The sequence below is a fragment of the Eublepharis macularius genome, chromosome 3, assembly GCF_028583425.1.
Source record: "Eublepharis macularius isolate TG4126 chromosome 3, MPM_Emac_v1.0, whole genome shotgun sequence".
Classification (NCBI taxonomy): domain Eukaryota; kingdom Metazoa; phylum Chordata; class Lepidosauria; order Squamata; family Eublepharidae; genus Eublepharis; species Eublepharis macularius.
In genome coordinates, this window is record NC_072792.1 from 83,871,884 (window position 1) to 83,983,061 (window position 111,178).

Sequence of the window (111,178 nt, forward strand, 5' to 3'; positions counted from 1 at the left end):
CCCTATTCACTTTCCTCCTTTTCTAGCATTTGGAACTTGTCTTCTGGCCTTCGATTTGGGCACTCTCGTTTCCAGTGTCCTTCCTGTCGACAGAGGGCACACTGGTTTTTTCTCAATGGCTTCCTTCTTCTTTCCTCTCTTTCCCTTTTTTCTGGTCTCTTGGTTCCAGGCTGCTTCAAGTGAATGCCCCCAATAGCCTGTGCCAACATTATTGCCTGTGCTTTCATTTCTTTCTTCTTCTCTTCCCAATCCCTTCCTAAATAAACCTTATATGCTAATTCGACCAGCTCTGAAATTCCCTTCGTCTCCCAGCCTTCCAGTTTCTGCAGCTTCCTTCTGATATCATCAAATCCTTGTCCCACAAACAAGGCATTAAGCATTCTTTGATTCTCTGGGGCTTCTGGATCCAATCCTCCATGAGCCCGAAGAGCCTCCATTAATCGCTGCAAGAATTGGGTGGGGTCTTCCTCTTTCTTCTGTTTCACCTCATAGACCTTATTCAAATTTATTCTGCGGGGAACTGCCTTTTTCAACCCTTCCAAAATTAGCTCACGGTAAGCTGCATGAAGGCCCCGTCCTATATCTGTATCATGTGGCCAATTTGGAGTCGTTCTTGGCACCACCCGGTCAACACTGTGGGCTCCTGCTGCTAGCCCCGACGCTTGTTGTCTAGCCTCATAAATATCTCTTGCCTTTTCAATCACTAATCTCTTTTCCTCTGGTGTAAGAATATTATTCAGTAGCAACTGGCAATCTTGATAAGTAGGTTGGTACATTTGAAAAATGCTACTAAATTCCCTGTGGACAATATCAGGGTCCTCTCTCAAGGAGGGGATGGTTTTCTTCCAATTCATCAGGTCGCTGGTTGTGAATGGTACATAAACATAAGTCAGACCTGTTGCCCCAATCACCTCCCTTAATGGACATTGGAGTCCCGGCTGTAGTCTATCAGGAGGGTGACGGGCCTCTGGTGGCCTCAGAGTCATGTTTTCTCCTTTGAGTCCCATATCCGGGGGAGTTTCCTTAATTGGGGACTCAAGCTCTTCCACCAATTCAAGGATGTGCTTTTTCTTGTCAATAAAAGTGGAAGTTGGGGTCTTGGGTGGCACTGGCTCCACCGAAGGGGCACTTGAAACTGGTGAGGTGGTGGAATCACATGGGCCGGGATATGGGGGTAATTCAGGGTAGAGTTGGGGGACCTGCAATGGATCCCTCACTGCCTGTCTTCCCTCCCACGCCTGTCCTTGTAACCCATCCACTGGATCCACATCATCCTGTTCAGGGGTTTTCTCCTCTATTTCTCCCTGGCCCTGCCTCTTTGGTCTGCCCTTTCCCAATCCCTCTGGGGGCAAAGGTACAGGAGTCTTAGATGCATTTACAAGTAACATTTGCATATCCTTCTTTCTTAATTTACAATTCTGTAACAAATCAGCTTTGGTAGCCGTATACATCCAAAATTGAGCATAATCATGTTCATTCCACTTTCCCTGTTGAAATGTCAGATTTAATAAATCCCTCAGGGTACTAAAATCAAAAGTTCCTTGTTCTGGCCACAGCCTACCATTATCAAACGTATATTGGGGCCACTCAATAGTACAGTACCTAACCAGTCTACTAACAGGATATTGTGGCAGGTCAACATCTTGTGATCCCACAATTTGATCCCAGTTCTTTACCATACACCCTAGAGGAGTACACTTCTCCTTTTTAGACTGCCCTCCTCCCATCCTGCGATCTGCAACCAGGGCCTCTTCTGTTACCTGAGGACTTATAGTGGGATTATGCAGATCTGCCCAGGATCCCGTTTTCCCACCAAGGCCTACCTTTTCCAGTCAGCTACCACCAATCCCTGTAGTTGGGAGTCTGTCAGTCCTTCTACTCACTGGGGACGTCCGCTGCACCACAGGAGCTGTGGCCTAGTCAAGGGCGTTCCAAGCCTTGGACATCAATGGATCCATGGTGTGCACTACCAGCCTGGCCGTCCCTTGCCATTCCGCCACGCCTGTCAGTTCAGTGGAGGTCCCTTCGTGGTCGCCAGAAACTGTTAGCCCAAATAGGGCCCCACCCACTCCTGGCCCATTTAAGGAGAAGGCAGGTGGAGTAGAAGGAGTACAGAAAGTCTTTATTGCAATAAAGGGAGGAACAGGTTCTTAACACAAAGAAAGTTACCTCAGGTTCCTCACAGAAAAACAAAGCTGCTTCCCCCTTTATACTGAAGGCAGCCTATTCCATATATGGTAATCCAAGCTAATTGGCTTATGTCAATGCTGCAGTATGAGGTTCAAGGCACAAGTGTGTCTAAAGAGTTAAACAAGTTAAGTTGATCACATGTCCTCTGGCTCTGCCTGTGATCAATCAGTATACTCCTTTAGGAGCACTATGCCAGACTAGGCCCAACGTCAGGTATGTGCCATCAATTTCAAAATATTTTCTATATTAAAAAAGGATTGTGCATCCTTGCTGATTTATTCATCCTACAGAAATGAAGCATACCCACAACTTAAAATCACAGGCCCTGTACCAGTAAAAAATTGTTGGACTGGGGTATCTGTCTTTAAAAATTGTCTGAGGTACATTATCTCAGAATGTGTGTATCTATGGGCCACTTTACACATGTATTTGTCCTACAATAATATCTTAGTGCTAAAGAAGAGTTATAATATTTATAAAGAAAGGAGATCAAATTACATATGCAGAAAAAGAAATACAAGAACAATTAATTAAGTTTTTCTTCAGGACTGTAAAAAGAAGTCTGTTTCAGAAAGTAGAATAAGAGAATATCTAAAAGACATCTTGATTACAAAGTTTATGACATAACACAGAAAAAATTTAAATCAAACAACAATTCAAAATTTTTTCCAGGCGATAAAAAATATGAAAAAGGAAGTTCCAGGCCGAGATGGGTTGACAGCAATGTACTATAAACACTTTGAAGAAATTTTAATGATACCATTTCAAAAAGTTATGAATGAGATAAAAGAAGGGAAAACAATACCTCCAGCGTGGCAAGAGGCATATATAATGTTAATACATAAAAAGGTAGTGATGCAACAATACCACAGTCATATAGACCTATCAATTGACTGTAGATTATAAAATCTTTGCTACAATAATAGCAGAAAGTTTAAGAAAATGAGTACCAAATTTAAATTAATACATATTGATCAAGCAGACTTTGTACCAAAGAGGTACATGAAAGATAACATACGATTTATAATATATGCAATTCAATTTGTGAATAAGGAAAAAAAAGAAAGCAGCGTTTTTTATTTTTGGATGCAGAGAAAGTGTTTGACAATTTAACTTGATCTTTTCTACTGAATGCACGTCAGAATATGGGCTGTGGCCCAGAATTCCGGAACTGGATTTTAGGTATATACTCAAACCACCAAGCAAAGATTGTAATAAATAGAAAATTAGCAGAAGCAGTTTTGAAAAAGGAATATGAAAGGGCTGTCCCGTTATATTAGTGATAAAGACTTTAGCTATAAAGTTTAGACAAGATATAAGGATTAAAGGAATAAAAGTGGATGATATAGAATTTAAAATAAAAGCAGATGACATAGTTTTAACAGTTTTGGATCCACAAAAATCGTTACAGTCTGTAATGGAACATATTGAAAAATTTGGATCTTTTTCAGGATATAAAATTAACAGGAAGAAGACCAAAATAATAACAAAAATTTTAACACAACAAGAAGACATAATAAATATCACAGAATGCACAGGAGCCACCGATTTTATCAAATATTTGGGAATAAATATGACTGAACAAAATTGTACTCTTTTTAAAAAATAGTTATCGGAAGACCTGGAACCAGATAAAAACAGATTTATCTAGATGGAAAAAATAAAAAAAATAGTGGCTGGGAGAAATTTCAGCAATCAAAATGAATGTATTGCCATCATTCAAGATGAGAAAAAGAGAGGAGGGTTAGCGGTTCCAAATATAAAGTTATATTATCAAGCAGCAGATTTGGTTTGGATTGTGTATTGGATTAAAAATCCAATACAAAGAATAGTAAAACTTGAATTGGCAGATTTAGATGAAGGCTTACATAATTATTTATTGATAAAGAAATCAACCAAGATGATCACAACACAAGAAAGGAGCCATATAATTAGAAATGGACTCTTGAGAATATGGTTTAAATGTCAGAATATATTGAGTCCTCCAAACTCTCAGCTCATATCCTCTATAGAAGGTTATCCTGATAATATGAGAAATAAAAGTGGCTTCCTAACATACAGCAATATGGTAAATGCTCAGGGGAAACTCAAGTCCTGGCAACATGTTTAGAGATGAAGTGGTTACCACACTGCCAATCTGTTTCAATATTAAAGAACATTTTTAACACAAAAGCTGGAGCTTTAGGAGAGATGACTGAGTTCAAACTAAACAAAAGTACAAAACAAAATAAAAAGATTATTTATTACTATGGATATATAAGCTATTACTCCAGTTAGAAACAGAAGAACGTGAAAAAATGTATGATTAAATGGATCATACCTTTAGAGAGCAAATACCTAATGCACCAATGGGAACCGTTAAGGAATTAAGTTCACATTCAGCCAGGCATTAAGAGAAGATTGGTACAAAATGTTTTTCAGATGGGCTGTTACTCCAAAGGATATCGAGAAAGCAGATAAAAGCTACAAAGGAAAATGTTGACAATGTCAAGATATAGATGGAACCTTTTATCATATGTGGTGGTCTTGCAAAAAAAGCAAAAGGATACTGGAAGGAAATACATGGGGAAATGAAGATTAAAATTTAGATTCCCTTTGAAGCTAAGAATAAGCTATTAGGAATAGTGCCTAATAAATTATCAAAGTCTTGGAAGAGATACTTGAATATATGGTGACAGCAGCTAGAATAAATAATGCAGCAAAATGGAAATTAGACATCTGTCCAAACGTTGAAGAATGGGAAAACAAACTTGCTGAATATGTAGTAATGACAAAGTTAACAGCATATTTGAGAAAAAAATCACAAATTTTGAGGAGAGATGGAATGTGTAGTATGCAAACAGGAAACAAATTTATGCAATGCAAAGCAGACTGAGAGGGGTGTGGCACTACTTCGGATGAAGACGGTCGCAGAAACCTGAGCTCCGCTCCCCCCCGAACCAATTCGAATAATAAAGCAACTCATTTAGGCATGAACACTCAAATAATGGGCAAGAACAATGCAGAAAAGAAAAATGCAAATGGAAAGTTAGCTAAAAGGCTCCAGGATTACTTTCCCGTGTCGCTGCAGCCTGAGACTCAAAACAACGCGGGAGAAGAAGCACTTAATGGCACCTGAGGCAAACGCAGCAGGTAAAACTTTGTCTGAAACTAATCTACCTTTACTGCTGCAAAAATGGAGCAAAGAATCTTGTATAAGATTACAAATCTGACTGACCGGATTTCAGTTATAAAATTGGACATTACTAAAGCCATTCAAAAAGCCAACCATGCAGGGGATCTGAGTATTTCATTGCAAAATGAATCCAAGCCTTGCAAAAAGTCAATAACTTAATGAAAAGCAAAATTTAATCCCTAGAATTTTCAAATCGCAAGCTTAATCTTAAATTTAGAGGGATTGAAGAAAATGAAGCAATAAATGAAGATTCTGCGGCATTCTTGAATAAATGGCTAACAAAAATTCTAAAGCTCAGAGATCATACTGCTCCACTAATTACAAAAGCACATCAGCTCGGTTTGCCAAACAATCCACAAAGGAAAAGCCCTAGGGACATCTTAGCAACCTTTTCTGACTGGAGTTCACGAAGGAAGATCTTAAAAATGGCCAGAAAACAGAACTCACTCACGTACAATGGGTCCTATATTGCTGTCCTTATTGATCTGCTTAAAGAAATCCTCAACGAGAGGAAAGAATTCAAACTGATTACAGGAACTCTTAGAGAAGCAGGGATAGAATACAGATGATCAAGCTTTACAAAGCTCCAAGTCACACACAAAGGGAACACTTATCTGGCAGAAGACCAAGAATCAGGTTTGACCCTGCTGAAGAATATCAATCTAGAGATATGCATGGACTCAGAGACCATATCTCTTAAAAGGAAAAGACCACAACCTTCTACCCCCCAAAAAGGGTAGTAAAATTCCAATCAGACATACTTAATAGTCATTTACTTCATTGTAACCCACTTGTAATCTTTACTTTTCTGCATAGAAGCAACTGTACATATCTTAACAAGCACAGTGTTGAATAGTTTACTAGTTAAGGTTTGGAGGAGGGAAAAGGTAAGCATTAAATTAATTCAGGTTCAGCTCCCAGAAGTATTATGGTGCTTATACCTTGGTAAGTGATACCAAGTACCTGAGTGGAATATATACCCATAAGGTACAGAGAGCTCTTTAAATAGCATGATCAAGTGATTTAAGTTAAACTGTAGTTCTTTTTTCTTGTTTAGTACACATCACTTGATTAGTGAATTTAGCAACTTATATTTTTCTTTATAGGGGTAGGGGTTGGGGCAGTTAGGGAGGGAAGGGTTGTTAAGGGTAGAGGGAGGGGTGGGCAATTTCAGCAGGAGGGAGGGTAAATAACTAACTGTTTTATGTAAATGTTAAGGCATGCTGTTAAAAATTTCTAAATCACTTTTTTTATAGCTCTAATTATAATCACTTTCAGATATAAAATTCTTGTGTTATGGAACACTAAAAATCCTTGTAACATATCTTATCTTACTATTTAATATCTTCCCTTCTGTTGTTACTGAAAATGTTGATTTTTTTAAAAAGCAGACTGAGAATTAATCCTAAATGGAGATGAGCACGAACCAGAAAAAACGAACTATACGGTTTGTGGTTCATCACATTTAACGAACCATGAACTTTTACGAACCTGCCCCGGTTCACGAATCTGTTTGTTTTGGTTCCTGAATATGTCACTTCCGGGCCAGCAAATCACCACTTCTGGGTCAGCAGAAGGTCCACAGGAAACTGATTGCCTAGGAAACTGATTGACTGGTACCAGGCTATCTGCAGTGATGAACTGAAAAACAAACCAAACGAACCAGCCTAAAGTTCATGACAGTTCATCAGGAATGGGATCTGATGAACTGCTGGTTCATGAACCACGAACCGGCCTGGTTCGTCACAAATTTTGGTTCGTATTTCGGTTCATGCCCATCTCTAGTCCTAAATGAAACATCTTGAATATAAATGTAAAAAGAAGTAGGTTTTTGAGCAGAAACATTTTTTAAATCTTTTTATTATGAGATAATAGATTTCTCTTATGTATTTTGATATATTATCCATTTGTTAAAAGTTATATTGGCTATGTAGAAGTAGCAAAATTATTCAGTATTGAATAGGTAGCAATGATTAAACCAATTACGTAGTTGCAAAACAGAGTAGTTAAGAAATTTGTAACTTAAAATGTTGAATATAAATGTTCCCTAATATATTGTATCTCATAGATAGTGTCTTAAACGTTTAATGAGAGGGATGCTAGGGAGAAATGCCTTGTTTTATATATTGTTACATACAATTATTTCTGATTTATACACAGACACAAAATCTTACTGCTGATTCAAACACAAACCTTTTCCTGCGTAAAAAGATGCACAAGATACAGGCAGCCCAAGCCTAAGATCACTGGCTCCACTAGGATATTGTGTTTGCTCAGCAGAGAATAGTAAACAAAAGACCTCACATCAGGGTGCAAAATGTAGCAATTGTGCCAAAATCCATAGTAACCCTGCTGCCACCTGCCAATCATGACATGTCATGACAACACCACTTCCCGCTTTCTACACTGTACATACTTATTGCTACAGTTGTTGAAGGGTGGAGGTTGGTGAGGCAGTGCTCAGATGAAGTACTTGGGAGGGGGTGGGATGAACATTTGTAGCTTTCTCGGCTAGGAGTAGGTGATGCCTCCTTCCCATGCTTGCTTGTATGGGGTGCCTCGTTCTTACATCCTCAGAAGAGGACGCCGGATGGATGTTGGTGTCCTAAAATGAAATCTCTGTAAGGATTCTGAACAGAGTAATGTTAGCTATGTGCTACTATAATGTTTGGTTTCACCTTTTATTTGCAAAGTGTTCTTTTTTGGTGCAAAATGTGCTTTCCCTGGAGTTCCCATCACCAAAGTCCCCATGTCTGTTCTTGGTGTACCAGAGATATGTAGCCCCATGCCATGTATTCTGTAGTCTGATGCAGAGGTGACCTGGCTGGAGTTTATATAGTGCTTAGGAGACCTGTGATTGGCTGCACACTTACTTGGTATCCTAAGCTGTACTAGGGTTTGAAAGAATTGTTGTTTCAACCTCTATGTGCTGTATAGCAATGTTTAAAGTTACACCAGGGTTACTGCTGTTGTAATATGACATCCACATCGGAGTGTGATCAAGGCTCATGGAAGTTTAGAATGCTAAACCTGCTCTACCACAGCATGCCCCTGAGGCTGCCCAATTGGAGGAGGGATTGCTATTATTCTCCGTGAGTCCTTCAACTTCCATAGATCTCCAGTACAAGCTATAGCTGGTATTGACGGCTTGTACTTGTCTCTGGGAATTAAAACTTAGATTGGGTATCCTTCTTGTGTATAGACCTCCTAGCTCCCCCATAAGCACCCTTTCCGAGTTGGCGGAGTTGCTAGCAGACATGGTGTTGGAGACACCTAGACTTATTTTCTGGGAGACTTCAAAATCCATGCTGAGTGTTCAAAGTCAGGCCCAGCTCAGGAATTTATAGCTTCCCTGGCAATCCTGGGCCTCTCGCAAATTATAACAGGCCCTACACATGAAAGAGGCCACACCTTAGACTTAATATTTTATACTGAGCCTTTAAGAGGAAACCTTGTTTCAGCATTGGAGATCCAGCCTGAACCATGGTCAGACCATCATCTGCTGAAGGCAAAAGTGAATTTATCCCCAACTCCCCACAAAATTGAGGGTCCAGTTAAAATGATTCGCCTACAAAGGCTCATGGATCCATCTAAATTCCAAAATGCCTTGGGGGATTTTAGAATCCCAGACACGTGCTCCATGGTAGCTGCTGTAGGAGTGTGGGACGCAAACTCCATTGCTCCTTGTCGACCGCTTGTCTGGCCCTTGGGACAGATGCCAGACCCATGGTTTACCACGGAGCTGGCTGACTTAAAAGAGGGTTGGAAGATGTCTAGAAAGGCGCTGGCGAAATACTCGCATGGAAGCAGATAGAACATGCTACAGAACCCACTGGAGGACCTATGAAGCGCAAATGAAAGTGGCAAAGAAACGTTATTTTTCAGCAACTATTGTGTTGGCTAGTTTATGACCATCCCAATTGTTTAAAATATTCAGATGCCTCCTGGCCCCTAAATCTGAATCTAGGGGTGTGCAAGGAAAAAACTTTCGGCTTTCTTGTTTCGGGATTACCCGAAACAAGATTCTCTACCGTCATTAGCCGAAAGCCGAAACAAGAATCTCTTTCGGGATTCGGGATTCGGCATTATTTCGGCATTCTTTCGGGATTCTTTCGGGTTTTTTTGTTGGGAAAATGCCTCCGTCTTTCAGGACGCCTGGAGGAGGCATTTTCCCACCAAATAAGCCCAAAATTGGTGGGGACCTTCCTCTAACCCTTCTCTAACAACTACCCAAGTTTCAGACAGATTGGACTTTGGGGGGCCATGTTATGGCCCCCCAAAGCAGGTCCCCCCATCCTCCCCATAAGAAAGCAAAGGAGCAGCATATTGTTAGCATGCTGCTGCTGATCTTTCTTCATTATTTCCTATGGGGAAAAAATGAAGAGGCAGGCTTCCTTTGCCAGGGGTGGCATTTTGCATGCAAAATGCCCCCCAGCCCTCAGGGGCCCTTCTCCCACCCCTCCTCCCACCCCCCACCAAGGCTCAGCCTGCTCCCACTTGGGGGGGGGCCATTTCATGGCCTCCCCAAGTAGGTGCTCTAATCTCTACCACTGACAGCTGGGGGAGGCTTGTGTTGCCAGGGGTGGCATTTTGCATGCAAAATGCCCCCCAACCCTCTGGGGCCCTTCTCCCACCCCTCCTCCCACCCCCCACCAAGGCTCAGCCTGCTCCCACTTGGGGGGGCCATTTCATGGCCTCCCCAAGTAGGTGCTCTCAGCCCCTAAAGTCCACCCCTCACAGCCCCACACAAACCCAGTTCCCCCACCCCAGCTGCCACACACAGACCCAAATCCCCCCAGTAGCCCCTCACAGACCCAAATCCACCCCCACCTGCCCCACACCCACCATAACCCCAGGAACAGGCTGGCCTGCCCTCCCCTTTTGGGAACCCCTAAACTCTCTTTCCCAGGGCAGTTCTGCACAGACAAGGGGTGCCACAATGGTGGCAGTGCCAAATCGTCCCTGGGAAAGAGCACCTGCCCTGGCACACAGACAACCACCCCCCTGACCCCCCCACCACCCGCAGAGAAGGCTGGCCAGCCTGCCCCATTGTTCCCTATGCTGGGAACCAACCTCCCATCAAAGAAGGGAACACAGACACACAATCATTAAGTTTAAAAAACCTTTATTTTCTCATTTTCAAATTACAAGTGGTCAACAAATCACAACATATTACACTTATTGTCCCTCATAGCACAACACAACACAATTAACTACACATCAGAGAATCTTAAACACAATTTTTTTTTTGAAATGGACAAACAGTAAAGTTTTGAACATTACAACAGGTCACATAGTGAGCGGGCACAACAGGGCATGGAAACAGAAGATGATCATAATAACTACCAGCCTAATACAACTCTCCCTCCATAACATGACTTAATGGGGGGGAACCACTGCAACAAAATCCCCCCCCAACCCTCTGGGGCCCTTCTCCCACCCTTCCTCCCATCCCCCCACCAAGGCTCAGCCTGCTCCCACTTGGGGGGGCCATTTCATGGCCTCCCCAAGTGGGTGCTCTGCTCTCATCTCTACCACTGACAGCTGGGAGAGGCTTGTCTTGCCAGGGGTGGCATTTTGCATGCCAAATGCCACCCTCACCCTCAGGTGCCCTTCTCCCACCCTTCCCCCCACCCCCCACCACATGCATTCCTTGACAATCAAGAAATCTGGAGTTAAATATAATGTGCATGTAAGTCCCTCAAAGACAGAAGCAATATGGAGGTAATGACCCATTTGATTTCCACAACCTCAGACACAATTAGGGATCCGTTTCCCCTTGGTGGGGGATCCCCCACTCTCACCTATCACCCCGAAGGGGGAAAGTCAGTGAATGAGCCTTCAAGGTACGCTCCAGGGGCTGCTGCCGTGATGTCACTGATGTCATCTGGCTGCCCTGAGAGTATGCCTGTGCTTTGCAGTGGGCTGATTTGGGCCCTACAGGCCAAAGCAGGATCCCTTGTGGCCCAAATCTGCCTGCTGTGAATTGTGCGTGCTCCCCAGCCTTGTGTGATGATCACATCACTTCCTAGAACAGACATCATCATGCCAGAGCATTGCCATTAAATGATCATGCGTGTGTGAACAGACCCTAAGTATCCTGTAGGCTTCAGTGATGGTATAGTAATGTTTTCACTCACATTATAGAGAGAGAGAGAGACAGAGAAGGGGGGGAGGCACTGAAACTAGATTATTTCTTCTATTTTACTGTCCCCTTCCAAAGCCAGGGTGGCATTGGCACAATGCCCCCCTCCCCCCGGCCAGAGCCTTAGTACCAGTATGCATTGACAGGCCCATGCATCATAGTCCTTTTTGAGACCCAGCCAAGTTGTGTGCCTTTTGGAGAAAAATGTTCAAGTTGCTGGTGGGGGTATGAACAATTTTTAGATATCCACTGTAGTGCAATGGCTAGAGAGTTGGTCTAGAATCTGGCAGACTCTGATTCTGTGCCTTGTAGGCTTGATGGATGTTCTTGGCTCAGCCTAAGTAAACAATTGTGTTGTGTTTTCCAGAGGCAGTCTAGGTGATTTTGGGGCCCTGGACAAATGTTCTGGACGGGGCCCCAGAACCAGTGCCGCCCCACCACTGGCTCCTTGCCAAGGCCAAGCAATTTGGTCACCTAGGCCCCAGATAGAGTGGGCAGGAGTGCGTTGTTTCCTTCCTCCCCCCCCTCCACCCCCTCATACAACTAAGAAGGCCATCGGTGGAGTCACTCCAATGTGAGGCATGGAGCAGCTGTCTATTGTTAGCCTGGTTGTGATGAGGGTGAAACAAATCAAGGGAGAACAGCAATGTGTAAACCACTCTAGGTTCCCATGGGGGAGAAAACCGGGGCATAAGATAAACCTTTAATTTGGTGGGGAGGGGGTATATACATTTTATGTGTATGTGTCTGTATGTTTTATGCATTCAAATCACTTGTGGTGTACTTTAGAATTATATTGAGCTCCACAGTATCCCAAAAACCTTGTCCATGTATTGCAAACCGAAGTCAATCTACCACATCTAGGGTATTCTTCTTTTCCCTACTGCCTTCAATTTTTCTTAGCATTATTGTCTTTTCTAGTGAACCTTGTCTTCTCATGATGTGACATAAGCACTATCATCAATTGATATCTTCAAGGGAGAAAGCAGGCCTGATTTGGTCTGGATGCCACTTACATGTCTTTTTCGGAGTCCATGGTACATGTAAATTGAAACTTTCTTCCCACTTCACAGTGTGAATGCTTTTTCCTCCTATGAGCTTTGTCTAAATTTTACTGTACTGATACTGCTCATTTGGCCAAAAGGCCTGCCCTTGATCAATGCCACATTAAATACTTCATAATAAAAATATGTTTTTAGAACCATTTAAAAGTGTCCTTAAGTGCCATACGCTGATTTAAAAAAACATAAGCTAAATGTTTGGTAACACAACCAGATATGTGAATGACTGAAATGCAGCCCAATCCCACTGCTACTTAAAATCCATTTTTGATGGAGGTCTGGATTGTCTTACATTGGTGTCATTGGGCTTGGAATCAGGAACCTGGAAGCGTTCCATGGGGGCTACAACTTTCATGCCAAGGCTAAGAGGGTGGGAACAGGATCTCTCTGGGGTGGCAAACTCTGGCCTTGGAAGTTACTGGCAATTTGGGGGTGGGACTTGTGGAAAGGAAAATCTGAGTAGGGATCTCCCCCAGAATCCATGGTCCGCATTTGCCCTCTAAAGAGATTGCCCTTGGAAGCAGCCAGTTTCTCTGTAGGGAACTACTCTCTCTAACCTGAACTCAAGCCCAACCAGGAGTTTGGCAGCCCTAGGAAAATTTCAGAAAAAGATGGCAAAGGAGGGCCAGCAACTGATAGAGGCATGGAAGCCCACACCAGGACAGTAGCAGGGGCCTACTTGGGCACAAGGGACAACCAGTGCTCTCATCCCCCATAGTCCACTCCTTACAGCCCCACACAAACCCAGTTCCCCCACCCCAGCTGCCACACACAGACCCAAATCCTCCACTCAGCCCCTCTCAGAACCAAAACCACCCTCAGCTGCCCCACACCCAGTACCCCAGGAACAGGCTGGCCAGCCTGCCCCATTGTTCCCTATGCTGGGAACCAACCTCCCATCAAAGAAGGGAACACAGACACACAATCATTAAGTTTAAAAAACCTTTATTTTCTCATTTTCAAATTACAAGTGGTCAACAAATCACAACATATTACACTTATTGTCCCTCATAGCACAACACAACACAATTAACTACACATCAGAGAATCTTAAACACAATTTTTCTTTTGAAATGGACAAACAGTAAAGTTTTGAACATTACAGCAGGTTACATAGTGAGCGGGCACAACAGGGCATGGAAACAGAAGATGATCATAACTACCAGCCTAATACAACTCTCCCTCCATAACATGACTAAATGGGGGGGAACCACTGCAACAGGGTCCAGCAGAACCTATGTCATTTCCTGTGGCTGTGCTTTCAGTTCAGACACACAAAGCTGAACTGGGCACTTCCAAGGCACTGGACAATGGTATTTCTGGAGCAGTTCTGCAGAGGTCTCCCCCCACCCCCACACCAGCCTCAGAATTTACCTGGGAACATCTGTGAGAGATCATCATTGGCCGGTGCCCATCCACCACTCTACCCGCATCCCCCAACCATGCAAACCCAACATTAACATCAAATTTTTTTTTTTTTAAACATGAACATTCAATCAACTTTTAAAAAACATAATCACAACATTTTTTTTTGGTTTTTTTTCCTTTTTTTTACATGAACAGAACATCAACTTTTAAAAAACATAATCACAACATTTTTTTGGGTTTTTTTTTTCATGAACATTCAATCAACTTTTAAAAAACATAATCACAACATTTTTTTTTGGTTTTTTTTCCTTTTTTTTACATGAACGGAACATCAACTTTCAAAAAACAGTACAACAATTCTTCTACAATTTTTTTTTACAAGGATTTCATCTGATAAAAACACCTAAGCAATCCCTATCTAACCTGTTTCTCCCTCCAGTAGCAATCCATGTTTCTGGGGCATTATTTTTCATAATAAATTTGGTCCCACAGGGTATGTCTCAGTGATGGGAGATGTTTTGAATACCCTGGGGGGGGGGCTTTCAAATTGCTGGGTGTTTTCCCTTTGCCACTGGTTCCTAACCACCCTCCCTCTACTGGCCGGTTTTAACTGTATATACAGGGTTTTATACAGGGGAGAGCGCGATTCCAAAGGATTGGACTCATAGAGGATGCAGGCCACAAGTTGGGCTCACCTCAGTCACTCTGGAAGTCCAGTCCTGAGAAATCGAAGAGGCGAGAGTTGACCTTCAGGAAGGTCAACTGCTCGACTCTCCATGGGAGAAGGCGAGTGCGATGTGGGCCGACAATGTCGCCCGCATGTGAAAAGACGCGCTCGCTCTCCACGCTCGTCGGAGGGCATGAGAGCAGCCGCTGCGCCTCGAGGGAGAGGTCCGGCCAGACCGACTCCTTCCTGGCCCAGTAGCTGAGCGGATCGGTGGAGAGCGACTCGCAGGGCTCCGCGAGGTAGTCCCTGACCATCGCCTCCGCCGGATCCTCTCTCACGGTCCTCACGACCCCAGAGGGGACGAGGGCCCACCGGAGCATCTCCATCTCCATCGGCACTCCGGTGGTGGCCTCGGGGGGGGCCTGCGCAGAGGGGGCGTCAGAGGGACCCGCACGGCAGGGCCCCTCTTGCGTCCCCCCTGTCGACAGGCGTCCCCTCTTGGCCTGCCTGCGCCTCACCCAAGAGCAGAGCCCGTCTCTGGCTTGGGTGAGGTTCCCGTCCCGCTCGGCGAAAGTGCCCTTTATGCGCGGGTCACACATGGTCGCCAACATGTATGACTCTTCCTTAGTGAGAGGAGTTAGCCTGGCAGCTATGCCCTGCTGCAGCCTTCTCACTAATGCGCGCACCGCTGGAACAAGGTCAGCACGGGGCGCGACCCGGTCTGCAAGGGTGGCCAGATTCCTCTGGAGCGTGTGCACCAGGGGAATGACCAGACCGAGGGTCGCCGTGTCTGACGAGACCGCCACAGTGAAGTCCTTGAAGGGCTTCAGGACCTCCACTGTCTGGGTGATGGTGAGCCAATCCTCCCGGTTGAACTCACCCACCTGACTCGCACCGCGGTGCTCGGAGAGCCACGCGTGGAGTGCGGCCTGCTGCTCCACCAAGCGCTCAAGCATGGCGCAGGTGGAGTTCCAGCGAGTGCTGACGTCAGTGATCAGAGCGTGCTCTGGCACACCTGTCCTGACCTGTGTCTGGCGCAGTTCGTGCGTGGCCTTCACGCTGCGCGAGAAGTGACCCGTGAGCCTCCGACATTTCTGGACAAGTAACTGGAGTTCACGGGTCCGGGTATCCACGGGTTCCTTCGAGGAGCCCAACCCCAGCGCATCTCTCACCACTAGGTGAAGCTTGTGAGCGGCACAGTAGACGCTCTCTCGGCTCACTAGATGCGCCGCTGCCCTCATGTTCTTGCCACCGTCCGTCACCATGCATCCCACGGTGGCGGGTCCCTGGCCTATCCACTCGTCCAACTGTCTCCTTAAGGTGGCAGCGATGTTCTCCGCCGTGTGGGACACGTCGAGCACCTCGGCGTGAAGCAAGGCCTTGCAGTAGCCGGCCTGGCGGTCTCGCATCCTTCCCTGTCTAGCTGTGCTAGGCACCTCCCCCCGGCCCCCACCCAGAACCGACTCGGGTTCCCACCAGTGAGCAGTAAGCGAGAGGTACGCTTGCTGCACACTTGGGCAGGTCCAGATGTCCGATGTGAAGTGCACAGTTCTCCCGGCAACCCGGGACAGCTGTGCCTTCACATGATCCCTGGCAGCCCTGTAAAACGAGGGCACCACCGATCTGCTCAACGACGTGCGAGCAGGGACGGCGTACCAGGGAAAGCAATCTTGGAGCAGCCCTGAGAAGCCGAAGTCTTCAACTACGGAATACGGTTGCCCATCCACTGCTATCATGTTGATGATGTGGCGCGTGATGCGCCTGCTCGCCCTCCGGATCCCCTCTCTGGGCACACTAGCGCCCTGCATACCAAGCATCTCCGGGAGAGAGGCTTGGCGTCCCTTTCCTGCAGGTACCCTTGGGGGGAGAGCACCAGAGGAGCCTGCCTCCTTCTGGCTAGCTGGCGGCTGTGCGGCGCCACTCGAACCCTCCTCCCGAAGAAGCACCGCCTGGTGGTGCCTCTTCATATGGTACCTCATCCCAGACGTGGAGAGATGCCACACATCTTTGCCACGGCTGACGCGCTGCCTACAATGCAGGCACAGGGCTGCTCGGGGATCCTCCGTTGTCTGGAAGTGCTTCCAGATTTCGGAGGAAAAGGGCATCCCACGCTTCCCAGGAGAAGCGCGTTCGGGACCACCCTGCGGCACCTCCTGTGAGGTGCTCTGGCCGGACACACCGTGTCCCACTCTCGGCCGGGCAGGTGGGGATGGACGAGGCTGAAGGGGCAGAGATGTGGGCTCTTCCACCACAGTCTCTGCCTCTTCCTCCCGCGTCCTCTCCTCCTGCACAGCCGCGAGAGGCCTGCTGCTGGCCTCAGAGGAAACTGGGGTGGACCGCCCCAGGGGGGGTCTCACGGGCAGTTCCTCCAACATCCTCCGGGTTCCTGGGGTGAGCGGGAGCGCAGGGAAAGTCATGTGCTCCGCGCCCATCCCAGGAGACACCACATGCTGCCCCTCCTCCAGCAGCTGGCTCGCAACCACTGGAGGAGGAGGAGCCTCAGCAGCAGGCCCCTGCCCAGTGCCAGCCCCTGCCTCACGCACCCGGGTTGGGGGTGGCCCTCCAGCAGCTGCCTCAGGAAAGAGAGTCTTGCGAACCCTCTTCCTGTCACCAGAAGCCAGGCTGGTGAACGGCAGCAGCGCAGGGGAGGGCCTCCTCCGCTCAGATGGAGGGGCTGCCGCAGCAGTCCCCCTCCCCCTCCCCTCCTCCCCTCTAGATTTCTCCCTAGCCTTTCCCCCGGGGCCCCTCTCTGCTTTCCTCTCCGACATACTTTCCCCTCCCAAATTCAACCCTAACTAATCAGAAAAGATTTAGAAAACAAAGGTCAACTTTGTTTTCAAGACCTAACTAACCTGCTCTAAATCTGTGCTTCTAGTGGCTCTGTGACTTGGAGATGAACAATCAAGTGCCTTTTTAAACAACCCTATTTATGTCAGGGAACCTGAGCCTGCCAATCAGCTGAATTCCTCTGGAATTGAGCTGGCCCTAAACCCCAATAACAGGTGACAAAGCCTTAAACACTCACACACTAGTATGCCCGGGCCGGCCTGGCACCACCACGGGTGCCAGAGATGGGCAGTGGAACCCTAGTTATGGGGGCACTAATGGGAAGCCTATTGACAGCTATTACAAATTTTTATATATATATATATATATATATATATATATATATATATATATATATATATATATATATATATATAGAATTCAAACCTAACACTCACTCACTAATGCTTTCCCTGCTGAGTCCCTATTTAGTTTTTTAAAAAAAACTAGGCTCGGTTTCCCTAATAATTATGTTGAGGGCAATTATCCACTGATCACCTACCAACTGGCCTACCTACCTAAGAGACACTATTTAGCGGGACCGATGTATCTGTGGTATGTCGGTGTGGGGTGTGGATGTGGTGTTTTGAAGATGAGCCTCCCCCCTCCCAAGCTAGCAAGAACCCACCCCCAAGGCCACCCAAATGTGAACCCGGACTCGCTCACAGTAACACCAGTCCTGCAGTCCAGCGATGTTCAGGCGGTCTTGCAGCTGGTCCTCCTCTCCTCCACGATGCTGTCAAGAAAATTGGAAATGTTAGCAGAGTCAACACCACACGCCGCACACGCAACCCCAAAATTCAAGGCCCCGTTGCACAAGCCAAGTCAGCCCCCCCCCCTTAAAGGCTAGGGCCAACCAGCAGCAAAACAAAACACATCCACCCAGCAGAGCTTCTGGCCTGTGCAGGCCAAAAGCTGGCACACTCATTTTTTAGTCCTGTGAAACAGCAGTTCATGCCCACCCCACACTCAAACTTGAAAAATGAAACATGAAAGAAAGCAGGCACTGCGATCAATGCTGGCCCCCCTAACCCCCAAACAATATCCTCTTGCCCAACCAGAAAATGCCCCCCCCCCGGCCCAAGCCATAAAGACAGAGCCAAAGCATATGCTCGCAGGTAGGCACAGCAGCAGACATAAGCTCAAAAACCAAATTTAACAACAACCCTACCAGTCCACCAGTGCAGATGTCCAGCAATGTTGATCCTCCACGCAGAGATCTGCAGGCCGATGTCCACCAAGTGCAGTCCAGTCCAGAAGAGGTCCACCAACGATAAACAACCTGAATGTGAAGCAAAACAGTGAGTGCCAGGCCAGCAAACGGGAAGGGTTACCAAAGCCGGAGCAGCAGGCCTGTGTGTGGGCCGAAGGCTGGCACAGTTGATCAGGACGGAGCCTGTTGGGAATCCTTGCAAGCAGGGGACCAGACACAGAAACGCAAGCCACACCATTCCAGATTGTGGAGCACAACTGTGAGTGCCAGGCCAGCAACCAAAAAGGGTTACCTTGGCCAAAGCAGCATACCTGTGTGTGGCCCACAGGCTGGCACAGTTGATCAGGACGGAGCCTGTTGGGAATCCTTGCAAGCAGGGGACCAGACACAGAAAAGCAAGCCACACCATTCCAGATTGTGAAGCACAACTGTGAGAGCCAGCCAGAAGAAAGGCTTCTGGCCTGTGTAGGCCCAAAGCTGGCACACTCTGGTTTTAATCTTAAAACAGTGGATCAAGCTTAAAGAAGGCAAGCACAACAACCAATGCTGAACCCCCCCCCCCACCATCAAACATTGTCTGCCCAACCTGTCCCCCAGGCCATACCTGTGTGTGGCCCACAGGCTGGCACAGTTGATCAGGACGGAGCCTGTTGGGAATCCTTGCAAGCAGGGGACCAGACACAGAAAAGCAAGCCACACCATTCCAGATTGTGAAGCACAACTGTGAGAGCCAGCCAGAAGAAAGGCTTCTGGCCTGTGTAGGCCCAAAGCTGGCACACTCTGGTTTTAATCTTAAAACAGTGGATCAAGCTTAAAGAAGGCAAGCACAACAACCAATGCTGAACCCCCCCCCCATCAAACATTGTCTGCCCAACCTGTCCCCCAGGCCATACCTGTGTGTGGCCCACAGGCTGGCACAGTTGATCAGGACGGAGCCTGTTGGGAATCCTTGCAAGCAGGGGACCAGACACAGAAAAGCAAGCCACACCATTCCAGATTGTGAAGCACAACTGTGAGAGCCAGCCAGAAGAAAGGCTTCTGGCCTGTGTAGGCCCAAAGCTGGCACACTCTGGTTTTAATCTTAAAACAGTGGATCAAGCTTAAAGAAGGCAAGCACAACAACCAATGCTGAACCCCCCCCCCACCATCAAACATTGTCTGCCCAACCTGTCCCCCAGGCCATACCTGTGTGTGGCCCACAGGCTGGCACAGTTGATCAGGACGGAGCCTGTTGGGAATCCTTGCAAGCAGGGGACCAGACACAGAAAAGCAAGCCACACCATTCCAGATTGTGAAGCACAACTGTGAGAGCCAGCCAGAAGAAAGGCTTCTGGCCTGTGTAGGCCCAAAGCTGGCACACTCTGGTTTTAATCTTAAAACAGTGGATCAAGCTTAAAGAAGGCAAGCACAACAACCAATGCTGAACCCCCCCCCACCATCAAACATTGTCTGCCCAACCTGTCCCCCAGGCCATACCTGTGTGTGGCCCACAGGCTGGCACAGTTGATCAGGACGGAGCCTGTTGGGAATCCTTGCAAGCAGGGGACCAGACACAGAAAAGCAAGCCACACCATTCCAGATTGTGGAGCACAACTGTGAGAGCCAGCCAGAAGAAAGGCTTCTGGCCTGTGTAGGCCCAAAGCTGGCACACTCTTGTTTTAATCTTAAAACAGTGGATCAAGCTTAAAGACGGCAAGCACAACAACCAATGCTGAACCCCCCCCCACCATCAAACATTGTCTGCCCAACCTGTCCCCCAGGCCATACCTGTGTGTGGCCCACAGGCTGGCACAGTTGATCAGGACGGAGCCTGTTGGGAATCCTTGCAAGCAGGGGACCAGACACAGAAAAGCAAGCCACACCATTCCAGATTGTGGAGCACAACTGTGAGAGCCAGCCAGAAGAAAGGCTTCTGGCCAGTGTAGGCCCAAAGCTGGCACACTCTTGTTTTAATCTTAAAACAGTGGATCAAGCTTAAAGAAGGCAAGCACAACAACCAATGCTGAACCCCCCCCCCCCACCATCAAACATTGTCTGCCCAACCTGTCCCCCAGGCCATACCTGTGTGTGGCCCACAGGCTGGCACAGTTGATCAGGACGGAGCCTGTTGGGAATCCTTGCAAGCAGGGGACCAGACACAGAAAAGCAAGCCACACCATTCCAGATTGTGGAGCACAACTGTGAGAGCCAGCCAGAAGAAAGGCTTCTGGCCTGTGTAGGCCCAAAGCTGGCACACTCTTGTTTTAATCTTAAAACAGTGGATCAAGCTTAAAGAAGGCAAGCACAACAACCAATGCTGAAACCCCCACCCCACCATCAAACATTGTCTGCCCAACCTGTCCCCCAGGCCATGCCAAGAATAAACTGCAACACCTTTTTGCAGAGGCAGGCCACAGCAGCACATTGCCCAGCATCAAAAAAATTTACAAAAATTTTAAAAAGGCCTACCAGGTGTCCTCTCAGGATGTCCAGCACAGTTGATCCTCCAGGCAGATGTCCTCCAGGCTCCAGGTGCAGTCTCTCTTCTTCTCCTCTCTCGGTCACAGCTCAGCAGCAGCAGCAACAGAAGTGTTCCAGACAGTCTTGCTCCAAATTTAAATCCCCTGCTGCAGCCTCAGCCAAAGATTTAAATCTATTGGCTGGCATGAGAATGCAGCAGTGGGATTGGTGACTCCTAAAGTCCCCAGTCCCCTGCCTTTCCCCACCCACACTCCAAGAGCCACCCTCCTCCTGCTCCCCCTCCCCTACCTGTTAGTTTTGGCGGGAATCTCTGCTGCTTTGCAAATGCAAAGTGCAATGCAATGCTTGCACCTTGCATTTGCAAGGCAAAGCAGGATTCCCTATCCTCCTTTGCAAGAGGGGTGGGGGGTGACAGAAGGAGTGAGTGATTCACTCCTTCTCCCCCCCTCCCCTCTTCTAAGAGCCTGCAGGAAGCCTTTGCTTCCAGCAGGATTTTGCTAGCCGCTTGCTAAGGCAAACGGCTAGCAAAAACAAAATGGCGATTCTCGAATGCCGAAAGAATGCCGAAAGAATCCCGAAACGTTTCGGGTTTTTCTTTCGGCAATCCCGAAACGTTTCGGCATTCCCCGAAACGTTTCGGGATTCTTGAAGAATGCCGAAACACTTTTGTTTCGGCATTCTTTCGGCATTCTGAATGCCGAAACGCACATCCCTATCTGAATCTTTACAGTCCCAAGAACAGACAATTAGCTGCGAGGCCTTTGCTAAGGTTTTTGCTGATAAAATAGTACAAATACGCTCTGATCTAGATGCTAGCTGCAATGCAAGCAAGATAGAAGAAATGATAAATGCACCATCCAGCTTACATTTGTATTGCTTTGAGCCAATCACAATGACAGATCTTAACAGGATCTTGATGTCTATGAAAACCACTACTGATGCACTTGATCCTTGCCCATCCTGGCTGTTAAAACCAAGTAAGGACCACGTAAGTGAACCACTGAGGTATATTGTAAATCAATCACTCAGGGCAGCTTTCCCCGGCAGCTCAAACAGGCAGTTATCTGTCCACTACTTAAAAAACCATCCCTAATTGAAAATGATGTGGCCAATTATTGCCCAGTCTCTAATCTGTACACAAGAAAAAGGAAAAGAAGTGAAAAATCACATTCACAAGTTATTTATGCTTGTCGCAATTCACATTAACAAGGTCCACACTGTCTACCAATTCCCAACATGCAATAATAAAGTTCACAATATGTACAGTTTACAGTAATGAAGTTAACAACATGTACAGTTTCCAAAGTCCTGAAAGGAATCGCTCATATATTGCAATATCCAAAAATTCAGTCAATAACAAAGTACAATCCAAAGCAGCAAGGCACCATTTGCAGTGAAGCAAAACTCCGTTTGCTAAGGATGGCAAAGTATAATCCAGAGCAGCAAGGCACCATTTGCAGTGAAGCAAAACTCCGTTTGCTAAGGATGGCAACGAGTATGAGCCGGCAATGTCTCTCCGCTCGTTTCAGACCGAATCGTCTTTCCTCAGGCCAAAATGTCTGCTTGTTCTTTTAACTGGAGATGCTGAGTATTAAACCTGGAACCTCCTGCATATCCAGAAGATGCTATACTGAGCCACAGTCTTGTCCCAGCAGCTCAAGCCAGTGATGGGCTTGATTGGGAATGGACCTTCATCCTTAGATGTCTCAGGGTGCTCCTCAATTAGCCCTACATGTGTTCCAGCCACCTGGAACACATGTAGGGCTAATTGAGGAGCACCCTGAGACATCTAAGGATGAAGGTCCATTCCCAATCTAGCCCATCACTGGCTTGAGCTGCTGGGACAAGACTGTGGCTCAGTATAGCATCTTCTGGATATGCAGGAGGTTCCAGGTTTAATACTCAGCATCTCCAGTTAAAAGAACAAGCAGACATTTTGGCCTGAGGAAAGACGATTCGGTCTGAAACGAGCGGAGAGACATTGCCGGCTCATACTCGTTGCCATCCTTAGCAAACGGAGTTTTGCTTCACTGCAAATGGTGCCTTGCTGCTCTGGATTATACTTTGCCATCCTTAGCAAACGGAGTTTTGCTTCACTGCAAATGGTGCCTTGCTGCTTTGGATTGTACTTTGTTATTGACTGAATTTTTGGATATTGCAATATATGAGCGATTCCTTTCAGGACTTTGGAAACTGTACATGTTGTTAACTTCATTACTGTAAACTGTACATATTGTGAACTTTATTATTGCATGTTGGGAATTGGTAGACAGTGTGGACCTTGTTAATGTGAATTGCGACAAGCATAAATAACTTGTGAATGTGATTTTTCACTTCTTTTCCTTTTTCTTGTGTACAAGTTTGGAAGTGAAATCCCTCTTTTTGTTTTTGCAGTCTCTAATCTGCCCTTTCTGGCCAAAGTGATTGAGAGAGCAGTAGCTGACCAACTCCAGACCTTCTTGGATAACTCTAGCGCTCTGGACCCTTTCCAGTCAGGTTTCAGACCAGGGCATGGGACAGAGACAGCACTAGTAGTATTAGTGGATGATCTCCGTCTTAATATAGACAAAGGCCATGCCTCCTTATTGTTTCTATTGGATCTGTTCGCAGCCTTTGACACAGTAAACCATGCCATCCTGTTGAGGCATTTAGAAACAGAAGTGGGCATCAAAGGATGTGCCCTGGACTGGTTTAAATCATTTCTCTTGGAGCGGACTCAAAGGGTGGCCGATGGAGATCAACTTTCTCTAGAATGGGAACTATCTTGCGTGGTTCCGTAGGGCGCAATCTTATCTCACATGTTATTCAACCTCTACGTAAAACCTTTAGGAGAACTCATTCGCAGCTATGGAGGTGGATGTCATCAATATGCAGATGACACCCAACTCTATATTTCGCTATCCAGGTCCCCGTAGGATGAAGTAGAAATCTTAGATCGCTGCCTGACAGCTGTGGTGAAATGGTTGAAAAACAACAAATTGAAATTGAACCCAGACAAGACCGAAGTGATGCTTGTTGGGAAAGCAGAGATCTTGAAGAACATTGTACTCCCCACTTTTGATGGAGTTTGTTTGACCCTTGCAGACTCAGTTAAGAGCCATGGGGTTATACTGGATCCAGTGTTATTACTAGAAAAACAAGTTAAGGCAGCGGCAAAAAATGCTTACTACAACCTCACTCTAGCCTGGAAGATGGCTTTTTACCTTGACATGGCTGACCTGGCCACTTGGATCTATGCTATTGGTAACATCAAGGCTTGACTATTGTAATGCTCTATACATAGGTTTCCCTCTAAGTTAACTAGGAGGCTCCAATTACTGCAAAATGCTGCAGCTCGACTAGCGAGCAGGAACATGAACATCACTCCCATCCTACAGTCGCTCCATTGGCTACCCATCAGTTACCATGCTCAGTTCAAGGTACTAGTTATTACATACAAAGTTCTTCATGGCTTTGGTCAGGCATACCTACGGGACTGCCTCTCTCCCTATGTTCCTCCACAGCAGCTTCGCTCATCTGCACAGGGTCTCTTGTAGGTGCCAGGCTGCACACAGGTGAAGTCAGCAGCAGCCCATACACAGGCTTTCTGTGGTGGCCCCTATCCTGTGGAATGACTGCCTGAGGAAGTCGGAAGAGCCCCCACTCTCCTGGCTTTTTGTAAACAATGCAAAACCCAACTATTCAAAAAGGCTTTTTACTCAAATGGGAGGGATGTATTGTAGGGAAGATGCTTCGCTAACGAGTTAGTTACCATAGATTTCACCACTATATTGCCTTACATATTATCTGCTGCTTTAAATATGTACTCCTATGTACCATCAGTGCTCCATGTTGTCTAATGTTAGTTCTAGAACTGATTATGTTCTGCTTTAGTATTTTTCTACTCTGTACTGGATTCTTGCTAATATTATGTCTTTTAAACTTGTATCTATTTACCCTATGGTATTGTTTATGAAATGTCCTTGATACTGTATTGAAATGTACTTGATACTGATTGTACTAATCTCATACTGTGTAATCTGCCTTGAGTCTCAGTGAGAAAGGCGGACTATAAATGACATAAAATAAATAAATTGTACTGAAGAATTGCACCAGACCAAAGCTGGAGAGGCACTTGTGCAGCTTGGTGCTAGTATATCTCTAGCATCTCTCTCATGTACACCAATGTATCTTTTGGATACACTGGCATAGGGCTTAGCTACTATTCTAAACCATTCATAGACCAGACTTAGCATAGCACTGTTTGTGATCATATAAAGTCAGTCCTAAGATACAATTTTTTGTCCTTCATGTAGCTGAGGGATGCATGTAAGTGGTAAGTGTATAGGTGATAACATTTCAGAGACTTGCTTTTAGTGCTTTTTTCCTTCTTTAAAACATTTCTTTAAGGCCTGTACAGGTATATTCAACTGTATAATTCCACTGATGGGATTTCATCACAACCGCACACTGCATATGCATCCTCTGCCCATATTTCTATAGTTACCAGTGGTACAAGCATGCTGGTTGAGAGCAAGGGTCATGGTAGTGCTAAAGGGGATATTACTCCCATGGCTGTGCTGAAATTGTTTCATTGCTGTCATACTTAGAATATGCTAATTTTTGTTCCTGAAGACAAACCTTAAATGCTTATGAATTTTATTGTTTCTTTTATAAAAGGCAAACATACCAGAGAATAAACATTTTAAATAATACTTCTGGTCGTCTCTATTTACAATGTATATTTACAGTTATAATTTCAAAAGATAAAGCTGTTTAGGAAAGCTTATGAAAGGATTTAATCTAACTTTTGACATATAAAAATATATTTTATTACAGCACTGAGAATTAAGGCCACAACACTTCAGTAAGACTGTGAAAAGCATACTGTTGCAGTATCTAAAATTATGAAAACATATAAATACTAGAAAGTTGGTCCACAATAAAAGTAAATCAATACAAACATGCTAATTTTACACACACACAGATCCCCAATCATTACACACATGCATGATTATTTTCAAGTATAAACTGCAGTCTTGCAAAATGGTCTCTTCTGTCTCATATGCAAGCTTCATACAGTTCAGTATGTATTAAAGTACTACACAGGTAGAGGATGTCTTTCTGGCCTGATTTGTTGATGACGTTTCCTTTTGATTTTCCTCAGTATGGTTCTGGTTTTCATCTTGACTACTTTTGTGAGGTAGGCCGGCTTGATTTCCAGTTTCCTGTTCACTCTGAGGTAGCTTTTCAAGGGTGCTTTCGTCACAGCTGTGTGCATTTTTCTGCTTTGAAGACTTTCGTTTAAAGAAAGAAAACTAAAAAACAAAAATGAAAAAACTGAGGACTGTTTATATGCATTACTTTAAAAGGAAACATTTTGCCCAACTGTATACATATTATATATAATATATATATAAATAGGGGGAAAAGGATCAAATATATATGTAGCTTAAGCCATGATTGCTTAGGACTGAAGTCAACTCAAGTAGGATAAAGAAGCAACATTCCTAATGAATTATTTGTAACTCGAACAACAAAATATTATGCAACTATATGATAACTACTAACAGATGTTTGTTCACAACATCCAAATAGGCTGCAAAACATTTACACCCACAGAAAATGTAGCGATATACAAGCCAAAGGTTATTCTGCTTTCAAGAGCAATACGTTATTGTAAATGTATCCTATCTAAACAAGCCACTATCAGCGTTTTCAAAGTCAGCATGACTGATTAGCTTCAGTCTTGGGGCCAAAATAAATGTGACAGCATCCTTGTGGTCACCATCTGGACATCACTTCCATTTTAGAGTAATTATAAAATACCACAAGGGCTCAATTCTGATTGGAACCATGGTAAAGAGCTCTTGTCCCTTCCCACCATCCACCTTTTCAAGTGCCAAAACAGCGTATGAGGGGTGCAGGCTACTCCATGGCTCTTTTGGTACTTGAAAAGGTGTGGGAGGTGGGTGGGATGAGCTCTGCACTGTGGGCCCAATCAGGATCAAGCCCTCACAGCATTTTAAAATTATAATAGCGATGACATCCTTATGGTGACCACAAAGACACTATCACATGTAGTTTAGTTCTCAAATGCACACCCCTGAACGAAACTTAAAAAGTTTGTAAGGTCTTTAAAACTTGGGAATTTATAGATCACACAACCAGGTCAGATAAAGTTTGTACCTTCTTACTTGAGCTTCTATTGGATGAAGACCAATCCACATGTACATTAATGTGGTCAGTCTATAGGAAGGCAACAGTAAAAAGAAAAACTACAAAAGCTCCTTCTACATAATTAGCATGTCAAGAAGAAGGCTAGACTAAAAGCCTTATCCCAGGGGTGATAACATTTTTTTTAAAATACCAGATTCTCACCTGTAGTCAGAAGTGAAGTTGTCTAGAAAGAGCTGTACCACATGCTATTTCTGCATATTTGAAGATACTTTTTGTATGCAAATGAATCAAAGTGCCTAACAACCACTGTTCCTGTTAATGTGAGCTCATGCGCAATGGCGCACAAATTTTAACCCCCCCAGCGCACAGCTGAGAAAGCCCAACACACAGAGGGGTGCCCTGGGCCTCGCCTTCCCTGTTTCCTGTCCCAAAGGCCTGCCTGTGATGCCCTGTGATATAGGGAGTCATGAAAATGTTAGCTTAACGTGGGGACTTGAATTTTCCCATTTGGCTGGGAACATAGCAAGTGTAATTAAAAAATATTGGCATGTAATTAAGGAGATACCTGGGTGTGACTTACCTCTACGAATTGGATTTAGAAGAACTAGAAGTCTGCGTGACATCTTAGTACATTCAGACTTCAGAGAAGTTACTACCCCATCCCCACTACCGGCGGGACATTATACTTGTGGCCGCTGCAATGTGTGCCCCTTTAGTACACCTCTAACATCAATTGTTCATCCGGAGTCGGGGAGACTGCTTTATTCCAAGTCCTTCTCTACATGTTCCACAAAACATGTGGTATATATTATTCAATGTCCCTGTCCACTGATTTATGTGGGCAGCACGACACGACCAGTGAGGGTAAGAATTAGAGAACATCTTTCCAGGATTCGCACGAAGAATTCAGAAGCCCCACTGGTGGATCACTTCATCAAATACCATACCAGTGAGAGGGAACTCCGATACTCAGTTTTAGAAGTTGTTCACCTCGATAACAGCAACAACATTAAACTATTACAGATGGAACCCCAGTGGATATATAGAATGAATTGTTTGGTACCTAATGGATTGAATAATGAAATTAATTTTACAGCGTTCCTGTGATTGTATTTGATAGCTAATGTTGAATGTGTGTACTGTTACTTTAAGAAGTGTTAAGTAAGGATATAAAGGGGTATGGCACTACAGACAAGCACCTGCTTGGAATTAGTGTTAATTGCAGAGGGAAAGTGTCGGTATGATCTGACCCATTAGGAGATTTTGACTGCTATTTAAGTAGACTAATTGTTTATTAATAATTTTTTCGTAAATACGAAATGCGGCTTTTATATTAAAATAAAAATAAAACATAACATTTTCATGACAGAGGCCGAGAAGAAGGGTTTCCGAAACGAGCAATTGTAGCTGGCGGGCTCGTTGCCACCTACCGGGAGACCCCGCTGGGGGCTCCAGTCTGCATTACATTGCTTCAGCCGCTTTGTCATTGTTACCACCCATCGAGAGACCCTATTGTGAGCTCCGGTGTGCACAACGTGGATTCAGCCGTTTGTGATACCTTCGCAGCAATTACAGCTGCCCAGAACTCGTTATTTATTTTGAACTTGCTATTTCTTCGTCTACAACGGCAGGACGTACACAGGTCTTGGGTCCTTTCCCGTTTGAATTTCCCAAAGTGGATGGAACTTAGCCGCGCCTATATATTGCGTTGGCTGCTTATTAGTATTTCGGGAGATGTATATTTATTGTACTATTTGAATTTGTATTATGATCTTTATGGAATTAATATTTATAGAATGAGTCTGTTACTGTGATTAAAGCTTTTTGATATTCTCCTTACTACTGTTAGTGTGAGGTTCCTGGGTTTTCCCTTGGAGAGTAGTTTGATTTGGAACCTGTCCCGTTAATTGTGTGTGATGCCCTGGCCCCACCTTGGTGCTGCCTCGGCCTGGTGCAGCCCCGGCCCCAGGCCCACTCCCGCCTTCCCTGTTTCCTGCTGAAAGGGCCTGGTGCAACCCCAGCCATGGTGGAGGTGGGTGGCCTTGAGGCCTCTTTGCTACATGCTTGCAGCACTGGGAGCCGGCGGCGGCAGAGTGGGGCAAGTGGCCTTGAGGCCTCTTTGCCACATGCCCACAGCACCAGGATCCACCGGTGGCGTGGGGTGGGCAGCCTTGAGGCCTTTTCGCTGCACACCCGGCAGGAGCCAGCGGCATAGGGTGGGCGGCCTCGGGGTATATCCACTGCATGCTTGCAGCGCTGGTAGCTGCTCCACTGTACACCTGCAGCTCCAGGAGCCGGAGCAGGTGGCTGATGTTCTGTTGTCCAGAAATTGGCTGATAGACTAGAGATGGGCTGGTTGATGGATTCTCGGATAACGTTGGCACCATCTAACAGTGAGTGATTCAACAGTCAGGAGACATAGGCACTGATTGTTTTTACATAACACAGTTTAAAAGGAAAAAACATTAAAAATGTGGGATCTCTCCCTCTCCCTCTGATGCTGGGGATCAAAGCTGGGCCCTGCATCAAGTCTGCCCCACACTGTTACCCTGGTATAAATGTTTCGGAAATTAGGTTCTCGTTTCTTAACATTTTCAGCCCTGTATCCAACTGCTAGTTGTTTTCAAATTTCTTCAGCCCATTCCTTATTGCATTGTTCTGTTGCCCCATTCTGTTGATTGTATTGACTCACACTGTGAAATCTGCCTTGAGTCTCAGTGAGAATGGCTGACTATAAACACAGCAAACAAAATAAAATAAATAGCAGCCCTGCAAGGTTTTTTAAGGCAAGAGATGTGCAGAGGTGGTTTGCCATTGCCTGCTTCTGCGAAGCGACACTGGGGGAGGCCCACCTACTTAGCTTCAGAGATCTAAGATCAGGCTATCCTGGTCTGGGCTCAGGTGGTAAACTACCCCTAAACATGGAGTATTCAATTGACCCTTATTCGAAAAAAACTGTGAATAGACCTTTCATCCACACATTTCTCTAATCGTTTTTATCATGCAGCAGTGAATTCCATAAATTAAAGATGCAGTCTTTAATATATGGTCAAATAACTTGATATATTAGAGGAGCCTGCATTTATCTGCATTGAATGGGGGTGGATCTGTTTTGACATATTCCATTACATGTTTGTGAGTTTTTTTAGATCCCAGCTTTCTGGTGACAATGGATGTTTGTATTTCTGATAGTATGTGGTTCAATTCATTAATAAGATGCCAGGAAATCACATTCCTTTAGATCCAAAAGTGATTCTATTAGATTTGTTTAAAAGAGATATATATTTCTCTTCAGCTATGAAACCGGTGTTAAGCTTGACTACTGCAGCAAAAATGGCCACATTGGAAGATATGGCAAAATTCAGATAAATTCATCTGACATGCAGATAAATTTATACAGACATGCATTTTCACCGGATGGAAAGAAGCTAATAAAACTCAGAAACATTTAATGGAGTATGTCAAAATAGATCCACCTCCATTCAATGCAGGTAAATGCAGGCTCATCCAATATATCAACCTCTCTAACCAACATCACCTTTGCCTTGTCTGGATTCAGTTTCCCCTCTATCTCTTGCAGTGGCCCAATGTGGAGATTACATATGCATAAGTGAGTGATGGCACCCAATACCAATGCCTCAGGCAATCTAATTCAAAAGTCTTTTAATCAAATGTATTCTGGTTTTGGAAAAGGCGCGCTCACAACTTGCAAGTTGCTGCTCACAAATTGGATTTCTGGCTCACAACACTGCACTACTTAGAACATCGCTAACAATGTCAAGTTGGACCTATGAATCATGAGTGCAAGGACACTTGCAAAGTGGGTTTTCCTGCCTTTCCATTCCCCCTGCAGCCCTCTAAGAGCCAAACTACAAGTTATGTTTTCCCTGGGTTCATTTGCTTGTACCTGGACTGCAGTGAGGAGGGGGAACCAAAAGAAATTACCCTCTTATCTCTTCTAGCAGCAGTGCTTCCAACTAGCACAAGAATTTCTACTGCCTGCTCAGGACCCCCACTTTACTGCACTCCGCATGGCTTTTTATCCAGGCTTAACCCTACAACCTGGAGCATCAGTCAGCCAGCAAAATGCTGTATTTGAACCTGGAAGCAATCCTAGAAGATTTGCAAACTGGCAGCAATGTCCTTGGAAGTAATACTAGGTTAAGTAACCAAAAACAGAAGCTTCCTATAGGGTTATCTATATTAAAAACTGATCCAAAATACACATAGGAACCTCAATCTGCCTTTTTTTAAAAAAAAAGGTCAAAACAGCCAAAAGATTTTAAAAGCCTATTCATTTTCATTGTAGTCAAAACAATACTGCTGTTATTCTATGAAAGAATTTGTACAGAGGAAGCTATTTGTTCACTTTTACATTTTTGCCAGGATTTGGAATATCCAAGTATGTTTAAGAGTGCAAAAGATCAAGCATTAACATCTGAGCACAATGTTCTGTGCAATCTTGTATTCTGCCTGTTTTAAATAATTATATATTTTACTCGAATTGCCTTATGCTACATTCAAATTAACGTTTATTCTTAGCAATGTCTCCTGCCCATCACTAAAATACATTCACTACTGAAATCTAGAGAGTATGACAGGATAACATGAAAAGTCCTACACCAAAATGTCCTAGCTTACTTAGTCTGATAGAGCAGTTGCATTTAGCATATAAAGGCAGCCATATGAATAAACCTAGCTCCAATTTAAATAATTTTAAAAAAACTACACAATAATTTCTTAAACATTCATTAAGAGATTATAGATTATTATTTTATTCATCCCTGGGGATGATGTTTGTACAAGATGCAATGGAGACAGATTTTCATTCTTTATCATTAACTGACGAGAAGAGCAGAATAGGAATTTCCTCATGAATCCAAATTCAGAAACAAAAATCATAGACTCATATTCATGAGTCTATACAGACCATCTAGTCCAACCCCCTGCCCAGTGCAGGATCAGCCTAAAGCATCTCTGACAAATATCCAGCCTCTTCTTGAAAACTGTCAGTGAAGGGGAGCTCACCACCTCCCTAGGCAGCTGATTCCACTTTTGAACTACTCTGACTGTGAAAAAGGTCTTCCTAATATCCAACCGGTACCTTTGTGTGTGTAATTTAAGCCCATTGCTTCGCATCCTACCCTCTGCTACCAACTGGAACAGCTCCTTGCCCTCCTCCAAATGACAGCCTTTCAAATACTTAAAGAGAGCAATCACGTCCCCCCTCAATCTCTTCTCCAAACTGAACATTCTCAGCTCTCTCTGTGCGTGCGTGCGTGCGTGCGTGCGTGAGAGAGAGAGAGAGAGAGAGAGAGAGAGAGAGAGAGAGAGAGAGGGAAATTTCTTTACATTATCTCAGGTGTATCAGACACTAATAATAGTTTTCCTTCTTTTTGCTGTCAGGTTATACATGATCTTGTTTTCATTTACCGTTTTCTTCTTTCCCAGTAGTTTTCCAGATGTGCTGTCATCATTAGCATCTTTAATTGCTTCTGAAGAATTGTTCATGGCACAAACTTCAGCATTTTCTCCCTCTAAAAACAACACAGTATGCTAGAATCTCTGCTTTCAACTATATCAAACACAACCATAAACAATAATGAGGCCTAAGGGATATTACGTTACACTGAAATTACATAATTAGACCTCATGAATTTTAGTTTTATTTTGTGTATAACTATTTTTAGCTTTTTATTGGATTTTAGATGCTTCTGATAGAAGAATGGGTTTATCAAGTGTTTGGCCTAAACATTTTACACGCATCGAAGGTGAAGTATCCTCTACATGAAAGCAACAAAATAGCAAACAACCCACACAATAAGGTTTCTGAGCTCTTTGTATTGTAGCGCAGAACTTTATTCTGCATTACTAAGAGTACCTCCTCATGGCAAAGTCCTCCAGATCTCTCTGATGTACAACTGGACTAGCAAATACTGTCTCTGGAAAATGCAGCTTTCTTTTTTCCTGAAATGCCTTTGTACTAAAAGCAATCAGCTGTGCAGGCTGGACATTCCCTGCTAGCTCTGCAATGATCCTCAGGCATATGACTGGACAAGGGATCAAAACCAATTGAAGTATTCTATGTTTGCATATGGCAGGGATCAAATTAACATACCATATATGAGAGCAATACAGATCTTCCCTAAGATTTTGTTGGTTTATCATCGATTTTGTGTACAATTCCTACCACTTTGCCTGTTGATCTTGCAACACTTCCAAGATAATAAATCCTAGTATTCTGTACAGGACAGAACATACATCAAGCATAGGGAACATAGAAAGAACCCTACTGGATCAGGCCCATATAATCCAACATCAGCTTCAAATAGTGGCCAAACAATTGTCCTAGAGGGCCAACGAGCAGGGCACAGTAGCCAAGGCCTTCTTCTGATGCTGCTTCCTAGCACTTGTAATCAGAAATTTTTCTAAAAGAATAATTATAGAATATTTTTTTTAAAAGCAGGTCTACACGTAAGCTTCTATGAAAGGTTTCCAAATTTCTAAAGATGTCCATACACAACTGCTGTCTATATGCTATACGTTCAAATACTGATAAAGTTCAATTGATAAAATTAAATCAATTGAATTAGGGAAGGTGTGCTTTTGTCTCGCCGATGTTGTAATGCAAGTCTTTTAGCTACTCTACAAGCATGGAGGGTCCATTTTCACTGACCATCAGATAGTCTCCAGAAGACAGGCAAATAGTTTAAAAGTACATAAACCAGAGGGTTACTGACTCAGGACATGGTTCCCATTCATCATCTTGGGTAGCAGCCATTGATGAACTCACATTCCATTTATCTATCTAATCTGTGCTCGTAGCCTTCCCCCTCATCTACTGGCAATGAACTCCACAATTCAGTATCTTGTTAAGAAGTATTTCCTTTTTCCTCCTAAATGTATTGCCCATAGACTTTAGTGGGTTTCTCCAAGAGCTAGTGTTACGGGAAAGGGAGGAAAATTCTCTCTATCCATTTTGTTCTATCATAATTTTATAAATTTCTATCATGTCAGGCAAAAGCCCCACCTGATCCCACCCACTTTCTAAAAACCCTTGGCAGGAGCCAGGAAAGATGTTGGCAGGTGGCATGGTGCCCACAGGCATCATGTTGGAGATCCTTGTGTTAACTAGACTCTTAATTTCCTAGATCCCCTCTGGACCCATTTTTCTTTTTTTATATATTTTTTATTTTTTATTATTTTTATATAATATTTATTTTTCCCCTTTTTTCTTTTTCTTTTCCTTTATATGAATATATGTATATATATATATCACTAATTAATTTCCTATCACTTCCCCCCGCTTTACTCTTTCCCCTTCCTCCTCCCTCTTCCCCCCCTTTTTTCTTAATTATTATTTCCCTCCCCACTTTTTCTCTTTTATTTATGTACACTTAAATGTGCAAAATATTTAATCGAGATAAATTGAACCTCAAAAAGTAAATAAATAAATAGACAAAAATAAAATAAAATGACACTATTTCAGTATCTCTAACTTCTCTACCTATAAACTTCAACCTCTTATGAACTACAAAGTTAACTTCCAAATATACTCTATGTATAGATATATCTAAATGTGTATATATATTCAATTATTTATTTGTAAACTGTATATATTTGTGAAATTGTATTGTAATAAAATATTACTTAGTGATTAATATACTATCAGTACATTAAAATTAATTTTCTACAAAACTGGTCAAATAGTGTTCTCTTGGGCTAGTGTATAAAATACTCTAGCGTAAGGTAAATACCTACTCCTAAGGAACCACTATCAAAATGTGGGAGCAGTATCAAAGGAACCTAGCCTACCCCCCGCTCCTGGATATAATAATTATGTTACTATTATCATCACCATTATTATTCCCTTTTTTTCTTTTTTTTGTTGCAAGATTCTGGCAATGCATTTCCACAGTGGCTATAACTTAAATGTTTTAACTGGGATTTTACTCCCTTTTTGCTGAGAAGGCGACATCGGAAGTTTTCTTTTGAAGCTTCGTTTGTTGACCTCCATTGGGGACTCCAGGTTTAGTCTTTGCAGATGTTCAGCTTCCTCCGGATCTGAGGCTACAATCTGCTTCCCATTATGAATGATGGAAAGATTGGTGCAGTTCACCCATTTATAGCGTACATTAGCTCTTCTTAACACCAAAGTTGCAGCTCTCAGCTCCTTTCTCTTAGAAAGCACTTCATTAGGCAAGTCAGAAAAGATATTTATAGTTTTGTCATTGAAGAGTAGAGGATCTTGTGTCCTAGCCCGTTCCATGAGTTGCTTTTTAATATTTAAGTCCTCAAGTTCTATAAGAATGTCTCTTGACGAATTCTTTGCCTTAGCCACCTTTTCAGAGCCTATACGGAAAGCATTTACAATCAGTGGCTTCTCAGTTTCTTGCAGGTTTAATTGCTTTCTTAACCAGCAAGTTAGAGTTGAAATTAAATCACTGTTGTCAAGTTGGAATTCTTCTATTCCGCATAGCTTTAAATTTCTCCTCCTTACAGCCACTTCTAGATTGATAATTCTTGCTTGAAAGGATTCAGAAGACTCCTGCAGATCGCGAATATCACACTGGGACATTAAGGCCATATCTAGTGCATTGTCGACTTTCGCATTTGTTTTAAGTTCTAATTTTAAGTTCTAATTTTATGTCAGCCAGCTGGTTAGATAAAGGCTGTATTAGTTTAGACATCTGATTAACAAGAGCCTGCTGCAATTGTGCCAATTGTTTATCAAGGGGAGCAGATAAAGTATTTACTGCTGCGCCAGCTTCCAAAGTTCCGTCGGCCATTTTGTCTGCTTCGTGACCGCGGCTTTGCTGTGCAACAGGAACCACTTCTGGTAAAAGTGTTTGTTTGCCTTGGTACGATCTGGTCGGTGATTTTTTCTTCCCTGACCCTTGCTTCCTCGTTCCTTTCTTTTTTTGTAGTAACAGCTTTATTTTGTGTGTTTCCAGGCTGAGGGGAGTCGGTGCTCCTTCAACTCGCATCCACCCACTCCGAGACCGACGCCACACCCCCCTGGACCCCTTTTTTAAGATTCAGTGTAACATTTATTACTTTGCAGGCCTCTAGTACAGAAGCCAATTTTAGCAACAAGACAAATACAGGTTAGCAGCTCAACAATTTCATATTTGAGTTCTTTATAATCCTTGTGTGTATGCCATCTGGAATAGAAGACTTATTCATTTTCAATTTGCCTAGTAGTCTTTCACCACTTCAATTTGACTCTGTTCTTCACTCTTCCAGAAATAGCAGCTCTGGTGCGGCTATGTGCCCAGCACTTTCCAAGTGAAAACAAATGCAAAGAATGTTTAATTTTAATGTCATTTCCCCATCTTCCTTAAGCAATCCTTTTATTCCTTTGTCATCCAAAGGCCCAACTGCATACCTAACAGGTGTCCTCTTCCAGATGTATTTGAAGAAATGTGTATTGTTTGTCATGATATTTTTAGCAGTCTGCTTCTCAAATTCTCTTGTTGCTCACCTGATAGTCAACTTAGACTTGTATTGTCAGAACTTGTGTGAAGAAAGTAATGTCATTTGTTTTCATATACATCTGGGGAACACCTGGACTTAATTGTATCAAGTATCAACAGGATCAAATCAGGAAGACTGTGGAACCATGGACAAAACTATAATTGCAGTTACTAGAACCTGGTTTGTGTGTGTGTTAGCTTTTGCCCCTCAACTGCATCCCACACTCTGACAGGTTAATTTTCTCCACAGACATCCATCTGTTGTACTGTTTCACTAGTATTTTATACCTTTGAGTTTCCAGGCACTCAGAAATCACTGACATTTAGGTGCTCCATCTGAATCTTAATACCATTTGTATGACATTTGCTAGTCTGTAGCAGATTACCTAGAAAAGTCAGCTTTAAGTGCACAGAAGCTGATGGTAAAAGCATAACAGCTCCCTTTGATACTTTGAGACTGGTTTCTCTTCATACCGTCTTTCAGGTGTGGTAGTTTTCAAAGATTGATAACTCTACAAACTGATGCTAAAGGACTCTCTGAGCAGTAAATCCCATGCTCTGCTCCAGTGTGAAACTGTGACTCCATCTGTATATTATAACTTCCAGGCCCAGGACCGTAGTAAATTCTTTGGTGTTTGTTACCAACAAGAAAAGGCAAATGGCTAAAATGCTAACAGATTTGAGAAGGTATCGAGAAGCAGCTAGAACTGAAGCATGATAATTCAGGACTCAGAAAAGAAGTATGAATCTCCCTGTCTGTTCACCCCCACTTCACAGGGAAACTATGCATTTATTTCATTATTCATTAAATTTCATTACTGAGTTCCACTTTACTAAGAAGACTAAAACTAGCCAACAGCATATTTCTTTCACTCTTAAAAACAGTTTAAATGGCTACTGGAACACAATTTCTAGTACACTGCTTATTTCCATCTGAAAAAAATTAGAAAAGTCAGAAAGAAACAAGATCTAAGTCAGCTCTCTATATTTACAGAAAACTTCCTTCAACTGGCTGTAACTCTAGGCAGTTAATATAGTTGGCTTCAACACTGTTTTGTCTCTCTTTCTAATTTAAAATTGGCATGGTTCAGTTCTTTTTCTGCCACAAAGCAGACCACAATGACAGCGTGGCAAGGACAGAGGGACATGCCATTTTTTCTTGCATTCATTGTAAAATTAAGGGCATCAGACTCACTGGGGGTGGGGGGATATGCCAATATAACATGAACACCTAAAGCTGCCTTATACTGAGTCAGGTCATTGCTCTATCAGGTCAGTACTGTCTACTGTGACTGGCAGTGGAACTCCAGGGTCTCAGGAAGAGGTCTTTCATATCACTTGATCCTTTTAACAGGAGATGCTGAGGACTGAACCTGGGACTTTTTGCATAAGTTTTTAAAATTTTAATGCGTTCAAAATACAAGTTCACTTTAACTTTAATGCTAGCAAAGCAAAGGAAACCAAAGCTAACAGATCCTATACTTGAAAGGAAAAAGGAGAAAACTCAATCAAGTGGTGCATGAAAAAGAAAAATTTAAGTGAAGCAGTGGAGTCTAATCACACAAGATGATGTAGAGCAAGACAAGCCCAAATACCTGAAGTGAATAATGGCTATAGATCCAGAAAAAGATTACCAATATTCTTTGAAAAGAAACCCACACCATTTTGTGAAACAAAGATGTATTAGGCAAAAGATAAATTAGTACAGCTGTTCCCACCTTGCTGTGTTATTTCTCCTTCTGCAGTGGCCACTTCTTTCTAAAAATGGAATATACAAGAAAGAGTAATCTTGTCAAATTCAGAAAAATGTGTTTCATTGTGGCATGCCAGTGACTTAGATCCAACAATGCACAAACAGAAATGTAAATGGACTTAGCACTGTTCTGCTTAAGTGTGCTTTTTTGAAACACCTAGTGCTTTCCTCCATATATATTACGGTGACCAGAAATTGGTTGAACAATATTTTGCACAAGCAGAAATGAAAGTGGGGAAACAATAACTTTAACTTAGCATAAGCAGCCACCATGGGTTTTGGGGGGTTTTTTTTGCATTTCCACTTACAGAAGAGCTCTAGCACAAGTAGAATTTTTTTGCTGGATTCAACCCTATGTTTTTTTAAAAACTCAAAAATAGTTTAGCTTGTTAAAAGAAAATTAAAATACTCCATCTTCTATTTAGGTAACTATCATGACTTAAGTTCAAATCCACAAAACATTCATAGCATAACTGTTCACTGCTACAACAAAATAACATCTGAACAGCTGAAAATAATTAAAATAGTTTTAAACAAATTTAAACTGAGAAAGATTCTAGTGGCAAAGTTTATCCTCAAATGTGCAACAATGAGGTTTTATTTAGCATTTTATTTGAATTGCAAACTGTTACAAATCTGCAGCTCGTTTCTGGCAGATTCTGGTACACTAGATAATGTGACACCAGGATTTGAATCCAGAGGAACCTTAGAGACTCGTAAGATTTTTGGAGTATAAAGCTCCCTTCTTCAGATAACGGGACAGTACTCCTGCATTCATAAGAAGCACTGACCATGAACAAGTGACTTACTTTTATGTTTTCTGCAGTTACTTGATTTCTTTCTTTGCTCTCAGATGATTTAGTGCTCTGTCCCTCATTTTCAGGTACTTGGTTACTATATACTGCTGCTTCTTCCTCCACTTCTTCCTTGTCTGTTTCTTCTTTTTCATCAGAGTCTTCATCTTCATCACCAGTACCACTCTCTTCCTCATCAGATGAAACTTGATCCTATGATATTAGTGAAGGCAAACATTTTATATGCTGCATTCAGCAGAATTAATGAAAGCTTTGTAAACCACACATCAACCTTTCACACTTGTCAGAAACTATTACCAGAACCTCACCAGTTAATTGTTTGTTTGTTTTTTAAAAGTATAACATACATAACAGTTTTCAACAATGACTTAAACAGAGTAGATTGGAATCAAATTCTGGCCCAGATCACACACTGCCAAATTCAGTTTAAGATTCCTTCTCTCACTAATAACAACAATAGTTCTTTATTTTATATATGTTCTGAGAAGCTGAATAAGTATACATGTCTCTTCTTCAAAATTTTCAGATTAAGATTAGTTCCTATTAAGCCTAATAAACACAGCAGTAACTCCAAGTTATCTGCTCTTCAATTCACTGTGACTATTAGGAATACAATGTACACAGCATGGTGTTCTATCTCAAAAGCAACCATTCAACTAAATACAAGGGGCTTTCAACTAATTATTTGTACAGCTATCAGCTCAGGGACGTACGAAAAAAGTTTTGATCAAACGGTCTCTCATGATCTGAGAAATATGATCAGTCTTGTAAAAAAAAAGCACTCAACAACCTTTGTATTACTCAAAAAAGTATCCTATAATCATACAATTCTACTAAAATTATGTTCAAAGTAAAAAAAAACACGTCTTTGCATTTTAGTGGGAAAATTATTTCAGAAATAAGGTAACTGTTTCATAAGCATTCTTCCTCTTATGATAATACAACTGTTCTATAAAATCCCATCTTAATACTGATATATAAGTTTGGGTCACTTGTAAAACTGAATTGTTGCTGAATTAAGTAACATACTAGTAAGAGAACATACTAATACTTTATGGCTAACTTTGATAATACTTGATGAATGGCATTAGCGAAGCTAAAATCAGAGATAATTCCATCAAAGCAATTATTATATTTTGCTATGATGATCATTTTCAAGAAACTTGGCTAATGGCTTTGAATTGGGTTTTAATATGGATAATTACCCTTACTTGCAATTGTATTCTGTATTACATCCAAAATTAACCAGCCACCTTAGATCTTCTTCTTTTTACTGCACAGCAATGCAAGTCTAGTTATAATGAACCAAACAATAAGTTTATTGAAGGCAGAAAATTTACCTTAAACATGGAAAGGATGTGGGACAAAAACACACAAAATAGAATCTAAAACACAAGTTTCTAGTATACACACTTCACACAAGACTAAAGCTATCAAATTACCTTCTGGCGTGTAGCTCCTAGAAAGCCAAGGGCTCCCTTTTATTGCCACAGCTTGCATCTTAAGGTGATCCACTATAAAACTACCTCAAGACTACCCCAAAAACACTGGACTTTTTAAAAAAACAGCCCTCAAAATAAGCCTTTCCTGTCTTGTTCATAAATCCATGAGGTCTCTTCCTTCTCCATGGAGCCTTGTCAATGAAATCTAGTCTGTCCAGTTTTCCATTTTGCCAGGAAACACTAAGTCAGTTTTCCTCTCCCCTGTGTTGTTCTAAAATCAAAAAGAGTCCAGTAGCACCTTTAAGACTAACCAATTTTATTGTAGCATAAGCTTTTGAGAACCACGTTCTCTTCATCAGATGCATGGAGGGCAGAAGGAAACTGGCCAAATATAGAGGAGGAGAGGGGGGGCAGTTTCCTTCTGCCCTCTAGCATCTGACGAAGAGAACGTGGTTCTCGAAAGCTTATGCTACAATAAAATTGGTTAGTCTTAAAGGTGCTACTGGACTCTTTTTGATTTTGCTACTACAGGCTAACACGGCTAACTCCTCTGGATCTGTGTTGTTCTAAGTATTTGAATGGCAGAGGGACTTCTCAGATGAAAGAAATCATGGCTTAAGAAAGCTAGATAGCTTGGCTGTTAATGCTTTTGAGGGAACAGAAATATATGCTGGAACCATAAGAATCCTTCTGAGAATCACAGTTACCCCTTAAGGCTAGTTGCATTCTTGTTGACTGTAGAGATATGCTATTTCTACCAGACAGCTACATAACACCATGCAGATCAATTTACCTCTTAAGGTACTATCTACAAAGTATATCATGTATCAAGTGGGAAAGGGCAGCAAAGTTGTGACAAAGGAGGGCCAGAATATTGACTAAAATGATGCAAAAATGTGACAAGAAGGGGAAAAGGATCTAAAAGGGCCTTTTAAAAAAATATGACAAAAGTATATCCTTTACTGTGAAGATACCTTGCATTTGGCAAAGTTCCACCTTTCCTTTTAAATACTGAATGATTAAACGATATATAAAGAACCAAGGATAGGATGGGGCCTGCCAAGGAAGGCCATAAGAAAGTAACCTATTCTCTAAACAAGCTAGAACATGCAATGTTATCAATTCTTCACTACTGCTTTCAGATGTAACAACTGCTTTGATTCTAAAGAGTCTAAGATGTGAAGAGAGAGACATCTGTAAGTCAGAACTACATGTGCAGTTGCTTGCAGTTTTATTACCAGCAGATCCTGCTGCTCAAACTTGCTTTTTTTTTGGAAGTAGAAATATCTGAGAAGAAAACATCGAGCAAATCTGAGCAAGTAGCTCTTTCCTGTATATGTGTGCCCCTTCTTCAGATCCCAACAGAACATTTTAAAAGCTATGTTAAATGGTGGTCTGTTTTGTATGAAACAAAAAGGAAGCCCGTTTCCTTTGATACCCCAATGGTCAAGATAGATACTCAAAAAGCCAGATTCTGTGAAACAAATTTGTGAAATCTTGCAAGCTAAATAAACGTGTACAGTGAGGTGTAGTAAAGGGACCATGAAACTGAAAAAACTAGACAATATGGAAAGGAGTACTCCTGTACTCTGTTGTGCCCTAATATCTCAGCTCACTATTCTATTAGTGGTTTAAACAAATTTATTTTATTCTTATTTTTATAAAGTAAAATTAAAATCCCACTGAAGGGAAAAGTAAAAAAGAAATTATATGAAAAGAAAAAAATAAAAAAAAGAAAAGAGAAAAAAAGAAACAGAAAATAATAAGTAAATAAGAGAAAAGTAACTAATACATACATAGTAGACCATTTTCAGTTTTCTCTACAAGTATAACATAATTATAAACAGTATTCTTGTACTCTTACTAATACATAAACTTAACCTCTATTCCCCAAATTATCTTAATAGTCACATCCACAAATAATCAACTCATTTTTTCCTGTCTCCCGCAGAAAGTCAAGGGGTTTCCAATTTGTTATAAACGAAGACAACGTTCTATCTCTAATCAACACTGTCAATTTAGCCATCTTGGCTAACTCCATCATTTTCACAACCCAGTCATCTATTGAAGGCAATGCTGTACTTTTCCATTTTTGTGTGTATAAAAGCCTTACCACCGTAGTCATGTATAAAAATAAGGTGCCATATTGTTTTCCAGCTGTTTGTCCATTAGTCCCAACAAAAACACTTCTGGTTTGAGTTGTATGTTAATCTTCAAAAATTTCTGAATTGTCATATGAATTTGTGCCCAACTTCTTTTTCTTTATGGCAAGTCCACCAAAGGTGATAAAATGTCCCTTCATGTTGTTCACATTTCCAACATTTATTCAAAATAACTTTGGCTATTTTAGCTAGTTTATCTGGAAACATATACCAATGGTACAACATTTTATACAAGTTTTCTTTGTGTGTGGAATTCAAAGTAAATTTAAGTCCCTTTACCCACATATTTCCCATAGATCCATTTGTATATTATATCCATTTTTTTGGCCCATTTTATCATACAGTCTATAACACATTCTTCTTCCATGTCAAATTTCAAAAGAAGTCTATACATTTCTCAGCCTTCTATTCTAAAGGAACTGTGATATCAGCTGCAAAATGTTACTGCATTCTTTCTGTCATTCCAAAAATATAGAATCTGTACATGTCCGTCTTCTACTCATCAATATACTTGTAATTATATACTTGGAATATACTTATAATTCTGGATGCATAGTAAAACAGACAAATCAAAGAATCTTTTAAAAGAATTAGTAAAACAGAATGCTTTGTTCTAGATTATTTGAGGGAAAAGTTCATAAAACTAAGATACTTGGCTGGTAAAACCAATTTCAAATATTTCAGAATATATCATTAAATCATTTTATTAGAATACCTCATTATTTAAAAAAATGGGGAAAAAACAGGAACACATTCATTGCACAAGCTTCCTGACAATTCAAAAACTGTATTTTATGTTGGTGAGCTAATTGGTGAAGTTTTAGGACAGGGCCCAATATGGCATAAAAAAAGAAATAAACATGGTACTAGATTTTCCACATCCCAGAGATTCATTATTATAATCATGAAATCGGTTTAAGAACCTTCTGTTGGAGGCAGTGAGAAAGCAGCAAGTTAATAAGGTGTTCTGTTACTGTTATATTTGTTCTGAATTTAATTAGAATCACCCAGACAAAAACAATGTACTCAATGTACTCTTAAAATTTACATCTGCCAATGAATAACTACATGCTATATTAATAAAGACAGAAGTTCCATTTACTTGTAAACTTTTTTCAGTGCTGTTCTGAAGGAGAGGCAAAAGGATACTATTGTCAGACAGGCAAGCCAGCCTGCCTGCTAGAACTGTGAATGCATGTCTACTGGGGGGGGGATGGGCTTAGTGTAGCTTCCTTCACTATGTCTATGCTTTGCTAAGCTATGCTTTGCTAAGAGACTTTATCAGTGCAGTTGGTAGTGTGTGGGAACGAGGTGTGGGAACTTCGGCTGGACATCTTTTGCAAGACTTTCGCTGACTTCCACTGACTTGTTTGGACTGGGGGAGGAGAACTGGAGTATAACCTCTCGGGGAAGACTGTACTTCAGCATTCTTGGCAATCTCTATGTATCAGTGCACTTCTAGGAGTTTTATTTGAATAAAGATCCTTTTAACTTGTTGCACCAATATAGATAAAAGCACATGACAATAATCAATACTGAGCAATACTAGGCCAAGCACTTGTATTCTAGATGAACATTCAGACTTTGCATGAACCGTCTGTGTGTTTTTTTCTCTGAGGTAATTCTAACAGGTGTGCTTTAATCTTTTGACAGTTAATTAAAATAGTGGACTCTATCGAGATTAACGTTCCTCTATCAGAGATTCAACCAATAGCGATCTCTCAACTTACCTTTTTCTGACACTTCTCAGAGATTTATAGTTTTGTTTTGCAAGTTTGAGTATAACGTCATCTTTTACTAATTGGAAGGTTATACAATAGAAACTATGAATATTCAATGAAGCATCAGACCAATTATCGTTTGTTTGTGCTATCATGTGAATAGACCTTAGATATTTGCGTATGATGATGTATAAAATTGCAAATTCAGATAGAATGTCAGAGCTCTGATGGAAGAAATCTCTTGAGAGAATTTAGGTGAGAATTTATTTTTATCTATGCATTTCATAGAAACTTTGATTATGTTAAACTAGGAATTTATTAGGAAATGTTAGCAAACTTATTTCTTACTGCCTTTCTGTGTTCTGTTTTTATAGGATTTATATTCATAACCATTTATATTTTAATTACTTGCTTCATTAAAAAACTAGGGTGTATTTTCTATAAAGTGAAATAAACTCTAGACAGGTGTCTGTGTGTTTGTTAAAGAGTTGCAAAGCAATATTGAACCCTATATAAATAAATGTACTGATAAACAGGTGGTTCAAAGAACTTATCTGTTTGACAGGTCTGAGAACTAATTGCTGAAAGCTTTCCAAGAGAAAGATGCATCTTTCTTTTGGCTAGTAGAAGCTTAGTTTCAGACACGGGCAAAAGCTCGTTACAAACTCATACCACTGTGTTGGATGAAGTGGAGAGTCTGAGAGAATCCCCTAGCCAGGCCTTCTATAGAATGAAGAGCTAGTTTATCATTTCTGATTAACTGAAATTTTTCAAGCCAGGATTGCTAAATTATGAAGATCCATATCTTGTCCAATTGCTAGTCTTTTAGCAATTATTAGCATGACATCTTATGCAACTGGGACTGAAAACTATGCAGCCTCTCTTATTTTCACAGAGCAGGCCATGTTAAATATATATTAAGAGATACAGAACGTTAATCATTTATCCTCAAGTTTGCCATAAGCAGTATGATATAACACAGAGGTGTAAATGTGAACATATCCATGCATATCTGTTTTTCAGAGCTGCCTCTTTATAACCCCCAAAGTGCTATTCTAATTTATTTTAAGGAACAGTTTGGGTAGATGTGTGGAGAGAGCGCAGCCTCCATACAGAAGATTACCAGGAGCATTCCTTGTTTCTACTTGTATGCGCCCTAACTCCAGATCCCAGCAGTTCTGCTTCTCAATTCAAGTGTTTACCACACTCAGTGATCTATCTACTCAACCCTGTCACCGTATGTTTCCAGAAGCTGATCTGTTGTTTTTTAAAAATATGAAACAAAAATCAGAACAACTCTTTTTCAGTTAGCACAGAACCTCAGTGTGTGTGTGTGTGTGTGTTTATGACACATACATACACACATGCACACACTTCAAATAATACAACTGATTGAAAACTGTTCCTTTAATTTGGCCTTTCCAGTTTGAATATCCAAGGAAAGAAGAATTTATGATTATCAGTCATGAATATAATCTCCAAGCAACCAGGAAAAATATTAAAGCATTCCCTCTCCCACACCTATTCTCTTCAACAACCCAAGCATTCTTTGAACAGAGCTTTCATATTCCTCTTAATCCTCAATATATTTATACACAAATTCTGTTTTATGGTCAACAGTTCAAATAAAAACATTCATATAAAATATATTCATTTATTTATTAAAAATATTTGTAGCCTGCCTTTGCACTCAGGAACAGATAATCAAGATTGGTTAAAATAATCTAAGAAAGTAAATTAAAATGCTACTCAAACAATATAAAACCACAATAAAATTAAAGCAGCACAGCATCTCATTAAGATCCTATTCCATCACTCTTAAGAGCCTCATGAATACTGTTCTAAAAGACCACATCCCACAGTTATATAGACAATAGTTAATTGAGCAATTTATATACAAAAGCCATTCAAACATCTTCAACGGGTGATAAAAGGCCAACAAAGGGGGGGAGGGGGAATATGAGATTCCTGTGGGAAGGAATTCCGTGATCACAGTGCTGCTAACAAGAAGGCCCTGTATCTCTTGTGGCCACATGCTGCACTTCAAATATTAAGGGCATACAGTAAAGAAACTCCAATGACAACAACAAAGCCTAGGCAGGCCTACATGGGAAGAGGTAATCCTGTGGTCCCAAATCATTAACAAGTAACCATCAGTACTTTGGACTTGGAAACTAACTGGCAACCAGTGTAGTTTGAATAAAATAGGAATAACATGCTCATCGAAGTTTGCACCTACCAACTATCCAGCAGCCACAGTTTCCAGATGTGCCCCACATAATGTACATTAAAGGAGTCTAATCTGAATGTCCCTAGAGCATGAGTAACCACAGCCAGATCTCTCTTCTCTAGGGAGGGACACAGCTGACAAACCAAATTAAGTTAGCTAAAGACATTCCTGGTTACAGCCACTAACTGGGTACCCAGGAGCACACATACAGCCTTGCAAATCTAGGTTTTCAAGGAGAGTGCAACCTCCATTCAACCAAGGCAAAACACACCGCAAATCAGTTATTCTTCTAACATGGAATATCTCTTTGTCTGGATTAAGCTTCAACTTGTTTGACCCCATCCAGTCCATCGCTGATTCCAAATACCAGTTCAGGCCTCCACTGTCTCCTCCAGCATTAAGTAGAAAAGAGAGAGCGCTAGGTGTCATCTGCATACTGATGACAACAAAATACAAATTCATTGGATGACCTTCCCTCACAGTTTCATAGAGATGTTAAAATGAAACAGAGGATAGAATCTTGCAGCATGCTACAAAACAAAGGCCACAGGACAAAGTACCACCTTCTGAGACCAACTTCCAGGAAGTGTTATAGAGATTTGATTTTAATCATATCAAGTTATACACATGCATATTATTGTATATATTTATTATTGTACACATGTATTTTTGTAAACTTTATATGACCTTTAATGCAGTTTTAGCCGGTTGTGGGAAAACACAGATGGTTTTTTAACTTTGACAGCCATTTAAAAGTAGTTGGGAAAGAGTAGATAAACGTTTTTAATTGCTAGAGAAGACTAAGTATAAACTGTTAATCTAGTTTGTAGTTGTTTTTTATATTTTCAAAACTTTGTAAGATTTTTATCTGTGCAAGTGTGCAGTGGTATCATAAGTTGGCTTTAGCAAAACATCACATGATTAAAATTATGAATCAGCTAAATTTAAGACAATCACATTTTTATATTATTGTCACATGTAAAAGAGCTTAGAGATATCTCTATAGTAGAGGTGGGCACGAACTGGGACAAAATGAACCATGCGGTTCATGGTTCATCTCACTCCATGAACCACAAATTTTCATGAACTTGCCCCAGTTTGTGAACCGGTTTGCGCAGGTTCTGAAGAGGAGATTTTTCTTATTAGACCTTATTAGAAGCTCTGATGTTATCCAATTTTTGGGAAATAAATTTTGCTGACTGGGCAATTCAGAAACTTTAATTAAGAATGGATAAATTAGTCGATTACTGAAGGACTGAAAACAAGACCACACAGAAAGGCAGTTTAGGAAAGTACTATGGTTGATGGTACTGAACATCACATTGATCCAGGAAAATAGGGATACATTGCCCGTGTTCATCCTTTGGCAACTAAGACAGTTTCTATTCCAAAATCTGGATAGAAATCATAATGAAATGTAAATTTTACCATATTCTTCAAAACTGCCAGTAAGACATTGGGTTCTTCCCTATGATAAATATAGAACACAGTGAAGTCTAAAGTTCATAGGATGGACATGGACTAAATTTTCTCTCAGCAAAATAAAACTTTATAATCTCTCCCTGCCCACTGATCTCCACTAAGAAATAGAGAATCTTGTGGACCAACATTTGGGGAGGGGCAGTTTAGTGCAGGAAGGAGAATTAGTGCGAATTGACAATTTAGTCTGTATCCAACCTCATGTCTTTAGTGGCAGCTGAGACAGCCTGGGAAATACCATAAATAAAGTCCAAATCAAAAATCAACATTTCCTAATTCAATGCACATTTCAAAGATTATTAAAGGCACAGTACATTATGAGATGGACAGAAACTGCAGCATTTGTAAACACTGCAAAAGTCATTTATGGTGATGTCATTATGTTTTTAAAATGGGTGTGTATTATTAGTACACAGAATTCTGGGGATATGAATAAATTTGCACAGTCAAACCAAGGACACCAACAAGTTGTGCCATTATCACCGTCTGACAGGGAATTTATCATCCAGTGCAGTAACATGCATTTATCTAATGCTTGGTATTCAGTTTTGGTTAAAAATAAATATTTTTAGTCCTTGTGACTGGAAAGAGAAGCTTTTAAAAGTTAAAAAGTAGACTTCCTTTGTAAGCCTATGCCAAGAAGAGATCTGTGAAACTTTCTAAATGGTCAGGATGTTACCCAAATAGGAGGTCTCCTTAATTGTTTAGGGGAATTAGCATTAAGAAGGTGAGAGTGGGTAATTGGGATTCTCCATCTATGTCTATGGGAAATATTCCCTTAGAGAACTCTCAAATAAATCATGCAGATGTTCAATCAGAAAGGGTTTTTTTTATTAAAGAGAAAATAAATGCAAACATGCAGAAAATCACACACAACGAGTATACAAGGCTAACTAGAAAAACAGGGAGAAAAGTGGCAGAAAGCAGTTTTAGGGAGGGCGATAATTACTTCAAAGATAGGAGGGGTTTGCGGAGGCAGCCATGAAAAAAACCAGCTTTTCACAGTGAGAAGAAGAGTTTCAAGTGAACTTGAGGGTCGGTGCACGGATCCAGAACACACACCAGGAGCCCAATTATAGGGCAAAACATATCCTGGGGCAAAGCAGGCATCTGTGCCCCAAAACAATAACTTAATGGTTTGTTGGCAGGTAGAACAGTAAGTTGGGAGGGACTTGGTATGTCTATCTAGGATAGACTATTGGTGAAAATACTGCTTGATAATTTGTTAAGTACTGGATGGGGAAGCTACCAGGCTTGCTGAATAGCTCTAATTAGGATAGGCGGCTGAGGGGGGGAACCATTGCTGGGATTAGACAAGGGTTTTCTTAGGAAACCTTTGCAACTCTCCGGGATGTGGAGGGGCCGTCAGTGAGTCAACCACCTCTGACTCACATTCTAGTACTTTGCCAAGTTCCTGCCCAGCTGCCATCTGCTCTGGGCCAGCTAGTGCCTTGGATTTACAAGGGGCAGTTATGATATTCCATCCATAAACTGCCCTCTTAGCGCGAGGAAGAGGCCTGACTGCTAACAACGAGATTATTTTTTTAATTCTTCACAGTTCTTTTCTAACCAAGGCTAACCATGGACTGAGTGAGGATCATGAGTCCTGGATTTGCATCTCTTTCACTTACAATATTAATCTGCAAGTGAAAGTTATTTCACACATTATGTGGTGACACACACATATTTGTTTTGTCATTGGCTGTCCTTCTGTGCCCATATATTGATATCATTTTAATGCCTACGTTAAGATTTATAATATCTGTCAGTTTCTCCTATGCAGAGTACAGTACTCTAATGACAGTCCCGGACCAGAAAATCTAGGATGGTTTAAGACACCTGTTTCCATGACATTACTGAGGTCAAGAGAGAGTAGTTCTCAAGGATGGGAAAAAATGTAATGGCCTGTCCCTGTTTATACACACTTCAGAGATAAAACTCTTGGTCAAAACAGGGCTGTTCAGTTATGACACAACAACATTTCCCAAATATATAAATGTATCCAGACCAAAAGTAAAGAACAAATTCCAGAAACGGATTTTTTAAAGGTGCATTGTATTTTAAAAATTCATTTGGAATATTAATATAAGGCACTCTGAATATATTACAGTGGCTGAAGTATTTAGTGAGTATAGGAGTACATTTGGAAAATGGAAGCCAAGTTGTGTTAATACTATCATGCAAAATAAAGTGGCGTAAGATGTTTTGTCCTTTCAGGAGTCCCTTTTTACCTTTTTTATGTACAAAATACAAACATGGAATAAGTTTCCATCTTATTCTATAATAGGCTGTCTCCAACCAACTGCCAATACAACAGATGCAGATTTTTCTGTGTTCAACTTGCACACAAATATGATGCATGAATGGACAAAAAGCCATACAGGCTAGGAAATTGCTGTGAGGTTGAGGTATTAGGCCTGACTCCTTCTCCTCACTGCAGCTCCTCACTGTTTGGTGGAATCCAAATAGCCACAGATAAAGCTCCCCTGCGTATATACCAAATGCAGTGCTATAGAAGCTGCGCACACAGGTTTCTCTCTCTCTCTCTTTCTCTCTCTCTTTCTGAGAAAAGGAAGCAGAAAGGGCAATAAAACACAACTGCCTTTCAAACACAGAAGAGCCGCACCTGAAAATAAAAGTGAAAGTTGGCTGCAAGCCTTGTGCTGTTTAACTCAAAGGCACACTGCTACAAATTCCTTTGTTATAAAAGGCACTCAACAGGATGAAAAAGACTCTCACCATTGGTAAGCAGCGCTTAACACTCTACACTAAAATGGCTTTGATGACTATACAGACAAATAATACTGCGATTGTACTGGTCTAAGAGAAACGTGAAGTGGATAGGCTTGCAAATCCCATCACATGGATTTACACTGGAGAACAGGATATACATTTCTTACAGGCAAATTTGTACCATTACTGGTACAAATTTACTATAATGTACATTACTGGTACATTACTATAATGTGCTTTAAAAAGCTGTACTTGAAGGCATTCCCCTGAAATCTTACTGTAGCTGTTCTGGTTTTAAAAAATTGAAATGTTAGGTATAAAAAGGTAAATGTTGGCATAGACATATAGTTTCTTGAGCAAAACACCCATTTTAAATAATCACGAGCATTTGGAGCTACTTTAGTGTTAAATAATGAGGTAAAACGTTATTCCAAAACTGCTGGGAATGTTGTAGTCCGTTAACAACATGCTGTTTTGACATCACATTCTGTTTAGAACTTTTGATTTTGCTATGTGTTGTCTTCTTTTCAGTTCTTTTCTTTTCTTGATATTTATAATCTTTGATTTTCCTTCCTACTTTCCCTTCCTTTTCATACTTAGTTTCATCCTCTTCCCTTTGGTCTGCCTCTTCCTCCTCCTCCTCCTCTTCTTCCTCCTCTGCTTTCTCATCTCCTTCTTCCCCCTCCTCCTCTTCTTCCTCCTCTGCTTTCTCATCTTCTTCCCCCTCCTCCTCTTCTTCCTCCTCCACTTCCTCCTCCTCCTTTTCCTCCTCCTCTGCTTTCCTGTCTTCTTCCCCCTCCTCTTCTTCCTCTTCCTCCTCCACTTCTCCCTCCTCCTCCTCTGCTTTCCCCTCTTCCCCCTCCTCCTCCTCCTCCATTTCCCCCTCATCTTCTTCCTCCTCCTCTGCTTCCTCCTCCTCTTCTTCTCCCTCTTCCTCCTCTGCTTCCTCCTCTTCTCCCTCTTCCTCCTCTGCTTCCTCCTCTTCTTCTCCCTCTTCCTCCTCTTCTTCTCCCTCTTCCTCCTCTACTTCCCCCTCTTCCTCCTCTACTTCCCTCTCCTCCCCCTCCTCCTCCACTTCCTCATGCTCTTCTTCTTCCAATTCTACTTTGTCCTCAGTCTCTTCATCTTCACCTTTTTCATCTTCTCCCCTCACTTCATCATAATCTCCCTCCCCTTCCTCTTCTTCCCCTTCCTCCTCCTCTGCATCACTTTCTGTTTCTTCCCCTTCTTCCTCTTCCTCCTCCCCCTCTTCTTCATCTCCCTTCCGTTCCTCCTCTTCTCCTCTTGCTTCATCTTCTTCTTCCCAGCACTTATTGCTCTTGTCCTCCTCCTTTTCTTTCTCTTCTTCATCACTCTTGCTCTCCTCCTTTTCTCTCTCTTCAGCCCATCTATTCTTCTCTTGTTCTTCCTGGGCTAATTCCAGAACTTCACATTCTTCTGTGTTTTCAGTTTTGTCTTCTTTTTGTCTCACATCTACAACTTGTACCTCCTTCTCTTGCATCCCATTACCTATGTTACTTCTCTCAGTCATTATTATTTGAAAGTTCCCTTTCATCTCCTCCTCTAATCCATGCTCACTATTGACATCATATTTACTGTCTTCATTATTTTTATCAATGGCTAGTATGGCATCTTTTTTATTTTCTTTACTAATCTCATTTTCACTTTCCTCCTCTCCAGATTCTATTTCACTATCAAGTTTCTCATCTTCCCCCTTTTCTGTCTCTTCCTCATTTTCTATATTCTGTCCTTCTTCTTGGGCATCCTTATCTGGACCATCAGATACATTTGTCTTGTCTTCACTCTGGCCTTTCAAACTGGTGTCTTCAAGACTCTTCCTCACTTTACAGGTATCTTGCTCTTTCCATTTCATATTTTGATTTTCTGCATCCATTCCTCTCTCTCTCATTTTGTCATAGCTGTACTGGTTCATCTGAAGAACATAGTTTGCTGAGTCATTATCTGTTTCCTCACTTGAAGAGGATGATAAAGTTACTGCTATTTGTTTCATAAATTTTTCCTTGCTTTTGAATTCTCTCTGTTCTTCACTGCTTTCTTTACCTTGTATCTTCTCATCTTTGTCAGATTTTACTACTATAGCCTCTGCATTATTTTTCTGAAGATCCACAAATAACTGCCCCATTTTGTCAACAGTACCTTTTGCTGGCATTCCTTGTTGGTATGGACTAGAATTTTTATCAGCTTTTTTCCTTTTCCCCAACTTAAAGTCTTCTTTATTAGTCTGTTGAGTGCCAGACTTCAGTCCACTAACATTAACAGCTTGTTCTGATTTACTTTTGACATGTTTCTTACCAGCCTTAATTTTCCTTACAAAAGCATCATAATAGCTATTTTCTTCTTTTTTAAGTAAACTTGAATGTACAGGCTCCACCTGGGGAGATACATCAACTAATTCTAAACCTTCCTGTACTTGGGTACGATTAGACTCTTTCAACCCCATAGTTCCATAACTGTTTAGTTTCACATTTTTATTTTTCTTCTATTCCATATGAGAAGCAAAAAAGAAAAAGAAAGGAGAACATTAAGAACAAGATGAGAGCAAATGGGAAGAAAGTAAACAAATCAGAAAGAAAACAGTAAGACACTTTGACAGATTTGTATTATAGCTTAAATGTAAACTATGAGAAGGAGACGTAACAGATAAAAGAATAGGATCTGTCTGCCATATTAAACATATTCCTGTTAGAATACATAAACATCCAGTAATTCCCAACACATAACATATATTTAACATTTTTGTTCCTTTCTGAGTATTTCACTGTATTAATACATTTTGCATTGTTTTAATACACACTCATATTTACTACCTACAGAGCTTGCCTACTCGCTTCAATGGAGGAAACAGTTCAATGTGCATATTCTTTTGCTCATATAGGGCTTCAGTCTTCACTGAAGCACATGAGGAAGTCCTTGCAATCAGTGGAAGTTCATGATCATAAGAAATGAATATAGAATCTATTCTAGGAGTAGCATTCCTGACAAATCAATAATTTCAGTTGTTAGCTAATCATCTTATTCCTTTTCAGATTTAAATAAAATTAAAATGTTCAAACATTTAAAAACTTTGCATTATTTTGGTTGAATTGTGTGTTGAAGTCCCACTAATTTCATAGTAGCAAATTTAAAGTATGTGCCTAGCGCTGCCATTAATATCCAATGAAAGCTTGATCATAAAATCTTCCAAGAGCAGACCAAAAGCCCATGAAATCTGGCATCCACAGTGTCCAACCAGATGCCAAAAACATGGCATGAAGGAAATATCACTACCACCATTCTCAAACTAGTGTTCCTTGGAACATGGATACCACTTAGACATGACTAGTGCTAGTTAATAATGTGATTTTCCAAATTTTGTACTGTATAAAGCACTGCACCCCTTATTTATAAGGATTCTATTGTTTTGTCCTATTTTTACTCTATAGAAAACAAGAAAGAAGTTCGGATAGACCAGATTGTGCAGAGATATTCCAACATGTCTATACAGCTAAGCCATTTTTGTTATTGCTCCATCAAGTCAGAGTGGTCCACTTCCAAATAGTATTTTACAGGATCATGATTTTAATATCTAACACACAAGAAAACTAGAGGCAATAAAGATGAAATGAAACATTAGAAAATACTAGCACTACTGAACAGCTGATTAAAGTTAACAGTCTCAATTTTAATATTAATTTTTTAGCAAGGTAGCACAGTAATTAATGTAACATATTTTCAAGCAAGAAGCACAAAACTTATTTTTTTTGTTGGTGGGGGGAAATGCCACAGGCATAGTGTTTGAATCAAAAGCCCAGGAAGGATCAGATAGTGCTGCCAGCTTATAGCTGGCACCACATGAGAGATTTGGGGGAGGAGCACTGTTCTGTTGATGGCATATTGTCATTTCCAAGGCAATCCTCGAAGCGATGTCATGTCTCACTAGGATTCAGTGGAGACGCTGTGGTTTTATTTATTTATTTATTTATTTATTTGATTTATATATCACTTCTCTTCAAATAAGAACTTAAAGCAATTCACAACAATTTCCTCAGTTAAAACCAATACAAAACATAGTTTCTGCTGAATCCTAGAACACTGTGATGTCACTTCCAGGTTCATCCCAGAAGTGATATTATGCCATTAAAATGCAACAGCATTTATTCCTGCATCCCCCATCACCAGCCTACTGAGTAGTGGTGGGGGTGGGCGGGGGTCGCCAGTATCAAGTTTCCACTATAGCAGACCGGGGTATAGCTGGATAGCACATGATTCAGCAGCCTTGGACATGGTCAGTACCTGGATGAGAGAGCTCCTGGGAATTCCATGTATGCCATGCTAGGCAAGATTATGAATGTAATCAATGAATGCTGCACATGGTTTTTAAATGGACAGGTATTATTGAAAACATAGTTAGAATTTAGCTGTTTATAAAACCGTAGCTAGTGAATTGGCTGACCTGACAATGTTCTTAGCCATAGAAAACAGATAACTCCTTTCAAAAAATGCATATATAAATTGATAGTACCTTTTGCTTTTGAACTGGTGTTAACTGTAATGACTGGTCACTGGGATCCAGTTTCATCACATGGGTCTGAAAAGAGTTTCAATATCAGTGGTCAACAAAAGCAATTTGATCACAAATTAAGATTGATTTACATTCATGTGAAAACAACAGTAAGCAGACCTACTCAGAATTCTACTCAGATTTATTTGATGGAGTTTACTCAAGTAGTGATCTTAGGATTGCATTGTGTGTCTGCTTTTTTAGTGGAAGATTTCACAGTACCTCAGAGTTACTTAGCCTTATTCATAAATCATCATAGAAGCATTTTATATTAATAAAAATTATAATAGATATTTTTCAAAACGCCTAAATCCTATACCAAGAAGTCCCCAGCAGAACCGTAACAGACTCATTTAATAATATAATGTTCTGGAAATATATGCTCAACATATTTGAGATGGTAGGGGGGAAATCAGGATACTGCTTTTATGTGGCTCTGAAAAAATATATGTATAAATCTTCCACCACATATTATTGCCAACCACATGTGATTTTTCTTTAGAAGCATCTATATTTTTGATCATCACAAGATACAAAAAATAGCCACAAGCAGACACTCTTTTTGTAATGTAACTTTGAATATATGCAAGAGCAAACTGTTAAGGGTTGTGAACACTGCCCACTCTTCTCAACTGAAATTACTTTACCAGCGCTCACAGATAAGAATGTACAATATAAAAGTATAATATAAGTACAATATAAACGAAGTTTTCAGACAGTTAATATACAATAGTAATGGTTCTGTATAAGAAATGTATTACCAGCTTGCAAAACCAGAGATTATTACAGAACACCCCTATAATTCATTTTAATAGTCCAAAATATTAATAAACCAACATAGTAAACCTTAATAATACCAGAATTACAAACTTAATATGAGGGTGTTTATTTCAGTGAAATGGTGTTATGCAAAATTCCATGCCCCCAGGGGACATAAGAGAGCAGAGAATTGTGGTTTTGCTGTAGATGGCCTGAGCATCCAACATGAAAAAAGTTTATGTGCAGTAATTTATTTATTTTATTTTTAAAAACATTTATACCCCACCTTTCCTCTTGGCTCAAATTCGACATCAGCACACATAAGGCAAGAATGCAGACAGAGTCAATGGCATTATCTTCTGAACAAATACCACCCTTTTCCAGTCTTAAGATAATCTTACTTAATGAGTCCATATTCTGTATTGAATATGTTGAAATGGGAAATATTCTTACAGGAGCAGACTATATACTGAAGAAATTCTATATTCTGAACAGCATCCTGCACTACCACCAGTGAACAGATTATATGTTTCTATGTAGATTAATATTTCTTGTTAATTCTTCAAACTGCCCCAAATATAAAAAAATAAATATAAAATGTGTATGTACACATTAATGTATGCAAGCAAAGGACCAATGGCAGCATACCCTGAGGATCCTCACTGCTGCCACCTTCCTGACCACCAAGTCACTTCCACTCCCTGCTTCCCTGCTGCCCACTCCCTTGCCTTTCTCCCACCTTTCTGCCTTTCTTCCGCTGGGAGAAAGGCACTTGGGTGGTGGCCCTGCTTTTGCCACTGCTGCACACCTCCCATCCTCCCTTGTTCTGCAACACTGGCCAGCACATGAAGCCAGAAGTGTGGTTAGGCATGCAATGAGGCCGTGGGAAGGCTTGGAAACTAATAGGAGAGGGATAATTGGATGGGGAGAAGCATAAGCAGGGGGTGCAGTGGGTGGTGGTGATCAAGAAGAGAGGACCCATGTACTCTTCGTCTAAACCCCCAGAAACCTGAAATTAGCTCTGTTCCCACATTACCTGGACTACTGACAGACATTAAAAAGATGAAGAATTGCTTATTTAGAAGAAGATCAGAGTTTTAAAAAAAAATCTTGTTGATTAATAAAATGGGTCAAGAATCAGAGACAGCAGCCAGAAAATCACCCACACAATTTTAAGCACAAACATAAAACAAGAATGTATGTATCACTTGAAACAAGTTAAATGAGGCAGATTTTGTCATTTTAAAATATTTTTTTCAATATTCAGACGATAGCATTCAGAGTACAGCAGATGAAAAAATGCTGTTGTGAGGGAGAAACAAGAAGAGGTTTTCATCTTTCCCTGTCTAGGAAAATCAAGGACAATGAAATGTTTTTGTTCAGTGTTTACAGGTGCCACAGACCACAATACATTAGGGATTAAGTGGAAGCCTGTAGGATGGGGGAGTTAATTAAAGTTGTAATGAATTGGTATAACAACCACGCAACAGAAAGGGAGTCCTACAATTTTGTCTAAACTATATAATCAGAGGTACATAACTCACCATATTTAGGACATCTGTGGTGTCCCCTAGGCTTCTGCCTTCATTTGAATAATCATCTGTTGAACTTTCCTCTTCACTGTCACACTCCTTTTTCTCAGCCCCTTTAAATGGAATACAGGACACCATATAAAAATTTTTATGTTTAAAAAAAAGTTTGCAAATTCATATACTAATGAGGTAGAATGGAATTCAATGAAAAGCCTGGTTTCAATTAGCACTATGAACAGTCATCATCATTACAATTTTCAAGTCAGTCTAGAAACTGAAATTCTTCCTTTTCCATAATTCTGCTAAAGGTGATTCTCAAATCTTTCCTTTGTCTGTCGTATCTGTCAGTATACCTTTTATTTCTACTTAAACATATACACTGTGGGTTGAGTCCCTAGCAGTAATTTTTTATTACAGCTATAAGGATTCTTGTTCTTCATAAAGTACAAGATAATATTTATAAGAACACAATGGAAAAATATGGTCACCTGTTCCATAGTCCACTGTAGATGCAGTATCTTTATTTGTATTAGTTTTCTCTGAGTTTGGAAGGTTTGCAGTTTGTACACCAAGCGAGACAGTGTTGCTGATGACACTTGATGCAGGCTTCATGGAACCTCCTCCGAGAGGAGGAAGTGTTCGTACCAATCGACTAAATTGTTGGGGTGATTTTTCCTTGTTAAAGGATTAAAAGAAACACAGAGCATCTTTCAAGTCATTGTAAAGGTAGCAATCCAAGGATAGTAGTACACAGCATGGTCATGTGAGGACAGCATTTGCTTTTCATTTTTCTAAAATGAATGCCACCATGGTAGTATCGCTTGAGGTCAGGAAAACATCTCTAGAACCAGCAGTGTCTTTCTGGGCAAGTTTTTATGACAGCTGAATATACCTTGAACACCAAAGTTAAAGAAACTCGCATTATATTTTTATGTAACAATCCAAGCTTGTGAGACAGAGGCTTCACTTCACCTTTAATTTAGATAGGGAAAGAAACTGTAAAGGAAAATCACTAGCCAGCTACAGACAGCAGCACAGAAACTAGATCACAGTATGCAAAAGCATCATGCGATGTATGTACTCTAAAATTTTAGTATTCAAATGAAACAGGGATTTTCAGCATGTGTCACTGAGTTCGTTTCAACTCAGAGTTTACACTGGCAGTTGAGACTTAAAGGTAAAGGTAGTCCAAGGTAGTCCCCTGCGCAAGCACCAAGTCATTACTGACCCATGGGGGGGGACGTTGCATCACAACATTTTCTTGGCAGACTTTTGTTACGGGGTAGTTTGCCATTGCCTTCCCCAGTCACCTGCACATTACCCCCAGGAAACTGGGTACTCATTTAACCGACCTCAGAAGGATGGAAGGCTGAACCCAGCTTCCGCCAGGATTGAACTCAGGTCGTGAGCAGAGCTTGGACTGCAGTACTGCAGCTTACCACTCTGCACCATGAGGCTCTTCAGTTGAGACTTACTTTAATGCAAATATAACCTGAATTGTATATAACAACCATGGCAGCCAGGTGTGATTGCAAGGTCAGCCCAGCAAGCAGTGTGCATATAAAGGCATGGAAAAACACAGTGCACAATTTAACCATCCCTCCTGCTCACTAGTTTATAATTATAATTACAGCACACTGGGGCATATAGTTTTATTTCTAATGTCTCCATCGTCTCCAAGCTTCCCCACTTTGTTGAAATGCAAATATTGTATGACCACCACCCTCCTCTTTCTTCCCTCAAATCCTAGATGATGTTCCAAAAATAAGACATGAGTAGCTAAAGATCAAGGCAATTAGAACATTGTAGTTATGCTGAGAATAAAAAGAAGAAAGTGGCCAGGAAAATAATTATTAGAATTTACCCTCTCTCTTCGTCGCATACGTGCAGACAATGTTCGATGCAAGGTATTTATTACTAATGAATCTCTGCTCAATTCAGAAACTATAGTAGACAAGCCATGTTCATTTAAGTCTGGCACATGTGTTTCTTCTGATTCTTTAGACCTTGGTGTGGCAAAAACCAGCATGTGGCAACCACCACAGGCAGCCTATTCCACAAATAAAACTGAGATCATTAACTCATATTCATGGGTATATAAAAAATACTAAAGCATTTTTCTTGGAGATTAATTACAGATGTAAGACATTCATAATTATAGTCCTTCAACACATACAATGAGTAAGTCATTTCAAAAGCAAAGTTGCCTGGTACATTGAGTTAAGTCAACATGACAAACATCAGACACCAGTAGAAAAGAAGCTAGAACAATGGCATGATATAAAAATGCTAAGTTTTTAAATGAAGTTTAGCTTTTAAAAAAGCCTATTTAACTGGCTAGACTGGATCATATTTTGTATGGTTAAGCTGTTCCAGGTCAAAGCAAAGCCACTGAATGAACTAAACAGCCACAGATGTGTCCTTAACTCACTGATAAGCTCCACTACTGTCTCTGCCTCTCTTGTGCACTCCCCTTAGTCCTGTTCTCCTCCTCCAGTAGCAACAGCCACATTTGGAAGACCACTGATTGAAAGACATTAACAGTTAAAGCAACATACACTGTTAAACTTGATGGTGTTATGAGATGTGGCAGCATTTATTTTAACTGAATGTATGAAAAAAATGCAGCTTAAAAAAATGTATGTGTGCATCTGACCTCAGACAGACAGAGAGAGAACAATAAATCTGGCACACAATTAAGGGATGGGGGTCTACAGAACAGGAGGAAGTCTGTGGGGATCCTGCAGGTCTGTGACTGCTTGTTCCTCCATCTGCCTCTGTGGTTGCATCAGAGAATCCAGGACCAACAAAGGCTTTGAATGCAGAGAGGAGAGGGGTGTTACCTACACCTTGCTACTCCTCTCATCCCAAGTTTTTTCTCCACTGCCTGGAGAAGACCTGGTACCTCCTCCCTGTCTTGCCATTAGTTATGCTTGCTCAACAACCTTCCCTTTCCTCCTACACCAGTTCCCTGCTTTCCTGGTAATCTGGCTGGTCTGGCCCAGCTGCTGCTGCTGGCAGCTTCTTAAAGGGGCTGCTCGGTACTGTATAGAAGCTAAACATTGCCTGGCCTAGCAATGCTGGCCCTCTTGCTGTGAGGGCAGCTGTAGGAATTGTCAGCAGCCCAAAAGTGCGGCTAGGGTCATGGCCACCTACTGTGTCCCAGGTAAGTCTGGGACAAGTTCCAGCCTCACACAAGGTCTTTGCTCATGATACAGGCTTCTACACTTGCAGAAATATAGCAGAAATTACATAGCCCCCTCTACTTTCTGCAACCCACTAGAATTGTTGGAAGAAAAATTTGAGCATTTTAGCTTCTCCCCTTAATTTAAGGGAAGGCAGTGCACAGCTGCTTGCTCTCAGCCTATTATCTTGAGGTGGATGGCAGGGGTACTGGGCTCAGAGAAAGTGCAAATATTTTACTCCATAGTGATTATATACAGGATGGAGAAGGGTTTAGACTTCTCAGCCTTCCCTGTCCCTGAAGCAATTGTGTGTATGCAGTATGCTCAAAGGGGATCAGACCCATAGGGACATGGAAACAAAAGAGTCCTGTTGATTCAGACCCAAAGGTCCATTAAGTCCAGCATTCTATTTTTCGCAGCAGCCAACAAGATACCCTCAAACAATGCCAGAGAGGCCACAGCCACCCGTTATGGGTTTCCAGCAACTGGCATTCAGAGGCATACTGCAGGTTCCATTTAAACATTATGGCTAAAAGCCACTGTCCAATTCTCTATCAATCTATCCCCCTTTTCTAAGTGCCCATCCCAACAACCTATGGCAATGAGTCCCTCAATTTTTGTATTACATGAAAAAAGTATTTTCTTTTGACTGTCCTGAATCTGGATGTCCCCAGGATTCTCATATTTTGACAGAACTATCCACAGTCACACCATACATAGTTTTATAAATCTCTATCATATCCCCTATCTTCAGTCATCTTTTTTCAAAACTGAAAAGTCCTCTCTTTGTAGCCTTTCCTTGTAGTGAAGGTGCTTCAACACCGTGATCATTTTGGTTGCCCTTTTCTTCACCTTTTCCAGTTGTATGACATGTTTTTTTAAGACTAGGTGATCAGAACTGTATACGATATTTGAAATATGCCCAGATCACAGATCTACACAAGGTGAACATGATAGCAGTAGTTTTGTTTTTAATATCTTTCTTAATAATCCCAAGTACAGAATTTACCTTTTCCAGCACTATCGCAAAGAGAGGCAGCATTTTCATTCAGCCATCCATCACAGCTGTAAGATATTTTCCCAGGTTCTCTCCAAGGCCATTCCACCATATGATCATTTGAGGACAGAGTGAGTGGGACACTGTTTGTGGTTCATTCTCCCTGTCTTCTAAATGACTACATGTGTGGGGGGGGGGGGGGCTGTCTCCAAACTGATTTCACTGAGTCCAGTTCCTTTCACTCAACATTTGGAGATGGAGGACCAGTTCAGGAACCCCAGAAACATTTGGGGAAAAGCCTAAATCAACCTTTGCAACCCTTTGCTGGTGCAGCAGTATTCAGAGGAGAAAGGACAAACCTCTCCCTTTAGTGATATTTTTCAGGGAAAGGATGGAAATGAGCCTCTTAAGCAGCTGAGGGATGGAACAAAGGGAAGAGGAGAGCAAAGGTTTTTAAAAAAATTATTTTCATCATCACTGTCCTTCTCTCTCCCTACCCATAACATGTTATAACATTTAAAGAGGTAGTGCTTTTTTTAAAAAAGCCTTGAGAAAACATAGGTCCAAAATCTAAGACTATTTCAGTGTTTAGAAATTTACTTAAAACACGCACATTCCTTTGAACTGTTTTTAGCACAAGCACGGAAGTGTACAATGCTTCAGTGTACAGTCTACAAAACAAATGGAAACATCTCCTGCAAATCTAGTTTCCCGTCTAAGCAGAAGAAAGTAGACAAATATAAACTAGTAATCAGAAAAACATAGCATTTCTTCATTGCTCAGCTTTAATTAAAGGACAAAATTGCAGAACAGATGTATGAACTTTAAACAGTCACAGCTCTTTTGAACACAACATGAAGTACATTGAATTTTTCAAAGCCTAAGAAGAATTGAAGCCTTACCAAATGTACAGTAAACCTCAAAAAATTAGCACATAATGTAGGTACAAACTGATTGGTGTAATTTTCTTCACCAAGTCCTAACTTGCCATGCCGTCCATCTCCAAAGGTATACATAAGGCCATTCTCTAAGTGTGGAGAAAGGAACACATTCACTTATATGGAATGTAGCACAGGACAAGAAACATCCTAGCACCAACTAACCTAAGGTCTTTTAGCAAAAGCAATTGCTTTATTTCAAACAGCAGCCATCCCAAAACAGGTATTCCAACTTGTAAGTCAGTATTTGTATTAAAGGACAGAAAAAACTAATGAAGGAAAAATTGCATGAAAACATAACAGAAATTGATAATACACTCAATCAGAAAAAGCCAGAGCTATGGATGATCAACTTACTCTAGCTCTATTTGTATTCATTTTTGTTTTACCTTGGGCTTCATTCTACCAATCGCCCATGAAATGTTGAGAAACAGAATTTTAGTATTAAAGGGAGAAAAAAAACCACTCCTTACCATTTCCCCAGTGTCTGTGGAGTTCAAACAGAAAATATTTAAAATGCCGTAAGGCAACTTCTGCAACACCAAAAATCAGGAATGCCAGGAAATGTCCATTCATGTGTTGCAAAAGAACAGAAGTCCCTTCAAAACTAGCCTTTTGTTTGTTGAAAAATGTAAGACATTTTTGACAGACACAGGATTAAATATGAATTAAAGGGTTGCTTTTTTTGTTTCTATGGTACTTCACTGTTTCTATGGTCTTCACTTCTTCAACACAGAACCAAAACAAAAATAAAGACAAATTCCTTCAATTTGTTAAATATTTTTGGCACAAAATAAACAAAAGGTACCTTTAAAAGTATTTCTAAGGTTTCATTACACAGTTGTGTTACATTACAGTAGATATTTTGTTCTACTTCACACCTGTGATTTTCTCCATTTGCTGAAGTGGATGCTGAACCAGTTCCTTTTTAAAGTTAATTAATGGCCCCAGCAAGCCTGTTAAGCATTTTTATTAAAATGTCTATATACTCTGAAGAGTTGGCCAAGTAGCCAATAGATGTGTATTAACAATTGTTCGCTACCTAGGCAGCTACAGCTAACATGAATTGGTTTCAAGCATATAATAGTATTATTGCACTGTGGCTTACTTTGCATGGCGGTTACTTGGATAAAAAGCGATAAAACTGTCTAAGGTAGGCAGCCCCCTCCATCCTGGACTGCAGCTGAAGCGGGCCCCAGGGAAGCAGGGAGACCAGCATTACACAGTTGTGTTCTTTCGTATCACAGAAAAAGCAAAAAAGGAAAACCCTTCAAAATTATCCTTTAGTGTCCCCAAAATTACACACACACACAAATACCACACATATTCTCCCCCCTGGGGGGGTGTTAGATGTGAGGGTGATTTTTCTAGGATTCCTGATGTACAGGAGGCACTCCCTGAAAGACCAATGCTAATGAAAGCGTCCTAAGCACCTCTGCAGTTGCATCGGATACTCATATTTTCCATCATTGCTATTAAAATCACCAGACAGTGCATGTTTATTTCTTAAACATGATAACTTTGAAACCTGCCCAGACCATAAAGGCTAGAACATTCTGATGGATGGTCACTTCCAAAGGTATCTGTGTAATCTCATTCATTTCTCCCTCTGCTCATCAAAAAAGGAGTTCTTACACTCTTTCTGGAATAGGCACATTTGTAGAATTCAAGAAGCTGGTTTTAGCCTCTAAGCACTAAACAGTCTGGGCCCAGGATAGCTGGAGGACCACCTGCTTCTGTGTTAATCTACCTGCACATTAAGAGGCTCCTCAGAAGTCCTGCTCTTGATACATTGTTGGTGGTTATGTGATACTGGGCCTTCTTTGCAGTGGTCCCCAAACTATGAAACACTCCCCCAAAGAGGTTCACCTCACTCTCTTCTCATGGTGCGTAGATGGAAGGCCAAGGCATTTCACACCCAAAGTTTTGGAAACTGATTTAGTGTTTCATACTATGAGGTGTATACAATTCTCTCTTATCTGGATGATTTATACTGGATTTTATATTTATACAAACATTTCAAAAAAATTCTAAACGGACAGCATACAAACCTGATATTAAAGCTGTGTGATTTTCTCCAGTTGCTATATTACAGATTTTGTGCTTCCCCAGATCCACAATCTTTGGTTCAGAAGTTTCAAAAATAAATGTACCATGTCCAAGTTGCCCATATTGGCCAAGACCAAAGGTGTAGACATCTCCCTCTGAAAAAGATACATAGCATTAATATTCTATTCTATGAATATTCTATACACAGTCCAGAGGTGAGAATTGTGTGAAATTATACAAGAAAACTCAAAATAATCTTGAATTGTTGGCTAGAAATGAACAAAATGAAATCCCAAAGGTCAGATATAAATTATATTAATTAAAAAACAGATTTGTAAAAAATGCATATATAAGATAGAAGCCTGTTTTAGGAGTTATTTTAATGGATAATAAAACTTGACAAATGGGCATGCTTTACCAAATCACAAATTAAATCCTTTTCTCTCACAATATTGGATATTTTGATGCCTGTTCTATATCCTTTTCTCGCCAAAATGTGCATTCAATATGAACCCTCAAATGGATATGTTTCACCAATCTATTTACTGGGCACACATTAACAACACAAACAAATCACCCCTTTAAGACTGTCCTCAAAACACTTTGGAGGTATCCAAATTTATGGACTGACAAGTAATCTGCTACTGCAAACTCATCAAATCCCATTGTCCATCACACATGGAACCTGGGCTGTTTGTTTATTTTCTTCTGGATAAAAAGCTTCTATCTCTTTTAGCACAAACATTCTTCTGATCAATCAGGACAGATGTTTCATGCTTTTCCTTTTTCCAGCCATTGCATTGCTTTTTTTCTTCTCTTCCCCCTAAATTTGTGCTACTGCTTCTGTTTAGCAGTGTTACTTTTGTAAAAACAGCTAGCTTTAGCTACTGGTAGAAAGAACTACCAATGCCTCCATATTTTCTCTACCTTTTTGAGACACCACATACAACATAGTTACTGTTGAGTGGATACACAGAAGAAAATTCAACATTATTTTAAGGCAATGGGAATAAAAATACATGCCTAAAATTTGCAGAGCCACATGTTTGGAATCTGTGATCATATTCTCAGAAGTGTAATTTTACCACAAAAACCAGCAGCAGGGCCCCAATGGAGATTGAAGTTGTGGCTCTGTGGAGTGGGATTTTGAAGTCCCTTCCAGGTACTGATTTTCTGACAGAAACTCCCCCCTTCCCCTCACTTTTAGTCCTGTTAGGGGCAAAAGGATAGGCAACAGAACTGTGCCTGTAAACCTATCTTTTTCTCGCAACTGGATTACAAGCAGTTTAGGAGGGATATTTCCTGTCAAGAAAAATGTATGGGGGAAACGAGTTAAACACCTAGTTCTGCAGCAAGAAAGACTTGATCTATCTCAGCCCGCACACTCCCACAGTTGAATTTCATAACTAAATTACTTATTGAGGGGATTCAAACACAGGATACTCGGAGATCAGAATGAAATCACTAGCCGTATACCTGCAAGTGCCACTGTATGTCCTCCTCCACAGGCAACCTTATTAACTCTACCAGAAATTCCAGAAACAAGTTGTGGAACCTTGTTGTTTTTCAGTTGCTCAGGCGACAAGCCTAGCTTTCCATTCTCAGGCTCTCCAAAAGTATAGAGTTCACCATTTCCTGTAAAAAAACAGAGCAGGAAGATCATTTCCTACAGCACTAGTATCATATGTTTGTCTGCAGAATATTTCTGCATGTTTCTCACCACTGTGGGAATGTACCTCCCCAATTTCTCTTGGCCAGTTCTAGTACAGTTCTCTGCATTTCATCCTGCTCTCAGGATCTCATGGGCTCCATTACAACCATGGGCCTTCTCACATAATAACTTGTCCTATACATTGTGCAGATCACACTCTTGATCTGGTATTTTGTTTTATATGGGAGGAATGTGATTAGAGGGAAGATGAATTGATGATGGTTCCTTTGTCATGGACAGATCACTATTTGTTTGGGTTTAGACTTACAAAGATAGCAAGATGCTGCAGGGGTGGGGGATCTATTAAAATGATCTGTCCCCAGAGCCAGATAGATCCAAATGGCTTTCTGATAGCTCTAGGAGATTTTCCTGTTGATATGGTTGGTACTCCTGCTGACACCATGGTTGACCTCTGTAATGAGGAAATGACCTGGGTGATTGACACAATTGCTCTCAGGTGCCTTGTATCTAGTGTTAGAGCCCAGGTAGCACTTTGGTTTACTGAGGGGTTGCAGGCCATGACAAGGCAAAGGAAACGGGTAGCGTGACATTGAAAGAAGATTCAGGATGAATCCAATAAGACATAGGCAAAAGCTCATTCCAGGGCAATGATGGCAGCAAAGAAACAACGCTTTCCATGACCACTGCATTTGCACAGCACAGGCTAGAGGAGCTGTGGTGGGTGGGCAGAGATCTGGCCTATAGGAAGAGGTGGAGTTCTCAGTGGTCCACTGCAACTATTTTGCTCAGCATTTTGCAGATAGAATCTCTCACATTCTCTCTGATTTTCACTCTACATTAGCAGTGACAGGGTCAGATGGTGCCAAGTGCCAACTTGTCCAGTTATTTGACATACTTTTCAGTTTATTCAGTCTGAGGATGTGGACAGAATCCTTGGAGGTTTGCAGCCTAACACCTTGCCTTTCCTGGCTAATTAAATCTGCCAGGGAAGGGGGCTGGCTCACTAGGTCCAAAAGGTATTTAATGCCTCCTTGAGAGAAGGGCTGGTTTCCCTAGCCTTGAAACAGATTGCGGTGTGTCCACTTCTAAAGAAGCCTACCCTGAATCCAGGAGATCTCAGTAACTATCAACCAATGTTCCATTCTTGAGAAAGGTTACTGAAAGGAGATGGCTGGACACCTTCAAGCTTTCCTGGATGAAGCAAATTGTTTAGATCATTTCCACTGTGGTCTTGGGCTTGGTTATGGGCCTGAAACAGCCTTGGTTGCCCTGATAGATGACTTGTGCCAGACAACGGATGGGGAAAGTGCAACCTATTTAATTATCCTGGACCGCTCAGTGGCTTTTGATATCATTGATTATGGTATCTTTCTGGACTGACTTTTGGGGCTGGGATTGGAAGGCACTATCCTGCGGTGGTGGGTTTCTGAAGTTGGTGCTGGGGCACTCCTCCTCAACCCTTTGGCCTGTGGGATTCCTCAAGATTCCATCCTGTCCACCATGCTTTTTAATATCTACATGAAACTGCTGGGTGAGATCATCAAGAGATTTGGGCTGGGCTGTCACCAATATGCAGGTGGTACTCAGCTCTATTTCATACTTCCAGCCGACCTCAGGGAGGTTGTAGAGACCCTGAACCAGTGCCTGGAGGCATCTGAGGGGGGTAGGGGTGCTAATAAACTGAAGCTTAATCTCAACAAGACAGAAGGGAGACAAGGGAGAAGAATGACTGCTATATAAGTATTTTAACAAATATTTATATAGCAGACTGGGGAGAATAATAACTGCTATATAAGTATTTTAACAAATAAATAAATGTCATCCCAAATGGATAGAAAACAAAGTCATTACAGACAGAAACATGTTGCTCGTCGAAATCACTAGAAAACAAATTAATGCAAAAAACTAATGACATCAAAATGAATTAAGTTGTAAACACCAAAACAAGGTATTTGCATGTGTGTACACACACACACACACACAACGTATACCTCTAAACTTCCACACTTACGTGTTATCAAGGCAGAGTGATAATATCCACATGAGATCCAGGAAACAGGTTTCCCAATATCCACTTGGTGAGGAACCCACACATTTGCTTCCTCAGCCAGGCCAATTTGTCCTTCAGAATTATCTCCCCACATAAATAGCTGTCCATCCTCTTAAAAAAAAGAGAATTCCTAACTGTAAAGCCAATGTCAAGTTGCTTTAAAAAGTAAATAATACAACAGAGAGAAGTAATGAATCAATGGCCATGCTGTGACTTCTGAACTCCAACCCTCAAACTATATCATGCAATTTTTTAAAACCTGTGGGTTAAATCAGAGGAATTTTAAAAGTAACTTATAGTATAGCATACATTGCTGGGAAGAGAGAGAAAGATTTACAGTTGTGAACTGAAAAAAAATCCTTACTGTGTGTGTATGGTCCCTCATCTGTCTTGCCAAACATTCTCTCTTATGTCAAAATGAAATTGTTGGGGTGGGGGGGGGGAGACAATATTTAGAGATCTCTCCCCTTGAAAGTTAGGAAACTGGTAAAACACTCAAATTTCTAACATGTTTTTATGAATCTTAATCTCTGGAATGTGTAAGGTTATTTCCTTAAATTAATCCACAGTTCCACACAGGTAATCCATATTTCTAAAATCTGAGGAATATCTGGAAAATAACTAGAATGCAAGATACACTCTAAAGAGTTGAATATTTTAAGCTGCTAAAAAAATTGCATAGCAAAATGTTCAAAGGTACAGCTGTCATCTAAAAACAATGAAAGTAGGGATGGTGCCAAACCCAGTAGCAGGTTTTTAGAATTGCCTCACCAGATTTATATTTATCAGCTTGGTCTTAGATATGCAAAGTAATCTTGATTTCAGGCTTTCACAAATGTCAAAAGAAAAATGTACCTCAAATATAACAACTCTCCCCTCCAACACAACTTTTGAATTAGCTGTTGCTCTCACCAGTAAGTGCTGCTGATGTGTAGGATCCAGCTGCCAGTTGTTTGATCTTGTGTTGGCTGGTAAAAAAACTAATAGGATGAAATGTGCTTCTTTCCTCTGTGTCACCTAATCCCAACTGCCCTTCATTATTACCTCCAGCAGCATATACTTTTCCTTGTTCTGTACACAGAAAAACAAACATAGAATAAGTACATTTTCATCTGAAGCAACAGCAATACTTGAAAAAAAGACAAATTCAGCTCATGCTTTTTTCACACAGATTAAAAAAAGCAAGTTACTGTTACCTTGATATTTTTCCAAAGACTAACTACAGAGATATCCATTTTACAGGATAGTAAGATTTGCTCCATGCGCTTCCAACTGCAGTCCAGCAATTAGCTGGAGGAGGGTTCCTTCATTTCCCTTCCTCTTAGTGAGGATTATAAGAAACATCATCCATCTCAGCCTACCTCAAAACAAAGTTGTACTGAGAGACAAAGGCAATGGTGAAGAGTCTCAGCAACAGCCTGTGATTATTCCAGAGGTGGGGTCAAGCCTGCAAAGGGTAGCCCTGCCTCCTTGCTCAGCCCACTGTAACAGCAGCCAATGGATGGTAAGATGAGATCATAGAAGAATCACTCTTCACTCATATTTCTCCTTTCCTCTGACCAAGCAGCTGGCATCGCCAAGGTTTATTTCACTTTTAGGGCAGAAAGAAAATGCAGTCTGCCATATTGACAGTCCATACTGATCAAATGGAATGCTAAGGAAGTAACTTCGGCTGCTGCAAGAGTGCAATGATAACTCAGTTTTTAAATTATTTCTTAATTCTGCACACTACACAAAAAAAGATCCCACTATATGTTTACTCATTGTAATGGTATTTGTGCATAAAAGGTGAGTCAATTATCCATGAGAGACTCCTTCACAAGTCCCACCAAATTTTCTGCCCATGCATAAGTCATGGTCATTTCATTAAACAGGGCTGGCACCAAGAAAGTTCTTTGGACCGTAAGAAAAAAGATGAGCAGCATTACCTAGTTGAATATCTACTGAAGAAGGGAATGCTTGGCCTCATTCCAAGCATTCTCTTGCACCCTTTAATAGATTGTGGCTATGCCACAGTGCAGGCATTACACTGCACTGGCTCCCTTCAATATAACAACAACAACGTGGTTTGCAAGAACCAGCACTGGAATAGAGGTTCTTTCCCTTTCTCTGAGAGTGAATACATGCCCTAATACTGATCTCCCTCTTGCAAACATGCTTAACTGTCCCTTCTAGACTATACCTATATGTCATAAACTTGCAAAGCTCCTATTCCTATTTCCACCAATATAAATTATGTGAAGTACTGCAGTCATAGTATTTAGTGAAGGAACTTTTAGGAAGACTGTAGACATAATACTACAGTTTATATTTATAAAGCAGGAAGAGAGGCATTAGCAATTAAAATCTTTTAAAATATTGTTCAAACAAGCAAACGACAAATGTTAATGAAGGACATAAATTAACTAGCAGCAACATGTACCAAAGAGATCTTATTCGAACCCTTACAAATTAATTTTACAATACTGCACATTTTCAAACTCGCTGTGAAAAATGAGGGAGAGTCATCTTTTATAAACAGTATACATTGCAAGAATGTATCTATAGGAGCTCCTTGCACAAGTACATCTATGAAGGATGAGGGGCAAGACATTTATTACAACTGATCAGCTTTGAGGCAACACCAAGGCTGGGAAAAACTTTACCTGGCCGAGTAGGCTCATTTTTAAGAGCCAGGAGTAAAAATGTGACATCACATTATACATTAACACCTCCCCACTAGGTAAGCAGATTCTGGCAGGGTTTTTCCAGAACCTGGGCTCTGTATTTGCTAAGGCCTTTTTCGGGGGTGGGGGCTGAAAAGAACTGTCCCTTTTTGGTGTGTGACCTTTTAAAGAACAGCATCCTCTCAGAGGAGGGAGAGATCAGTTGTGTAGGATTTCTAAGTCTCAAGTCTTCCTTTTTTCTAAATCTCCCCCCCCCCACTGTGTATCTTCGTCCTGAAACCATATTTACTCTAGAGTTCTGCCTGTAGTAATAAAGCTAATTTAGTTAAGAACACACAGCTTGGATTCTTACCCAGAAGCCTTGCTTCTTGCTCATTCTCTGAACATCAGCCTCCTCTTGGCTGCTTAAAAATGGAAGGGGCAGGTAACATGAGGTACAGAAAGGGAAGCCTCTGAACCCCACTTTATGGGGATTGGGGAGTTGTGAGGGGATTTCAGCTGAGCAGATTTTCAGCTGAGCAAAACATGACTTGTGTCCCAGCCTTCAAGCAGAGTTGTGTCTCTCTCACTCACTCCAGGGCCATTTACCTGAGTGGGGAGTGAGAGAGCCTTCTAGGGTGCTGAAAGGAAGTGTCACACCATCAAAGTTGGATGACAGGTTTACTAGCTGAAATCAAGGAAGACACAAAATTTTCTATCCATCAAATGTTCACTTGCACAGGATAAGCCACATACCTAGAAGTTTTGGGGAGTTAGCCATACTGAACAGAACATAGTGGCTACTGATAGCAAAATTTTATTCAAGATATATTTGGTGTATTCTGTTCTAGTAATAATAGTTGACAAATTCAGTGCATATTGGGGAGAGGTGTAGTTCTGCGGCCGGGCGTGAACTTTGCACACATAGTAGGACTGGGAAGGGCTGATCCCTGAAGAGCTGCTGTAAATAAAATATGGAATATTTTATGGCTAGATGGAATGGTTGGTTTTTAAAGCCTCTCCATTCCCAAAAGTTTATGGAATCACTTCAAATTCTCCCCCACCCACCGGCACCAATTCAAGGTCAAAATTAGCCATAGGGAAATGATGTATAAGCAATGTAAGTTACATACCTGTATAAATCAAAGTGTGGTTTCTCCCACAGGCAACCAATTTTACTTTTTCAGGTTTTAAAGCTATGAAGTGAAAACAATACCATTTAAAACTTACTCAATATGTTCAATAGCACTAATTTACAATAATTTATATAATCATCTACCAGTAACAAGATGGACAATTGCAGTTGATTGGGTCTTCTAGTCTAATTTTCATTTGAATAATCAAATGGCTCTCCCTCTTGGATACACACCTTAACATGATGAAGGGGTTTGAGTGTGTTAGTGAAGCTGAGAGCAACACTGACAGGAGTGCAGGCTTGGTAAAGTCTAAACTCCTGGAAGAGTCACTCAAGGTGGAATGGCCAAAGCTGAGACACCAGACTAAGATGCATCCACCCCATTCAGGAATGAGAACTGACTGTTCTGATGGTAACGAGAGTGGAGGAATTCTTGAAGGCTAGCTACTGAGCAGGAGCAGTAGTGGGAGGTGATACTACCAGATCTTTCACAGACATCGGCAGTGTCACTTCAGCTAACCCTGGTTAGCACTGAGTAGAAGAAGGCAATAGTAAACCACTTCTGCTAATTTCTTACCTTGAAAACCCTATGACGACAATCCAAAAGGAAAGAAGATATAGTGCTGGAAGATAGGACCCCAGGTCAGATGGCACTCAATTAAATATGAATAGCGCTATTCTTAATGATGGGACTGGATTAAATTCAAAAGAATATCCAGTTGTGGATGTGAATTGATGCAAAAGGACTATCTAAAATTGTGCAACATGCATAGTAGAAACATGGAATGTGAGAAGTATGAAGCCAGGTAAGCTATAAATCATAAAACAAGAAATGGAATGTTTAAACATTGGAATCCTGGGTGTGAGTGAACTAATGTGGACTGACTCAGGACATTTTCAGAGAAAACCTCAAAGTATTTTATTGCAGAAATGACAAGCTCAAAAGAAATGGTGTTGCTCTAATAGCGAAGAAAGGCCTAGTACAAATAGTCAAGAGCTACAACACAAAGTTTGACTGATTAATATCAACCAGACTTCATGGAAGGCCTGTTTAATAATAATAATAACATTCAATTTATATAGTACCCTTCAGGACAACTTAATACCCACTCAGAGCAGTTTACAAAGTATGTTATTATTATCCCCACAAAAAACATCCTGTGAAATGGGTAGGGCGGAAAGAGCTCCTAGAAGCTTTGACTGACACAAGGTCACCCAGCTAGCTTCAAATGGAGAAGTGGGGAATCAAACCTGGCTCTTCAGATTAGAGTCCCACGCTTTTAACCACAACACCAAACTGGCTCTCCAGTTAACATAACCATAATTCAAGTTTATGTTCCAACTACAGATGCTGAGGAGGAAGAAACTGAAAACTTTTATGCGAGTTTCCAAGAAGAAATTGATCATACACCTAAACAAGATATATGATAACCGTAGGTGACTGGAATGCAAAAGTAGGAGACAAAGCAGAATCAAACATTGCTGGAAAATTTGGACTAGGATCATGAAATGAAGCAGGAGAGCGATTCATAGAATTTTGTGAAACCAACAACCTGTTCATTGGAAATCACTAGGTGACCAATACAGGAACCAAATAAATTACATAACTGGAAGCAGAAGATGGGAGAAGCTCTATTCTCTTTGCTAAAACAAGACCATGAACAGATTGTGATACACATCATGAATTGCTAATACCAAAATTAGAATAAAGCTGAAAAGAAACACTAAAAAGAATTATAGTGCCAAAATATAATCTGAATAATATCCCTGAGGAATTTAAAGACCATATAAAGAACAGATTTGCAATACTAAGTTTAATTGAGTTATGATCTTGTGACCAGAAGAACTATGGGCTGATCAAGGAAGTATGTGCAAAGACTATACTTGTAGCCAAAAGAAAGGAGAAACCTAAATGGATAATTGAGGAAACTCTTAAAATTGCTAAAGACAGATGAGAAGCAAAAGCAAAAGGTGACAGAAATAGAGTCAGAATTATAAATGCAGCTTTTCAATAGCTTTCATGAAGAGACAAAGAAATCTATTAAAATAAACAGTACAAAGAAATAGAAGAGAACAACAAAAAAGGAAGAACAAGAGATCTGTTTCACAAGATCCAGGAAATCAAAAGGAAATTCAAGCCACGGCTCGGGATGCTGAAAGATCAACATGGAAACACAGTATCCAATCAGGACAAAATAAAGATGGAAACAATACACTGAAGAACTATACAGAAGAGATGATACCTTGGAAGAATGATACCTTGGAAGAAGAATCTTTTGACAAAGAACCAGAAATCTTAGACAGTGAAGGCTGAACTCAAAGCAATTGGGAGAAACAAAGCACCTGGAGTAGATAAAATACTAACAGAGATTTCAAGCTACAGAAAATTGAGTCCATCAAATTCTTAACAAGAATCTGTCAACAAATATGGAAAACAAAACAATGGCCCACAGACTGGAAATGCTCACTCTACATTCCAATTCCAAAAAAGAGGGATGCCAAAAAGTACAACTGTCAGCCTATTGCATTAATTTCCCATACAAGCACAGTGATGCTCAAAATTCTTTAGCAAAGACTCTTACTGTATATGCAATGAGAAATGCCAGATGTTCAAGCTGGATTCAGAAAAGGAAGAGGCACTAGAGATCACACTGCAAATTTACATGGGCTGATGGAACATACAAGGGAATTTCAGAAGAAAATGGCCTATGTAGTTTAAATTACAGCAAAACTTTTGACTGGGTGGATCATGAAAAGCCGTGTTAAAAGAAATGAGGATGCCACAACATTGTTTTGATGTGCAACCTGTACTCTAGACAACAGGCTACTGTTAGGACAGAAAATGGGGAAACGGGATGGTTTCCAATTGGTAAGGGTGTCAGACAAGGATGCATATTATCTCCCTATTTGGATTATATTCAGAAGAAGGAGGAGTGAAAACTGGTGGATGGAACATTAACAATTTAAGATATGCAGATAAAATCACATTACTGTCGGAAAACAGTAAAGACTTAAAACAACTACTGATGAAGGTTAAAGGAGAAAGCACCAAAGCAGGATTACAGCTGAACATCAAGAAGACAAAAGTAATGACTACTGAAGAATTACACAATTTTAAAGTTGACAATGAGGAAATCGAAACTGCTCAAGATTTTCTATTCCTTGGCTCAATCATCAACTAAAAGAGAAAATGCAAACAAGAAATCAGAAGAAGATTGAGGCTTGGAAAATCAGCTATAAGGGAACTAGAAAAGATCTTTAAAGATAAAGATGTCTCTCTGGGTACCAAAATCAAGCTAATTCAAACTATGGTATTTCCCATTACTATGTGTCAGACTATGGAATTCCAGTTATCTAGAGTTCGTCTCCCCCCTTCTGCAAGAAGCACAAAGTTTCTTGATTCCAAAAGGTTTATTGAAAGACAATGCTCAGGATACAGTTATCCATATTCCAAGGACTAGGAAAGTCTTGGCTGAACAAAAGCTTTGTTGAGAATGACACACAAAATGAAAGTAACAACACTTCAAACACCCATTCCCAGCCTCCCCCCTTAGTCCTGTCTAGAAGGCCTGGGAAGGCGAGGACGTCAAGGTCGGCCAGAACGGGTTGATAAGAATTCTTCGCTCCCATGGATATATGCGGCTTGGGCAGCACCTGGCCTGGAGGGAGAGAACTAAACAACTACAGATTATAACATAAGAACATGGCGTAGCTTTGGCTTGCAAACTGACTAGTAAACTGACACTCTGACATTATGTATGGATGTGAACGTTGGACAATGAAGAAAGCTGACATAAAGAAAATTGATTCATTTGAAATGTGGTGCTGGAAGAGAGTTTTGCGGAACCATGGATGGCCAAAAACAGAAATAAGTGGGTACTAGATCAAATCAAGCCTGAATTCTCCCTAGAAGCTAACATGACAAAACTGAGGATATTGTAGTTTGCTCACATTGTGAGAAGACAAGATTGTTTGGAAAAGTCAATAATGCTAGGAAAGTGGAGGACAGTAAGAAAAAAGGAAGACCCAAAATGAGATGGCTTGACTCAATAAAGGAAGCCATAGCTTCCAGTTTGCAACATCTGAGCAAGTCTGTTAATGATAGAATGTTTTGGAGATCTTTCATTCATAGGGTTGCCATAGGTTGGAGGCAACTTGATGGCACACCATACACAATCAAATGGCTCATTACATTTTTCCTGCACTGCCTCTGAAAACAGAGTTGCTGTGTTGTTCAGGTGTTCACTGCTAGAAAACAAACCAAGACTTAAATTTTTCCACATCTCCATCTTTGAGTTAAAATTGCAGGATGCATTTTCTGGAATATATCTTCAGAAAGACCTTTCTAGACATAGCAAAAAGATCACAGATTGCCAAAAACCTTATCTTAATGCAATGTAAGATTATAAAAGGCTTTTCGGTACCTCTGGAAATCCAGAGTGACATTCAGCAACATTTTTTCAACTGAATATTTTTTTAAATGCCAGATAATACAACACAAACCTTTTACACAGGTTGGCTTGTTGATGGTGTCCTTTGTTCCCAAGCCCAGTTGTCCCCAGTTGTTGCTTCCAAACATATAAAGTTTACCATTTCCTACAAAATGCAAACATCATAGAAAATAATTCCCCCACAACTCATTTCTTTTAAAAATACCCCAGTATAATGAAGTTACTTTTGCTGGACATTTGCTTTGCTAAGAAAACCACATATGTATGTCAAACAGGAAGACGTATTTCTGAGTTTACTGCACCTGAGCAATTTCTCTGCTTTTGACATTAATCTAACACAGTAGACATAGGACTGAGGATTTCCACTTATAGAAGGGTGCGTATGTGTGACTGCAGACCTCACACTTGCCCCTCAAAGCTACTCTTGGGCTCTCTCATCCCCTAACAGCAACAATTTGAAGGGCTTTGGGGGGGGGTCAGCTGAAAGAGGGAGACAAGGAAGTTGTACTCTGCTGGCAGATACTCTTCCTTCAGTTTAAATTTTCAGCAGGATCCAAACCATTGGGCCTACCTTAATTTATCAGACAACATAGCACATCTCAGAGTAGCTTCAGATGTTACTCAGAAGCGGTACTGTACGTCTCCTGTTCCTTCTGGTTTGTTACTTCCTGCGTATCTTGCAGAGATAGAACTTACACATCTCCTCCATGGACGTATGCATGAGTTCTACATGCATTCAGAATTTATATTTTTACATTTTCACTTTGCTCACACAAGAAGCACAAGTTATTCACGCTTCATCCATAACATCACTACTCCTGTGCAACATCTAATGCTACCCTCAGGACTGGTCTGTAAATGTACTCAGGATAACAGACTTTAATGCTTCTCATTTCAGGAAAAAATATTACAAACTTTCAGTAGTGCTTCTAAAAGGCAGCAGCAAAACCACAACTCCAGACTCTGGATATGGGAAAACAAGTTCCTTAACACCAACCTGTTACAACAGAAGTATGTTCATCTCCACATGATATATGTAAAGTCTTGTCATTTTTAAACCAAAACTTGCTAGGAACATTTTCTGCAAATTTGCTTTTTCCAAATGTGAATATAGCACCTGATTCTAAAAGAAAGGAAATCGGTTAAATGTTAGTATGATGAATTCCGCTTCACCTAGTAATCCAACTCTTCTGTTTGCTACTCAACACGTCCAAAAGTCTTGAGGTTTGTACTGTCTCCCTGTGTTCTAAGCTCTACTATAAAGAGGTAGACATTATTTTGTTTTATTTAAAATGCCATCAATTTATATGATAGTATCACTTGACAAAAATATTGCCTGGTAAGTGGACTTTTGTTTGCTTTTCAAATTCAAAATAAAAATAGAACAAAATATATTAAAACGTGTCCTTTCTAAATAAAAACAAACTTAAAAAAATATCCTGAGAGCAGGTCAAAATAAAAGTGAAAACCAGATACCACTTACGTTTACACTTGAATTCAAAGAGGCTTTCCAAATTGGATTTGAGAGACACACACACTGTAAAGGATGACAGGCTCCAAATCTGATCACTCTTCCTCACTCATCTGTAAAGATACATTTGCTCTAAAAATAGCCCCCTAAATAGCAGGACTATCAGCTTGTGGAATAAGCACCACCTCAAACTGCTTTTCTTAAAACCTATAAAATGCCTTTGGTAATATGAATTTCACACACAGTGCTTCCCAACTAGAAACAAAACAGAGTTGATTTTACTTGCAACTATTTAAGAGTAGCTTGCAAAATCTTCTATAGGAGTTTTTTTTTTAATTTCCAGAAGGGAAAAAATGTAAAAAGCTTCCTTCTGCTTACCTTTTTGCATAGCTTTTTCTAAATAAAACCTCCACGTTTGCTACAGAACAATAATAACCTGTCTACTTAACCCCAAGTCAGATAAACTTGAAAAGATGATTTGCCCTACACAGTTCAACTGATCCAAGCATCTTATGAACACACTGTCTCCTATGTTCAATTTACAGCTGGCAGTTCCTACCTGCTCTGCCCAGGTTCTTAGGAAGAGTAAGCGAAGCTGCGGACTCTCGAGAAATGCTACTTAAAACTAACACAGATAGTTCCGACTTCCCACTTGCAAGAGCATGTGCACACACATACTCATATACCAGCCAGCCAATTTACAATGACAATCCTAGAGGCACAAAAAAGTTGTTCAATCCTGTAGTCATGGTTTGCAAAAAGCAGCCGCTACAAACACAGCAAGACAAGCATGCTGAGAGAAAGCACAAACACCCGCATGTAGTCGTAGGTGTAGTACGCAACGAAACTTAAACCAACAGAGATTAAAAGTGTTAAAAACGCATACACAACTATTCCACTAACTTATTGCCTAATAGGAAAATAAAACAGGAGCTCAGTGGCACTTTAAAAACTATCAAAAGTCTTAACTTTTTGCGAGTCAAATGTATGAAGTCATCTGATGAAATGAACTCTGACTCAGGAAAACTTTTTATTGGAACGATTTTTTATTAGTTTTTAAGGTGCAGCTTGCCCCCACTTTTACTTTCCTGCTGCAGACTCAGGCAGCTACTCCTCTGGAATTGCCAGGTACAGTTTTAAAAACTAGAAATACAGAACTTGGCAGTAAACCCCACCCAAATCAATGGGGCTTACTTCCAAGTAAGCCTAGGTAGGCTCCAGACGCAAGTCCCCTGAGCCTGAAGCAGATCCACTGGTTCTCCCCATCCATGCCCAGTTAGACGGATCAGGAGGCAAAGGAAGATAAAGGCAGGCACGAGCAGATGGAAGTTCCGCCACCCGCTGGCATCGCAAGAAAGGCAGAAGAACGCGGCAGAGGGTCGCCGACCCCAACCCCCTGCATCACTGGAAGGGGGACTCACCGGGCACCTGCTCTTCGGCCTCCCCCATGACAAGGGGGAGGAGGAGGCAAGAACCGAGGAGGCAGACGGAGGCGGGAGCCGCTCAGATCCCGGAAGTAAACAAACCTGCCACTGGCAACAGCGGCTAGCTCGATCATAGAGACCTGCTTACATGCCGTCGGTACAGAACACCACCTCCAAGAACCATAGAGATCAAGAAAAAAAACCCAAAAACTGGAACAGGAAGGCGCGGCACAGCAAGGGGCGGCTCTCAAGGGGGACTTCCTGCTTAAAGTGAAGACGCGCGTCCCCAGGCAAGTCCGTTGACGTCCTGTTTGCGTTTTGGAGAGAGCGTGGTATAGAAAAAATACCAAATAAGCAAACAGGAATTGAAGTAAAAAGGGAGGAGTCCGGATTTGAGCTTTGTTGTTGTTGCAGACCGTTGGCATAATCCCACCCTCTGCTTTAAAACGATGCTGTTTTTTTTAGCAGAGCAAGATTCCGGTCCAGTGGCACTTGAGAGAACGACTAGATTTCCGGGGTGTGCGCTTTTGGAACCCGAATCTTGCTCTTCTACTACAAACCAACACAACTATCCAACTGAAACAATTTTCTAGCAGGATTCATCTTTTTTTAAGGATCGGGCAATAAAGCCTCGGTCCCGGTCCTGGTCCTGTTTCATCTTCATCATTGCATTCAGTTTATATACTGCCCTTCAGGACAACTTAATGCCCGCTCAGAGAAGTTTACAAACTGTGTTACTATCCTCACAACCATAGCTGCCCCCGCTCCCAACCAGGGACACATGAGGGATTCAGTTATAGAATGGCAGCTGAAGCACAGGCCTGCTCACTTGTGCTGTTGTAGTGGTATATTACATTTTAGATTATTCTTTGGGCCTTTGTTCTTGTTTGCTAGTATGTATTTGTGTGTTTATTAAGAATTTAAAATTAAAAAGTCATGGTTTATATAAACAATTTACAAATAAATGTTACAGAAGAATTAAAACACTCTGAAGGAATGTATGATTTTGAAAATCAGACTCTCAGGAGGCAAGATTTACTCACTAACAGCGATATATGCCCCAAAGAATGCAAGAGAAAAATTTTATGAAAATGTTTTCCAATCCATTTTAGATTTTCAAGAAGGAGAGAGAATGATCTTTGGACACATGAAAGGGGTAATGGATCTAAAAAAAAGATAGGTGGGGGGGGGAAAGAAGGCAAACTTCCTCAAAATGTATTTAATTATATGGAAATGTTATAATTGGAAGATGCTTGGAGGAAAAAAAATTCCAAATACAAGAGACTATACTTTCTTTGAGAGACACCAAACATATTCAAGGATTGATATATGCTGGATATCAAAAACGTTAGTTATTAATCTAGAGAGTGCAAAGATACAACCCAAAACCTTTGCAGATCACAATCAGTTAGTAGTTACTTGACAACAAAACAGAGGCAGAAGGGGAAGATGGAAATTAAATCATAATATTTTATTACAACAAGGCATAGAAAAATGGTTGCTACTTTCATATAATTTTTACTGTTTACAATATCATTGCTTATTATATGTTTACTCTTTTCCTTTTGATGTAATTATAATTGTGATATTGTTACTTTATTTTTTCTGTTCTGTTTATATTTATAGAAAAAAAATTTTATAAAAAGAAAGAATTTATACACTGTCTTAAAATACCTGTGGCTATTACCCACACAAAGTAGCTTAGTCCTTAAAACCCTAGAAGGCTCCACCCACTTTCAATGTAGGAACTGTCAGACTGCAATGCCTCTGTTGGGCTCAACATACTTGCTTGGCTCCAGTTTAGATTTGGGGAATATTAGGAGCTGACACTGTCCCTTCCCTTGACTGAGAACAGTTATTTTTTCATGGTAGTGAGGCGGGGGGGGGGGGGCTGCTTCAGCCACTCCTAAGCCCTACTTTCAATTTCCATTTCATTTTTAAATGGTGATGTGGTATCTATTGAAGAAAAGGACAATACTAAAATGGCAGCCCAGATGCTGTCTCTGAAGCAATGAGAAAGCCCATCTACATGAACAAGATCGGGGGTGGGAATGGGGAATGCAGATCACAGGCCTTTTTAAAATTTCTTTTTGCCCCATGTGCAGCCCAAGAGAGAAAGAACATTGGCAATGAATGTGCACTCTGTATATGTTCATGCTCTTCATTTTACTGTTACCTAAAATGGTGTAGTACAGTTTCAAACGGGCAACCAACCAGGTAATGCTTAGAGAAGAAATTAATAACAAAAACAACATTTGATTTATATACCACCCTTCAGGACAACTTAATGCCCACTCAGAGCAATTTAGAAAGTGCGTTATTATCATCCCCACAACAATCACCCTGTGAGGTGGGTGGGACTGAGAGAGCTCTGGGAGAGCTGTGACTGACCCAAGGTCACCCAGCTTGCTTCAAGCAGAGGAGTGGGGAATCAAACCCAGTTCTCCAGATTAGAGTCCTGCTGCTCTTATCCACTGCACCAAACTGAAAAACACAGTTGAGTAGCACTTTCAAAACTACAGCAAATGTGATTTGGGAATTATTTTGGTAGATAGGTATTTTGTTCTACTTCACACCTGTGATTTTCTCCATTTGCTGAAGTGGATGCTGAACCAGTTCCTTTTTAAAGTTAATTAATGACCCCAGCAAGCCTGTTAAGCATTTTTATTAAAATGTCTATATACTCTGAAGAGTTGGCCAAGTAGCCAATAGATGTGTATTAACAATTGTTCGCTACCTAGGCAGCTACAGCTAACATGAATTGGTTTCAAGCATATAATAGTATTATTGCACTGTGGCTTATTTTGCATGGCGGTTATTTGGATAAAAAGCTATAAAACTGTCTGAGGTAGGCAGCCCCCTCCACCCTGGACTGCAGCTGCAGCGGGCCCCGGGGAAGCAGGGAGACCAGCAGGAAGTCCCGATACAGCAGCCAGGCCAGAGGTGGCAGCCAGAGCAGACATGGCCCCAATGGCCACAACCCGAAGCTGAGTGGCCGGGGAGGAAGAGGCTGCCAGGGCAGACACAGTGCCAGCTGCAGCCCAAAGAGAAGTGGCAGAGGCCCCCAAGGCATACCTTCCTCTTATCACATGGGGTAGAGGGAAGGGAAGCTGGAGGTAGGGTGGAACCAGGAGGGGGTGGAGAAAACCAGCAGGGCTGCCCCATAAAAGCAAACTATGCAGGGAGGCCAGTGAGGAGTAGCTGGTGGAACAGGCGAGAGAAGGGAAGAGAGAGAGTGAGTGTGGACAGAGAGTGACAAGCTCGGGTGCCCAAAGACCTGTTGTTCCAGCGGGGGAGAGAGAGGGAAGTGGGTGCTGTAAACCCCCTCCTTTCCCCATTTCTGAGGCCCATCCTGAGCCAGCTCAAGAGTGAGGCCAGCCTGGCGAGAGCACCCCATTCTGGTTCCGACAACCGTGAAGGGGAACCCCACAGAAACACTTAAGCAAATTTGAAAAGCTATTTCAAAAAGTTAGAGGCTGCAGGTATTCTACCCTGCCTGCATAACCAAGGCAAGCCTGTCCCAGCTGACGTTCGCGCATATTTGCCAAGGACCTAAATATAACATCTAGTGTGTACAGGTCAGGATATTCAGTCTACATTCAAGATTCTTTTTTATTTTATTTCAAAATAAAATAACCACCACGTTTATTTCGAAATTATTTTTGATTTGATTTGATTTGATTTGATTTGATTTGATTTGATTTGATTTGATTTGATTTGATTTGATTTGATTTGATTTGATTTGATTTATACCCCGCCCTCCCCAGGGCTGCTCACAACATTCATAATTTAAAATAAAATAATATAGTATATATATATCATTTGGAAATGTGCTTGTACTCATTTATAGGATATGAGTTTGAAGTGAGAAGAAGATTGCTACTACTCGGAACCCTGTACGTTGCTCAGAAATTGAGTACACAGGACTGTGTGCAGCCTGGCATGCTACACTTTTTAAACAAGAGATTTCTAGTTTATGGCTGTTTATCTGTTTCTCTGTGTCAGATTAAATTCCAGTACAGGCTTTGTGGGAATGTCTATCAACATATAACTACCACCCCCAAGATATTCACCAGTTTTCTTTTTAATTTTGTCTAAATATGTTCTTTTTTTTTTTTGCTGTTCTTTTAACTACCTAAAAGTTTTTCTTCCTTTTTTTTTTTTTTTAGCTTTTCTGGCAAATCATAAAATCTGAAATATATTGCTTTAAACCTTGCCCCTAGCTAAGATTACTTGGTCTGAAAAGAGACCTATTTTTGGTAAATTTTCCTCTGCTCCAAGGGAGTTCTATTCCAACAGTCTGAACCACTAAGAGAATTGTTTGAGAAGAGGCCGTGATTACTTCTAAGTACTGCAAGAAAGGGGGGCAATTAGTTGGCCTGTTGGATTTGTTTACATGGATTCCTTTGACTTTGCTGTACCCATGGAGGATTCTAATAGGGATGGAAGCAAATGTCGGGCAGCATTTAGCTAAAAGAAGAGTCAGCCAGTGATTAACTTGACATGGACTGCAAAAAAGCATAGGGCTTTGATGGCACTTGATAACGTGGACTCAAGCAGCCAGAAAAGCTAGAGTAAATGTGTTAATCCTTAAAGTGTGACAGGATTCTTTTAATTTTAATCAGAAACCCCTTCTGAACAGGCCAGATTCACCACTTCAGTTTCCATATTGCAGCATTTTGTCATGACTAGACATGTGCACGAACCAAAAAACTTTAACAAACCAGCGGTTCGCGGTTCGGTGCTGACAACGATCCCGAGATTGCGAACCGCAACGAACATTTTCCATTGCCGAACCGGTTCACGGTTCGTTGAGCGCGGAACGGCCCCCGGGGCACTTAGAGAGCCCATATTCCTGGGGAGTGTTTTGCAAGCTCTCCTACAGCCATCACCCAAGTTTGGACAAGATTGCAAAAGGGATCTTGGAGTTATACCCTCTCCAATCCAAGGCCCCCAGGAAACTCCCACAAAAATCCAAGCTCAGTTATACTGTCAGTCTCTCTCCCCAAAGGCTAGCAAGTGGCAAGCAAGAGCTCTGTCCCACTCCACTGCTCGCTGAAAGTGAAACCCAGCCTGGGAGCCCACAGCTATTTATAAGCACAGGTCCCATTGAGCAACGCAGGAGGTCTGTGTTTGGCCGTCAGAGCTGCCTATCAGGGTTTGCAGGGATGAGATTGAGATTGAAGTGCCCATGACTACAGAACACTCCCTTCCCCCTCCCTCCCCTGAGTGTCTTCTCCCAACTTGTAACTGCTTTGCAGCTCTGTGGTTGGAAGGAAGACCTGCCAATCAAGGTAAGCTGGGCTTCCATTCGGGTTTCCAGGGCGACAGAAGGAGCGCAGACAGAGTTCAGGCATTCCCCCGGCTCCGTTGCCAGGGGAATTGATTGGTGGCACCTGACTGTCTGTCTTCCCAAACCACGGCCGAACGCACTGAACCAGGCGTCTCCCGAACGCTGGTTCGTTCACCATGGACAATCACAAACCGCCGGATCGCGATCGCCAATTTTGTGGGTTTTTGAAGTTCGTAATGCAGTTCGTGCCCATCTCTAGTCATGACCATCTGCACTCGATTGGCCACCATGGGTAGTCACTCTGGCTACTATGTAGATTTCAGTGGAATTCCTGGGAGCACTTATACGCCGACTTTTTAAAAAAATCAATTTTCCAGTCTGTTGTTTCCCTGTGCACACTCTTCATCACATCTTTTTACATTCAACCATGTTCTATTCCCCCACCCACCGTCTGCCAGCCCACTTCATTGTTATTGACCACTGGTGTATATCCAGCTACTCCCTCCCCCTCCTTTCCATTCCTCCCCTCTCCTCTTTCCTCTCCATTTTCCTTTCAACTCATTTTTGAAATTATTTTTTAATCCAGCATATGATCAATGCACCGATGAGTTGAAAGGGAGAAATCCTGGGATTAAATTGATCCAGCATTCCAGCAATACATTGATTCATCACGTGTGTAAAAGAAAAAAAGAAAAGGGCTGGCACTGTGACGTCACCAATGGCTGCATCAGTGACAAAAGTGCCAGCACTCATCAATCCTGACGCATTTTGTTACAGTACAGAATAAAAAAATGGCACCACCCTGACCAAACATGAGAGGTACGAAAGGGCCCAGACAAGCTCATTATCCCAGAAGTCAAGCCTTTTGGCCTCTGTCTAATGGGGAAGAAAGTGCTTGCTGCTTGCTAGCAGTTTCTTGTGCATGAACATCCGGAGAGTGGCACAAAGGGATCCTTCAAGAGCTCAGTTGTTTCTTGAAATCATTTGCAGCTCTTTTAAGAGTTTAGCCAGGGCTCAGTTTTAGAAGCTGTTTTGTTTGAATGGGCTCTGTGATGTTCCCTTTTGCTTGTAAGTCATGAAGAGGGAACTCAGATTTCTGAGAGCCAAGCCACAAGTGATGAATTACACTTGCCTGGCAAGTGAACAGATTCACGTGTATTCCTCCCTGTTCACTTGCCATTCACTTGCTCTCCACTTGATCTGTTCACTTGCCAGGCAAGTGTAATTCGTCACTTGTAGCTTGGCTATTCACACAGCAGAGATGGGTGTGTTCAAAACAATGGTGAGCACAACAATCAGATTGTGAGTTTGCTATTGCTTACAGGTAGATAATATAATTTGTGGATGCCTGGTTTTGTTGCCAAGCTCTAGCTAGTGCCTTCCCCAAATTGCAAGTATCTCCAGGCTACAGAGATCAGTTCCTTTGGAGGAAATGGCAGCTTTGGAGGGTGGACTCTTAAGTTATAAGATCCCCCTCCTCTCCAAACTCTGCACTCCCCAGGCACTACCACTAAATCTCCAGAATTTCCCAGGTGGAAGCTGGCGACCCTACAACTGACTTGTATGATTCTTCTGCCTCAAAAAGGGAGAATGATTGTGAGAATCTGGAGAACCGGGTTTGATTCCCCACTTCTCTGCTTGAAGCCAGCTGGGTGACCTTGGGTCAGTCATAGCTCTCCAGAGCTCTCTCAGCCCCACCCTTCTCACAGGGTGATTGTTGTGTGGAGATAATAATAACATACTTTGTAAACCTCTCTGAATGGACATTAAGTTGTCCTGAAGGGTGGTATATAAATTAAATGTTATTATAACTGGGTGTCTGCATGTGGTATGACTTCAGTTTTAAGAACATTTCTGGGGGAATTTACATCTGAGTATACATCCTTAGGATTGCATTGTAGCTATAAAATAAAGAGTTTCTTCCATCATGAAAATACATCAATTAAATAGGGCTATAGGTATTGCTATAATGTTTCATCCTTGTGTTAATTACACAAAGTAAAGATTTTGCAATCCACCTAACTGATTACCTTTATCTTTAGTATTTACAAAAGGGAACAACATATTACTCCTCGGCAGATCTCTCAGGTAAACGAGTTAGAGATAACATGGTCTCATGATGGGTTTACCTTTGCTCTTTCACTGCAAGACGAGGCATTCCCTCTTTCCTAAGTCCAGTTAAGGCCAGGGATTTCTACAACTGTAGCATTAAATGAATATGCTGTTTAATTTTAGGTTCCTATGCCGTGCTGGAAATGCAAAGAAGATCAACATTCCTCTGCAGCAGTATGTTCGGTGAGTGTTTAATCCAAATTCATCATAATGTCTGAGGTGGGAGAGAAATCCTGGGCCAACTTGTCCAAATCATAGCCTTCCAAGTTTCTAAAAGGAATAAATCATAGCCCATTCTGCTCCGGGGACATAACTCCTTGCTATCCCAGAAGGCAAGCCGAAAGGCATGGAACTGGCTTGTCTGGGCCTTTTTGAATCTCTCGTGTTTGGTTAGCGTGATGTCATTTTTTTTAGTTTGCACTGTGTCAAAACACATTGGGATCAATGAGTGCTGGTGCTTTGGTCACCGATGCTGTCATTGGTGACATTCCGCCTTTTTTCTTTTCGCACATGCAATGAATCGATGCATCACTGGAATGCTAGATCAATCTATTTCCTGGATTTAATAATAATAATAATAATAATAACAACATTTGATTTATATACCGCCCTTCAGGACAACTTAATGCCCACTCAGAGCAGTTTACAAAGTATATCATTATTATCCCCACAACAAAACACCCTGTGAGGTGGGTGGGGCTGAGAGATCTCCAGAGAACTGTGACTAGCCCAAGGTCACCCAGCTGGCTTCGTGGAGGAGTGGGGAATCAAACCCGGCTTTCCAGATTAGAGTCCCGTGCTCTTAACCACTACACCAAACTGGCTCTCAATTTCTTCCTCTCAGCCCATCAGTGCATCAATCCTGCACTGGATTGAATTTTTTTTTTAAAGTGGAAAGGGATAGAAAAGAGGGGGTGGAAGTGGCTAGATAGACCGTAGTGGTCATTGTGATCTTAGTCACAATGAATTGGGCTGGCAGAGGGTGGAAGGGTAGCAGAAGATGGTAGAATGCTAAAAAACAGGATAAGGAGTGTGCACGGGGAAACAGCAGACAGAAAAATGGATTTTTTAAAGCATCAAGGTGTAAACGCTCTCAGGAAATCCACAGAAAAGCCACATAGTAGCTGGAGTGACAACTCATGGCAGCAAATCAGGTACAGATGGTCACAACCCCCTGTCCGCAGTATGAGAACTGAACCAGGAAAATTGGCTTGTTCAGAAGGGGTTCATGTCTCCTTTGCTTAGTAGCCACAAAAGTAGGATCAACATTCTACAGTAAAATTGTCAAAGCTATTTCTATCATTTAGCATTCTGTTTACAGATTGTTATTCTACAATTTTATGCAACACAGGGAAAATGTAGCTGCATTTCATTCCCAATGAATTGTGTCCTTCAATTCACAAACAACATTGACTTTTTTCATTTCTGATAGAGATGAACTTGGGAGAGAGGTCCAGAGGAGTTAGCCGTGTTAGTCTGTAGTAGCAAAATAAAAAAGAGTCCAGTAGCACCTTTAAGACTAACCAATTTTATTGTAGCATAACCTTTCGAGAATCACGTTCTCTTCGTCAGATGCATGGAGGGCAGAAGGAAACTGGTCAAATATAGAGGAGGAGAGGGGAGGGGGGGAGGGGAGGGGGAGGAGGAGAGGGGGGATGTAAACAACTCCTTTGATATGGAGATGCAGTCATATCAAAGGAGTTGTTTACATCCCCCCTCTCCTCCCCCCTCCCCTCCCCTCCCCTCCTCTATATTTGACCAGTTTCCTTCTGCCCTCCATGCATCTGACGAAGAGAATGTGATTCTCGAAAGCTTATGCTACAATAAAATTGGTTAGTCTTAAAGGTGCTACTGGACTCTTTTTTATTTTGGGAGAGAGGGGAATGGAGAACCCATAAATAACCCACAGAAGGAACGGAAAAAACTGGCTCCACTGATTATTTGACTTAATGTGTTTGTTTTCTGTTGTCTAATAAATTTATTAATGGAGAATTTGTTAGTGGCAGCAAAGATGATATTAACCAGCTATTGAAATGCTGCTAATATGACAATGGTCTGAATGACGTGGTTAAAATCCTTAAATTCCAGAACTGAAAAAATGATGCATGTTTTTTAAGAGAAATATACATTTGAATAGATTAGTTACATGACTAAATTGATTCCTTTTGCTAAATATTGGAATAATATTGCAAAATAGTATAACTAGAAAGATTTTTAAAAGAAATTGCTAATAGCACATTAATATAGTAACTAAATATCAACTGTAATGATAGGAAGTGGTTATTGTGATCACATAGGCCATGTCTGTATATTGCAAATGCATGAATAGACATATGGAGGACACACTAATGTGCTCTGGGTGTAGAAACATACTGTACTTCCTATGGGGTCCCTGTGACTGGAAGCTGAGATGCCCAGTGCCAGTTGCTACTGCCTCATTTGTGTCCAGTTGCAGTGTTTTAATTTTTCACATAGTAGTCATTCACTTATATAAAAGTAAGGTGTTGCAATCAGAGATGCCCTTGGATTGTCATCTAAACCTGCCACCCAATCAGAGAGATCACCGGAGACCCAGTATGGTTAGTGGACATCGGACTTGGATGTGGGAGACTTGGGTTCACATCCCCATTCAGCTATGAAGATCTATGAGTGATCTCTGACTAGTCATTCTCTCTCATCTTAATATAACTCACATGTTATACTGAGGCAATGCTGGGGAGAGGCAAATCATATACACTATTATGAGCAACTTATAAAAAGATGAGATAATTTATAGATAGATACTGAAATACAGGCAATGGGTTGTTGTCTAAATCTGCCACCCAAGTCTGCCAATGTCAGTACTTAGATGGGAATATATTTTGTCCTTCATGACATGCTTTTCAATTGCAGACCATTTACTTTGTCCCATATACACTAACTGGTGTCACAGACCTGTGTGGGAGAGAATAAGAGAGTTGCATTTGGTGTCAGAATGGAAATGAAAGAGTCGGTGGTGAAACATGGTTAGATTGGATGGGTATTGGGCAGGTTTGCTCTCCTCCAGCTGCATCTCTTAGAACAAGATGGAAATCATTAAGAACCAAGCCTAGCAATTATATAGGCCAATCCCAGTTCGGGGCTCGGAGTTCTCCCAGAATTACATCTGATTTCCAGACTACAGAGATAAATTCCCCTAGAGGAAATGGCAGCATTGGAAGGCAAACTCTACAGTATACCATAGATTCTGGATGGAATCCTTTCCCAGTTTCTCCTTCCAAATCTCCAGGAATTTTCCAGGCCAGAGTTGGCAACCTATTTCTCAGTCATCACATTTTTGCTATTCCTTCCTTGTGTGCCTGCAGAGCATACCATACAAAATTCTCCCAATATACATAATCACCAGTTTGTGTAGATAGGGCAATGCATGTCTTTTAACTTCAGTATATATGAATGTATACCCATTACAAACCTGAGCTAACATTGTCTTGTGGAAGTCAATAGCAGAAATATTTTTAAATGTTACATATGTTTAGATAGATAGATGATACATATCGACAGACAGACAGACAGACAGATAGATTATAGCATGAAAGTAGATACCATGACATGCTATCTAGGCATGGATTTGGGGTGTGCTTCTTATCAGGCAATCTGGATTACATGGCCACAGGCTGCTTGGGACGCACCATGACTGATTATGTGGCATTTATTGTATTCAAAGACCAAATTTTGAATTATGAGCTACATTCATTTGGTCATTTTAGGAGATATGGATTTGGACAACCTACTGAAACTCCTGTTCAGTTGAAAGGTGGTGATCTTCTGACTCTGCAAAATTATACAGCAGATGAAATCAAATACTTGCTTTGGGTGGCATCTGATCTGAAAGAAAGAATCAAACACAAACAGGAGGTATGCACATGACTTCAGTGTCTTATATTTTTTTCTGTAAAGCTATACATTTAATTTAGTGGTAACTGTCTTCTTGGAGATTAGTGAAGCTATTCACATCTCCTTTTAGCTCTTAAGCGCTTATAAGAATTGGGTTTTGTTTGTGTGTGATTGAGTGTGTGTGTAAAGTGCCATCTAAGAATTAATTGCATATTTTAGGCTGCACACATACTTGGGAGTAAATCTCATTGGATTCAGTAGGTTACTTCCAGTTAAGTATGCCTAGGATCATGTGATTACTTTATTTTTGGTTTTCAATATATATCATTTCTTATAAGATAGCAGATTTCAAATGTAAATAGATCCTCTTTTTCCACCCTCTCAGCTGCCATTTAAATTACTCACAAAGGAAAAAAAATTCTTATAATGGGCAGGAAACAGTAACTATTAAACCAGCTTCTTTCATTGTTAAACTTGATCATGTTTCACAGGTGCAAAACTGCATATAGTGCTCAAGCATCTCTCAATTTTCTTGCTTCTTGGCAATGCCACTCCCATCATCAACCTGAGCTCGGTGATCAATTTCCAAATGCCTAGCTTAATTTTCTGATGAGCTGTGTCTCCTAGAAACAATTATGACTTCCAATGCAAAAGGGGGGGGGGAGTTTCTGGCAATTATGTGGGCCAGAATGTTCTAATTATCTTCATGTTTGGCACTGCAACTCTTAAGAATATCCTGAAACTGGTGACCAATTTTGAGATTCTTAGCTCCATCTTCTGAGAAGTTATGCATCCCACAGATGGAAGGACAAACGGATTCTTTTAGACTAGTCCATCAAGTGTAAATAGATAGAACCACTATGATCTCTGTGCATACTTTATGACAAAAAGCGCTTTTCCTTCTTGTCTTTCAGTATCTGCCTTTATTACAAGGAAAATCTTTAACAATGATTTTTGAAAAAAAAAGCACAAGGACGAGATTATCTACAGAGACAGGTGAATACAGACCAAAATTGTGAGAGTAAATTTTTGTGAATGAACTATATTCTCTTAATATGATAAAGTCAGGATGTCATTTGAACTGAGCACCAATGAGATAAAAAGACAAAAAATAGATGCAAGAAGTTTTTAAAAAATGACCAGTTGCTTCATAATTTTTTATGCCAAATTCTGGCTATTGATACTTTAGTCTTATCTCTTTGATCATTAATACCAAGAAAAACAAGTGATAACAGAAAGTAATGGGCACAATCTAATAATAATAACAACAACAACAACAACAACAACATTTGATTTATATACTGCTCTTCAGGACAACTTAACGTCTACTCAGAGCGGTTTACAAAGTATGTCATTATTATCCCCACAACAATCACCCTATGAGGTGAGTGGGGCTGAGAGAGCTCTAGAAAGTATGTTACAAATTATGTCATTATTATCCCCACAATAATCACCCTGTGAGGTGGGTGGGGCTGAGAGAGCTGTGAGAGAGTTGTGACAGACCCAAGGTCACCCAGCTTGCTTCAAGCGGAGGAGTGGGGAATCAAACTCTGTTCTCCAGATTAGAGTCCTGCTGCTCTTAACCACTACACCAAATTAGACAGTGTTGTTAAATCAACTTTAAAAGTTATCCTTCACTGAATCATACTGATTTTGAGTTGTAATAAACATTTCTTTCTGCATAAAAAATAAACACATTCTGTATTCTTTGTGATCCACACAAAAATGTTTAAACATCAACATAAACAACATTCTTGATTAGATATGAGCATAAACGAACAGCCAAAGTAGACATTCAGGGGGTTTAAAAAGTACAGGCTTTCAAACGAATGGTTATGATGCCATCTACTGGTGAGAGTTAAAGAGCTCGTTAAACTTCCTCCCCTAAAATTAATGTTTTATCCCAGAAAACACTATGATAATGTTCCCAAAAAATTGGTTTGTGCAATGTTCTGTCTGCTTAATGCTAGACTTTAGCCCTGTTTTATTAAAAATCAGTAATAGTGATTGCTTTGATAGGCTATTTTTCTGCTTTATAAGTGCTCAAAGCAGGATGCATTCAAACACAGAAAACAGAAATAAATTATAAAATATTACTATACAATAAAACTCGGAGCCAAGAACTGAGGGACCAGAGTGCTTAATATTAAAAGACCATTGATCATGGTATCCTTCAGACCTCCTTTTGGGGATGGGAATGGAAGACACCATTTTGTGGTGGTTTCGGTGCTACTTGGAATTTGTGGAAATGGGCAGTTGAAGCTTGTCATGGAATGGAGGTAAATAGCATCACCTGGCAAATAACATCCTCTGTTAAAGGGACAGGACATTTTTATCTCCAGGCTGCTTAAGAGTTATTCTGGAGGTCCAGTGTGATGAAACTGCTGGAGAATACAAACCACAGGCCTATCAGATTTAACATATAAGTGAGGAATAAGATATCTAGAAAATCCAACACAGCCATGTTTAATTTCAAAATAACTAACTTCCCAAAGATTAGTAGATTAGTTAAAAAGGAAAGTGAAAGGAAGACTCAGGATGGACAAATCTTTCAGGATCCTTGGAAATTACAGTAATAGAAGCTCAGGTGCAATGTGTACCACTGATTAGGAAGATAAGAAGCAATGATTCTGAATGTTAAAAGTGCTACCGAGCTGTCATGGCCAATGATGGACCTATCCTTAATAAATCTGTCCAACCCCCTTTTAAAATCCATTTAAACCAGTGCCACATCTCATAGTGGTGAGTTCTGCAAGTCCACTATACATTATGTGTATTAGTTTTGTCTGCCTTAAATCTACTGGCAGTCAGCTTCATAGAGTGACCCCAAGTTCTATTATTACGGGAGAGGGAGAAAAGTTTCTCTCTACCAACTATCTCCACACCATACATGGGGTGGGGGCAGATATCAGGGGAGGGCTGTTGTTGTTGTTGTTGTTGTTATTTCAATTTATAAACCACCCATCCTCAGGGACTCTGAGCGGTGAACAACAGTTAAAATCAATAAAAACAAAAAAAACAATAATTCTAAAATCAACATACAATAAACAATAATAAAACAAATTAACCAAATACATTAAGGTGCAATGGAGGGGAGAACCCCACCCCCACTCCAAAGGTGGGAGGTCGACATGGCACCGCCTCTTCAACCACTGAACGCCTGGTGGAACAGTTCTGTCTTACAGGCCTGGCGGAACGATAATATGTCCCACTGGGCCTGGGTCTCCATTGACAGAGCGTTCCACCAGGCTGGGGCCAGGACTGAAAAGGCCCTGGCCCTGGTTGAAGTGAGGCGGGCTTCCTTAGGGCTGGGGACCACCAGTAAACATTTATCTGCTGATCGAAGTGGTATCCGGGGAACATACAGGGAGAGGCGGTCCCGAAGATATGCTGGTCCCAACCCGCTCAGGGCTTTAAAGGTAAGAACCAACAAATTGAACCTGATTCAGAATTCAAACGGAAGCCAGTGCAGCTGGTGGAGGACAGGTGTGATATGTGACTGGTAGGATATACCGGTCAGGACCCACGCTGCCGCATTCTGGACCAGTTGTAGTTTCCGGATCAGTCCCAGGGGTAGCCCAGCGTAGAGTGAGTTACAGTAATTTAGCCTGGAGGTGACCGTTGCATGGGTCACTGTAGCCAGGTCCTGGGGCGTCAGGTAGGGGGCAAGTTGCCTGATCTGACGGAGATGGAATAATGCAGACGTGGCAAGATTGTCCGGGGCTGTGTCTGGCTTTGGTGTGCGGGGTTCCACAAGGGGCGATACTCTCCCCAATGTTATTTAACATCTACATGCGCCCCTCACCCAGTTGGTGCAAAGGTTTGGGCTGGGCTGTAATCAATATGTGGATGACATCCAGCTTTTTCTGTTGATGGATGGCCGGCCAGACACGGCCCCGGACAATCTAGCCAGAGCTCTGGAGGCTGTGACGGCATGGTTGAAACAGAGCAGGCTGAAACTGAACCCAGTGAAGACGGAGGTCCTGCAGCTGGGACGGGGGCTGCCAGATGTTGGAATCCAGCTCCCTGCCCTGGATGGGACACCACTGGCAACTTTGCCAGTGGTGAAGCTTCTGGGTGTGCTCCTGGATGCCTCCCTGTCGATGGAGGCCCAGGTCATGGCGGTTGCCAAGTCTGCATTTTTCCATCTCCTTCAGATCAGGCAACTTGCCCCTTACCTGATGCCCCAGGACCTGGATACAGTGGCCCATGCAACAGTCACCTCCAGTCTAGATTACTGTAATTGACTCTACGCTGGGCTACCCCTGGGACTGATCCAGAAACTACAACTGGTCCAGAATGCGACGGCACGGGTCCTGACTGATATATCCTACCAGTCACATATCACATCTGTCCTCCGCCAGCTGCACTGGCTTCTGGTTGAATTCCAAATTAGGTTCAAGGTGTTGGTTCTTGCCTTTAAAGCCCTGAGCGGGTTGGGACCAGCATATCTTCGGGACCGCCTTTCCCTGTATGTTCCCTGGAGAGTGCTTCGATCAGCGGATAAATGTTTACTGGTGGTCCCCAGCCCTAAGGAAGCCCGCCTTGCTTCAACCAGGGCCAGGACCTTTTCAGTCCTGGCCCCAGCCTGGTGGAACGCTCTGTCAATGGAGACCCAGGCCCAGCAGGACATATTATCGTTCCGCCGGGTCTGTAAGACACAGCTGGTCCGCCAGGTGTTCGGTGGTAGAAGAGGCGGTGCCATGTCGGCCTCCCACCTTTGGGGTGGGGGGTTCTCCCCATTGTTGCACCTTAATGTATTTGGTTAATTTATTTTATTATTGTTTGTATGTTGATTTTAGAATTATTGTTTTTTTGTTTTTATTGATTTTAACTGATGTTCACCACCCAGAGCCCCTGAGGATGGGCGGTTTATAAATCGAAGTAATAAAATAAATGAAATAATAATAAATCAAAGAAATGAGTGACAAATAAAGGAATTCAGAGTGAGTCTAGGTTGAGTCTTTATGGATTTCCTGGCTCTGACTGAGGTGGTAGGGGATTTCCCAGAAAGGCAACAAAAGATGTGTCCATTCAGGCAGGGGAGTGTCCTGGGTTGAGAAGAGGGCTGGCAGGGTGGAGGCTTCATCCATGCCAGGAGCAGACTGGTAGGAGACATTCAGGTAAGGTCAGTAAAAGTAATCAAGGCCATGTGGCTGCTTGATAGTAATGAGATTTTGCACTCAGGAATACTTGCATTTGCTGATGAAATTACATTGATAGACCAAGATGGGAGCCTGGCTTTGCAAGCCCCTACAGTGATGGGTAGGCATGCAGATGTCCCATCAGTGAATCAGTTCCTTCCACTCATCAGCATAGCCTGATTAATGTCCTCACCTTCCCCAAACTGAGGCATTGCTAGCTCCTAAAATGTCTGTCAAAGTGAATTTAGCCAAAACGGAGTCATGGCAGACAGTCCATATATAGGAAGGGGGGTCCTTAGTAGTAGGGCTCCTTCTCCTTCAACTACATGACAGCCAGAAATTCAGTAACTGGGACTTTCCCCATAATTGCATCTTTGTGCCAGGAGAAGCTTCATATGTAGAATTTCTCTCTCTCATGTGGTAACAAATTACTTGTCCCATCTTGGATATCTAAAAGAACTGAGTATTGTGTCTGTTTTAGGATTTGCTGTCCTTGGAGGATATCCTAGTTTCCTCACAGCACACGATATTCACCTGGGCACTAATGAAAGTATCACCGACACAGCACGGTTTGTAATTATCCTGTTACTTCCCCATTTCCATAAGGTGCTACAAGACTCTTTATTGGTGGTGCTCCAACCATTGGGACAAACTACACCAAGCTTCTTCTTTAAACAGAAGAACCAATTTCCTCCTCAATTCTACAATTCACTTTTTAAAAGAGTTGATCAGTCCCCGTTTATTGTGTAGTTTAAGACTAAACCTGAATTCAGACTTCACAAATAAACTTCTATTTGTTTGTGACAAGCCTGATTCTGGTTTATTCACAGGCTCGCATGTTCCTTCCACAGGGAACTGTAAATCTGATTGCAGAAATAGTACTGGGAGAAGAGCTTGGGGAGAGAATCTTTCTTTCACCACAGTCCATTTTTTAAATCAAACTTGCTTCCACAAAGCTGATTTTTTGCCTCCTGTGGGAAAGTGTTGGAAGGTGAGTGAATTTTCTTCACAAAAGCAGCCCAAAGGGAAGGATTAAGCATCACAGCCCTGTCAGCCTGCAAATCACATTTTAAAAAGATTGGGAGATTGATCATTGATCGTTTGACCTCATATGTTGATTGAGCCTAAGGGCCAAACTAGATGTTTAAAATGTGACCACCACAGAGACATGCAGTCAGACAGCAGCTGCAAGTTCTTTGTGAGAACTCAATTCCTAACAGCCATAGGGACCCAATTTGGATTGGGATTACGGTGCAGGGGGAGGATAGGCTTAAGCCTTCCTCATTGTTTTCCTGACCCAAAATATCACTGAGGGGTACTACTCACCTCTTTGGGGGTTGCACCTGCAGTATTAGTGCACATGTAGCCCTAGTGCCAACCAAAGAGAGGGACACAGAAAACACTTCAAAAAAAACAAAAAACCGTGACCTGCTAACTACAGAATATGTAAAACAATAAAAGTATACACTTTTAATTTTTCTATGAAAAAAATTTGCCATGAAAGTACGCTTTGCATTGGGTAACACTTTTTATAGTGTACCTGTACGTGTAATGAGCAAGTCTGTCAGGAATCTATTGATGTAAATCCCCTTCAGTTGGGGCTTTATATATTTGTTGACTGTATTCACGCCTTCTGTAATATATTTTGTCAAATTTGTTTGCCATTGGGCACATGTATATTGTTTGGTTGTGACTTCGTGGGCAAAATAACTAGCACAGGGACCGCCATGGACTTCTCCTCCCTTGGGCGGAGAGCTGCGGAGGCTCCATGTGCGCTCTTGAGCCTTTACAAGCCGTTTGCTTCACTAGGAGTATTGTTTAAATAAAAATTACTGTACATTTGATATACTTTTATTGTTTTACATATTCTGTAGTTAGTAGGTCACGGTTTTTTGTTTTTTTGACATGTAGCCCTAGTGGGCAAATAATTCCCCCAAGGTTATTCGGGGTTTGAATCATGGCAAGAGAGAAAGGCCAAAGCCCCTCCTTTCTCCATGTCATGGTCCTGATCCAATTTGGGTCTCTGTGGCTTTTGGGAATTGAGTTCCCAAAAAGAACTTGCAGCTGATGACTGCCACAAGTCTGTAGTGGTCTTGAGTTAAATGTCATGTCTAGTTTAGCCCTAAGAGCTGGGCACTGGACCAACCAGACTTGAAAAAATATTAAGGCTTATATTTATATTTTCTAGTTTAGATAAGAAGCCAAGGGACATGTTGGTAAAATTCTGGTAGTGTACTTAAGAAGTTACTTTTCTTATGATAATCTCGTGTCCAGGTCACCCAGCTTGCCCGGACTTGGGGGGGGGGACTTTGGCAGGCCTTGGCAGCAGTGGGACGCTTGAAGCAAGCCCGGGGACCCCTTCCCTAAGATGGGAAAGGGAGAGAAGACACTGCAGTGACTGGCAGACCCTTAAAGCCCAAATGTTGTAGCAGAGGAATTCCACCCCCACAACACTTACTTGCAGTGGGGGGCCACTGCTTAGGTACCGGCAGTGGGAAAGGCAGCAACTGCAATGGCAGCAGAGCTGGGGCCAGCCAGGGCGGGCATGGGGAACCTAGATGAGGCATGGGAGAAAGCTTCCCCCGGGGATTGTGCAGAGTGGTCCAGGTGAAGCATGGTAGCCTAGTCTGGATGATGGCCTGGGGAGCACCTGGGCCCAGGCAGGCCCCTGTGAGCCAGGGCAGGGCAGAGATGCCATACCCAAGGGTCAACAGCTGGGGCTGGGAGGAGTGAGTCAGGAGCAGCTCTGACAGGCAAGCTATGTACCTGTCACCCCCCTCCATCCTGCAAGGGAGGAGGGCTAATTGAGGAGGAGGTTAGTGGAGCCAGGACAGAGGGTAGGGGAAGGTGCCATAAAGGCAAGGCTTTTCCATCCAATCAGGGAGGAAAAGCTGTGAGTGAAAGAAAGAGAGAGTGCGTGTGCTGGCAGTCACTTCCCAGGGGCTGAGAGGAGGACACCAGTGGCGCAAACCCCTCCCTCACCTAGGGAAAGCCTTACCTGTGCGTCCACTACCTGGATCTCTGTTTTCCAATCTGAAGCTGTAGGTTACATTTGGGGGATTCAATTTAAATTTAATTATTTCTTTAATGCAAATTGTCTGGAAACATTAGCTGTTCATTAAACAGTTCAAATGTAAAGAGACAATGAGTTGTTTTTTTCTTTCTTTGCTTATGCTGGATTGTACAATAGGATATTTTAAATTTTAAATTGTTAAAAATATAAAATAAATGACTTATTTCAATTTGCTCCATATACTATACATTATCAGGGCAGTAGAGATAATCTGAATTTATTAGGCTTGACTTGATATTTATTTTACTTTTCTGCAGAGTACTATCCAGCATGGCAGATGCAATCCTGGCCCGAGTATATAAACAGACTGATTTGGAACTATTAGCTCAAGAGGCCTCAATCCCAGTGATAAATGGACTGTCTGATTCTGACCACCCGGTCCAGATTTTAGCTGATTATCTTACACTTCAGGTAAAATTAGTCAGTTTTCTGCTTAACAGCACACTTTTATCGACCTGCACTCAGCTAAAAATTGGGAAATTTGGACATTAAACCTAAATATTTGAAACAACTAGAAGCTTCCAAAAAGACACAGAAAGGGATATAGTCCTGCAGCCCAGAGTGGGAGGTGCAAACTGGGAATTCCTGAGTTCATATTTCAATGAAGCCTCATATTTACAAGGCAGCGAAGGCAGAATACTAGGCTGAGTCCAAACTAAATTTTCCATGAATGGAAGGGGAGGAGTATTTTCTGCCAATTTCCCTTTCTGCTGTAGACCCCCAAGTCATCCTTCAGGCAGTTCATGAGAGTCCCTCTCCTCCAGGAGCAGTTTTGGAGATCAATGAACTGCATGTGGAAGGAGGAGGTAAGAAATTTCTGTTTTGCTGACAGAAGTGTCAGCAGAAATTCTGATCCAACCCAGCACAGTTACTCTTCCAATGAACTTTTATTTGGCTGTAAATAACACTGCATTTAGAGGCTAATGTAAACCCCTGAAATGTTTCTAGGGTTTCCTGCAAGGAGAGATCAGAAAGAGTCAGCCTTGAATATGCCATCTGTGGGCTGGGTTGCAAATATAGTCAAAGGCCTTCTTCATAGTTAACAACTGACTTCTGAAGAGAATGGAATTGTGACAGTGCTGGTTTGATCAGCCATTTACTTCTCACCTTCTCTGCAGGAACACTATGGATCTTTGAAGGGACTGACCTTGAGCTGGATAGGTGATGGAAATAATGTCCTGAATTCCATTATGATGAGTGCTTCCAAATTTGGGATGAATCTGCAGGTTGCAACTCCAAAGGTAAGGAAAGAAAATAACATTATCTACGTCTTTTCAGTATTAAAAAAATGTTTAAGCTGCATTATAAAGAGAGCAGAAAAAGAGTAACAAGTGGTATTATAAAATATATAACAGCAAAAACCACGTAACGTGCCTACTAACAACCACAATGATGTATTTAATCATACAAGTACATAAACCACATTACACAGTAAAACACATATGCAATAAAACAACTATTCAACAAATGATTCCGCACTTCACATATGGAAAACCATTAATACAGTTGCTAAAATACAGGTACCACAGAATGATAAAGTGCTGGTGCTACAAATTGCTACATGAATTCATTGTACATATAATTATTAAAGTGCAAGTGCATGTGGGGGTGCATGAATGGGTCCCAGAACACACACATACACCCCATTCATGCATGTGGGGGAGCATGAATGGGTCCCAGAACACATGGCTGGGAAGCCCAGTTATAGGGCAAAACATTCCCTGGGGCAAAATTGACATCTGTGTCCCAAAACAATGGCTTAATGGCTGTCTCCAGAGGAGGACAAAGGAGATGGGATGGACAGTAGGTGAAAATATTGCTTGATGACCTGGTAAGTACTGAATGGGAAAAGCTCTCCAGTTTGCTGAATAGCCTTGATTACGGTAAATGGGTGAGGGGAAGTAAAGGAAGGCATTGATGAGATTAGGCAGGGAGTTTTCTTAGGAAGCCTCTTTATCTCTGCGTTTCTTCGGGGCATGGAGGAATAGTCAGTCAGTCACCTACCTCTGACTCATGTCCTGGTAACTTTCCAGTCCTCCTGCCTAGCTGACATCTGCTCTGGACCAGGCAGTGCCTTGGAGTTGTGGCATATGAGGAGGGGGTTTATGATATTTCATCCATTAACTGCCCTTTCAGCGTGAAGAGAGAGTCTGACTGCTAACAGCATATGGCCATGAATCTACAGGGCAGACCATCAGTCTTAAAAAGGAAAATAATAGAAATTTTAGCTGGGCATCTAACTTCATAAAATCCACGTAAAAGTACAAACCTAAATTAAGTTTCTTATTTAATCCAATTTGGGAATACCTAAATAAGATGCTATTGATAATGCTAGCCTTTTTTACTCTGGGATTAGTGGGATGAAGCTGTCAACAAAACTAGTACATTTCCACCTTGAAGAGGAATCCTTGATTTATAAAGAAACAGTTTAGTGGTATTCTGAAATGAGCAAGGAAATATGAGAATGAAGCCAGAAACTGATGGTTAACCTTGATTAGGTTATAATAACCCACCCTCCCATTACAAAGAGAATTCTGTTAGCCCTGCTGGGTTATGGCTCAATCCCTGTGTCAGTCTTGCCTTCTAAGATCAAAGGGACAGTTGCTTAAGCTTGTGCCTAATTCAGCTCAATCATATTAAGCTCCTTGCCAAGACAGGTACTGCACTATAGTTTGCAAATAACTAGACAACTGTGTTTTCTGGCACAATCTGAGATTGCTGTCTATATTTTTAATATGGTTAGAATACAGTGTAATGTTGTTATTTATTTTGACAGGGTTTTGAGCCAGATCCCACAATAACCAAAATAGCAGAAGAGTACTCCATAAAGGTATGCACGTGAAATTTTAAAACACAATCTCTTTTCTGCTACATGTGAACTTGAGTCATTTTGTCTGCTTTCTTCACATTAGTATGGCACCAAATTGTTTCTCACAACGGACCCTTTGGAAGCTGCCTGTGGAGCCAATGTTTTAATCACAGACACATGGATAAGCATGGGGCAAGAAGAAGAGAAACAAGAGAGGCTGAAGGCTTTCCAAGGTTATCAAATCACAATGCAGGTAAAAAGCAGAGGAGAGGTTTTTTCAGTTTATGATTTTGTAGATTCTAGCAGAAATTTTCAAAAACAGACATATTTTTAGTTTTTGTTTGGAAAGAATGGGTAATTCTAATTATTATAAGTCCTCTAAAGGAACTTTTACCCTGATGGAATGCTTCAAGTGTATTTAAATCCCTACTGACAGTGAACAAATCTTCAGGACGAACACCACATGAATAAGATCCAGAGGAGTTAGCTGTGTTAGTCTGTAGTAGCAAAATAGAAAAGAGTCCAGTAGCACCTTTAAGACTGACCAACTTTACTGTAGCATAAGCTTTCGAGAATCGCAGTTCTCTCCATCGGACGTCATGTCACTTTTTTAAAAAACTTAGAGCATGCTTAGTAAAGTTGCAATATTGCTTCTGACGAAGAGAACTGTGATTCTCGAAAGCTTATGCTACGGTAAAGTTGGTTAGTCTTAAAGGTGCTACTGGACTCTTTTCTATTTTACCACATTTATAAGGTACCTTCCTATTTTGCTAACGTGTTAACATGGCGAGGCAAGTAACATTTGCTCTTCTCTCTCTCCTCTTTGCTTAAATCCTGGGTATTATGAACCAGAAGCTGCTCACTTGAGGAAGTTTAGCAACCCCTTTTATAATTATCCTTACGAATTCTGACTGAAAATTATTCCTCTTGACTTACAAGCAGAGGTAGATTGCTGCCACCAGCCTTCTATATATGATTTCTCCTTCAAGGCAGGTGACTCCCTCCCTTGAGAAACAGAATAGAGAGATACACTACAAAAGCAGATGTAAAACGCTTGGGCCCCTTTCGCACTTACGAGCATTCTCCCCCATCACAATGGCTTTGGCATGGCACTCCCATGTTCTACACTGTTGGAGGCAGTTTTGATTTGGGCTCTTGTTTTTCATTTTAGGCTGACTTTGAAGCCTCTGTGCAGTGTTGGGCTTTCAGGGCTTTGCAATTCATGTCACTCATTTTTTTTAAACTTTGAGCATGCTTAGTAACGTTGCAGTATTGGAACCCATCCCCCACCTGTATTTGCTGATTGGGCTGTCCCATGCCCACTGGAGAGGCAATTAGTGGTGGAGTTCTGGAGGGAAAATGTACTTTTCCTGCTTGTTCCATTCTCATTTATTTATTTTTTTAGCCAAGCCAGAAAAGGGTTAAAATGCTTCTGGTTCATTGCCTCCTGGCAGCTACCCTGCTGCTATGTTTTGTAAAAGGCAGTGCAAAAAAGCTTGTTTTTTAGCTAACCAGAGGGAGGGGGAAAGCAGCCATTTAACCCTTTCCTGGCTTTTAAAGCCAGGAGGGAATCAGCAGTAACATTTCTGCACCTCAACATTACAAACCATTCCTGGTTTTAAAAAGAGAGAGACAGAGTGTGTGCACACCCTAGAGGGAGAAAGGGAAACACAGCCATTTAACTCTTTCCTGACTTTTAAAGCCAACAGAGAATAAGCAGCAAGTTCAGGAATGGTTCCTGGCTTTGGGGGAAAAAAGTGTGTGTGTGCAAACCTAGGAGGAAGGAAGCCAACGGAGAAGCAACCTTATGACCCTTACCTCAATTTACTGATAAAAATGGTGGACAAGGAGTTCAGAGAGCTGAGGAGGGTGGAAGTAGTTAATTCCGCACAGACCAATCAGCTCCCAAGGAAAAGGAGAGGAGGGGGAAGAGAAGCAAAAAGAGGACAGAAGTGTTCACACTGACATAATTCGGGCCAGCCATGACTCAGCAGCAGCTTAAAAAATAACATTGCAGTATGTCCTCAAGGAGAAAAATCAGGGATGTTGCAGACAAAAAGTGGTACTACGTTCCATGACTACCTTTCAAGTGTGAAACCCCTGCAAACATGGGATGCGGAGCAGGTACTGAAACACTTTAAAGTCCCAGTGTGAAAGGCACCTGACTCTGATTTTTTCTAACTTCCCAAGCACCTACTTTTTAACAGATTCCTAAGATTACATTAGAAGCTAAGCATATGGGGTTACTGAGTTTGCAATATTACACAAGTTGGGTGAGCAGATAGCATTAAAAAGTTTGTTTTCTGCTGATAAACCAGAGAGAAATAAAAGCATAAACAAAATCAGAAAAGATAACAAATTGTAAAAAATAATTCTAACTGCTCTGCTCTTGTTCAGCAGTGGTAGCTCTTTGCTGAGCTGACGCTATGCCTTTATTGCAATGATAACAGGATGGGTGATGTTTCTTAACTGTTTACTAGTCTGTGCTTAGGAGGAAGTATATTGGGTTTCAAAAGACAAGATGTAAGATGGCCTCCGGGTAGACTCAGTCAAGTACTGTCAGTGCTGATCCTGCATGTATTCATATCATCCCAGAGGTAGTATTTAATTAGTAGATATCTAGTGTATTGAAATTGTGATCAAAATGTTTTCACCATCACATTGGCCCTTTGTGATAAATTATTTGGGGCCTAATTCATGTAAAGGTATTCATAACACCACCACTGAAAGGAATTTCATTAGTTGTAGTGAATTGGTTCTATTGGTTTCAGTACAATCTAGGACTGATTAACTTTAGCTGGATTGGTATCTTTATGTAAACAGATCTGTAAGAAATGCATCATTACCTTATGAACTGGTTTTCATTAAGCTGTGATTTATTCTACTCTGCTTTTGTTTCTTAAGCTTCTGTACTAAGATAACAACTCCTTAAAATATTTCCTTCACTGAGATGTGTTAATATGCCTGCTATAAATCAGAATTGTCTGGGCAGGACTAGGAGCACATTTGTATATATGAAAACATGAAATCAAAAATAGATTTCCATTTAAAATAGAAAATGGAATCTAATAAAATATTTACAATAAGCAGGGGGCGGGATCCCTGTATAATTGACCAAATTTTATCTTCACTTCCCATAACAGTAGTCATGGATGTCTTCAAAATTGCTTAGAATACTCTATGAACCTTTGTTCATATATTCGATTCATACACAATGAATTATTGATATATGAACTAGGTTCTAGTATTTTAAAGCATGATTTAATAGGTCATTACAAAAATATTATATTGGTCCACACAACAGCGCCTCAAAATGTACCCATTGATCCACCACAGAATCTATGCTTGCTTCTAAAGCATATTCAATACCTCTTCATTACAATGGCACATATAGTATCTTTATCTGCTCCAAAGGACAGCCTGGCCATTGGATGTATGAGCTGTCTTTGTTGCAGGCCCTGAAGGAAGCACTGATTAACCACTGGCGTAACAGTACTGATAGCAGGCAGAGACTGTGGAAGGAAGGCTGTGCAGACCAGTGCTAACAACAGGAAAGACACCAACCCCTAGAACACTACTGACAAGAGTGGCATTACTATGGCATACAAACCAATCAGAGGCATTGTTACCCTTAGATAAGGCATTTATTAGTTTTTTACCCAATTATACTGTCCTGCAGCTAATTGGAATTCTTTAATATTTTACACAACATGCTTCTTCCACATTGATGTGCAAAGTGCATGACGTGACTCGAGATTCGTAGATGGGAAAAACGGATTTCTGGGTGTGAAGGGACTATGAATCTAAGATGGGGTAGCCAAGAATACTGGTAAAGTCCAATCCATATATTCAAAGTTACAAAGCAGCTTCGCATATGCACTTTTCAATGATGTTTCTTTAAGTGCACCTGCATGTGTGTTGAGGATAGGGAACATTGAGTATAGTAATGTCCACAGCCCTTTAATGTGCTATACACATGCAAAACCACCCCAAAAGAAGAAAAAATGCTATTTATTTTCTTATATTCAGTCGAGATGTTTGTACAACATGGTTAAAGATAAGGTCTAATTCATATGTTACCACTGAGGATCCGAGCAACCCCCTGTGCACTCCAGCTCTGAGGAGATCCAGAGAGCTACCCTCAGCTTCCGCACACTAAAGTGGCAACACATGTGGCATCTTTAAGGTGAAGCCTATTGCGCTGTTGTTTAACTGATACTGGCCCTTTAACAGCCCTCTGCCTGCCCATCAACTTGGAGACAGCCAAGGATAGGGAAATGAGATGAGTCACAGCTGGGATGTGGAGGTGGCAGCAGCTTCCCATAGGAATTGCTCAGATTCCATGACAGTTCCAAAGGTTGGCCCCAGTGTGGGCCAAGCCCTTCAAAAGGCAAAGGTAACTTGGCTGAGAAGTACTAGGGGAGAGAGAGAGAACGAACAAGGGTGGAAGTAACACCTTAGTTGCATACTGTGTGGTCTTTTGTTGTTACAGTGGCATATAATTCCATTCAGTTACAAATTATATATTTCTTTTCAATTCTTAGACTGGGAAAGTGGCTTCTCCTGGCTGGACCTTTTTACATTGCTTACCTAGAAAGCCACAAGAAGTGGATGATGAAGTGTTCTATTCACCACAATCACTGGTTTTTCAAGAGGCTGAAAACAGGAAATGGACGATTATGGTATGGGTGCTGTGAAAAGTCATGGCAAAAAGTGTTTTGAGCCAACATAGCCACAATGACATTCTATGTGATGCAGGTGAACCTACTCCACTCTGCTATGTCACCTGGCAGTTACAATCTTCCTTATGACTATTATAAGAATATATTGCTCAACTTGCACTGGTGTGGCTGGGTCAGTTAATCAGTCCAAATGCCTTCAGGATGGCACCTGAGTTATCTCCGGTCTAGCACCCAGCCCATTTCCAAGCCACATAATATTTTTTAAAGCTATCACTGCTGTTACAGCTGTGGTTCCATCAAGGTATGCTGCTGTGCTGGAACATGATGCTGGGAGACTTGCTGTTTCACCTCATGACATTTGGTTTGTGTGGTGCTGCAAGGGCCCACATGGCTTCCATGTTATTCAACATCTGAATGAAGCTGCTAATTGAAATTATCCCAAGATACGGGCGAGAGATGGCTTCATTATGCAAATGACATTCAGCTCTTTCTCTACTTACAAAGCAGTTGAGGCTCTGAACTAGGGCCTCGGGTTAGTGATGGATTGGGTATGTTTTATCGGCTTAATCTTAATACAGACAAAGCAGAAATGTAGATTGGGGCAATGTTACAATAAAGGCACTCTGCATATGCATATGGGCGTGCTCCTTTATGTGTTCTTTGTCAGCTGCTTCTGTGAAATTTTGTATGCAGTAACCTTTCATTCATTTGTATTCTCTCTTCTAGGGTGTCATGGTTTCCCTGCTGACAGATTACTCACCACAGCTGCAGAGGCCTGTGTTTTGATTTTTGGGGTTCTGCCAAGAGAAAAAAATTCCTCTCTAGCAAAATATTCTGATCCATGAAATCACCTTTCTGAAAAGCATGATCAAAGCAGTGACAATGATTTACAAGAAGTGTGAAGGTGCCTATAATGCCTATAACATGAGAATATTTTACTTCTGCATTTGTTTAAACACTTAAGCCATGCTGCTGCATTTCTTTCTTTGATTTGTGTTTTGCTCTACATCCTGCATATTGATTACTCCTCCAAACAATTACAGTTTAATAAATGGCTCAGTAAGAAACACAAGTAGTGTTTCGCCAGTGCAGTAGTAGAATTGATCTCATAAATGTGTCCTGGAGTAAAAATCACTGTGTTTTTGCAAAAGCTGTCATATTTCCTTGAAGGAGGATATATATCAGGGAGAGGAAGGACATTTTTTTCCTAAGCAACCTGGACATGTTCCAAATCCTGTTGAAATAAATCTAAATTATTTCCCTTCTTACAGGCTTCCATCGATCAGTTATACCTCCCTTTATACTGGGTCTAATAGAAGAGAGAAAGTCCTATAATCTGGTAAAAAAAATATACTTTGATGGAAGGCTTACATCTTGTTTTAAAGGACTGTGCCTTAGGGCTAAACTAAACAATAACATTTTGGTGAACCAGGTCCAAGGAACCCAAACTTAACTTGCATTCCTCATAGTCACACAGCAGGTGGGACCATGATTCATCTTGGAACTGCAGTGTGAGGGGAGGAGGGACTCCTTCTTTACCCTTGTAATGTTTTCTTGAGCCATAACTGCCAGGGAGGAGTTAAAATGGGGAAGATAGCTTGCCTTCCAGCCACACTACAGTTCCGATCAGAATCGGGCTCCCACTGATTTTTAATATTTTCTCCACAGCTGCTATGTGGCAGAGGGGAAAGTGGGTTGGGTAAAGGAACCCCAGAGCCTACCAAAAACATACCATATTGTTAGCCCAGACTGCTTTATGGCTTCTCTCTGGAATGTAGTTCTGGGGAGTTTTAGTGGTTCTGATGGCTATTTGTGTCTGGGTTAGAATAGTTGATAAACCTGCTATTTCAGTGCAGATCGTAGCTGATATACACTGGAGTAGACATTTTTAAAGATGACCACTAAGCAAGACTGTTGGCTGTCACAACTCGGACTTAGTTTTTTTGCATTAAGACTGTTAGGGAAAGTCTGTTTTGGGGTTGGAGATTTGGCCTGAAGCATGATCTGACCACTATCTACTCAAAGCAAGAGTGAATGTGGCTCTGGCACTTTGGAGGAGAGGGGGCCCAGTGAAAATGGTTCACACACAGAGACTCATGCATTCCACTCTGTCCCAGAATGCTTGAGATGGGGGAGGTTAGGATTCCAAACACAGGCTCTGTTGAGGCTGTGGTGGGAGCTCTGAATGTGAGGATCTCAGAAGCTAGGTTGCCCCTTGCTGACCATTCCCATCCCTGGGGTGGAACCTGAACTTGTGGTTTATCATGGCGCTGGGTGACCTAAAGAGTGCTGGGAGATGTATGGAACAATGCTAGTGGAAAATTCGTACAATTCATCAGAGCATGTTATAGCGTTTACTGTAAGTCTTATGAAATAGCAGCAGCAGCAACAAACTGTTACTTCTCTGCTATCTGGTACCAGCCAGTTCATGGCTATCCCATTTGTTCAAGATACCTTGACATCTATTGACTCCTAAATCTTTATTGTCTCAGGAACAGGAAATTAGTTGTGATGCATTTGCAAATTTTTTTGCTAACAAAATCTCATGAATAAGCTCTGACTTGGATTATGGTTATAACATGAATCAAGGCAAAAGGACAGGGGGAACGGTCCCGAACTCCAAGGCAAAAGGCACACTAGGATCAAAAGCCACAAATAAATTCTTAGTGTAAAGCTTATTTCTTTTGCTGAAAAATAACCTGCTAGACAAGAATCAAGTTTCTTCTTAGTTTTAGTTGAACAGAATTTCCTCTCTTGTCAAGAAATAGGCTTTACACGCTTTACAAAAGAAATACGCTTTACACTAAGAATTTATTTGTGGCTTTTGATGAAGCTGTCAGAGAGTGTGAGTGGAGCAGCCAGAGAGTGTGGGTGCTCCCCTGTCTTCTTGATTTGACCCTCGGCGCTTGTGAATAAAGCTTTGGATTGCAGCAGCAGTCTTTTGGCGTGTCCTTAGTGTGCCTATAACATGAATCAGACAGAAGAAATATCTAACACATCATCTGATCAGTTTATGGATCATTTGACCCAGTTACTGTTGTAGATGTTGATTGATAGATCTTTGAAGGCTGTCATTTGCGCTCTGGATCCTTGTCCATCCTGATTGCTGGAAATCATGTAAAGACCACATAAATGAATCCCTAATGTCTATCATAATTCAATCACTGACTCAGGGACCTTCTGTCAGGCATTCAATGAGACAATCATCCATCCTCTGCTTAAAAAGCCATCCATACAGAAAAGTCATGTGGCCAATTATCACCTTGTCTCTAATTTGTCCTTTCTGGTAAAGGTGATCGAGAGAACAATAGTGGACCAACTCCAGGTCTCCTTGGATAACTCCTGTGCTCTGGGCCCTTTTCAGTCTGGTTTCAAGCCAGACAATCAAACAGAGATAGGGGTGTGCAGCCTGAAAATATTCGGGTTTCCCGCTTCGGGTTGACCGAAGTGGGAATTTTACTATCTTCAGTATGCTCCATAAATATTCAGAGCATTCCAAAGTGAGGGGGCAACTCCTCCACCCCCACCCCCCTGGGGCAACCCCTCCACCCCCACCCCCCCTAGGCAACTCCCTCACTGTCTCGATGCAGACTCACACTGGCAGCAGGCAAGGGATAACTCCCAAGTTGTCCGAGCAGGGCAGCACCCAGTTCCAAGGTTCAGGCAACAACTGGGCACACTCACGGCTTCAAGTCCAAAGGGAGATTCCAAAAACACATCCACAGGAACAGGCCAAGGTCAGGGACAAGAGAATCAGTTCCAAACAGCAGCAAGGTCAGTAGTGAGCGGACTCGTTGCTTCCACGCAGCCACTTCCTCTTCGGCTGCTTTTAAGCCTCACAGTGCTCAGCTGCTTGTGCTATAGCACGCACCTGCCGGCTGTCTCAGTCCTGCTCCTGCGAGCACTCATCATCACTAATGATGCTGGGCTGGTGCTGTGCTGCTAGCCTGGCACTGCGCCTTCTGGCTTGGAGGGCTCTTCTAGCCTTCCTCTGGCAGCGCTCCCGAGGCTCTGGTGATGAAGGGGGAGAGCTGGCCTGTACCTGGCTTTCTGTTGCCAGCCCAGGGCTGGGAAGCTGAGGAACCGATGTGCTGGGACCTGGCTGTGGATCAGTATCTGAGCCTTCAGAGCCTGCCTCCTCCTGCAGTGCCTCTGCCATTGGCTGTGGATCTGGGTGAGGTTCACCAGCTGCCTCTTCCTCAGAAGAGTCCTCTGAGTCTCTCTGCTCCACTGGGCCAGGTTGGTCCA

At 41.4% G+C, this 111,178-nt stretch overlaps 2 protein-coding genes across 2 annotated transcripts; one reads left to right on the plus strand and one right to left on the minus strand.

Annotated features, from left to right (window-relative positions):
• Positions 1-25,747: 25,747 nt before the first annotated feature.
• Positions 25,748-80,193, minus strand: RPGR (retinitis pigmentosa GTPase regulator). The gene is made up of 17 exons (XM_054973697.1): positions 79,942-80,193; positions 78,047-78,172; positions 77,102-77,194; positions 72,597-72,659; positions 69,731-69,889; positions 68,780-68,929; positions 66,573-66,731; positions 65,099-65,251; positions 63,012-63,136; positions 59,792-59,977; positions 58,416-58,602; positions 57,940-58,040; positions 55,598-55,663; positions 39,303-39,500; positions 38,459-38,498; positions 32,698-32,801; positions 25,748-26,402 (listed from the first exon to the last, which is right to left on the minus strand). Exons 1-17 carry the CDS (start codon positions 79,967-79,969, stop codon positions 26,178-26,180), a joined length of 2,163 nt encoding a protein of 720 aa, XP_054829672.1. The 5' UTR covers positions 79,970-80,193; the 3' UTR covers positions 25,748-26,177.
• Positions 80,194-87,455: 7,262 nt separating this feature from the next.
• OTC (ornithine transcarbamylase) lies at positions 87,456-108,178 on the plus strand. The gene is made up of 10 exons (XM_054973698.1): positions 87,456-87,532; positions 91,096-91,243; positions 92,137-92,218; positions 96,848-96,935; positions 99,697-99,850; positions 100,558-100,680; positions 102,216-102,269; positions 102,352-102,501; positions 106,793-106,930; positions 107,657-108,178. Exons 1-10 carry the CDS (start codon positions 87,456-87,458, stop codon positions 107,714-107,716), a joined length of 1,074 nt encoding a protein of 357 aa, XP_054829673.1. The 3' UTR covers positions 107,717-108,178.
• The last annotated feature ends 3,000 nt before the right edge of the window (positions 108,179-111,178 follow it).

What these genes read in the sequence shown, in the direction of transcription:
- RPGR (XM_054973697.1), bottom strand. Translation starts at nt 79,969, where the DNA reads ATGGGGGAGGCCGAAGAGCAGGTGCCCG. An exon ending in CAAGCCAACCTGTGTAAAAG is followed by an intron (nt 72,660 to 77,101) that starts GTTTGTGTTGTA and finishes TTCACTTCATAG; the next exon opens with CTTTAAAACCTGAAAAAGTA. An exon ending in TACTGGGAAAGAAGAAAACG is followed by an intron (nt 26,403 to 32,697) that starts GTAAATGAAAAC and finishes TTTGTTTTTTAG; the next exon opens with TTTTCTTTCTTTAAACGAAA.
- OTC (XM_054973698.1), top strand. Translation starts at nt 87,456, where the DNA reads ATGCTGTTTAATTTTAGGTTCCTATGCCGTGCTGGAAATGCAAAGAAG. An exon ending in GAGATTATCTACAGAGACAG is followed by an intron (nt 92,219 to 96,847) that starts GTGAATACAGAC and finishes TGTCTGTTTTAG; the next exon opens with GATTTGCTGTCCTTGGAGGA. An exon ending in GTTATCAAATCACAATGCAG is followed by an intron (nt 102,502 to 106,792) that starts GTAAAAAGCAGA and finishes TTCAATTCTTAG; the next exon opens with ACTGGGAAAGTGGCTTCTCC.